Genomic DNA, 144,179 nt, shown 5'->3' with positions numbered 1-144,179 from the left:
CTAGTAACACAGCAAAGAAGCAAAGTAAGAAGAACACCAACACACAAAAATGTAATTCTCCATCTTTGGAGATGGCAGGTGTTGTCACCACTCACCATATGCTCAGAAGCACATGTTACCAAATCCTTCCAAGCTACACAGGAAGTGGATTGGACTGTGAAAGACCAACCCAAATTGTGTTTGCTTTTTGTCAAGTTTGTAGGGCAGTCCAATATCTCAGAGAGGAGGTCAGGTCTCCTGCTCCCATGGTGCATTCACTATAGCTGCCCAATCTCCCTGCTTTTTAAAGTTTGGTAGAAATATCTGTGGGCTATAGGTACATTCTTAAACTGCAAGCTCTTTTGCCTATTAGTGAATGGTTAAACAGTTAATGCAAGGGTATCTGAAACGGTGATTATGGGTGTCACCTGTGTCAGTGCTTCCTTGGAATTTTACTATATGGCCCTGCTTCAGGCTACTAAACTTTGCATCTCTTGGATAAACCTAGAATCAGAATCAGAAACTTTGGAGTGAATGAAACCTTAATTTTTTTCCACAGACATCTTTGTCTACAAAACCTTTTTAACAGTTACTACTGCGGGTCTGTCTTAATGCATTTAATAATGAGACTTATAGCTTTTGTTTTTCAAAAGTAAAGTTGCAATTCTGTACACACTAACCCGTGAGTAAATCCCAGTATCCTCAATGGGATTTACTTCTCATTAAACATGTACAGGATTGTGCTGTAAGCAATTAATTGCTGACTTCATATGCTCTTATGTTCATGGTAGGAACATGGACATGGTAGGATACATTGCCACCACACCAAAGAAGACTCGTGACACAGATATGGAATAATGTTATATTTATTTAAAATATAATAATTTATAAATAAAATTCTTCCAATCAAACTTAAACCTCCTTCGGGCAGGTGAGGATACCTATCTGTGAGGGTTTTTTTTATCCCTCCTGTTCCCTGGGCATGTAAGTCTCTAAAGACCAGGACTCCCTAGCAAAGTATACGGGTAAAATTATCCCACTTTGCCATTAGAGTCAATAACATGTTTACAACCTCCGCATCCCGGCCCCGCCATATAGGCGTTCACCCAGATGAGCAAGTTGGTCACACAAGGGCACCCCCAAGATCCCCACCAGCCACACTTGACTGGCAGTTCCCTAGTGAGTGCCCTTTAATACAATGCCTCAGTCACCTATTTTGTACCCCATTTTCCTCACCTGCCCAAATACCATGCCAGCCAAAGCAAAACACTCAGATCCTCCCCCAAATAGCCAATTGAATCAAATACCAACGGTATGGAGTAGGCAAAATGAAAGGGATTCTGAAATCAGGATCCCCCCCAAAAAATTCCTACTCAGCCCCAAATGGAGACTAGTGAAGCCCATACTGACCAGGGAGGGGGGGTAGATGTCGCAAGGCAAAACAGGTGCGATTCGAGGGGGGAGCTGGCTTATATGTCCCACTCCTCCTTTACCCAGATTGGCCCAAAGGCCCCCCCGTGATCAACTTTTCAAACCCTTCGAGAATGTTCACGAGTCTCAGGGGCGTCACTACCGGGGTGCGGAGGGTGCAGCCCGCACCCGGGTGTCACCATGCGGGGGGTGACACCCAGAGCCGCCCCGCCCTGCGCCGTTGCCCGGCAAGGCTGCTCCAACTCCTCCTCGGAGGCGGGTGGGCGGGCAAGACCGGGAGCAGCGTCGGCGGGACGAGGGAGGCGTGCCAGCGTTCCCAGGCCTTCTCCAGCTGGGTGCCCCTCCGGCACGTGCCCTCCCAGGGGCATGGACAGGGTGGTTGGCCTCAAGTGCGTGCACGCGCATGTGCATGCACACGCAAGCCCAGCCACCTCGTCCATGCCCCTGGGAGGGCATGCACTGGAGGTCCGCACCCCCCCGCACTCCCGCTAGTGACGCCGCTGATGAGTCTCCCTAAAAGGTGGGGTGGCGGCAAACACGCCCCCGCTTAGGCAGGAACGGTATTGTCCAAAAAGCTCATATTTCATCATGATACATAAAGTATTGCTGTACACTGACAGGTCCTTACAGAAGCAATAACTATATTCATATCATTCCTTTGCCTGAATTTTTTTTTAATGTTTTTAGAAATGGGGTTGCTAGTAAAATGTATTCATGATTTCATTTAATAATAACTTCCTATTTTTGGTCTACCAGATAACAAGTCAAGGTGATGTTTCCCTTTATTTCTAAAATAATGAAGCCTCTGAACATGGTGAGAGATCAGGGCCGGTTCTAAAGGGCGGCCAGGTGGGGCACTGGCCCAACAGCCCCTGGAGCTACATGGAGCCCTCCACTCTCCTTCCGTGGTCCGCGGAAGCATCTGCGGACCACCATTCCCCCGCTATCCCCCCACTTTACCTACCTTTCCGTTTTTGCGGGGCCAGATTTGCCATCAATCAAGATGGCGGCCAAGATTTCCTTAAGGGGCTGAAGCCTCTACCACCATCTTGGCTGATGGCACACATGCGTGCTATGCACGCACATTGCTGCCATCAACAAAGATGGCGGCAGAGGCTTCAGCTCCTTAGGGAAACCTCGGCCGCTATCTTGATTGATGGCAAACCTGTGCGCACCGCAAAAAACAATGGAAAGGTAGGTGAAGCGTGGGTATAGCGGGGGATGGTGGGCAGCGCAGAAGCTCCTGTCTTGCAGTCCGTGAATGCTTAAGTTCCACGGATCGCGGAGGGGAGCGGAGGGGCCCAGGGCAGGCTGGTACCCAAGGGCCCAAGCATGCCTGGGGCTGGCCCTGTGAAAGATACACAAAATAAAATATTTCAGGTTCATACACTTTTACATAACCATGTTGCCATTTTCAAAGCCCTGATATTTCATCTAACAGCTGGTATAGCACAGTGGGGAGGAGAGCCTGGCTGGGAGTCCAGAGTCTGTAAGTTGAAATCCCCACTCGTGTCTCCTGGGTGTAAAAGGCCAGCTAAAGATCACCCCCACAGTGAGTGACTCAAGGGTTATGTGCCCTGCCACCTGTGAAGCTGTGGGCAAGCTGCATAGTCCCAAGGAGCCCAGTTGCCCCCCAGCTGGCAATTGTGGACAAGGAAGGGGCTGGCTTGTGCAGCTGTGGCAAGCTGAGCAGGCCCTAGCCAACTGGGGAGGACTAGCCTCAGAGGGAGGCATTGGTAAACCCCCTCTGAATACTGCTTACCATGAAAACCCTATTCATAGGGTAGCCATAAGTTGGGATCGACTTGAAGGCAGTCCATTTATATTTCCTTTTTTAAATTTTGTACTGCTTAAGGTACATTTCCTCCAACTCAGACATAGATTCATACCTGAAAGTTATGTGGACATTTAGTAAGACTATGAATCAGTCAGCTGCATGGCAAAGAAAAAAAATACAGTAGGCCATCAAAAATTGGACACCTACAGGTATTTCTGTAGTCATAAATGAGAAGAATATTAACATTCCATGTAGCAAAAAGCTTTATAACTTACTGTCTCTAAAATAAACAAATGAAAGAAGGATTTCTGCATCAGTTCATTTTTAACAGTGTGTGTCTATGTGTATAAAATTTATTCCTCCTTTTTGTATTTCTGTCTTTTTGAAAAAAATCCTGTTGTAGCCTAATGAAGTTATGGGTACTAAGCCATTGAGCCCATAATTCTGAAACCACTTAACACCAGCACTGTCATCCAGTGAGCTGCAAGTAAGTATTGGGCTGCTTGCACAGAATGATACTAAAGAATGCTTTTCTCTTCTAGCACAGGAGAGAGAGGTGTTTGAAATATGAGAATGTGGCTAAGGCAGCATAAAAAATACCTACTGTCAATTGTTATGAATGTCCAAAGAAGTGCAGCCCTTGGACTTGGACATCTGGTCTCTGTGGTTTCCCATGCCTCTGTTGGCGTGGTTCAGATGTTACTCTAAACTAGGGATGGGGAACCTCAGTCCTGGGGTGTCTGAATGTGGCCCTTCAGGCCACATCCCTCACGGGTCCTGCATTGCACCCTCCTTGAGTGTTTTTGCCTGGCTGGAATGTATCCTTGAACTCTGACAATGCTTCTTCTTTCCTGGATGGAGGATAGAGAGGGATGTGCAAGTATGCATAGAAACAATCCTATACAAAGGTAAAATTGGTATTCATTAGGGTTGAAAGGTTCAGGGCCTGAGACTGCTCCTGTATAGGAGAAGGGAAAGTCAGCCAAGTGCAGGTGTTCTTGTAACACTGTAATGGGAAAAAACACAAGGTGGAATTCTCCCTTCCCCCTGCACAACTTTTAAAGATACAGAAGACCTCTTAGAGGCTGGGCCTGGCAACCGAGAAGTCTTCTGTGTCTTTAAAAGTTGTGCAGGGGGAAGAGAGAATTCCACCTTGTGGTTTTTCCCATTACAGTGTTACAAGAACACCTGCACTTGGCTGACTTTCTCTTCTCCTAAAGATACAGGAGCAGTCTCAGGCCCTGAACCTGGCAATGCTAATATTCATTGCTTCACCCGTTTTTGCTTCTGGCCCCACCAACTTCTGCCTGCAGAAGTCTGCCTAGAAAGGAACACAGTCCTTGAACTAAAAAGGGAACCCATCCCTGCTCTAAACCATAGTACAACCATGGTTTGTTGAATAAATCGGGATCAGGTACACAGGTGTTCCAACAAGCCACACTTTGTTTCACGTAATGTTGCAACAGCTGGTTGCAATACTGACACTTTCTGTAGTATCCAAAGACTGTCACCACTGCTCTTATCATTGGACAGATGCATAAACAAGGCGGAGTACACAAATGGTCTCTTCCTCAGACATCTTTGGCCAGTCTCAGCACACCCCTAAGTAAAAACACTGCACACTCAGCCATCCAGCACAGATCCAGAGAGCGCTACTACCACCACCATCTTGATGGTTTTAGCAGTCTAACCTTCCCACACAGTCTACTGGGGAAATTAGCTAATATTTTCCAATCCATTCACCCCACAAACCCAAATGCCTCTTTGCAAGTAACTGTCTCACACCTCCATGCAAAAGAATTCTCTCTCATAGCATTCCAGATTTTTCCGTTCTACCCTGCAACCATCATCCTCTCCCAGGTAGGGATGGAAGGATCTGTCATTTTCAGTTTTTCATTTTTCCAATTGTAGAGTCAGTTCTCCACATTTCTGCAGCAATTTGCAATTTTTTTAAAAAAGCCTCAGGAAAATTCTTCAGCATTTTAGTGTATATAGACACATTTTTGCATTCAGTTTTGACTAATGTACATACATTTGCAAGCATCTCCTAATATAATGCATTTTATGTTATTTTTACTACTGTATTCATTTTTATGTACAGTAAGTCCCGCTTCTCAGCACCCTGCTTTTTGGTGTTCCGCTAATATGGCACCAGCGGGGCGATCAGCTGGAGGGGGGGCTGGAGCTCCCTGCACTCCAGCTGATCATGCCGGAGGAGGGGAAGATCAGCTGTAGTGTGCTACAGCTGATCTTCTCCTCTTCTGGTGCGATCAGACTCCTGCTCGAGCTGATCGCGCCCAAGGAAGGGAAGATCTGATCTCCTCCTCCTCTGGTGCGATCAGCAGGTTAGGTTCCAGACCCCTGCACTACAGCTGATCCGCTTTTCAGCGATTTTCGCTTTCTGGCGGGGGTCTGGAACCTAACCTGCAGTATGAGTGGGGCCCTACTGTACACTTTCTCCTAACATATGCATTCTTGTAAACTTTCTTTGGTTGGAGAATTGCATCAGAAAATTTGATATGCATGAATTTCGAAGGATGGCTGTGTTTTGGTTCTCATGTTGTTTCAGAAAGCTCACGTTTCATAGATTCAGCTTTAATATTCCCCCCATCCCTACTCCAGCACACCTGAACAGAAATGAAGTTAGCATCCAACCTCCTGAGCACCAACTGCAGTCTCACATCCAATCCAGTAAGTTTGCCACTATCTCTTCTCTCCTCATTAGAACATTCTAAGGCTGCATTCAGCCAGCAGTTTATTCAGTTTTCTCGACGTTTCCTTACCTGATAATTTCTGCATTTTATTTGATCTTTCACACGATGTAAAAGCAACTTCTGGGAATCTAGTGGAATACAGTGGAAGTTTAGCATTCATTTCCATGTTAATTGCCTTCAGAAAAAAATCCATTTGCAACCCACATTAATTCAGAAAATTGTGGGAGTAAAGTGACGAAATTTGGGATGGTATACTGGCATACAGTTCTTTCCTGCCATACAGTTCTTTCCTGCCATTTTTATGGGGGAATCATGGAAGAACAGAAGTGTGCATGCGCAGAAAGAGTGGGGGGAGTAGTAACATGTCCAATTATGTTCATTGTTGTGTCACACCATGCCCACTGTTGTGAATGAAATTTAGCACGATGTGGCAGTGTGAAAGGTACTGCAGTGTGAAAGAAATGTTCAAAATTGGGACAGAAGCTCTGCCTTTATAATCAGTAAAACTAAAGCAAAAAAACCCATGTCTGAATGCAGCCTTAGGTAGCAGGTCCATAAGTTAGCTCCCCTTGTCATTGACAAGAATCACTCTCAGTCAAGTATGGGGCTAAATGAATGGCTAGTTCATTTCAATCTATTATTCTTGATCTTGACCCAGCCCACACCTTGTGGCCTACCAAGTTTTTTAAAATATTACTTACAGGGTTTGTTTGTGTTTTTTTTAAAAAAATTGAAACATACAATTTGCATTCCAAAACCTTTGATTCAGAATAAATGCAGTATTTATCTTCCCCAACTCATTTAACCCTTTCTCATAAAATGGCAACTCTATTCAAATGTTTTCCTACCCTCTCAGAGTCCCAAAACGGAAATGGACTGCCTTCAAGTCGATTCCTATTTATGGCCTATGAACAGGGTTTTTATGGTAAGCGGTATTCAGAGGTGGTTTACCATTGCCTTCCTCTGAGGCTGAGAGGCAATGAATGGCCCAAGGTCACCCAATGAGTTTCATGTCTATGTGGGGATTCGAACCCTGGTCTCCCAGGTCGTAGTCCAACACTCTAACCACTATGCCACACTGGCTCTCACCAAAATCACATAAGACACACTATCTTGTTCTGCTGGTGCTTGGGGTCCATAGGTGAAGTGGCATTTAGCCTCTTGCAGGGTGAGGCAAGGCTCTGCGTGGGCCCTACTAGCTGAGTTTAAGGAGATGTCTCAGAAATGAATCAGATTCCTTCTCATGCCAACATTAGGACCTTAGGCAGGATACTGCAGAGAAAGACACCAATTACTGGCCTGCTAGCCTCTATGAAGTAGACATCACTGTTATTCCAAAGCCATGCAAAGATGCCCAATACTTCACTCATAATTGGCCCATTTCACTCATGAACTTGGATGCTGAGATCTTGTCAGACACACTGGCACCTAGAGAGTCACCAAGCTGAACAAATCCCACCAGAGCTAAATAAACCTCTTGGTTTTGTTGTCTGCCTGGCTCAGAGAGCTGGTGTAGCATAACAGCTAACAGCCTGAGGGAAGACATAACACTGGCTGCATACACATCATACATTTAAAGCACATGGGTCCTGTGGAATTGTATACCCTTCACAGAGCTACAATTCCCAGTGCCCTTAACAAACTACAGTTCTCAGGATTCTTTGGGGGAAAGTGTAGTGTGTGTACATAGCCAGACCCTGCTTTGAGTTTTGCATCTGCCACACAGCTCACTAGTTAACCCTAGACAGGCCTCTCAGTTATGGTTACCATCATTTTGTCATTTCAAAAAGAGTACATTTGGCTTCGATAAGTGAAAAGTAAGAGTATGCTGTTGCACCATCTCAAAAAGAGTACATGTACTCTTAAAAGAGTACGGTTGGTAACCCTACGTCTCAGTCTTAGCCCTCAATCTGCAAAATGGGAATACTACACCTGATCAGGTCATCTGTATAAAGTACTTTTCAATGTGCTGTATAAATGCTAAATGGCTCTGCAAAAACTAGACAGTTGTCAAGCATTTGGGAGGCCATGACACATGGCCAGCATGGTCTGCATGTTTGGCATTCTGGTGCTTGCCTGAACTTGACCATAAGAGGAATTAAAAATAAATGTACGCATCCTATGAAAGGATGTGTTTAGGAGCCAAGGTGTAAGGTAGCTTGTTTATTTTTTATTCTTCCTACACTGATAGCATAACATTTGCCCCGCAGTCAGAGAGTGGAACAAGAGGGCATGCATTAATGGTGCCAGAGGAAAGCACTTTTGTGTGCAATCCTTCAGAGAAATTGTTCAAGAACACTTCATCCGTGGAACAGATTACCTCTAATTCTTCAAGGTTGGTGTCTGTATGGGTTATCTGCCAAGTAATTGTCAGTCACTTACGCTGAAAAGGACTGGGGTCATTTTAAAGATCAATAGAAAACACAAAATATTTTGTGTCATTTTCTGCATTTTGTATGACACTATTACAAAATTGCTACTTTGACAAAACACATTAGGAAAATGTACTATGCTGGCATTATAACCACTGAGGGAGCCTAGTGGAAAGTAAAATTATGTGACTAGCAGTAGATTATTTCTGTCAACTGGAAGAAGCAAAGTTGTATCCTTCTGCTCCTATAAAATAAGCCCAGACTTGCCCTCATTTTTTAAATATTTCAGGGTCCTTAAAATAAAACATTTCAATAGATGTCAGGAGCCCAAAATTGCTCACCATTGGAACTTCACGTTCTCCTCTTGACAGCAGATATTCTGCCCACCAAGCTATCTCCAAAACTCAGACCACCTTCATACTCTGGTGCCCAAGCTGTTGTTGACAGGGCTAAGTAAGAAGCCTTGAAGAGGATGACAGTGAAGTAAGAAGCCTTGAAGAGCTCTGAGTGACAGAACAAGGGCAGACATTTCCTCATGGCCCAGCGCTATGACTTGGCCCTTGGCTGTAGCTAGGTAGCTACCCAATGCATTAAAATGATGTGCAAATTGAATTAATCACATGCAATTAAGCTATGAAGGTGCATTTATTTATTTTGAAACATTTCTAGACCACTCTTGATCAGGATCCCCAGGCAGACTATAGAAAATAAAATATCAACATAAGACAACACAAACAAATAAGAGCTGATTAAAAAAACATAATGCAATGCACACTATATCATAAATGCACACTAAACCATAAATGTATGTAACTCATGTATGTTCTTTCTATGTCCTCTGTGTTCTTCATTCATAATGAAGGCTGTAATGAAGGCTGGAGGGCTATAATGCCTCCAATCAAAGTTCTATACCTTTTCTTTACAAACTGCCTTTACCTTTCCAAAACATTGCAATAAAGGATTGCAAATCTTGCTTGCAACGGCCCTTGTCCATCTATATGGCTGACAAGAGCAAGCACAAGATGCTCTGCAGCCCTTCACTCCTCCTTAGGGTATCCAAGACAGAAAGAGGGAACTGTCTTTTCCCAGGATGCTTCATAAGCTCCATGTTGTGGGCAATCCAATAAACACAGAGAAACAGAGACCCCAGGCCTTGTAAATCAACCAAATGCATTTGTATAGTAATGTGAAACATGAGCTATATATTTTGCATTACATATTTATTTATTATTAAAAATTTAGTTGCCTTTCTACACAAATATGTGCACTCAAAGCGACTTACAGTTAGTAACAATTAAAAGTAAAACTTATGTGCTCAAACATTCTTATCCCAGTGAGCAGCCTAGCTGCCGAATTCTGCATCAGCTGCAGTTTCCAAATTGTCTTCAAAGGCAGCCCCATGTATAACACATTGCAGTAACCTAACTTAGAGGTTACCAGAACATAGACAACAGAAGTCAGGCTATCCTTGTCTAGATAGGGCCGTAGCTGGGCCACCAGCTGGAGCTGATAGAAGGCACTCCTCTTCACTGAGGCCATTTGATCCTCAAGCAACAGTAGTGGATCCAGAAGTACTGCCAAGCTATGTATCTGCTCCTTCAGAGGGAGTGTAACCCCATCAAGAGCAGGGCACAACCCCTTCCTCTGGTCTAGGGAACCACCCACTAACAGTGCCTCAGTCTTATCTGGATTCAGCCTCAGTTTATTGGCTCTCATCCAGTCCATTATCAAGGCAAGATATCCGTCTAGCACATCTACCAGATGGAACATATAAAACCGATTCTGGCCCGCTTGCACTGGCTGCCTGTATGTTTCTGAGCTCAATTTAAGGTACTGGTTTTTTAACCTATAAAGCCTTACACAGCTTGGGACCAAAATGCCTGATGGAACGCCTCTCCTGACACGAACCCACCCGTTAGGGCCAGTTCTAAAGGGCAGCCAGGTTGTGCACTGGCCCGATGGCCCCTGGAGCTAAAGGGGGCCCCTCAGCTGCCCCTCCGCTCCCCTTCCATGATCTGCGGGGCCCCCACACCCCCACACACCCCCACACACCCCCACCTACCTTTCTGCTGTCTTTTACCATTGCCCTTAACGAAGATGGTGGCTGCGGTTTCCCTAAGGTACTAAAGCCCCTGCTGCCATCTTAGTTGATGGCAGAGATGCATGCGCATAGCACACACACGTGCCATCAACAAAGATGGCGGCAGAGGCATCATCCCGTTAGGGAAACAGCAGCCGCCATCTTCATTAAGGGCAATGGTAAAAGACAGCAGAAAGGTAGGTGGGGGCATGGGGGCGCGATGCGCGCACGCATGCACACACACACCAGGGGCCAGGGCAAGCTGATGCCCAAGGGTCCCGGCATTCCTGGAGCCGGCCCTGCCACCCGTACACTACGCTCAACATCCAAGGCCCTCCTCCGGGTGCCTACTCGGAGAGAAGCTGGGAGTCTGGCAACAAGGGAGAGGGCCTTCTCGGTGGTGGCCCCCAAATTATGGAATGACCTCCCTGATGAGGTGCACCTGGCGCCAACACTGTTATCTTTTTGGTGCCAGGTCAAGACTTTCCTCTTCTCCCAGGCATTTTAGCATGCAGGGCCGGCTCCAGGAATGCCGGGGCCTTTGGGCATCAGCACCCATGCACACACGCATGCGCCCCCATGCCCCCCCACCTACCTGTCTGCTGTCTTTTACCATTGCCCTTAACGAAGATGGCAGCCACGGTTTCCCTAAGGGGATGATGCCTCTGCCGCCATCATTGTTGATGGCACGCATGCGTGCTACGTGCGTGCATCTCTACCATCAACTAAGATGGCAGCAGGGGCTTCAGTAGCTTAGGGAAACCGCGGCAGCCATCTTCATTAAGGGCAATGGTAAAAGACAGCAGACAGGTAAGTGGGGGGCATGGGGGGCCTGCAGATCGCGGAAGGGGAATGGAGGGGTGGCTGAGGGGCCCCCTGTAGCTCCAGGGGCCATCGGGCCAGTGCCCCACCTGGCTGCCCTTTAGAACCGGCCCTGTTAGCATGTGTTTTTAAATTGCTTTTTAAAAATGTGTTTTTAAATTTGTATATTTGTTTTTAATGTTTTTAATTGTTGTAAACCGCCCAGAGAGCTTCAGCTATGGAGCGGTATACAAATGCAATAAATAAATAATACTACCACACTTGGAGAGATAGAGAGATAAAGAGATAAAGGAGAGATAGAGTTGTGTGTCATCAGCATGTTGCCAACAACTTACTCCAAATCTCCAGATGACCCCACTCAGCAGTTTCATGTAGATGTTAAATAGCATGGGAGATAAAATCGATCCCTGAGGAACCCCATGTTGGAGGCTCCATGGATCTGAACAATACCCCCCCAAGCATCACCAGCTGAAGCAACCATACAAGTAGGGCCAGAACCGCTGCAAAGTAGTACTATCCATCCCCAACTCTGACAGCCGCTCCAGGATAATACCATGGTTGATGGTATCAAAAGCCGCTGAGAGATCAAGGAGGATGAATAGGGACACAGTCCCCGTATCTCTCTCCCAACATAGGTCATCATACAGGGCAACCAAGGCAGTTTCTGTGCCAAAGCTAGATCTGAACCCCCATTGAAATGGATCTAGAAAATTGCTTTCATCCAAGAGACCCTGGATCTGGGCTCAGACCACATGCTCCAGAACCTTGCCCAACAAAGGAACATTAGCAACTGGCCGGTAATTAGTTAGATCTTTTGCATGCAGGGAGGATTTCTTAAGGAGTGGTCTTATCACCAGCTCTTTAAGGCAGGCGGAGACCACCCTCTCTCGCATGGAGGCATTAATCACCTCCCTAAGCTTGTGGTCTACTTTGTTAAAATCAATGACAGCAAACAGTAACATTGCTCGATACTTAAAAGACTCAGGGCAGAGGTCTACTGCTCATATATGCATAATATGTACATATGCTAATTTATATGTATAGATGCAGGTTTAGTTTGACTTTCTTTCAGAGAGGGGGGGAAATTGTGACTGTCAGGGATGACTTTGAACTATGGGGTGCCAATAGGATTTTCTGGGGCCAGTACACTGTATGTAGCTTGGGCTCTCTAATCCATCCACAATCTATTGACAAGATCTGGTGCTTAGCAAAACTTAAACAAGTGTCTCCCAGAAAATTAAGATAGTGAGTAGCCTGCCTAGTCACCGTGTAAGCAAAGTTTTAAAAAATATTTTTGGTTTTTAAAAAAGTAAAGGAGCAGGAGATCTGGAGCCTGCCACAAAATACTCAGGGCTCAGGGCTCTGACAATAAAGAACACTTGACCACTTCCACATTATACATTTAAAGCACTATGATAACACTTTAGTCGTCAGGGCTTACCCCAAAAATCCTGGGAACTGTAGTTTGTTAAAAATTCTGAGAGTTGGTAGGACACCTCTATTCCCTACACAGAGCTACAATTTTCAAAGTGGTTTAACAATCCATCTCTCTTCCCAGGGAACTGTGAAAATTGTAGCTCCAAGTGTAATGAGGAGGGGGTCTCCTAAAAGTTCTCACCACCCTTAACAAAACATAGTTCCCAGGATTCTTTAGGGAAAGCATGATTGCTTAAAGTGGTATAAAGCTGTCTTAAATGTATAGTGTGAATGCAGACACTTATCTCTGTACTCTAGTTATATATACCTATGCACGTAGGAGATCATGTACTGATAATTGTGGGCTCTCTGACCCATGGACACATATACTGATAAATGTGTTTGTCTTCAAAGTGCCACATAAAACTTTCTTGTTTTTGCTACAACACAGCTACTCTCTCCAGAACTGTTCTTATCCAAAGCTTTTCTAAGATTTGAGCTTACCTAAACCATATAATCCAAGAGAAGAGCACAGCATACAAGGCTGGATTTGTGTTCCACATCCTGGTTAGTCTTCTCCCTATTAAAAAGTAAGCCAGCAGACTAAATCAATGGAGAAATCACCCCAAGGCTAGAACACTAAGGGAAAGTCCTTGATTTCATTTGGAAAGAGACAAATATTCATAATGGTATGGCCTGAACACAGACATCCCAGCTGCATTAATCAACCCTTGGCAGCCTACCCCCTGAGAACTGCCATCTCGTGAGTGATTGCACTAACTGAAATTCATGGGGCTAGGCTGTAGATGGCAGAACAAAACTGGCCTATTATAATTCAGCATCCAAAATGGGTCAGGTTGCAGGGACTGTTAAAATGAAGAAAGACTTTAAAAATAATTGGAAATGAATAATAATTAAAGGCTTAGAACACAGTCATTACATGCAATCAAACTAAAGACATGGAATATAAGCACCTGTGCAGCAATGGTAAGAGGCATCAGCCAGTCTTGAAAAGGACATGGTTGATTCATAGGAGAAAACTCATTTTCTCTACCTTTATATTACTTGCTTATGTGAATGGTGTGCCTGACCAGGTGTAACATGATAAAAAGTGAGATGTAAATAGGAAAAAGAGTAGAAGGAGATTGAGGTATGCCTCTAAGAGCAGACAACCGACTAATCTGGTCCCTGGACACTTACCAATTTCTTTTTAAGAGGACATACAATTTTTGCAAAATCTTATTTGAAAATAACAGAAAAATATTCTAAATTGAAAGAACATGTGACATGTAAGAAGTAATTGTTTCAACTGATTTTAATTTTGCATTTTTATATTGTTGTGTATTCCGCCCTGGGACCTTAAGTTGAAGGGTAAGTAAGAAATCAAATCAAATTAAATCAAAAAATCAAAAATAAATAAATAAAATATGCATATATTTACACAATATTATAGCCAAGCAAATGTACTTTATAGCAGTGAAGTTCTTATCGCCAAATGACACCAATTTACTATTCAGTGCAACTACTTGTAAGGGGATCAGATTCACTTCCCTGATTCCTCTTTAGAGAACAGAGTGCCTCACTCTGCAAAAAAAGTTTGCCATGCCTGATAATAGAGAGTAGTACAGTGCTATCTTATTTCGCTTGCTTATATACCTGTGGAAGCTGAGAACAGAGTGAATATAAGGTATAGCCTCCAGTAGGAAGAGATTGTGACATCAGTAGCAAATGGACCATCGCATGTGACCTTACTGGGTCCACATGATAGAGTTCACCTTGACTCTGTGTTCAAGTTAGAGGTGTGTGCAAATGGTCTCTTGAAATTTTTTAGCCTATTTTTGGGCAGAGAAACTGGGGAAACCATGTCATCAAATTTCTCCAGGAGGAAACCTTCAGGAGGTTTCTTGATGGTGGAGCTCACAATTATCAGTGCCAGTAGCACAGTTTTTCCCCACAAGGGGGAAAATTTAAAATATATATATTTCTGCTGCTCCTGCAGGTGGCACCAGTACCAACTATGTTAGCAGCCTGGCCACCATTTTAACATCTTCATAATGCCCCAAACCTAGAGTTGTTCTGGGGTATTGGGTCAGGGGGTCGGGAGATGATTGCCATCGTGCAAACAATGGAAAATATTCTGCAAAGTGGCCTTCTTTTTCTACGGGATGAGGGGGAAAAAATCTCAGAAATATTCACAGAAAAATGCCTTCTAAGAAATTTTGGCCCAGCTCTAGTTTAAATCATGACTCACTCATGTAACTTACTGTGTTATTTTGAGAGCTATTCGTTTGGGGTCTGTGGTTTTAACCTGGTGTAACATTGAGTATTTCTATTTGATGTTGCTGTTCTACTGTTTTTACCTTTCTTTTAGTGTGTTAACTCTTTTTATTCTATTAATCTGTCTGAGAGCCTGTGTTGTTAAATTAACAGTTAACCGTTTGTTTTAATTATTTATTATTATTTCAGTGGGTCTGCTCTAAGAATGACTAATAATAATAATAATAATAAAATGTTATTTGTTAGTCGCCTATCTGGCCGAATTAACGGCTACTCTAGGCGATGTACATTTCCAATAAAATATAATATAAAACCAATAAAAACATACTCAACCATTAAAAACACCACTCTTTCAAGTGGTCAGCAACATAAAAAACCTAACCCTCCCCAGAAGTGTCATAGGCCTGTCTGAACATCCAGGTTTTTAAGGCTCGGCGAAAGCCTATCAAGGAGGGGCATGGCGGAGATCGAAAGAAAAGGAGTTCCAGAGGGTGGGAGCCACAATTGAAAATGCCCTCTCTCTGGTTCACACCAGCCTAGCTTTTTCAGCTGGGGGAATTGAGAGAAGGTCTTGTGTGGCTGATCTAGTTAGGCAGCCTAATTGGTGATGCTGGAGGTGCTCCTTAAGATAAACTGGGCCGAAACCGTATAGGGCTTTAAAGGTCAGTACCAGCGCCTTGAATTGGGCCCGGTAAACAACTGGTAACCAGTGTAGATCTAATAACACTGGTGTGATGTGATCACGGTGATGACAGTTCCCAATTAAACGAGCTGCCGCATTCTGTATCAGCTGTAATTTCCAGATCGTCTTCAAGGGCAGCCCCACGTAGAGCGCATTACAGTAGTCTAAGCGAGAGGAGACCAGGGCATGTACCACTCGTGGGAGCAGGTGGACAGGAAGGTAGGGCCGCAGCTTCCGTATCAGATGAAGTTGATACCAAGCTGCCTGGCTCACTGCCAAAACCTGCGCCTCCATGGACAGTTGGGAGTCGAGAATGACCCCGAGGCTGAAGACCTGGTCTTTCAGGGGTAATTTTACTCCATTAAGTACCAGGTCTATATCTCCCAACTTATTCTTATCTCCGACGAGCAATACCTCGGTCTTACCAGGGTTTAGTTTCAGCCTATTCCTTCCCATCCATTCTCTAACGGTGTCATGGCCCCGTCAGAGGACTCCTCCGATGAGGACAACTCGGGAGTAACAGCAGCAGACCCAGGAGCAGCAGACCCAGAAGGAGACACGGAGGAGATTCCTGAGAATCCAGCTCCTTCTTCCCCTCAGCTGCAGAGCACCCCAGATACAGCAGAGGCCCTGCAGCCAGACGCAGACAGTGAACAGGATACTCCCTCCTCACCTGCAGAACGTAGACAGCAGAAGGTCAGGCAGAAGAGAGGCAGGCCTGTCCCCTTAAGGCCAAAACGCTGAGGGCTCACACCTGCTGTCAAACCTGCTCCTTATAAGGCACACATTGGCCTCAGCTTGTTGCTAACTGCAACATCAGGCGTGGCTTGTGTATTCCTAGTTTCCCTGCAGCATCTCTTGGACTGATCCCTTGGCAATTGATCCCGGACCTCTACTGACCTCGCTTCTGGACTTCAGACTTGGAAAGTAAGCTTCAGACAGGCCTGGCCCTTATCAGGTTCCCTCCTCGTTTGCCTGGCAGATTTACAACCAGACTGCCGGCTAAGGACTTTCCTCCCCTGCTAACGACCCAGGCATTTCCAGCCCCCACCAGCACTGCTGTCACAGTGCAGAGCTGACAAACGGATTCCAGGCACTTGGACATGGTATCTACAGCCAACCTTGGTGAGGACTTAAATGAGAGATAGAGCTGAGTGTCATCCGCATATTGGTGACACTGCAGCGCAAATCTCCTGATGATGGCCCCCAGCAGTTTTACATAGATGTTGAATAGCATGGGGGAGAGGATAGAACCCTGTGGCACTCCACAATTGAGAGGCCAAGGGTCTGAGACCTCATCCCCCAAAGTCACCTGTTGGTGCCTGTCAGAAAGATAGGAACGAAGCCACCGTAAAACGGTGCCCCCTATTCCTAATCCTTCCAGGCGATCTGAAAGGATACTGTGGTCAACAGTATCGAAAGCCGCTGAGAGGTCCAGGAGGATGAGGAGGGTATGTTCTCCCCTATCCAACGCCCTCCTCATATCATCCACCAGGGCAACCAAGGCTGTTTCAGTTCCATGTCCAGTCCTGAAACCTGACTGGAATGGATCCAAATAATATGTTTCATCCAAGTGTGCCTGCAATTGTTTGGCCACCACTAAATGTCGATCCAACCCTATACCCCTCTTTTCTACATTTTTTTAAAAAAAACAGCATACAGCATTTAAAAATAAAATAATACTATGTCATAAAAACAATTTAACCAACAGTTTAAAAAAATCAACATCAGCAGACAAAAACAACTAAAATATTGGGATCAGCCATTAAAAACCTAGCCGGGCAAATTAAACATTTATCTGAATAATTAAAAAAGGTCTCAGCTAGGTGGTGGAAGGAAGACTTTGGGGGAAGCAAATGGACTTTTTGGGGTCCACAGTTTGGGTGCAGCTGCAGAGAAGTCTCTCTCAGGTATGCTGATAAATCTAGCCTCAACTATAGTTAGGAGTCAGTGAAGATCTCCCCTCAGTGTTCTGGGACTGTGCAGGGTGGTATGGGATGAGATGGTCCTTTAGGTGGCCTGGAGCTGAGCCATGTAGGTCTGTAAAGGTAATCACCAGGATATTGAATGGTGCTTGGAAAGGAAATGGCCACCAGTGCAGCTCTTGTAAGATAGTTGTGATATGCTCCCACACAGAGACAGTAACCAATTATAGCCTTGCTGCTACATGCTGGACTATGGAGAAATGCTAAATAAATGTTTGTTTATGTTAAAAGAAATGTTGTATGACCTCTGTGACTGCCACGATGCCTTGGTTTGGTAAATTGTTGCAAGTCTGCTTGACAGTGGTTGCTTGGTGACAGGTTCTGAGAGGAGAGAGACACGATTGCTTTGAGATTCTAGTAGATGGGGTCTGATCAGGTAAATTCTTTCTGATTGGCTGGAGTGTCCAGGCAGTAAGGAGTTAAATGTCAGTCAGGGGTAGCAGTTACAGAGCAGTTAGAGAGAACAGTTGGTGTTGGTGATAGCAAGGGTGGGGAGTTGCTTGTTGAGAATAGCTGAGGGAAGAACTGAGGCCTGTATATTATTACCCAGGGTGTCACTAACAGATCTGGTGAAGATCAAACGGGAGCTGGTGTCTGAGATAGTCTGAGAGGCTGCCCTGAAGAAAGGTCTTGCTAGAGGAAAGTGACACAAGTGGGGGTATAACACTGGCTAAACTGTCCCACAGCCAGGAGCACAACTGGAGGAGCTTTAGGGGCACAGAGGCAGACTGGCCCCAGTAGTTGGGTTATGGAAGTAATTGGCTGGGGTTGGGTGGAAGTAATTTCCTTAAGGAAATTGGCTTGAAGGGAGAGCCACTTAGAGGCTGGTATTAGCAACGGTGTGTCTGGAGTCTTTAGAACCTGTCAGCAAACACCTGTAAGGTTGCAAAATATGCAGAAGTATTCCCTCTTGTAAACAATATCCCTTTAATAAACTTACAAACATAGTTTAACATTTATACTGTCTCTCAGCGGTGGTGTTATCTCACACCTAAAAAACTTCCATACATGTTACTAAGAGGTTTTAAAGAGGTATTCTGTGGGAATTGGTGGTAGCAAAAGAGTTAAGGAAGCCAGTTTTACAAGAAGTGAGGCTGAGGAACCAGGGGAATCCCTGATTTGGGCCAATGGAAGTTTCCTGAGACTTTTCAAAAGTAACCCCATGAAGAATGCATTATAATAGTCTAATCTAGATGTGACTAAGACATGTGTCACTGTGCCACTCATTTTCTGGACAGAACTTATTATTGATATAAACAAATATAAAAAGGACATGCAACTATGGTTGCCAGGTTCATGGCCTGAGACTGATCTGTATCTTTAGGAGAAGAGAAAGTCAGCAACCAAGTTGGAGCAACCAAGAGGTCTTCTGTATCTTTAAAATTTGTGCAGGGGGAAGGGAGAATTCCACCTTGTGGTTTTTCCCATTTCAGAGTTGCAAGAACACCTGCACTTGGCTGACTTTCTCTTCTCCTAAAGATACAGGATCAGTCTCAGGCCATGGACCTGGCAACCCTACATGCAACAGAAATTTTGAAAGTGATTTTAAAGGAACACTACAGAAGAAAAAGAGGAAAATTCTTAACTAAACCCGGTAACTTAAATATTTTATTTAGAGGCATTGGAGTTGTAGTCTGGGAAAATATCCTGATGTCATATTTCCATGTTAGATTGAACAGAGATCTGACACATCAGCAAGGCTGAACTACTATCATTTTCATCTTATTTCTCTTTTATCTGCTGCAAAATCACCTATGAAGTTGAATCTATTCTGAAATGCTGCAGCAAGTATACGTGAAAGATTTGAAGGAGAAAAAAACTCACAATGATTAAAGGCCAGATCAAAGAAAGAGAATGAATTGTACATCCAAGATTAAAAGCTACAGTAGGTGTAAAGACCACAGTGCTTTTAGGCTACCAACGCAGAAGTTCAAAGTACAACTTGGTGTTGCTTAACAGCATTACAGGAAATTGTTGGGAAAGAGTTCTTACAACTCAAATAAAGAAAAAAACAGTCACTACTGAAAGTCTAGTTTTAGAATCTTGCTGTATCTAGTTACTAGTGCCACTACCATTTACCATGTCTTATTGCCAATAGTTTGCTAGGCACTGGACAGAAAATAAGTTGTTGCAAATATTCCAACTTCTAACCTAACTGGACCCAGAGACAATGGAGGATTCACTGCTAATATAATTCCCATTCAACCAAATTGTGCACAATTAAGCTTAATACACAGGGAATAGGCATCCCTTTGTCTGTTTCTGAGGGCCTCATCATTATGACATCTGACAGAGGGCAAATCCACATTACAGTGTTTGGGTACCCCAGTCCTAATGGCTCTAGCCATAAAACCATAAACTTCAAGCTTATCTCAAAGACATAAAATCTTGGAGTAACTATCATGAATTCTGAGCAATTAAATCACATTGAAAACAATGCAATAAGCTACCAATATCGTAAATTGTTAATGGGTTCCACTTAGGTGGATAATTGTTTTTATAAATACTTAAAACATTTCCAAACTGACAATTTCTTAGTATTTTCACATGCATACAAGATATCTCCCATGTCTTAAGAGATTTAATATATTATACTGTAGCTGAAATTTATTGTATTTCTTTCATGTATTCAGATATATTGTGGAATATACTATCTTGTTATATTTTAGTATAGTAATTTTTCTCTGGCAATTGTGATAAGCAGCAATAAAGCTAGAAATGTTTCATAAATTTGTACTCTTCAAAGGAAAATTTAGTATAAATATTCCTGCATTTAGCATTAAGGCAGTCTTCTCCTGGGAGAGGCTAACTATCCTTGCATACCTAGATAGTCTTGTAAGATCCAGGTAACTAAACAGGGTACCACAGCTCTGCATCAAACGGGTTGCATCAATGTGTTATATCTATGCTATATATCAGGACTTTAGATCTATTATGGTTTAAGATATGTAATGCCTTAACCCACCTTTTATTTGATTCTATGCTGATTAACTTTATTCTTTCTTTTAAGTAATGTTTGATTAAGTTCTATAAGTAAAGGAAATGTGTTAACTGATCTTACGTTTCTGAAGACTCATTCCCAAATCCTAAATTTTCTGTGTGCTAATACAGGGGAGGGGGTAGCTAGCTCTCTGCCCTTTATATAGCATCTATCTCAGGGAGATCTAAATGTTGCAGTTTAACTGTCAGGCTTACAGCCTGCTACATAGACAGCACACTTAGTAAGTTCAGACAGTAGAAATCTGTCACAAAGTAAGCACAAAAGGAGTATAGGGAGAGATCCCAGGCTGATGAATGAGCAATGGAAAGGGGTAAGGTAAAGAGTCCACTGTTAATAATAAATATGCAGATAAAATGTGTTTGGAAGGGTCTTTGCTGAAGAAGTGGTTTTTATATAGGGCTGCAATGAATATTCAGGGATGAACATTTTTGGTATGAAAAATATATCTCAAAAGACCACTAAGCGCTTGAATTTTTCACACCTGTTCACCCATGTTCCAGGGCCAATGCCAAAGGGTGGCCAGGTCGGGCCCTGGCTGAGTGACCCTGCAGCCCAGAACCCTCCTTAGGGTGTGAGGGTAGTGTGCCCCTTCCACAATCCTCAGCAGGGTCGACTCCCGCCCCTGCTGCAGTTCGCAGAGACAGAGCTCCCAGCCCTCACCCCTACAGACCATGCAGACCAGCAGCACCCGCCCGCTCCACCTACCTCTCCTCCCTTTTTGTGAATGCCCTGCGCACTGTGCACACAGCTGCCATCAACCAAAATGGCAGCAGAGGCTTCTCTAAGGGGCTAAGGCCCCTAGCACCATCTTGATTGATGACAGGCATGTGTGCACATGCAGCGTAGTGCATATACGTGCTATCAATAAAGTTGGCTAGGGGTATCAGCCCCTTAGAGAAGCCTCCACCACCATCTTGGTAGACTGCAGTGACCTGTGTGCCCAGCGTGCAGGGCATTCACAGAAAGACAGAAGAGTTAGGTGGAGCGGTCCCACGTGGTCTGTAGGGGGGGCCTGGGAGCAGTGGGCCTGGGTACCGACCCTGCATGTTCATTTCCACTTTGGGCAGCTGCTTAGACACTTTTGTTTTGTCTTCCATCTTTTCTTCTTCTCACAATGTAGTCTCAGACAATCAGGGATCACATTGTGAAAGTGATGGACAATTCCATATTGCCCGTCAGATTTTACATTATGACAATATTACATATGGCAAACATAGCCCATTCTGTGTGGGGATAGGGCTTATTTTACTCCATTGCCTTTATTCGACATGGGTAGTGTGAGGGAACACATGTCGAGTGGTGAGGAAGGGGAGTGTGCCTACAACTGTTGCATCATCCTAGGTAAGATGGGCAAAACTTCACAGCCCTATTGCTGCTCTCCGCAAACCATCACACATGGAGAGCACCTGGATGTCTGTATGGATGTCTGCCCAGGAACTACAGTTCACCATGGTAGCATCTATAATTCAAACAGCAGACTGATAAATGTGTGTGTGTTTGTGAATCAGTAGGTACTGCCTCCTTTCTGCCCCGCATACCCCATATTTTTGTTTTTTGTATATGTCTTATTTTTGCACATTTCCTGAATTCAGTCACTCATGTCATTTTGTCATTCAGCTTCATGAACTATACAAACAGGACATTGAGGAGATAGCATTCTTGTTGCTTTTCATTCCTTAAAAAAAATGGGGGGGGACTTCTGCAGGGACCACCCAGCTTAAACAGCCATGTTGTCTCCAAGGAGTGATGGAGCCCTCATTATAGAACTACAAGCTGCATCAGATGCTTTAAAACTATATGTCATAAATGAATGCTTCAGAACATTTACACAGTTGTATTCCACACAGCAATCGCATTTGAATTTAAAGCGTTATCTGGTAGGACTGGAGTTTTCCAGCAACTAAATACTGTAGTCAGAAACAGAAGCTACAATCTGAAAAGACCCAGTTGGCAAGAATAAGATCATTTGAACCCTTGGTGAGCAATTTACATAGTGTTTAATTGGTGGATCCATATTGGGAATCATCAAGAAAGAGAAACATCTGGCATAGGCTGCACATTCAAGGAATTTAATTGGGAAATTAAAGGGAAAATTAAGAGCACAAGATTTTGAATGCTTAGAAGATATCGCCCACATAATCTTACAAAAGAGATGACAGAGTGCACCATCAATCCATAGTATAACTAACAAAATTATGGCTAGCTTGAAGAACTCTAATCCATTCCTTTTATTACTTGCCCCATTAATTTTAATCCAGATACTCTCAGTGGAACTACCAAGCTCATCTTCCTGAATTTCTGTGCAGGGATATATATATTTAACATATAGTGCGACTCCACCTCCCTTTTTATTCCTTCTGTTCTTATTGAACAAGTTATATCCTTCAATTGCTGTATTCCAGTCATGGGAGTCATCCCACCAAGTTTCAGTTATACCTATCAAGTCATAATTGCCCTCCTGTATTAAGAGTGCAAGTTCGTCCTGCTTGTTTCCCATGCTCTGCGCATTAGTATACAGGCATCAAAGACCATGTGATTTATGGCTTGGCTTCCTTACTACATTTTCCTGGGGACTGTCACTGGTCCCTATTACAGCCGATCTCTCTGTTCCCATTACTGTGCACGAGCCTTCATCAGTCTTACCACCAAGTTTACATCTCCCTCCCCCTTAGGATTCAGTTTAAAGCCCTCTTTATGAACTTCTCCATGCTGTGGCCAAACACATTCTTCTCAGTCCTTGTGAGATGCAACCCATTACTTGCCAGCAATCCATCTTCCAGGAAGCATAGCCCATGGTCCCAGAATCCAAATGTCTCACGTCGGCACCACCTTCGTAGCCATTCATTCACACAGAGTATTTTTCCCTTTCTACTCTTCTAAATACTGGAAGGATGGATGAAAAAACTATCTGGGCCCCAAAGTCCTTGAGTTTCCTTCCCAGAGCTTCAAAGTCTGATGTGATTTCTCCATAGCTCTGTTTGGCAGTATCATTTGTTCCTACATGGATGAGGAGAAAAGGATACCTGTCGGTGGGCTTGATGAGTGATGGCAACCCTTCCGTCACATCTCTAATCCATCCTCCTGGTAGACAGCATACCTGGCAAGTCCACGGATCTTCTCTGCATACTTGGGTTTTGATCCCACGCAGTAAAGAGTCTCCCACTATTAGTACTCTTCTCTTCTTGTTGTGGGCCATGGTTTCATTGCCTCTGCTTGATTGAGCTTCAGCCTCTTGCTCGTTGTCGCACGGGGTCTCCTGTAATTCTTCCACCACAGGCTGTCCTCCAGTCTCATCCTCAAGTGGCTGAAAGCGGTTCCATAGCTCCACTGGTGAAGGGTGTCTTCTAGCTCTTCTGCTCCTAACTGTCACCCTTTCCCACGGAGTTTCCTCCACTTTGTTGTTCCTCTCCAAAGCGGTCTCCTCTTCTGCTACCACATGCTGTTGCTCTTCCACCTCCACTTCTCTTTGCTGCTGTTGTTCCAGCGTTCTGTCTAAGAACTCTTCATCTTCTCTTATAGTTCTCAGTGTGGCCACCCGCCATTCCAGGCTTCTCACTTTTTCTTCCAACAGTGCCATGAGCTTGCACTTGTTGCACATGTACGCCATGTTGTTCTCAGGCAAGAAAACAAACATGGCACAAACCACTGCAGTATCCTTCCCATTCATACTCTCTTCTATCTTTTGTTTCCTTCTAACTACTTGTTTTGGAGTGGCCTGTGCTTTGTCCTGTCCTACTACAGGGTAAACTTGAGAGTCCCACTGGTATATGGTGCGCTGTTGAATTAACTCTCAATTTTTAATAGTGTCTTTACAAAAAAACCCACCCTCTATCTCAGAGACAATGAACACATGAAATTTGTTGACACTCTGATGCAACGCTTCCCCTTTTCTCTCCACATGCCCAGTCATACAGCTGCATCAGAGTGCCGCCCTGGGCTCCTGCTGGGAGGAAGGACGGGATATAAATCAAATAATAAAATACACAAACTGGGTTTTAATTCATTTTCTAGCAGCCTCTTAACTTATGTTGTAGCCATAACACAAGGCATGGTGATGGTCTACAAGAATAACGAAGACAGTGGTCTACAATACAATGTATCACCAGACTAAGAGAAATATATTCACTTGGATGATTATGTGAAGAGCTGACAAAGCTTTTCTTTTGTCCCATGGTAAAATTGTAGTCACGAGTTAAATAAATCTATTGAAAAAATCCCATTTCCCTCCCTTTAAAAAAAAGGGGGGATTATAGGGTTCTGGCTTGTTTTGCTTTCCTCACCACATGTTTCCTTAACCATATGGTGAAAAGTACTTGCATGAAGTCACTGGAGATGCTCTGGAGTAGTGGACCATAAATGTAGTGTTAATGTCAAAGACTTTGCAGGCTATGGTTAAACCATTTTATAGCTGTTCCTTTAATTTCTTTGTTCATTACACCACCACTGTATAATTTACTGCTTGGCAAAAGGCTTTGGGCACACAGCCACAAATAATAAATGTGTAGCTTTACATAACTTCTTATAGAAAAAAACTTAGCTTTGTAAGTTTGGTAAAATGTTGACTCATTGCTCAGTGCAAACGTTTAATTTAAAATAACAGTCCCATTCAATTTCTTTTTCTCTTGCAATAGATAATGCTTGCCCTTTATTTCAAACACTTCCAAATCTTTTCTCCCTAGGCAACCTCCCCCCCCCCCCCCGATGCAATGCAATGCAATGCAATGTTAGTTCTGGCTAAATCCCACTCTCACCATTCTCAGTCCCATCCATAAACATACCTAAACCGCTTTGCCTAGCACAAATCTCACCCAAAAATCTCCTAGTATTTAAGGGCCCTTGAGATCATGGACCATAAATGAGTCTGTTTTATTGTTAAGCACAGTAGAGCACCACAACAGCTGTGCAGCAAAGTATAATATACAGGGCACCTGAGTATAATATACGCAGCCTTAGAGGATCCTTTGTGTCACTCAATAAGGATAACCAGATCTTTATGCAAGGCTCTCATTGATGATAATTCAGAAGTACTAGCTAATGCAAAATGCTGCAGCCCACCTTCTGATGCGGTGGGTCACTCACCAGACCACATTCCACCAGTGCTCCAATATTTGTGCTGACTCTGCATTACCTCCCAAGCTGAATTCAAGGTGTTGGTGACTATAAAGCAACATGGGCCCATTGTAGCTATGAGACAAAGTCCCCTTACTATGTTCCAGCACAATGCTGAAGCATACCACACCTGTGCACCAAATTATTTTCCTCTGAAAATTTGCCCAAGCCTGTTTGTCTCCTAGTAGTGGTGTAAGGTGGTGGTGGTGGTGGTTTTTAGTCCCATGTGGAGGACAAAATAGAATAATTAGTGCACTGTAACCTGCCCCAAGTCCTTGGGATAGGACAGGCTACAAGTCTAATAAATAAACAAAGACCAGACTCCATTAAAATTGTGCAGAGGAGAGAATTTGTCAGCTTCAACTTCGTTAGCACAGTGGTGTTGCTATGCTAATGAAAAAAGGCTGCTACTGTTGGCTGGAATTCTGTCTCCTACACAACTGTTAACAGTGAGTGCATTTTTTGCAGCTGGTTATCCATGTAAAAACACACCATTTTTCTTTGTTTGACACAAGGAACATAGCATGTTTCAATGGCACAAGATTCTGCTGGGATGTGCTTGCTCTGACCCCTACTTTCTGAGCCACTGCTTTCGTTGTCTGCAACTCAGCAGGCTGTAGCAGCACAGCACTCCTACAAAGGGGAATGTGCTGAAGAGGTGTAGTAATTTGATGCTGAAATTAACAGTAAGAGATGTTCTTAGTAGAGGAGTCTTTCCAACCCTGGCTTTTCCTCTGCTCCACCAACACCAAGAATAGAAATATGTGGCAATGGGGGTTAGGGGTGAGGCTGCAAATGTGGATGCAGGGTGAACATGCAACTTGCTGATGTCTGGATAAACTGTAGTATGAGTACAATATATCTGCTAATAAATCAAATGGGAGGTCATGTGAAAAAGAGGGGCGTAAGGGAAGGCAAAGGACACAGGTCCTTTGGATGCCAGGTCACGGAAAGTACTAGGGTGCATCTAGACAGTGGCTTTATATTGCAAAGAGATCATTAAAAAATGATTTTTTTCTGCCTCTCAGCCTCAGAGGAAGGCAATGGTAAACCCCCTCTGAATACTGCTTACCATGAAAACCCTATTCATAGGGTCGCCATAAGTCAGAATCGACTTGAAGGCAGTCCATTCCATTCCATGTGTATATTTGGCATGATAGCTTCCACACATTCCCTTTTGTTTTTTAGCCATGAATATTCATTGCTATCCTGCCGCTTGCCATTTACACTAGCTTAACAGTATGTGCCCAGATTGTGATTTTTTTTTGTCCCTCCCCTCAGTTACTTTTCCCCTGCCCTTGACTACCTTTCTTTGTTCTGGGCATGTACACAGGCATTTCTGTACCTGTGTGTGCACACCTTTAAAAAAAATACCAGGAAGTGTGCAAGAGCAAATGTTACCAGCCTTAGTTATATTTCACAATGGTGAACCTGTTTTGTTTTGGTGGAGGGGGATTGCAGGCAATAACCATTTCCATTTAATGATGATGTAATGTGGACACTGCACAAAACTTTTGTGCATGAGAAGTACCTAAATGATTAAGGTGGAAAAGCCCAATCCATGAGACATCCTACTTCAATCAATCAGTTTTACAACATAGTCCTAGTTATGTTTATTCAGAAAAAGTAAGTTCTACTAAATTTGATGAGATTCTGTACATATTTACCCAGATATGTCTCACGTAATAAAGTGTGCACAGGAAGTCATCCCCATTGTGACTTGCTGCCTAATAAGCTGTTTATTTGTATTTACAGCCTGTGTCAGATTACAGTATCTCTTGCTTGCCCATAAACTGTCGCAATCGCAGTGTTGGTGCAATAAGTAAATAAAATACATGCAAACATGCATACCTAGAAAGGTCCTTTATTAATAGTCCCTTGCGAGTGAAGGTCGAGTCTGTGATTTTGATAACCCGATCTCAAAATATTGAGCTAAATTCTATCGAGTTCGGGGGAGTGGAGGGGGGGAGGCAGTGTCGAGCAGCAATCTCATACTTATTTACTGAGGAATATGCGCTATTGACTGCTGACTACTTAGGACTGCCCGTGTGCATGAATGGACGCGGGGTTAATTAACCTGGGTGGGGGGGGATAGGGGGATGTCACCTTACACGTTTTGCGTAGCATCACGTAGGTTCGAGCAGGGGAAGCCAACAATGAAATATACACAAGCCACCCGTCATTTGTGAGTGTGCGTTTCCGGGGGGGTGTGTTCTGGCACTTCGCACTTTCAAGCGGCAACGTCTCCGAGCCCCAGCCACCGTATTTTCCAACGGTAAAAATCCACGTTCCTCTCCTTCCCTTCAAATGCCCCGCCCACTCCTCCTTCCAGTAACCACCTCCTCCCCTCTCTCCTCCCCTTCCACCACCTAGCCCCGCCTACTCTGTGATTGGTCCAACCCGCTCCTTCCCCTGAACCAGCGCCTCCCCCTTCTCCCCTCTAGTCTCTCCACACTACTGAGGCTGCCTCAGTTCCGCACTCCGTGGTTGAGTAAGCAGTTCTTCTTTGCTTGGGAGTGCCGGGTGCCGCCTCCTCCTCCGAGGGGAGGGAGAGAGCGAGAGCGAAGTGTCATCATTCCTATGAATTGGCTGGGCGGCTATAGCGATAACTGCAGCCCCAGTTCTTATTTCTCTCACCGAATACCTGACAGCAAGCAGCAGCTTCGTCCTCTTCAAATGGGTAGCGGTAGGAGCAGTAGTTTCAGCGGAGGGGGCAGAAGCTGACAGAGTCGGTGACCGTAACGTCCCTTCTCAGTCAACTGCCGCCGCCGCCGCCGCCGCCCTCAAGCGAGGAGAAAACTCGCACCGACGGAGAGCCCGGCTGGGGCAGGCAGAGGAGGAGGCAGAGACTCTCAGCCGAGAAAACTTCCCGTCGCTGAAGAGAACGAGAAAAGTTGCCGCCCCCGTTGACCGAGTAGGTCAGGAAGCGCGGGCTGCTCCCACTGCCGACCCGCTCTGGCTGTGTGGGCGGCTGTGGCTGCTGCTGCTGAGGAGCATTTCTGACGGCGGGCTGTTACCCCGGGGCCGTCGCCGGCCTGTAGGGGGCGCTGACCACCGGAGCGGTACGCCATGCCCGCTGTCAGCCTGTTGCCACTCTTCGGCAGCCCTGCTGGTCCGGGCGCTTTGGGCGGCCCTTTAGGCGGGGGGCCCTTGGGCGGCCCCGGAGGTAGGAAAGTCCCCGGCCCCAGCGGTGCATTCCGCCTTACGGAGAAGTTCGTGCTGCTGCTGGTGTTCAGCGCCTTTATCACGCTTTGCTTCGGAGCCATTTTCTTCCTACCGGACTCCCCCAAGCTCCTCAGCGGCGTCTTCTTTCACTCGAGCACTCTCCAGCAACCGCCGCCACCCCCGGCGCAGGGGGATCCGCGGCCGCCGCAGCCACCCGGAGCGGGGAGTAGCAGCACTTATGGGGCCGGGGGCGCTGCGGTTGTCGCCGCAGGGGAAGCCGCGGAGAACTTGGCCAAGATCCGCGAGGACCACGAGCGTGCTTTGCGGGAGGCTAAAGAAACCCTGCAGAAGCTGCCGGAGGAGATCCACAGGGACATTCATCAGGACAAGGCGAAGTTTCTACTCCAAGACAAGTTGGGCAGGAGAGAAGCGGGGGCTGTCGGGTTGCCTGACTTGCCGTTCCGTAAACGCATCGGAGCCACGGGAGCAGAACCGGCCGACCCCGTCATCCGGCAGAAAAGAGAGAAGATCAAAGAGGTGGGTGAATTCTCCGACTCCCCCCCCCGCCAACCATTGCTTCCCTTCCTAAGATCCTGCAGAGACACCTGGTTACTTTTGTGTCTCTACCTCTTTCCTGTATTCTGGTACTGTACTGTTGTAGCCATCTCCACGATCCTCCCTCCCATTCTTTTACGCAGTAATTCCGCTGTTGCAGTCCTCGTGCGCGGTTCTGTGTGAAGAGGAGGTCTGTTGACGTGAGCAGGAACTTCTAACGGGGGAGGTCAAAATAACTATTCAAAATGGTTTTAGCGCTTCTGTTGCCAAGCTTGGCAATAGAGCTGGCAATATGGGAAGTATTTAAAAGGGATAGGTCAGCTCGCCTGTCTCTGAGAACCTTCTCTAAGGCTCAAGTGTCCAGACAAGTTATTAATCTGCTCCTGCTTCAGAACTACAACTAAGGGAGGGAAGTTAAGCATAACTGTGACAGTAGTGTTCCACACTGTCAAAGCCAGGCAAGAAGAGGATGGGGAAATTGTCTTTTTCTCTTATATTGGCTTGAATTTTGTATCTGTCTCAAGATGTCCAGGGAGGGAGGGAGCCCCTGTATTTTGTGCCAAAATACATTTCTGCTCTGGTGCTAGAGATTTCCGTGCTCACAAGCAAAATCTAGCAGGCATACAGGACAACATAAGAAATACCGAAAAGGTATACAATTTTTTAAGCTAAATACATCTATATTATGTAAATTTCTAAACTAAATTTGTCTAACTTTTCAAGTTGGATCAGCAGGAATACTTAAAAATAGTTGCAGTCTTTTTTTTTATTCAGTAGCACAACTAACTGTCAAAATATTTTAATGGCTGATGGGCATCCTTAGCTGTCATTGCATTAGCGATTGCTTGGTTAAATGTGTCCTTTTGCAACTCTGTTTTCATCTGCTGATTTTGTAATGTTAGTTTTTCTCCTCATCTGCTTTGCCAGTATTATTGGAATTTTTCCATATGGACAATATTTTCCTACTGTTTGGGGAAGGTTGGTAGGAATTTTACTCATTACATAAGTGAGACCATATATTGGAGAAATGATGGTGGAATTATCTTGATACCAGTTCTTAAACATAACACTTTATGGATAATACGTTTCACTGTTCACTTGGGTCTTGTTAAACTTTTAAAACTTAATAACAGTTTAAAAGGAGCCCTAATACAACGCAACTTCTGTTTGTGGGGCACTTTTATCTTTTTACATGAAATGGATACAGAGATGTAACAATCCAACACATACAGCAGGGGCAAAATAGTGTTTAGTTTATGCACACTAATTCTGCATGGAACTGACTTGCAGGTAGGAATTTTTTAATGTGTGAAGAGGCCAACAATTGTTCAATGTGTGAAGTGGTCTTTCATGTTCTTGCTCAAACATTTAATTAGTTCATAAATAAGTTGTACTTAGCAGAACTTGGTAACTTACGCAGCCAATAAAGTGTGTTTGCACATGAGCTTTTAAACAGTGTTTTATTTCTGAAGAGGGTCTTTAATATTATTACTACTACTATTATTAGGTAGTATGGTAGAAGGCTTAGATGAACATCTAAGGTAGGGACACCTAGTGTCAAGAACTGATAGTGAGAAACTGGCTCTGAGTTTATATCTACAGAACTCTGTAATTTGGAAATCTTAAATGTATGTTGCTTTGGTCTCTGACTTATGGGATATGAGACTTTTGAATTTGAAAGTAATAAACAGCTCTGATGAAAATGTTCTGATGACTGTATTACAATAGTGATTGTCACAGACAGTCTGTAATAGTGTATATGCCCACTAAGATTTAAACGTTTTTTACAATATTGAATTACCTGCATTTCCCAGTCTCCATTTTAGGTTGCCCTTATTAGGTTGAATCACTCAGTAAATCGTCTTAATTAAATTTAAGATCAAAGCTGCTACAGTTATCAGTGACTATTTGGCTGATATGTCAGGCTTATAATTACAAGAGTCTGATTTCATGGGTCTGTGATTGTTACCTGTGCCGCATGTTTTTTTGTGATAAGGGCAAAGTGTTGTTCAACATCCCATGTCAAATGCTTGATGAAATAGACTTAACTTCCAAAGCTTTCGAAGTAGACTTAATATAAGAAGGGGATACTCAGTGATCCAGAGCATCGTATCTGTTGCATTTTCTTTAGTTTCTTTGTAAGGTTTTGGACACCTTTTAGACTAAATTTTATGAACAGATGACAGTTAAGCAAAACAAGTCAGCTCCATCTCAGGAATGTGTTAAGATAGTCTGCATCTTAAGAGGAGCTGTAATATTCTTCATCTATACTGTAATTATGAAACATCTTCACAGCCAACTGCTAGGATCATGTGTCCAATTAGATACTGTGCGGGCATGCGGTACTGTCATTGTTATGTTTGTAGTAAGTGAAAAACAGAGTGAGGAGAAAGGCAACAATGGCACGTAATTACATTGTTGACCATAGAGTGTAACTGAACCCTAAACCACATCTATCCAATTCAAGTGACAGTAGATTCTCCTGATGTATGATACCTGGGGAAAGCAGTTGATTTGCCTGCTTACCTTCTAAGCCAGTGGTTCTTAACCTTTTCCACTGCCAGCACCTTTTGGATTTCCAAAATATGCTCTCACACCCCCTGAAAAAATACTGCTTTTTTAAAAATCTTATTTTAATGTGTGTTTTAGCCTAACTTAGCTAAGATAAATGACAGTTTTCCAAAATCTTTGGTTGTATAGTTAATTTTCTGCTTCTATTTAAATGATTTTTTAAAATCTCTTGAACAACGCCTCGTACCCCTAGAAAAAGTGTCTTGCACCCCTAGGGGTGTGTGCACCCCAGATTAAGAACCACTGTTCTAAGCAGTTCAACTTAAACATTTTGTGGATCTTTTTGTGTAAGTCCCCACTCATGTTAAGTGAGGATTCCTAGTAAAAGGTAAAGCAAGGATTCTGTTACTTATGGGAAACACTGTGTGATATGCAGTAGGCTGTTGCCAGAGGATAACTTTTTTTATAGGCCATCCTAAGTCTGAAAGCAGGGGCTACATATGCAAAGAGATCATGATATGAATTCAGAAGGCCTCAAGATCAGTCTCTATCACACAGAGCTCAGTGGGACATTCCAGGTAATTTTTGTGTATCTACTTGGGTGTTGCCCTGTTAATTTAGTAAACTGTGCAATAAGCCCAGCTCTCTTTGTTAGAAGTTTAACATTAGATATTATCAACTGTTCATATTCATATGCATCACATTCCCTTCTCTAGAAACAGGAAACCCTGCCTTTGCATCCTGTATTACCCCTTCCTGCTAACATCATATTTGCAGAGACAGCCTTCATATCCAATTTTTTCTTTCGTTTTTAGAGCCTGGCTGTTAATATATTAAAACTTTTCTCACCTCTTTGTGTCCCTACAGTAAAGATTCATCTTTGAACAGGTAATCCTCCGTGTAATTGCATAGGTTTCTCAGATCTTCAGTTTTCTGCAGCAAAAACCTGATACAGTGTGACACTCGGTTAATATAGGTTGCTTTTGACATATCGTGCAATTCACCTTTCTTTTGAATATTTCAAACTAAGGATTCAGTGGTATGAAACTTATGTACATGATGCTGTATTTTATTTTAATTTATGTGCGCCGCCTAGAGTGGCTGTTCACTCGGCCAGATAGGCGGCATAAAAATAAAATTTTATTATTATTATTATAAACTTGTGCACATGAAACTTATATACATGTAGCTGCATTTGCTATCACTGCTATATGTTATCTTCTTTTTCCAAATACATGGTATAAGTACAGTACTTGAAAGTGTATTGACAGCTGTTAACCATGCTTATTTGGAAATCCTCACTGACTTCAGTGGGGCTTCCTAGTAAGTATGCACAGAATGTAGCCAAAGTGCAGTGTTGTAAAGCACACCTTTGAAAGGATAGATAAGTGTTGTTGGCAACAAAAACAAAACTTACTACAGAAATCTTATTTGGTCATCTATATGGCAAATGTGCTGCTATGGTAAATGTTGTTAGGCAGTCTTATTGAAGTTGGGTTACCCAAATGTGTATTATAAAGCATTACAATTTTGGCAACACAGAACTTTATTTTTTTTATATAAGCTGTTCATATCAAGTACTTGGATTTACAAATGGAAGTAAATTGTAGCGTATTCTTGAGGAAATAAAAAAATGGAATTGAACAAAAACACTGCTCTTAATTTTGTTATAAGAACTGATGTGATCAGAACGAAATGAATTCTATGTGGTTTGCGCATGTTTGCTATCATCACATGGTAAGAGAAATTAATTGGATTACAGTTTGGCTAGGCTGTTAAAACAACAATGGTTCATTATATATCATTAGGAATGCTTTCTAAACACTTCACATTGCTTTTAATCCGATTAGTATCTAGGAGTGTGACTAGTCGGGATAAATGTAGCAATATCAAACATTTAAAAACTTTTTTTTAGAGATCCAGGCTAAATCTTATGTCACTTAGGAGCAAGCCCTACTATTCTTGTTGGGATTTATTTCTGAGAATGTAAGTTTAGGATTGAGCTGTACTTCTTTTTGATTTTATCTCTTCTCATGATTTTGTGTCCCCCTCACTTCCAAACTAGAAATGGCCTACATGATCCGGAATTGCAATATAGTTTAGTTCAGAGACCTAGGGTTTTTAAAGAGTTGTATAAAGGTGCCTAAAATAATTTATTTTTTTACGACCACATCTTATGTGATCTAAGCCTGCTAGATTCAATATAGGACATGGCTCATCTGGCAGGCTTAGATCACATAATAAAAGAAAACTTTGTGTTAGATGCAATTTACAGTGGTTTAGTCTTTCACCAACTAAAATCCACATGCAGACATGTGCTTAGACTGTTTCCTGACACTGCTTTCTTAGCAGTACCTTAGATAACTGCTGAATAATTATTAAAATATAGCTTTACTAGTTCTGTTGTATAAAATGAAGGGTAGGATTGCTTATGTGGTTCTTGTTCTCCACCCATCTGTAGCTCTGAGAAATGCACTCTATATGTAGCCTTTCAAGTTTAAAAATAAGTTGCACTATGAACATCACTGTTAGTTTAACATTATAATTAATGCATTTATATTGGTAAAACATGTTTAATCTTTGAAACCTATCTAACTATTTACATTAAACCTCACACTGCTGAAGCAATGCTCACTAGTTTGCAAATCATGCTGAACTAAATAAAGTTGCGGTGAGTTCTGTAATTAATTAAAACTGAACAGAAATTTCCCAAGTCAAATACATGTTACAGCTATGGTAACAGAGCTTTACATCTTTAGTTTTTCATTTAAAAATAAACCTATGGTTGCTATGCCATAACAATATTTAGTTTTTAAAATGTGTTACTCACCTGTCTTAACAGCTTTACTGACCTCCATGACAGGTATCTGGAGCCTAGTTACTATCTTCTATAGCGTGTCTTTTGCTGTTTATGGGGAAACTACCCACCTGCCCTTTCTTGTAGTTGTGAGAGTGCAAAATCTGATGAGCCAAGGTGCTGGCAACTCAGTTTACTCATGTCTGCCTCCACAAAAATATTCTTCTCATACTGAAATTATCATGGAGTTACTGTTGATCTTTATGAAATTTCTAAATATAAACAAAACTTTCTGTGGCGAGGTTTGAAAAGAGAGTGCTGTGCATGAAGTATGTTATTTTTTTTTTGTCTTAAGGTAGAACCCCTCTGAGCATACAAGATTATATTGCACTCAGTCCAACTTTCTTTGATTAGATGTGTGTGTGTACTGCCTTCAAGTCGATTCTGACTTATGGCGACCCTATGAATAGGGTTTTCATGAGGCTGAGAGGCAGTGACTGGCCCAAGGTCACCCAGTGAGCTTCATGGCTATGTGGGGATTCTCCCAGGTCATAGTCCAACACCTTAACCACTACACCACACTGATTAGATAGGGTATATAGAATGCAAAATTCAGCGGAACAGCATAAATACATCACATTTTGATTGTTGAAACAGCACCACAGTTTTTACTAGAACACAGCTAAGTTATATCTGTACTGTTAGAGCATTAGTTGTACTCTTCTATTAACAGTACAAATGCAAGCTAAGAAGATACATAGTAACTACCACTTATAAAGAGGTGATGCAAATATAGTGTTGCAGTGATATGGAAAGTATTTACAATGTTCTATATATGTATGCGTATATTTTAAAAAATCCATCTCTAAAATAAGCAAACTAATGAAAAATTTGGTACCAAATCCAAATTGGGTGGAATTCTAGCACATCCCTAGCTGGTGCAATGGAAGTAGTTGTTCAGCAACACCTGAGAGCCAAAGGTTTCTCACACCTGTTTTATTTAACCACCCAGAGAGCTTCAGCTATGGGGCGGTATACAAATGTAATAAATAATAATAAGAAAAAGAAGAATTTAAAAACCAGGCAATTGAAGTTGGCTGATAAAACTGACAGTTCTTTCATCTCCCATTTCCTATGACGTGTGAAAGGGACTAATAAGTCGAATAAATAATAAAATGCACTAAATGTACATGGACATACCTTCATGCCGTAAGTGCAGCATGTATAAATGTGGAATCTCCTAGCTTACTGTTCTCCATAGTGGGAAAGGGGAAAGGCAAGAGCATGTGTGCTGAAGGGCTGCTCCTACTCTTGTTCCAATTCTAGGGGTGAAATGTCATCAGAACAGGTTCTTGTGCATAGGGTCTGTGTGTTTAACTAGGCAGTCTTCTCATATCTGTGTTCAATAGCCCAGGAGCTATGCCAGAAATGAGCAGATAATATATAGAAGCTTGCAATTTCATTTGATGGAAATATTTGCAGTTGTTAAAGGAAGAGGTAAAAACTATTCAGATGGACAGCTAAAGAAGGGTCTTTAAGTTAGTTCTGTAAGCTGTTTATCTCTGGTCACATCCACACTGTACATTTAAAGTACACAATGTCGCCCAAAGAATACTGGGAACTGTGGATTAAGGGTGCTGAGAACTATAGTTCTGCGACAATTCCCAGGATTCTTTTGGGAAATTCATGAATATAAATATGGTATAAATGTGCTTTAAATGTATGGTGTGGATGTGACTTCTGTATTATGAACAGATGCTCTTCCTGTTTCATTGCAATAGCTTTCAAAGCTTGGACTATGTGGAGGACAGTATTAGAAACTGGTTGATGGTTCTAGGTGCTTTACCTAATTATGCATATATAAGTACATCCATTTCAGGGGCTATAACTACAGTACTTTCTTTAAGTTAATTTTCAATTATTTTTTTAACGTCTGCCTCTATTCATCTCTACACATGTAGTATTTATTTTTTAATATGTCGATAACACAAATAGTCCACTTTTTCTGCAGACTTTGTTGTTGTTATGTGCCTTCAAGTCAATTATGACTTACGGCGACCCTATGAATCAGCGACCTCCAATAGCATCTGTCGTGAGCCACCCTGTTCAGATCTTTTAAGTTCAGGTCGGTAGCTTCCTTTATGGAATCAATCCATCTTTTGTTTAGTCTTCCTCTTTTTCTACTCCCTTCTGGTTTCCCCATCATTATTGTATTTTCTAGTGAATCATGTCTTCTCATTATGTGTCCAAAGTATGATAACCTCAGTTTCATCATTTTAGCTTCTAGTGATGGTTTATTTATTTATTATTTAATTTATATCCCGCCCTTCCTCCCAGCAGGATAGTTCTGGTTTAATATGTTTTAACACCCAATTATTTGTCTCTTTCACAGTCCATGGTATGTGCAAAGCTCTCCTCCAACACCACATTTCAAATGAGTTGATTTTTCTCTTATCTGCTTTTTTCACTGTCCTTACTGTCATGCCAGTTTGATCCCCTTAATTATTTTCCTGGGTCCCTGGTCATAGATAGTTAAATCTTTTGATATTTTTCCATCCCGGTGACCCGGTGATTTTTACAGCCCAGCTGTATCAGCTTACAGCAAATTGGCACCTCTTTATCAGCAAGAGGGGCCTGGTTCCGTCAAGGCCGTAAAAACTCCTACGGCTTGTTATGGGAAACCAGGAGGGACGGGGCCTGGTACTGTGGGAACATCGTTTCATCATTCCTGTGATGGAACTGCTAATTAGTTGATTGTCTCCAGCTGAGGCAGGGATTTTCTCTATAAGAGAAGGCCTCAGTCTCTGGGCTGTGTTCCACTTGTGGGCACCACCTTGCTTATGGTGATGCTCTGCGGTGGCTCCATTATACTTCCTGACTGGCCGTCCCTGAGGGGAAGGACGCTAACTACTGAGAAAGAGCTGAGGCTTTGTAAGTACAACTGAGGCAGTTAGTTTTATTATTTTCATTTTGTGCCAAGAACCTTTATATCCTGTTTGTTATATACCTTGCCCCTTTTGGGTGTTGGTTTTAGGATTTGATTTGCTGCTCCAAACTATTTGTATGTACCTTTTTATCTTTTGTACCCTTTATCCCTTTTCTTATTTTCTTTCTTTTAATAAACTTTACTTATTTTAAAGCAACGTGTGTTTATTCCAGAGAAGGGGTTCAGTTACTAAGTTCAGTCCTGGCTGCTTGACCAAACTACCGTGTACTAGAGGAACGTTTTCACTTAAGACCTCTGAAGGGGCCAGGAGGGTATCAAGCCTCTGGTCCTGAGAGGTTTAGGTGTTCAGTGGGCTCTGGGGGTCCCTTCACCCCAGAGTAGTTAACCAATAGAAGGGTGGTGGCAGTACTACCGTGCAGGGTTGGTGTAAGCCTACACAGCCCTAGCAGACCAGGTTTGCTAGGATCAATTGCCCAAGGCAGGGGATTGATTCCTGGGACAGTAAAAGTAGGAGGAGTGGAACTCCCTGCTTTCACTACACTTACCAGTCCTAGACTTCTTCTGATTTCTTGACTATTGTCTCCATTTTGGTTAATGACTGTGCCAAGATATTGATAATCCTTGACAAGTTTAATGTCCTCACTGTCAACTTTAAAGTGACATAAATCTTCTGTTGTCATTACTTTAGTGTTCTTGACGTTCAGCTGTAGTCCTGCTTTTGTGCTTTCCTCTTTAACTTTCATCAGCATTGGTTTTAAATCATTACTGGTTTTTGCTAGCAGTATGGTATCATCTGCATATCTTAAATTGATATTTCTCCCTCCAATTTTCACACCTCTTGGTCCAATCCCGCTTCCGTATGATATGTTCTGCATGTAGATTAGACAAGTAAGGTGATAAAATACACCCCTGTTTCACACCCTTTCCAATTGAAAACCAATCAGTTTCTCCATATTCTGTCCTTACAGTAGCCTCTTGTCCAGAGTATAGGCTGCAAATCAGGACAATCAGATGCTGTGGCACCCCCATTTCTTTTAAAGCATTCCATAGCTTTTCATTATCTACACAGTCAAAGACTTTGCTGTAATCAATAAAGCACAGGGTGATTTCCTGAAATTCCTTGGTCCGTTCCATTATCCAGGATTATCCATTATCCAGCATTATCTTAGGCTAGAGCCTAAGGCTCTATTTAATATCATAATTAGGGCTAATCAGAAACACCCCTGCTCCTGACTTCTTTCTTGTTTACCTGCTGTGAAATGAGGCCCCTGTCATCCCCCCTGGCAGTTTTCAGGGAGCTGGAACAAGAGCAAAACTGTTTTCCTGTATGCAAAAATGTTTTACTGTGTGATGTGGATCTGCCAGCTATGTATATATGCACATACTCACACATAGGCCTCCCTCCACTTCAGAGGTGAGTGCCATTACAAATGTGATTGGTAGCTGCTTTTGCTGCTGTGGCACCATTTTAATAGGTCTTCCTCAGTGCAATGAAGGCAATGGCTTGTCAAAGCCTAGCCATACCCTATGTGATAACATCACTGAGGGTAAATGAAGCTGGTCCAGAGGTAAACACAATGTTTTCCGTTCTTGGTTCTTTGGAGTAGGGAAGAGAAGACATTATCAAATAGTGCCATAATATCAGCCTACCTTGGCTGCAAAAGTGTTGCAAAAGGCAGGAATTTACTATTGTATCTTTAGGAAGATTTTTTTTTGGAGGAGGTAATGTTCCCCTTTCATGGAAAAAAAGTTTGCTTTCAAATAGTGCAGCTCTAATTATAATCCAGACAGTGTTTGAAATTTTCTTTTTCTTTTTTCTTTTGAATTTTGTACTTATGTCTATAGCACCAAGAACCTAGAAATGAGATTCCAGTTTTACAGCCACGAGAGTTCCTCTGACAGAGCTCCAGTGGTCAGAGTGGTTTAACAGTCAGCCCCTCTTCTAGGGATTGTATCTCTGTGAGGAGAATAGGCAGTCTCTTAGCAACTCTCAGCACCCTTCACAAACTGCACTTCTCAGGATTCTTTGGGGTAGGCCATGACTGTCTAAAGTGAAATAAAGGTCTGGTGTGGATATGGCTAGTGACAGCTTTGGTTTAAATTTGGGTGGAGACATGTGCCTGAAATATAACCCTGAAATATAATATTGTTCACAGTGTTTTCCTTTTGGAAAGGAAAGGGGTTTTCCCTCTGCCCAGTGCCTGCCCACCCACCCACCAAACCTCCTTCCCTCCCCTTTCCTCCCTTCCCCACCTTTTCTCCCCTTCTCTTCCCCTTCCCCCCTCCTTCAGGTCAGTTTCACCTATCCTAAGCATGATTGTACAGGAGTAAATCCCACTGAACTCAAAAAGCATGCAAATGATCAAGCTTGCCCTCCCCTCCTCCTCCCTCTTGTCCCTTCCCTCTTCCCCCTTCCTCCTTCTCTCTCCTCTTCCTCCCCCTTCTCCTCTTCCCCCGTGGTCAGTTTCACCTATCCTAGGCATGATTGCATGGGAGTAAATCCCACTGAACTCAATAAGCATGCAAATGATCAGACCTGCCTTTCCCCTCCTTCCCCTCTCCTCTTTCTTCCTCCTCCCTTCTTCTTTCCCTCCCCTTTTGATTCTTCCTTCTCCCCTGCCCACTCCAGGCCTCCCTCGCCATGGTCAGTTTTACATATCTTAAGCATGACTGCATGGGAATAAATCCCACTGAACTCAATAAACATGCAAATGATCAAACCTCCTGCCCCTCCCCATCCCCTGTGGTCCGTTTCACCTATCCTAAGCATGATTGCAGGGGAGTAAATCCCACTGAACTCAATAAGCATGCAAATAATCAATCAATTCTCAGCAAATTTGCACAGGATCCCATTTCTTACCGCCTGTATTAAAAAGCAGAGAAATTCACTAATAGGCAAAAAACCTTGTGTTTTAAGAACGTACCTATAGCCAACAAATATTTCTATCAAACTTTTAAAAGGAGGGAAATTGGGCAGCTATAGTGAATGCACCAGGGGAGCAGGACACCTGAACTCCTCTCTGAGTTATTGTACTGCCCTACAAATCTGTCAAAATGCAAACGCAATTTGGGTTGGTCTTTCACAGTCCAACACACTTCCTGTGTAGCTTGGAAGAATTTCGTACCATGTGCCTCTGAGCATAGCTGCCCAATTTTCCTGCTTTTAAAGTTTGATAGAAATATCTGTTGGCTATAGGTACGTTCTTAAACCCCAAAGGTTTTTGCCTTTTAGTAAATATGTATCTGATTCCTTGTTCCTTGCTATAAATGCATTTGCATGCTTGTGTCTTCATGTAATCGTTGTTTCATTACAAAAATGGAAAGACTAAATGTATTTTCTAAAGCTTGAGTATATTATATGAAGCACATTTTAATTGTAATAGAAGCCAATTAATTCATCCTTAATGCACAATATTTTTTATGTTGGATTGGTTCAGATGTAATGCCCAAGGAGCCTTAGACTCTTGCAGTCAATCCCACCCCCTTTGCATGCTGAGTTTGGCTTCCTTTGCTAAATTGAGGCAAAATATAATTTGCCATTTCACTTGAACCATCAACCAGTAGCTTCCATTTGCCCTGCACAGTTTGATCCTCATTTCTAATACTGTTTTGCGGAACAAATTGAGACCTTGTTTGCCTCGAACTAGGAAAAAGAGGGAATTGTGATATGTGAGAAAATGGCATGCAAGAGTTTGAGACACCTTGAAGACTTGTTCCAGCTCCAAACAAGCCCACTGTGATGTGATTTGCATATCATGTTTTAAATATACCTTTTTTTAATAACCCATGGCTTAACATTACAACTGAAACCAGCATGGTGCTTTAACTATGGTTTTCATGTGAAAATAAAGCATGGCTTGGTTTACTGACCTTAACTTTGACTTAGTGTTATGTGTGAATGCAGGGACCTCCCTCACTTTGGATTAAGTGTTGTTGTTTTGTTGCCCTGCTGAAATTGCCCACTAAACAGTAGATGATAGGCAGGCAAGAGTAGCTAGAAAACAAACCTCTCAGCGCTCAGCTTCTCTTGCTGGTGCTTTTCCCAATGCTGGCATCTCTGCTAACACTGCAGCATACCCTCTTGACAAAAGCATACTTTCTTCACTGTTTATATTTGATGCAACATCTGCTGTTGATAGGGTTTTATTCAGGTTGCATCTGTCATGTGATTTTCAAGTAGAAGTTACTGCAGAAAGACATTTTGAGTCTACTTATATTTGTGCTGTTAGTGTAGGGCAGCCTTTCCCAACCAGTGTGCCTCCAGATGTTGTTGGACCACAACTCCCATCTTTCCTGACCATTGGCAATGCTGGCTGAGGCTGGTGGGAGTTGTGGTCCAACAACATCTGGAGGCACACTGGTTGGGGAAGGCTGGTGTAGGGGTTCACACCACTGAAGTTGCGCAACTGAAAACGGTTGGGATTTTACCAGACTTGCATAGCTGGAAAAGGGTTGTATTAACACAGAGAAATAGCAGCTTTAAGGGTTATGTGTATGGGTTGTGAAGTAAAGGTATAAAAGGGGTTGGGGCAGTGAAGTGCTGTTTTGAAACAAATACATTTCCTCTAAGTAGGTAGAGTTCAGAACAACAACTTTACTATACGTAGTGAGGTACAGAACTAAAACACAGAAACAGAAAATCAGGTGTTCAGTAAGGGCTGGTTCAAAATGAGGTTCTGTTCCTTACAGTCATTGTAACTAACTGATGTAACTACTTGAGTGTAATTAGTAAAAGCAGTCTTTAACCATCAGCTCTTTAATGGCAGAGGGGCAGCTTCAACCTATGTGATGCTTACTAAATTTGAAGCATAAATTCCCAATAAGAACCAATTGTCAGTTGGGAATAAAAACATAAAAAGCATGGTTGCAGAGTGGAGGAGTGGAAGAAGGGTGTTAAATTGCAAGTTACAAAGGAGTATGGGTATCTGTTTCTTGGGGGAGCAGAAGAGGAAAGCAGCTGTTCAACAATAATTGCCAAAGATCACAAAGAAGCATTCCATGTTCTCATTCTTGCAGCTGACCAGTGGAAAGGGAAAGGTGACAAGGTGAGATAATGCCAGCACTTGGGCACTGTAAAGGCTTAAGGGATGTCAGGCAGCAAGACAACTGAGGTCAGGAAGGAGGTGGTATGGAAGGAGGACAGAGTATGATGAAACAAGCTAGTTACTTTGATCACTTAAGCAATAAACCATTGTTTTAATTCAGCAATTCCCAATGTGGATGGTAGCGCCCCCCCGGGGGGCGTTACAGCCTTTCAGGGGGGAGTTGGCATGATTACAAACTTTAGGGGGGCGTTTGGGTTCATTAAGGGGCGTTGACATTTGGCGGTCTGATGCGACAGTTAAAGCATTTAAGTTTAACTTTATTTAATACACATCATTCATTTTTAAACTGTTTTGTCCCCAGTTAGAATGTGTTTAATAGTCTCAATTCATGGAAATAACACTATAAATAGTGTGTGCTCTTTAGTAAAGAAATTCTGAATAGTGTCTAGTGTCATATCAAGGAATGGGGATATTAGCCATGCCCTAGCACTAGGTAATGTTCTGATGCTGTCTTGAGGGATGTTGGAACCAATCATGAGAGAGTGTTTGATAAGCTGGGTGTATTGGTGGAGGGCGCCTTCTTCCAACGGATGAGTGCCGTGTGCAAACGGGTGACGCAGACAGTCAGTTATTTGCTGGTTTTCTTCTGGAATGGGACACACTCACTACCCGTTGTTTCTGTGATGTTTAAATGAACTTGTTTAATGAAACAATGCCGATAAACTGAATGAGTTTGTTGTTAAGTAACACCGTGTATTCTATTGGTTCATACTGTGTGGACTTAATTAGTTTTTGCTTATGTTTTTAGGATTTGTGAAATAAGAAACACCTCCTATATCTGCTTTGTTTCTTGCATGTATTTTATGGATTTATATACTCCAGATATTGTGAAGTTAGCCAAAACTCATCAGGCTCAAGGATCACACTAGTATTTTATAATAAATCTCATTTTATTTACTTTTCTATAACTATGTATGTATATTAATAAATCGTACTAAGAATTCAATGTGTAATCTAAGTGCAATAAAAAGGCATGATAAAAACGATCAGTAATAATAATTGAAAATACCTTTTATGCATAGGAAGCATTGGCATACTTAATCTGAGGGGGGTGTTGGGCACAAAAAGATTTTGCAAAGGGGCGTTGGGTCGAAAAAGGTTGGGTAACGCTGTTTTAAATAAACTATGGTTTAAGAATGGCTTAATGTGATCAGTATAGTGTAGTGATTAAGGTATCAGACTGCGACCTGGGAGACCAGGGTTCAAATCCCCACACAGCCATGAAGATCACTGGGTGACCTTGGGCCAGTCACTGCCTCTCAGCCTCAGAGGAAGGCAGTGGTAAACCCCCTCTGAATACCGCTTACTATGAAAACCCTATTCATAGGGTCGCCATAAGTCGGGATCTACTTGAAGGCAGTACATCGTCATCATCATAACTGATCAGGCATACATGCCCAAGATGAAGCTAGGAATAATGGCGAACTAGTTCTTGACCAGCTTGGACCAAATCATAGACCAGCCCTTCTTGTTTTTGAAGTCTTATTGGGTGAGCTACAGTGGCTAGCAGGTGGTCACCGTAACTTTGTAGTTTAGTTACTGACACAAGTCATTGGAATGAGAACCAAATTAACATGACCCCTATTAGCTGCTTTGGAATAGGTGGCAAAATGGCTTGTTCTTGTTGTTGCTGTTGAAATGGAATTTATGATGTGAAAGGCAGTTTTAGTGGGGAAATTGGAGGACTTTCTTAGGGAAAGGCGGCTTCAGTGGGGGGAAAAGAAAAGCACAGTAAATGTTGTTCACGTAACTATAAATGCAATGAAGAGGAAATAAGCCGCCTGTTATGTGGCTTTCATCAGTACAGTTATGCAAGGGTGGTTGTATTGGCACTTATGTTGAAAATGAATATGTGGGCTTAAATCAAAGTACTCTGGCTCAGTTGGCTTGTGTGTGACAATTGTAATCTGAGAGAGTATGAGAGAGAGAGAGAGAGTGTGAATGAATTAATGAATTACCATGATACTTGACCATCTGCATATGTGAAAGCTGGTCTCATTCTGTTTCCTATTTAACAGGTATGAACTTGGTGCTTGGCTGTGAAGCTGGTACTCTAATTTGTTATTGTAGTTGTTGTTGTTGTTGTTGTTAAGTGCCTTCAAGTCAACTACAACTTAGACCCTATGAATCGGCGACCTCCAACACTCTAATACTCTAGTATTACTCTAATAGGGGCCAAGAATTCTGTTAACATAGGGATGCTTACCCTATATGTGGTCCAGGTCCAGTTTTGGTATGTGGTTCAAGGGATTATGATGGAAGTTTGGGCATTTACAAATTAGAATGTGACTTGTAGATAAGCAGCTGTTTAGTAAAACATTTCAGGTGTTTTACTTGCCTATGGTCTGACTTGGTATAAGGCAGGTTCCTGTGATCCTGTGTGGGGGGGTGCTTGTTTATTTGTTGGTAGGTGGGTGGGACCTGGCATGAGGATGTGATGGCTGAACCAGATAAGAGATCATTTGCTCTTGTAATCTGCATCTTCATTTGGTCAAATACAAATAAAATTAAAAAATATATAATAGCAGCAGAACAAGCAGTAATGAAAAATTAACTTTTTGCCAGATATCTGTTGGTTAAAATAGTTCAGGAAGATCTCTACCCAAATGAAAAACTGTAGCTACTTTTGGAGAGTAACAAAGAAAGAAAAGCAGTGGCTACCAATTGAATGAACAAACAGTTTTCCTTCCTGCATTATCAGATTGCAAGGGCAGATGTGTCAGAAGCATATGTCAGTGTTCCATTGTTTTTATAAGATGGCAGTCATAGTGGTGAAGTTAGCCATTCCAGGAAGCATACACAATGAAAACTATCAAACGGCAGAAAAAAAGTGGGAAATCTGTTTTAAAAGTGTGCCCTGCTGCATTTCAATGTATGTGTGTTTGCATCACAGTCCACTTTTCAGAGGCAATACAATACCTACTCCCTATCCAGAAAAAACCACCTGAGCGGAAAGGCAGCACAATCTTGAGGGGGAAAGCTTTGTGTGTGTGCGCATTATTCTGAACCTTTGGTCTAAGTGCCACAGTTCACATCAGTTCTGCAAAGGAAAGATTGTTTTCTTTAGAATTGATATTGGTTTATTTGTGAGTTGTCTCTAAGGAAAACTGTTCCAAACTTGAGGAAGTATATTTAAATGGGAGCTCTTTAGTGATCTCTTAGTGGCAGCAGTGGCAAAGAAACAGAGAAACATATTGCATTGTGGGGGGAGCGAGGGCTGTGAAATATAAACAAGTCTCCACAACTTGCTAGTGTGTATGAAATTACTATCCACTTTAAATCCTAGCTCCATGTGCCTCAGCGCTGGGTGTCATTGGGCGACAATTTGGCAGCCCTGGAAGCAACGGGTGAGCTCTTCCTCCCCTACCATGCTAAACTTTCCCAGTATGGTCCAGGATCTCGTGTGGTCTCGTGTGAACTCACTCTGGAGGTTGTGGGACTCCCTAGGCCTTAAAGGCCGCAGCCCAGCCAAAGTCAGGGCCATTTTGCCTGCAACTGCCATGCAATGGGTATATTCTGCCCTCACTGCTTTGGCTTTCGTTCATTTCAAGTTGTTTCAGTCCACTAGCTTGTAACCAAACTGCAATCTCTGCCAGACATATGATTTACCTTGCATAACCTTGCAAACTCATGTTGTGGATGAATAAAATATCTAAATATTTCTGTAGTATCTTAGCTTCAGAAGCCTGTCTTCTTACAAGGAAATTTTTAATTGGATTAATCATCTTTTAGATAAACGTCTTAATGAGAATTAATGGGTTTGCATTACAAACTCCTAATTAACAGAGAATGGAATTGAATAAAAGCAGGCTCCTACTGTAACTAAAACACCATAACAGCAACTTAATGTTAATAATGCTTTATGTTAAAATATTATGTCTACAATACAATATGGATTTAATTAAGCATTGAGTTCAACATATTGGTTCTCAGGGTATCGTATATTTTCTGCTAGTATTTACTGCACTGCTTTCTTTCTAAATCAACATTATAATCCTTTCATTTCCCACCAGATGATGAAACATGCTTGGGATAATTATAAACATTACGCATGGGGATTAAATGAACTGAAACCCATATCGAAACAAGGACACTCAAGTAATTTATTTGGTAAGTAATATGTGCTTTTGTATTTAATGACATCATCTGATTTACTGCTCAGAAGTTAGAGATTACATTAGAAGCATGTGTGCTCTTAGCACATATCACAGCAGCTGGTTATCTTTAAATGGTTGATTATTGAAAATAACCAAAGGAATATTGTTTTATCACAGTTGGTCCCCCGCTTACAGGTAAGATAATATCTGCAGCACCAGTGGTATATGACCACTTTTATCTACCAGCATGATTTCATAGAACCCTTGAATGGTTTTATTATCATAAATTATTATGTTTTGAGCATGGAACTGTCAAACAGATGAAGTTGTTAAACTAATGTCGGCATGCTAACTACATAAGGGTGAAGAGAGTCCTGGCTGCCCACTAGCTTTGACAAGTTCTTTCTTGTTACATTATCAGCTTTGAAAGTATGCCGTATTTTTCAGTGGATGATAGTGTCCAGTAGGAACTTCTTGATTATTTGGGTGAGCTTTGTTTCATGGTAGAACTGTTCTAGAACTTCCGAAACAAGTAGCCTACTTATCTCATTGATTTTTTTCTCCTTTAGTCTCTTGTATTTTACAGTTTGGAGAATGGAATCCTAGCTTTTGTTTCACTTGAACTTCAGCTAGCGAAATCTCTGAAGTCATAAAAGTCTTTTGTATTGCCCATGCATGACAATCTCTATTTCATGTTTGGAATCTTCTTTTTAGCCACTCAATAGTGAAGTAAAAGACCCAAAAGTGCAGTAGGGGTTTAGAGAGTCAAGCTAGCAGTAGCGATGGGTGAGAAATTCAATTCAGTTTGCATATAAAGCCAAATTTATCAAAACCATATTTTCTGAAACAACATGAGAGCCAAAATACAACCATCCTTCAAAATTCGCACATCCAAATTTTGTGATGCAGTTCTCCAACTAAGCAATGTTCTCAAAAATGCCTATATTAGGGGAAAGTGTACATAAAAATGAATATATTAGTGAAAATAATATACAAAAATGCACTATATTAGGAGACGTTGCTTGCAAAAATGTGTACATTAGTCAGTGCATGCAAAAATGTGTGTGTTAGGAGACATTCTCACTAAAATATTGGAGAACTTTCATGAGGATTTTTTTTAAAAAATCACAAATTGCTGCAGAAATGTGGAGAACTGAATTTAAGACTGGAAAACTGAAATAATAATAAAAGTTTTAACTTTATATCCCGCCCTTCCTCTCAGTAGGAGCCCAGGGTGGCAAACAAAAACACTAAAAACACTATAAAACATCATAAAAATAGACATAAAATATATTAAAACACATATTGACAAGATTCAAATTCCCACTCAGACAGGATGTTTACTGGGTGACATTGTACCATCTCAGCCTAGCCAATCTTGAAAGGTCGTGGGAATAAAATGGAGGGGGGACGCTACCTTGTGTTCCTTGGAAGAAAGGCAAGATATAAATGTAGTAAGTTGTAGCTGCCATTAAAAACAGTAGCCCTGTATCTCCTCTCCTATAATATTGAGGGAAACTGTACATGCGATAGCCATGCTGTAAATTTTGCTGTTCATGTTCCAGTTCACTCGTTGTCAACAGGGAATATCTGTTCATCTCACTCCACTGTGAAGTGATACTTGAGAAAAGAAAACATGGGGCGGTGTGTTTATTTTTTCAATTTATATTCTGCCCTTCTACCTAGTAGGAGCCCAGGTTGGCAAAAAAAAACACATTAAAAACAGTCTAAAACTTCTTAAAAACAAGCTTTAAAATATATTAAGACAAAACATCTTAAAAAAAACTTTTTAAACAAGCTTTAAAAACATCTTAAAGCAATTTCAACACAGATGCAGCCTGGGATAAGGTCTCTACTTAAAAGGCTTGTTGAAAGAGGAAGGTCTTCAGTAGGTGCCAAAAAGATAACAGAGATGGCACTTGTCTAATATTTAAGGGGAGGGAATTCCACAGGGTAGGTGCCATTACACTAAAGGTCTGTTTCCTATGTTGTGTAGAACTGACCTGATAAGATGGTATCTGCAGGAGGCCCTCACCTGCAGAGCATAGTGATCGACTGGGTATATAAAGGGTAAGATGATCTTTCAGGTATCCTGGTCTCAAGCTCTATAGGGCTTTGTACACCAAAACCAGAACCTTCGACTTGGTCCGATAGCTAATGGGCAGCCAGTGCAATTCATTCAGCAGCTGGGTGACATGTTGGCAATACCCTGCCCCAGTGAGCAGTCTCACTGCCGCATTTTGCACCAGCTGCAGCTTCCTGACCAACCTCAGGCCCCACATAGAGCTCATTACAGTAATCCAGCCTGGAGGTTACCAGTACATGGACAACAGTGATCAGATTTTATCCCCATCCAGAAACGGCCTCAGCTGGTAAAAGGCACTCAACCATGGAGGTCACCTGGGCCTCTAGCAACAAAGATGGATCCAGGAGCACTCCAGACACCCCCAGACTATGAACCTGCTCTTTCAGAAGGAGTACGACCCCATCCAAAGCAGGCAACTGACCAATTATCCAAGAGTGGCCGTTAATTCGGCCAGATAGGCGACTCATAAATAAAATTTTATTATTATTATTTATTATTATAAACTTGGGAACTACCAACCCACAGCACCTCTGTCTTGCTAGGATTCAGACTCAGTTTATTGGCCTTCATCCAGCCTACCACTGAGTCCAGGCACCAGTCCTGATCTCTCCCGATTCAGATGTTACAGAGAAATAGATCTGGGTATCATCAGTGTACTGCTGACATCTCACCCCAAATCCCCTGATGACTGCACCAAAGGTCTTCATATAGATGTTAAATAGCATTGGGGACAAGATGGTACCCTGTGGCATACCACAGCACAATTGCCAGGGGGCCGAAAGACAATCGCCCATTGCTGTTCTCTGAAAATGACCCTGTAAAAGAGTGTCTCCAATGCCCATCTCGCCAAGTCTGTTCTTAGTGGCAATTTGATGGCTTTGTTGGGATGCAGTGAAAAGTGTATGGGAACCTTGTTCTTACCTGAAGATGCTTGCCCCTAATCTTTAACTATGCCTGTTGTCTGGATCTATTGGAGACTGTCCTTCATTACTATCTTTGCAGTACTCTAATGGGACATGAATTCTACTGTGCGTTACTCTGGAAAAAATCTAGATGAAAGGCTTCTTACAAAGAAAGGATCACTATGACTTAGTGATGATAGTGTATGTGTACATCATAGGCAAAAATATGAAAAACTGAATCTTTCCCAAGCCATAGTACTTGGAACAAATATCGTCTGACACTCTAAACAATTTTCTTCTACCAAAAGACCATTAACTTTATATCCTCACTCTAGGATTGTTATATACATGGGATAAAATCTTGGTGATCGGCTCTTTTTATTAGCATTTTGGGATTGCTGCTGCTTTCACAACTGTGGTCTGAATTATCAAGATTGGAAAGGAAATTTCAGCTTTTCTCTCTGTGTGTATTGACCTTGGCATATGTTAATAATTCACTTTTGGCAACATAAATTGCAAAGTAAACAAATGTCAAGGAAAGGTGTAATAGCACAGGGACAGCAGGTGTAACATCACATTTTTGCTGACTCAAAGGTTTAGGCTGGTGTCATTGTACCATAGTACTCATAATAGCTGTGTCATCTGTAGGGCAGGGGTTCCCAAACTGTGGTGGTCCGTGAGCTTCATTCATGTGGTCCATGGCATGTCCGAATTAAATATATTGATTTTAATTGTTTTTGTATTGCTTCTTTTATATTGGTTTTTTTACAACATAAGAAGTAAAAAAAGCAATACAAATACAATAAAAATCATACAGTATCTAACACAGCAAGTTGCAATTGCTGCAGCAGGCAGAAAAACCATTAAGTGGTCTGTTTTCAAGTGGTCCATGAGAAAGAAAGTTTGGGATATGGTAGGTATCGTAGATAGGATATGGTAGCAGATGTGTGTTTCACCATCAGTACCGGATGTCAAGAATAGCTAACTTTGGCCAAGCTGAAGTGAGGCAACCAGAGAGAATTCTGGGAGCCTGTGGCTTCCTTAAGATTCCCTACTGGGGAAGATCTGAAGCTCAGTGTCAGACAGGCAATTTACAACCTTGCAAGAAAATGCAACTGATTCTTAGGTGTTGCCCCTTATCAGCCTTCTGGGATTAAAAGTCAGGAAGAGGGGATGTAGTAGATCGGAACACCTGGATGTTGCTGTCTAGCTCTCTCAATCTTCAAAGACTTCAAAGGAAGGAATCCCCAGCAGGGGTGGGATATGGCCCCCTACTTGTTGAGGAAAAGAAACCCATAAATATGAAGTAGGTTCTTTCAAAACAAAGTTCCCTCTTGTTCCATCTATCTCGACTCGCTGACCTGTAACAGGGACAGCCGTTTGGGAACCCGGCTGCTCCACAAAGGAATAGAGTTACTTGGATGTAAGTATAGGATCTTAGTTAGGATAAGTCTTTCTTTTGTTTCGTGTCTGTATTGAACATCTCTCCTTTTGTTATGCCAATGACCGTGTGTAGCCCGCCTGAGGGTGATTAGCTTTAAGGAATCAAACTACTATTTCTCCTTTTGTATATACCAATGTATCTACTCTTAAATAAACAAACTTTGTATAAAAGGTGTGTATTGGCTTGGAACTAAGGATTCTAAATCTAGTGCTGGAAGGCTGAACGCTACGGATTGATTAGTGAGGGTAAATCCCTCTAAAATCACATAGTTCTCTGAGGTCCCTTCACTCAGGGGGAGAATTTAGAAAGAAGGGTGGTGGCAGTGAATACCAGGGATAATTACTTCTGTGGAAAGGGAGAAGTGTGCCTAAGAAGTGGGAACCCAGTGGGGTGGGGTGGGGACTGTTCTCAGAAGCAAAGAACCCCCTTGGAGTACTGAGGGTAAGGAACCCCAGGGGGATGGATCTTTGACACTGGAAGCATCTGTTTAAACCCAGGATCCAATAATATGTGACAACTATCCGCTGTTTGTGGGAAGGTGTTTAAGAGTATAGTGATGACTCAAATAAAGGTGCTGTTGGATGAAACTGATTATCTTGACTGTTACTAGTCTGGGTTCTGACCTGGCTTTGGGGCTGAATTGTCATTGGTCGTCCTGATATGACCATAATCAAGAGTGGGACAGGGGAGTGCAACCCTGTTACTTGTGCTTGATCTCTTAGCAGTTTTTGATAACATCAGCCTTGGTATCCTTCTGGATCTGCTCTGTGGATTGGGAATTTGAGACATTGATCTTCAGTGGTTCTGCTGCCTGCAGGTCTCAGCCCAGAATAGCATAGAAAACTGCCTTATACCGAGTCAGACCATTGGTCCATCTAACTTAGCATTGTCTACACTGACTAGCAGTGGCTGTCTAGGGTTTCAGACAGGGGATGTATGCAGCCATACCTGGAGAAGCTAGGGATTGAACCTGGTATCTTCTGCATGCAAATCAGATGCTGTACCACTAACCTATGGTCCTTTCCTTTATGCTGTGGATAAGTGCCACAGGGCACTTTTTTGTCCCCAGTGCTGTTTATCATCTATACCAGTGGTTCATGAGTACAGGACTCCCTCTGTAACCTCAAGACTTCTTGTAACCCCCATAACATCTATATAAAGCCACTGGGGGCTATCATCAGGAGTTTTGGGCTGCAGTGTCACCAATATGCGGATGACACACAGCTCTATCTCTCATTTAAATCATTACCAAGGTTGGCTGTAGAAACCCTGACCAAGTGCCTGGAGTTGGTGAGTGGCTGGATGGGAAGGAATAAGCTGAAATTGAACCCTGACAAAACCGAGGTACTGCTTGTGGGAGACAAGGGAGGGTTAGGGGATTTGGACCTGATGCTCAATTGGGGTACAACTGCCCCAAAAGACCAGGTCCACAGCCTGGGGGTCATTCTTGACTCCCAACTGTCCATGGAAGCTCAGGTTTCGGCTGTGAGCCGGGCAGCACTGTATCAACTCCATCTGATACGGAGGCTGCGCCCCTACCTTCCCAATCATCTGCTCCCATCGGTGGTACATGCCCTGGTCTCCTCTTGCCTAGACTACTGTAATGCGCTCTACGTGGGGCTACCCATGAAAACAGTCCGGAAGCTGCAACTGGTACAGAACGTGGCGGCGCACCTGATCAAAGGCAGCTGCCGGTGAGATCACATAACTCCAGTGCTAAAAGAGTTGCACTGGGTACCAGTTGCTTACCGGGCCCAATTCAAGGTGTTGGTTTTGACCTTTAAATCCCTATACGGTTTCGGCCCAGTCTGTCTGAAGGAGCGACTCCAGCATCATCAGCCATGCCATCCAACAAGATCAGCCTCAAAAGACCTTCCTATCAGTCAAAACAGCCAGACTGATGAGGACTAGAGAGAGGGCTTTTTCAACTGTGGCCCCCACCCTGTGGAACTCCCTCCCAAATGATCTCCGCCATGCCCCCTCCTTAATGAGTTTCTGCTGGGCCACGAAGACCTGGCTCTTTAGGCAGGCTTTTGGGGTGGGCTAGATTTTATTATTCCTGTTTCCAGATTTTTAATGCCTATTGTATTTGTACGTTTATTCTGTACGTCGCCCAGAGTGGCTGGATAGCCAGCCAGATGGGCGACTTAAGAAATTCAATCAATCAATCAATCAATCAATCAATCAATCAATCATACTCATCCTGCTGCTGCTACTCTGGCCACCACCATGATTTCCATGCAGGCAGAAAAACAGGCAGAAGAGAGAAAGAAATTCACCTGGCAGGAAATCAAAGCCCATTAAATAAATAAAATAAATTTCAACACACAGTTCACACAATCCTAAGGCAAAATTAAAATAGTGTACCAGGGGTGGGAGCAGGCGAGTGCAAGTGGGCAGAGAGAAGAAAAAGAGAGACAGAAGTAATGTGAAGGGAGGAGGCAGGGTTAGAGGGAGGAAAGGTATGTCAAGTTGTGGGTGGGGGAGATGTTTGGTGGGTCAAGAGAAAGCAGCAAGTAAGAGGTAGCAACAGCTGGAAGTGTGAAGAGGAGCAACCACATGGGAGGGCAGGCACTCGGGATGTGAGGGGGAGGGAGGGTTGGAGTCAAGTGAGCTTGGGTGTCCATTCTGGGTACTTCCTTTCTTAGAGTGATCTGTGGTGCCAGTGAGATCTCAAAACAAATGCACATGGTCCCACTCCTCTTCTTTCCCTCACTCCCCCCTCCTGTCCCCTTACACCAAAGGGAGGGTGTCCTGTGGGAGGCAGAAGAGGAAAGTTGATGTTGAACTTGAGGGTGGATTCCTCCTCCTCTTTCTGAGGCACAAGGGTGAAGAGTGACCTTCCCTTCTTCTTTTCTCTCCCCCCCCCATCACCACCACCTTCCCCTTAGCCTGGTAACGGCCTGTGTGGGACTACAGGAAAATGCATGGGGAGGGGAGAGTATGCTGCTGCAGGAGTCTAGTGGGTTGTGGGAAGGGATTGTGAGGAGGCTAGAGGATCCCTCTCCCCTACACACACACACACACACACACACACACACCACCCACTCAGTAGATGCTGAAACCATGTCTGCTCTCCTACTAATTGCTGCTGCCACCACAGGTCCAGGCAGCGTGCGCCCTTCTCCATAAGGGGTTAAGGAGCTGGGAGAGCAGGAAGATCCGTCAGTCTCCTTGCGGGTGGGTGGAGGAGCAAGGAGCCAAGAATCAAAGTCACTCGCACTTGTTCAGTTCGTTTCAGCCGTCCTGAGCACTTTTTTTAAAAAAATTAATAATTCCTCTCTTGACTCTTTGTGTGCCCCCCAAGATGACTTCCTGGCCCCTCTGGGGGTCATGGACTGATCTATATGACCCCTTTCAGAGTGGTCATTAGGAGACTTGGACTACAATGTCTTCAGTAAGCTCATGACAATCCTATTTCTCTGTAAGATCTCAATTGGGAGTCAGCGTGCAAGTCCTGAGCTGATGCAGTGGTCAGCTAGATGAGGGCCAGTAAATGCAAGCCTGAACCCTAGCAAGATGGAGGAAGTGTGGATGGGTGGGCTCCTGGATCTAGGGAATTCTCCTTTTACATGTTCTGGACAGGGTCATTTTCCTGAAGGAGCAGGTTTGTAGTCTATGGGTACATATTTATTCATCTTTGTTGCTAGGGGTCCAACTGGCTTTGGTGGCTAGGAGTACCTTCTACCAGGTTCAGCTGGTATGCCAGCTATGGCCATTCCTGGATAGGGATAATGTAGTCACAGTGGTCCACTGGTAACCTAGAGACTGGATATTATATGCAAAATATGGGGATAGGGAGATCCCCATCTGAGAAAATGATGTATTAAATTGTGAGAAATGACTGCTTTGTGTAAAATTACTTTGTATTTGGGTTCAACAAAGAAAAAAAGAAAGTGAACAGATTTGAACAGGAGTGGATACGGTTTATAGAACTATAGAATAACAAGCTGGTGGGAATCGCTTACAATCCTTCCTTGATTTTATGAGGCGATGTGATTATTATATACTTTTTTACTTCTTATGTCTGTCAATCTTGTAACCTTAATTTTGTAATATTATCATAAGTGGTATGTTTATTATAATTCTTAGTTTATTATTAAGGATATTGATGATGTATAAGTTGATTTCAAATAGTTTACACCAGAAAAAAAAAGTGGATTACTGCAATAACTGTGGGATTGCACAGGATTGATCAGGAGGGAATGATGGCGTCCGGGTAAGACCTAAGTATCTGGTTGCTCGTTATTTTTATCTGCTATGCTATTCTATTCTATTTTATCTCATTTAAAAAAGAAGGAAAAAGTTTTAAGAAGAGCTTTTAATTGGGAAGCAATTATTTGTTCGCTTTCCTCAAAGAAACGAGTCCTCTAATAGGAAAAGGCTGATAGGAGTTTTTAAGAGATATAATAACGGCCATTTTCACTGCTGCAAATGCTTAACAAAAACTAAAACTAAAACATCAAGAGATCATGGTATTAACAAGGAGCCAAAGGAAAACACTGGGGGTTTCTCCACACCCTTGGCCTTCGATGAAAAAACAGAAGAAAAAGAAAACAAAAGCTAAAAACTTACCTCAAGGCAATCTCCCTGCAGCTCGCAGACACTCAGATTTCCACTGCTCAGACTTAAAGGGACAAACTCATATTACTCAATTTTATGCTTCACCTAGCAATAAAAACTTGTCGAAGATAATCCCTGATAAGACCCATATTATCTATGACTGGTCAACTAAATACATTCCAACTATTGAATCCAACGTATTTTCCTTGGACACAGCACCTAATCTGGCAGAGGAATTAGCAGCAGCGAATCTGTTTGATAAAGAGTGTCTATTCCATCAAGATTTGACTCGGGCTTTATCCAGCAAAAACACATCTGCAGATATAATTAACCCCTCTGCCGAACATGGGCTAGGCCAATCACCGAACATCGAACCTTTTATATCCACATCTAACGTTAACCTCCCTCCAAGACCTCTAAAAAAATCTTACAATCAACAGGAAAGTGGCAAAGATAAAGATAAAGGGAACTTGATCTTAGAACTGCAGCCTGAACATACAAGTATGACAAAAGTGTCTCCTAAGCAACTAGAGACGATCAGACGGCATGGTCAAGGGGGACCACCAGTCCGAAACTGATCATATATGTCCCAAGGTTACCACAGACACTGTCACAGACCGGAAACAAGAAGAAATTGGGCCAACTATTACTGGGTGGCTCCTAATGCTGGCTCTTGATATAGACTCTATGAAATCCTCATTAACAGAAACCAACAGTATTCTCACATCGATTCTGAATCTATTGGACAACAAGGTTTATAAGGATCAAGCTGTACCACTCATCCAACACTCTTCCCCTGATTCTCCATCACGACATCCAAATGTAACTATAAAGACAAGTAACACTATCTCGACCAATCATTCCACGAAAAATCAAAAGTTTATAAGAAGAAAAGCGGTTCATAAAAAACCGCTACTTAAAAAATCTAGCAACATTAAAAATTATGAACATAAACAAAGAAAAATGAACTTTGGGAAATTATTCAAACTGTTAGATCAAAACGCTATTTCCAGCAACCATTTGGATCTACCAAAAAAGACAGGCCCACTCCCCCAAAAAGTAGAAGAAAATCAATCTCTGGGTGTTAAGTCATCTAAAAGAAATCCTGAGATCTCAGAATCGTTGACGAAGCTGACAAACCCCCAGGACGAAGAGCAATCACTGAGTATGGACTTCTTCAACATATCCCTGACTTTGCAGAATGTCACTCAAGCAGATGCCGATAATTGCCAAGATCCCTGGTCTGAAATCCTGCTGAAACAGCCCATACAGATACCTTCTAATAAAAGTAACTGGTCTATTGTTTTGGAGCCGTTACATCTAGTATTCATAAATTTTCCAAAACTGGTGGGCTTCTTAAGCCAACACGATCGTATTCTTCATTTTTGTAATCTTATAAAACCAATGATAGTGTTGTCCTTAACTGATGTGCAGCAGGTACAATATTTGTACTTTAATGGTTATAATGCTCGTGCCATAGTTAAATTCTCTGCTCAATCTATTGTTCAAAAAATACTAATGTTTAGATCTTTTTTTTCCAATCTAAATATTAATATAACCAGATATTTTGTTAATAAAGCTCTACCTATACCACTAGATGCGAAGCTTTCCAATTTTGGAAAGCTGAAACAATCACAGAATGATTCGCTGTCAATTAGCCAACCATTAATAGATCTCAAATTAGAACCGCTGGAACAAATGCAAACCTTTGATTGTCTTGCCTCGATACAGGTTAATAACAACATTTTTAATTCTGAAGAACTAATGTTAATAAATACCTTTGGCACATTATCTGAAATAGCTCGAAATGAAATACTGAAAAGACTGGACTGCTTAAAAACGCATCTTGACAAAATTAGAGAATCAAAATCAAGTCTGAAACGACCCCAAGGAGTAAAACATATGTCAATTTTAGTACCATTGACTAAGATACTCCAACCTATTGAACCAACGGTTAAGACACTTAAATCCACTGAATCCAATGAAATATGTAGCTTGCAAGGAACCCACAATGACCTAAACAGAGAAAAAGGAGCTCTGGGTACTAATAGTCAGTTGAGAGTTGAGATTAATATGGCGAACACTTTCTCCTCTCTTATTGAAGAAAAAACCCAATGGGAAATTTCCCCTCGTTATAAACTTGCCAAACAGGCAAAAATAGATTCTCCAGGGAGGTGGGAAAGAATGCGTGCACTGGAAGTGATGGAATTAGGGTCTCCGTCTAGCATCCCAGAGCCTAGGGAAATTGAAACACAGCATGCTAATCAAAGAAAAACTGCCCAAATCATACATTCGGTTAAAAACAAAAATAACTCTATGCACCAAAATCGAATCTTACCAACTTCTAATGGATGTATAGTTAACACACACCCATTTGAAGAGATTTCTGTCGAATGACGGATATCTTTGTTATCATGGAATATCAATGGATGGGCTAATAAATGTGAGGATCCAGATTTCTTGACTTTCATAAATGAATTTAAAATTATTTGTCTACAGGAAACATGGATCACCTCATTAAATAATTTGAATTTTACTGATTATCATGTTTTTTTAAGCCCAGCAATTAAAACTTTGGGAAGAGGTCGCCCTAAAGGGGAACTCATAACCATGATCTCAAAAGAATGCTTGCTAGAGGTTGATTCTTTACCATCTGCACACCCCCACTCATTCCTGGTACTTAGAATAAGAGGCATAGGAGAGAAGACTTTAATATGCATAAACACTTACATCCCCCCGCTTAGAAAACCAGATGCGGACACTTTTAAAATATGGGACATGCTGGATGAGATGCTTAGGCAATATGAAAATCATTATCCAAATGATAGATTGATAATATGCGGAGATTTTAATGCCAGAATTGGAAACTCCTGGCAACAGAATATTGACTCCACTAACTGGGACCCTTCTCATCAATATGAGTATGAGAATCGAAACTCAAAAGATAAAAAGACAAACAATCAGGGACTCTTACTGCTTGATCTTGTGTCATCATATGCACTGGAAATTATAAACTGCTCTGCAATTGATCTCTCCGCTGGATCGTTTAGTTACTGGTCCCCCCTTGGGGCAAGTGTAATTGATTACATAATTGCATCCCAATCACTGTTAATGGACATTACTAATTTTAAAGTACTTTATAGACCTGAGAGTGACCATTTTCCTCTACAATTAAAATTGTTGTATCCAGTCCCCACTGTATGCTCAACTTTTGAACAGGTGAACTCTAGTCCCTTAAAAAGAGTCCGATGGTCCGAAAAAAAGAGGGAACAGCTAGCTAACTCTCTGTGGAGCCCCGCCCTGGGATCCATTCGTCAGGGAATATTAGAAAATGTTCTAGATCCGATATTGGCTTTTCAAAACATAGTTTTATCACTCAAACCAATGCTGACACAGAAGGCTGTGACAACAAACAGATTTCAAACTGCTTTTTTATGGTTTGATTCAGAATGTAGAGTAGCGAAAAAAAACCTCAGAGCCCAACTTCGCCTAATATTTAAACAGAATTCTGACAGAACCCATACTCTTTTATTCAGATCAATGAAGATTGCATATAAAAATCTGTTGAGTCAAAAGAAAATGGATTTTGCAGCCTCCTGTTGGCTGAAATTGGCTAATGTGATCTCCTTAAACCAAGATCGTCTATTTTGGGACATAGTTAAACAAGGGATGGGCTCGTCAAAGCAAAAAAAAGTATTTCAAATTCCAAATTCGACCTGGTATACTCATTTTCATAGTTTATATTCCTCTTTATCATTCTCTCAAACTAACATCCTGGAACTAGATATTGGAAATCTCCACCAGTGGCCCCCAGTCTCTGTTGATGAGATCACATTATTAATTCAATCGTTGAAATTTGGGAAATCTCCGGGGGAAGATTTCTTACCCCCTGAAATCTTTAAACACTTCTCCGACTGGTGGGCCCCTTTATTGGCACGTTTATTCACCAAAATCAATAATACCGGTGTCATTCCAGATGGATGGAGATCCAGTATCATCGTTCCAATATATTAAAAAAATGATCCCTTTGACCCGACCAACTATCGTCCCATTAGTTTAATAGATGTGACAGCTAAGCTATATAGCAAATTTCTCTTCCAGAAGTTAGAACATTGGGCAGATGTAAATCAGCTTATATCCCCTGAACAAATTGGCTTTAAAAAAGGTTCCTCTGCGACATATCATTGCCTTACTTTATATTTCTTGGCAAAAATGAATATAATGGGTCCTGTAAGACATCTTTATGCGGCCTTTGTTGATCTGGCCGCAGCATTCGATTCAGTGGACAGAAATATTCTATGGTCCAAGTTATACAACATGGGAATTGATCGACGGCTATTACTTCTCATAAGGGCTCTATACACTGATACCAAGGCGCAGGTTAGGGTAAACATTCAGGGAAATATGACTCCCTCGATACAAATAGAGAGAGGAGTCAAGCAGGGCTGTCTACTAGCTCCCCTTCTATTTAACCTGTTTGTAAATAAAATAATCCTAGATCTCTCAGACAAGCAATACTTTCCCCCTTCTATCGGACTAAGGAAGGTATCAGCATTATTTTATGCTGACGATATGGTCTTACTTTCCTTAGCCCCTATTGGCCTAAGAAAGATGTTGAAAAGACTATACGTACTCTGCAAAACAGACAGGCTGAATATAAACTATGAGAAAACAAAAATCATGACCTTTGGTAAAAGACCAGCGAACCATCAATGGTCATTGGAAAATCATAAACTAGAACAATGCCGAACATTCAAATATTTGGGTGTGACCTTTTCAGATACCCTTTCTTGGAAATCTCATATCCATTTAATAAAACAATTAGCAACAAAAAATGTTGGGGCAATCCTAAAATTTTATCGATCCGTAGGGGGCAATTTGATCATGCCAGCCCTAAAGATATTCGAGGCCAAAGTAATTTCGCATGTAATATACGGTGCACCGGTCTGGGGTTGGGAAGCTGCAACAATTCTAACCCTAGAGACTATTCAGACAGATTTTCTAAGGAGCCTACTTTTCCTGCCACCTGGAACGTCTGCAGCTATGCTCCGGGCGGAGACTGGTATCCCTCCAATTAGCGCCCATATACATTTAGCTCTTTTAAGATTTGTGAGAACTTTTACCTCTATGCAAGGCAAAGATCTATTAAAATGTTGTATCTGTCACCCTTTTTCACACAAAATTTGGGGTTGTAAAATAGAAGAACTGCTGCACAGATATCATTTAACTACTCATCAATTTTATACTATAGATACAAACAAGAGGCTTCGTGAGGTGATTTTTAATCATTCTAAATACTTAGATAGACTTACCCTACTCAACTCCCGTGTAGCTCCATGGTATTGGAGATTCAAAACTGATTCTATCTGTTCCCAATATCTTTTACAGCCACTTCGCATTAACCTAAGACACGCATTTACTGCAATTCGTTTTTTTACACTTCCAAATGCTGGCAGATTGGGCAGAATAACAAATATCCCCAAGAACCTGAGAAAATGTGCTTGTGATAATAATGAGGAGGAGGACCTCTTGCACATTTTGCTCTACTGCCCAATATATCAAGACCTCAGGCTTCACCTCCTGCAGGAATGGTTGGTTGCAGATAGGTTGATTACGGATGACGAAAAAGTAGTTTTTTTAATGTCAGATCAAAACCTTCAAGTAACGCGTAAGGTAGCTCTATTTGCTCTAACAGCCCAGAAACTGAGAGCCAAATTTATTACAGAACTATCTTCCAAATAATAAACTAAGGCTAATTATAAATAAAGATAACAAAGGACTACTTGAGAACATGGTTTTTTTAATCTATTGATTGTTCTTGTTTGTGAATAATTTTAAAATTATTTTTTATCCCAACTTTCCTTTTTCTTCTTTCTACATTTATATTTGTATATTTAATGTATTGAATCTGTATATTTGTGTATATCTGCGCTGGCCTATGGCCTTGCAATAAAGTATTTGAGTGAGAAAAAAAAATAGTGGATTACTGCAATAACTGTGGGATTGCCTTTGAGGTTGGTTTAGAAGCTGCAGTTAGTGCAAAATGTTGCCGCAAGGTTGCTGTCTGGAGCCAACCATCATCAACATATTACACCTTTGTTGAAAGAGTTGCACTGCCTGCATCCCATCCCTAATGTGTATATATATATTTCAGTGTTGGGGTCCAACCCAGCATACTACAAATCATTGTTGGATTCATTCTTGGTCACAGAGAGTCTATCCATCTATATGTAACTTTTAGGTTTTGCTGAATATATAAAGCTAATGGTAGAGACCCCCTTTCTCTTGCAGAAATGTCACAGGGAGATTTAACTGACTGCCCGTAGATCTCTTCCGACTTCAGCAAAACAGCTTCGAGTGCAATCCACTTCCCTTGTGCTAACAAAGGATTTGGGATTTGCTTGCCAGGGCAGGGGAAAAACAAATGACCTGACACTTGCTTTCCTTCTGCCTGCCATAATTCTTTGGTGACCGGCTTGATTTGGGGCACTAGGTTGGCTGAGTTTGCCTGTTACCCACAAAAAGGGTTGTGGAGAAAATCAGAACTGGAGGCAGTAGGGAGAAGACAAGGCAATGAAGAAGGTAAAGAAATGTGCTCAGTAGAACCAGACTCGCATAGTGATCCATAGACATTTAGTTGTGCCTCTGAGGAAGCCAGTCATGTTTCCTCTTAGCCCAATTCCTGCTCCTAATTGTTTGGGCGTAGTTGCGGGCTGAACCTATAACAGTGATGTTGGTTTTTTTAGAAAATGTACCGCTGTCTAAATTGATGGAGTTCTGATTGGACATGTTTGTTTTGCTTGCTTTTGAAGTTGTGTTTACTAAATGTCATGTTAACTTAACCTGCTGTATAAATATCTGAATTTTCCCCCAATAGTCAAAAGTAGTTGAAAAATTATTCGATTGGGAAGGGAAATCAATACTTGGTGTACTATTCAAACACAAAACTTTACTTGGGAATTATGTATCTTGAAATGCTTTGTGAATATTTTACAACTTGAAAACTTAATGTGAGGGAATTGTATGCTATTATTTAGATTATAACAATCCTCTGTTCTTTTACTCAGAAGTCCAATGGGGCTCAATTGGGCTCAGGATTGCAGCCTAAGGGAAAAAATGAGGGTACTGAAAACTGATAAACTAATTTTAGCATGCCTGAATTGTATGCATAAATATGTGCTTCCTAGAGATGGTCTCCCAAGGAAAGGGTGATATTACCAATGAATTTTATGTAACAGTGCATTTTTTAAATACAGAAATTTGTCCATGGAAAAAATTAGTGTTGGAAAGTCTTCCCAACATCATTGTTCTGTGCAATCCACTCAGCTCACCCTTCACTACATATGGTACAAAACCACTGGACTGCTGAAGATGCCTGCTGGGTATTTGGGGAGCAGGTGCTTCTTTTCTTACCAGAAGCGGTGGAACAGGAAAGAGGGACTTGGCAGGAAAGGGTGAGCGGAGGAATATGGGATGAGTGGGAAATGGAGAATAGAAAGAAGTGTGCTGAGGCAGTGAGCAGAAGGCAGGAGACAGGTTGGCAGTGTTGAGTTTGGAGGAGGTATTGAGAGTTGGACCACAACTGCCATATTTCCTGACCATTGGCAATGCTGGCTGAGGCTGATGGGAGTTGTGGTCCAACAACATCTTTTCATCTTTGAGGTGCAAGCTGCAGGCCATTGAATGCACCTACCACTTAGTATTTTCTTGCAAGACCATGACATTAAATGCATTTACTCTGACAGCCCTACAATTTGTTACTAGTCTCTTGCAAATATCAAGTCAGTTAGGCCAGCATCCTTGTGGGAAATGTTCACCTACTGTTCACTCCCACTGGCTTCTACCTGCTTGCTGTACTCCTGTCAGTCTCCATTATATTGTGCAGTACAGTCCTGTGTATTGCCCTCGTTGTGGTGGTGTCCCTTCTGTCTCTCATTTCAGCCAGAACCCTTTTGTGTGTGGTTTACATGCAGCCAAGCAAGTACAAGTTCGTGTCTTCCAAAATGCATGTCTTCCAAAATCGTGTCTTCCAAAATGCATGGAAGTCTTTATTTTATTTATTTATTAAATTTGTTTGTCACTTTTCTTCACAAAGGTAAATTGAAAGCAACTTACAATCCATAAAAAAATTCAAAACCAGTATGAAAACTAAAAATAAAAAGTTGAAACACATAAATATAACAGTGGTGGAACAACCCATCCCCTACAAAAGGCTACAACCTCAACAAGAGCCCTCCAAAATTAGGAACCAAACGCCTAGGAGAAAAGAAGTGTTTTTACTTGGCACCTAAGAGTAGATAATGATAGCACCAGGCATGCCTTCCTGGGGAGAGCATTTCATAAGTAGGGGGCCACCACTGAAAAGGCCTGCTCTTGTGTTGCCATCCTCTGCACTTCCCTCAGATGCATCGTCTGGGTTGGTTCATATGGGGAGAGGCCATCTGTGACTGGCCAATAATTATTTAGATTTTCTGGATCCAGGGACGGTTTCTTAAGGAGTGTTCTTATCATTGCCTCTTTTAGACAGACGGGAACCACCCCCTCTGTCAAGGATGTATTAATTACTTCCCTGGCTGAGCCAGACATCTCTCTCTTGCTAGTTTTTAACAGCCATGAAGGGCTGGGGTCAAGAACACACGTGGTTACCCGAACCAAGCCAAGAACCTTATCCACATCCTCAAGCCCTACCAACTGAAACTCATGCAACACGATGGGACTAGACCAGTGGTTCTTAAACTGAAGTGCACGCACCCCTGTGGATGTGATACACTTTTTCTAGAGGTGCGAGGCCCAACCAAAGATTTTTGAAAACTATCATTTATCTTAGCTAAGTTAAAATAATAATTTAAAATAATAATTTAAAATAATTTAAAATAATAATAAAATAATAATAAACACATTAAAATAATAATAAAAAATGAACTGTATTTTTTCAGGGGATGTGAGAGCATTTTCTGGAAATCCAAGAGGTGCTGGCAGTGGAAAACATTAAGAACCACTGTACTAGACAGTGCTCTAGACACCTCTTGAGATTCATACAGGCATTTGTAGTGGCAGCAGCCATACAGGGCCAGATATGAGGAAGGATATACTTATTTTAAAGTGCTCAGACTCATGGATTTTATATGGCATGACATACTTAAGGCTGTGATCTGAGGCTCTTCAGCAGAAGCTAAATATCACTACTGTGCCCTGCTTTTAGGAACTTTTTTTTTTAAAAAAGCTATATCAATAGGTGAATTGTCCTGCTGTAGACATAAACTGAAGCTTGTATTTATAGCTTGTGCTGAATCAATATGATAAAACTATCTTAAATTCAATAACACTTCCTTCTGACAGCTTAACTAGTTCCAAGATTTATTGGTAAATCAAATAACTTTCTCCTATTTGTGCTATGTTCATTTTAAATTGGATTACCCTATTTTGTCCTCTAAACAATGCTATGTCAAGTAGCATATTTGTTTTAGAGGATTTTTCTGAGTTACACAGAAGAATATGGTATTAGATGGTTAAAGTACAGGAAATAGGTTATACTGGCCTTCACAATACAACTAGCTTACAAATTGTTAAAATTCCGTGAATGATTCCACTAGACAATGCATTTCCCCAGTAAATATCCAGTGTTAGTTCCCACTCCTTGACTGCAACTGCAAGGCATTTTATCTAGCATAGAAAAACGAATCGCAGCTTTGTTTGATTTGGGATTACACTAGTTTACACTTGGAAAGAACATACAAGTCATTCCAGTGCATGTTTACTTGGAAGTAAGTCATTTGGGAATTACCCCCATGTAGATGTACATAGATTATTGTACCCTCAAATAGTATAAGAGAATACAACTTCATTTTCTCATAATGTATTTATTTCTGTTGGAAGTGGGGCAAGAGCAACTCCTGTTTTGTTCTTTTGTCTGTGTTCCAGAAGGGAGATAGAGTTAGGGTCCTCCTTGTTTACCTTTACCTGTGATGCTCTGACTGACTTCCTTCCAGCTACTAGAATGTTGCATCTTTAGCAAAGCTTACCTGCCCCTCCTCCTTCTGCCCTTTCCACTCTTTTCTTCTCTGACTGTCCAGGAGAGAGGAGACACCCTTTGTCTCTGCTCTCTCCAAGCCATGAAGCTAACCCCTACACCTGGGCATTACACCTCCAACTTAGCTAGTTAGTTAGAACTAGGTTTGCCTTTCTATCTACAATGAATTTCTATAAATAAAGTAGCTTTTCTTATTTTACCAAGTCTCAGTGATGCTGATGCAAGGTAAAAGCCTGCTTTCTTAGGTAAACACGCACACACACTGGGACACTTGCATTTCAACATCCGCTGTTACTCTCTGCTGCTGTTGTGCTGCTTTAAAGCAAATTTAGTAGCACAAACACACAGCAACAATTTCAAACACTTGTATCCTGCTTTTTTCAAAAAGCAACTCAAAGTAGATAACAATAAGAGTTTTCAGGGTTATCAAACTGGAGCAGGTGTTGCCAACCTTTTTGAGCCTGTGAGTGCATTTGCACTTCAGAGAAACTATTGTGGGCACAGCTGGTTGAACAGAAACAGCATTTACATTGATATGTATTGCCAGGCCAGGCGTGACTGGGCCCTTGGGCACCTGCCTGCCCTGGGCCTGCAGTACCGTAGCCCAGCACCCCCCATACAGGGGGTGTGGGGCTAATAGGCCCGCCCATGCACCCCACCCACCTCTCATGTTGCATGAAGTGCATGTGTGCATGGCACACATGCCTACCATCAACCAAGATGGCGGTAGGGGCTTTAGCCACTTAGGGACGCTCCTGCCACCATCTTGGGTGATGGAGGATTGTGTGCACGGCATTCAAACTGATGGGAGAGGTGGGTGGGGCCTGCAGGCAGACTTATCAAAGCCCACACTGTATTGCAGGGGTGCCTGGGAGCTCACTCTCCTCAATCTGCAGCAAGGTCAGATTGCAGGACTCGACACTGCTGTGGATCACAGAATAGGAGTGCCAACCTCTCACCCTAAGGAGGAGCTGTTCAGGGGTCCCTCTGGGCCGCAGGGGCCCTTGGCCAGGGCACAACCTAGCAGCCCTCTGGCACTGGAGCAGTATAACACGTCAAGATACTTTTATAATTTAAAAATTGCCAACTGGGGACCGATCTGAAGATCTTCCCCAAAGGTTTGCTCACATTTTCTTTAGTTATGTGGTTGCACTATTAGCAAAATATTTAAAACTTTTTTTGTAAAATATTCAGTGTTGTGCATGGCTGTAACAGTTCAGTATTTAATTATTAACAAGCACATTGTTGTAAGAAAGAATTGTGTTATTGAGGGGTCACTTAGAGAAGAAATAGCAAGAATGGGGATGAATGATGTGGTTCAGAATAGAAATGCTGCAGTTAAAATAAAAAACCTTCTTCACACACAACCTTCTCATCAAGTGAGATGCAATATCATTATATACAAAATAAGAACATCTTGCAGTTAGGATCCTGGAGAATAATAGAACTGAGAGACAAAATCTGAAAGAGATGGCTTGAGGAATGCAGAATGTGAACAAATAAAGCACACTTGTGTGGTGTTTGTGTGTATGAGATAGCCAAGGGATGTAGTTTAGGCACCACAGGAGTAAAAGAAGCAAACAGAATATAAAAGGATCCCAAATAGTTTTCTTAATGCAGAGATTATACCTTTTATTCAGGAAATTCTGTTTTAATCAGAAACTATCCACAAAATGAAGCATTTTCTTACCTATAGACTGATATTGCAGACTTGACAGGAAAATTAGTTTCACAAATAAGCATTTTCTCATCTGTAGACTGATACAGCAGGCTTGACAAGAAATTTATTTTCATAAATGCAGACAACTAGAGCATGGCACAAAAATGTGCATCAGATTTTCAGTGCTGCCCAATAAGACACTAAGGCTGCAATTCAGTACATGTCTACTCAGAAGTAAGCTCCATTGGGTTCAATGGGACTTATTCCCAGGTAAGTGCATCTTGGATTGCAGCCTTAAGTAAACAAAATAATCCAGTTGGTATAAGAAATTTGAATTTTCCTTCATAATTCCTGTAACTCAGTTGTAGTTAGCATTCTAGACCGAGAAACATGAAAGTTGCCACAGTTTTTGCCTGCTTAATAAAGATTTCTGGATAGCGCAACAAGGAAGTTTATCAGTAATTATATTGCTGGCCTTTTCAGGTAATATTCAAGGAGCAACCATTGTCGATGCCTTGGATACACTGTATATCATGGAAATGAAAGATGAATTCAAAGAAGCCAAAGAATGGGTAGAGAAAAATCTAGATTTCAATGTGGTGAGTATTGGTCTTTTCTCCTGTTTGCATGCATAGCAACAACTATGGCTCGAGGAATGTTTGGGGATCTTGATTTCTGAGCAGTCGCCACAAGAGAAGAATAGGCCCAGGCAAGATTAATTCTAAGCAAGTTACAGATTTTTCCCCTTCCAGACCTTTTCATGTGAGATAGAGCATTAAACATCAAATACGTAGCTAATTAACACAATTGAAATGGGGCTTCTGCTGTGTCATTTTGCTTTACTACCTATTTAAAATTCCGAATCCCTTAATCGGGATTAGAACAAATATAGGTGATTAGAGGAGGTGTATAGTTTGAGCAGTTCTTAATCCATATATATTTGCCAGTTGAACTGTGTTCTTACTGAGAAAACATCTATTGTGTAGACAATTATTTTAAAAGGTCTTCAAAATTACCTCTGTCCCAAGAGGTGCAGATCAGCAATGTTGCATTTTTTTTTCATTGGGCTGTCTATTAGGTCTGATTGTAAAGCTAGAATGTGAACAATATTTTATTAGCCCAAGGCAGCAACCAATGAACAGTCTCCTATTCTTAACGTTTTAAAGGAAGCGGTATCATCTCAGTCTTTCTCAGCACATAGCAATTAAAATTTTAGGAAATCCCTTTCTGACATAGAATTACAACCAGCACCAACTTTCCATTTATCTGTTTCCTGTGTAATGTCTTGGAGAGAGAAATCTTTCTGCCATGAAATTGTTTGCCATGTCACTGTGGAATTAGTATTTATAACGACCTGAATGTTTTCCAGAAGTCTTTATGTATTTAAATCTAGTTTTTGCTGCTTATTCTGACGATGTTACCCAAGGAATATCTAAGTAATTATATGTATAGTTGTAATCCTTCTAGATAAATCGGAGTAATTTCATCTAGAATTCAATTCAATTAATTCACAATAGGTGGCTTGCCTGTGTAATAAGAACATAAGAACATAAGAAGAGCCTGCTGGATCAGGCCAGTGGCCCATCTAGTCCAGCATCCTGTTCTCACAGTGGCCAACCAGGTGCCTGGGGGAAGCCTGCAAGCAGGACCCGAGTGCAAGAACACTCTCCCCTCCTGAGGCTTCCAGCAACTGGTTTTCAGAAGCATGCTGCCTCTGACTAGGGTGGCAAGAGCACAGCCATCACAGCTAGTAGCCATTGATAGCCCTGTCCTCCATGAATTTGTCTAATCTACTTTTAAAGCCGTCCAAGCTGGTGGCCATTACTGCATCTTGTGGGAGCAAATTCCATAGTTTAACTATGCGCTGAGTAAAGAAGTACTTCCTTTTGTCTGTCCTGAATCTTCCAACATTCAGCTTCTTTGAATGTCCACGAGTTCTAGTATTATGAGAGAGAGAGAAGAACTTTTCTCTATCCACTTTCTCAATGCCATGCATAATTTTATACACTTCTATCATGTCTCCTCTGACCCGCCTTTTCTCTAAACTAAAAAGCCCCAAATGCTGCAACCTTTCCTTGTAAGGGAGTCGCTCCATCCCCTTGACCATTCTGGTTGCCCTCCTCTGAACCTTTTCCAACTCTATAATATCCTTTTTGAGATGAGGCGACCAGAACTGTACACAGTATTCCAAATGCGGCCGCACCATAGATTTATACAACGGCATTATGATATCGGCTGTTTTATTTTCAATACCTTTCCTAATTATCGCTAGCATGGAATTTGCCTTTTTCACAGCTGCCGCACACTGGGTCGACATTTTCATTGTGCTGTCCACTACAACCCCGAGGTCTCTCTCCTGGTCGGTCACCGCCAGTTCAGACCCCATGAGCGTATATGTGAAATTCAGATTTTTTGCTCCAATATGCATAATTTTACACTTGTTTATATTGAATTGCATTTGCCATTTTTCCGCCCATTCACTCAGTTTGGAGAGGTCTTTTTGGAGCTCTTCGCAATCCCTTTTTGTTTTAACAACCCTGAACAATTTAGTGTCGTCAGCAAACTTGGCCACTTCACTGCTCACTCCTAATTCTAGGTCATTAATGAACAAGTTGAAAAGTACAGGTCCCAATACCGATCCTTCAGGGACTCCACTTTCTACAGCCCTCCATTGGGAGAACTGTCCGTTTATTCCTACTCTCTGCTTTCTGCTTCTTAACCAATTCCTTATCCACAAGAGGACCTCTCCTCTTATTCCATGACTGCTAAGCTTCCTCAGAAGCCTTTGGTGAGGTACCTTGTCAAACGCTTTTTGAAAGTCTAAGTACACTATGTCCACTGGATCACCTCTATCTATATGCTTGTTGACACTCTCAAAGAATTCTAATAGGTTACTGAGACAGGACTTTTCCTTGCAGAAGCCATGCTGGCTCTGCTTCAGCAAGGCTTGTTCTTCTATGTGCTTAGTTAATCTAGCTTTAATAATACTTTCTACCAGTTTTCCAGGGACAGAAGTTAAGCTAACTGGCCTGTAATTTCCGGGATCCCCTCTGGATCCCTTTTTGAAGATTGGCGTTACATTTGCCACTTTCCAGTCCTCAGGCACAAAGGAGGACCCAAGGGACAAGTTACATATTTTAGTTAGCAGATCAGCAATTTCACCTTTGAGTTCTTTGAGAACTCTCGGGTGGATGCCATCCGGGCCCGGTGATTTGTCAGTTTTTATATTGTCCATTAAGCTTAGAACTTCCTCTCTCGTTACCACTATTTGTCTCAGTTCCTCAGAATCCCTTCCTGCAAATGTTAGTTCAGGTTCAGGGATCTGCCCTATATCTTCCACTGTGAAGACAGATGCAAAGAATTCATTTAGCTTCTCTGCAATCTCCTTATCGTTCTTTAGTACACCTTTGACTCCCTTATCATCCAAGGGTCCAATTGTCTCCCTAGATGGTCTCCTGCTTTGAATGTATTTATAGAATTTTTTGTTGTTGGTTTTTATGTTCTTAGCAATGTGCTCCTCAAATTATTTTTTAGCATCCCTTATTGTCTTCTTGCATTTCTTTTGCCAGAGTTTGTGTTCTTTTTTATTTTCTTCATTCGGACAAGACTTCCATTTTCTGAAGGAAGACTTTTTGCCTCTAAGAGCTTCCTTGACTTTGCTCGTTAACCATGCTGGCATCTTCTTGGCCCTGGCGGTACCTTTTCTGATCTGCGGTATGCACTCCAGTTGAGCTTCTAATATAGTGTTTTTAAACAACTTCCAAGCATTTTTGAGTGATGTGACCCTCTGGACTTTGTTTTTCAGCTTTCTTTTTACCAATCCCCTCATTTTTGTGAAGTTTCCTCTTTTGAAGTCAAATGTGACCGTGTTGGGTTTTCTTGGCAATTGGCCAGTTACATGTATGTTTAATTTAATAGCACTGTGGTCACTGCTCCCAATCGGTTCAACAACACTTACATCTCGCACCAGGTCCCGGTCCCCACTGAGGATTAAGTCCAGGGTTGCCGTCCCTCTGGTCGGTTCCATGACCAACTGGTCTAGGGAATAGTCATTTAGAATATCTAGAAACTTTGCTTCTTTGTCATGACTGGAACACATATGCGGCCAGTCTATGTCCGGGTAGTTGAAGTCACCCATTACTACCACATTTCCTAGTTTGGATGCTTCCTCAATTTCATATCTCATCTCAAGGTCTCCCTGAGCATTTTGATCAGGGGGACGATAGATCGTTCCCAGTATTAAGTCCCTCCTGGGGCATGGTATCACCACCCACAACGATTCTGTGGAGGAGTCTGCCTCTTTTGGGGTTTCGAGCTTGCTGGATTCAATGCCTTCTTTCACGTATAGAGCGACTCCGCCACCAATACGTCCTTCCCTGTCCTTCTGATATAGTTTATATCCAGGGATAACCGTATCCCACTGGTTTCCTCCATTCCACCAGGTCTCCGTTATGCTCACTATATCAATGCTCTCCTCTAAGACCAAGCACTCCAGTTCTCCTATCTTGGTCCGCAGGCTCCTAGCATTAGCGTACAGGCACTTGTAAGCAGTGTCTCTCTTCAAGTGTCTTTGGCACTTGTGGTTAGGCCTGTGGCAATTTTGCTCTTCTGAATTTATATCCTGTGCCCCTGCTCTCACAATGCCTACTTCTAGGCCTACCCCTTTTAAAATTTCATCATTTCTTTGGTTTTTATCCCAGGGGGGAGGTTTATTCCGAACCGGACCTTTCTCAGCTCCTGTCGGGTTTCCCCCCTCAGTCAGTTTAAAAGCTGCTCTGCCACCTTTGTAATTTTAAGTGCCAGCAGTCTGGTTCCATTCTGGTTGAAGTGGAGCCCGTCCCTTTTGTACAGGCCCGGCTTGTCCCAAAATGTTCCCCAGTGCCTAACAAATCCAAACCCTTCCACCCGACACCATCGTCTCATCCACGCATTGAGACTGCGAAGCTGGTCCTGTCTGGCTGGTCCTGCATGTGGAACCGGTAGCATTTCAGAGAAAGCCACCTTGGAGGTCCTGGCTTTCAGCATCCTACCTAGCAACCTAAATTTTGCTTCCAGGACCTCACGGCTGCATTTCCCCATGTCGTTGGTGCCAACGTGCACCACGACCACTGACTCCTTCCCAGCACTGTCTACCAAACTATCTAAATGACGGGCGATATCCGCAACCTTCGCACCAGGCAGGCAAAACACCTTGCGGTCTACACGCCCATCACACACCCCACTGTCTATGTTCCTAATGATCGAATCACCCACTACAAGGATCCCTCCACCCCCTGGAGATATATCCTCGGCACGAGAGGATAGCTGCTCATCCCCCAAGGAATGGGTCCCTTCTAAGGGATCGTTTCCCTCTTCCTCAGCTGGATGCTCTCCTTCCCCGAGACCATTGTTGTCCATGATAGCAGGAGAGCTATCATCGTTGGAGTGGGACACAGCTATAACGTCCCTGAAGGCCTCCTCCACACACCTCTCTGCCTCTCTCAGCTTTTCCAGGTCCACCACCTTGGCCTCAAGGAAATGAAGTCGTTCCCGGAGAGCCAGGAGCTCATTGCACCGAGAGCACACCCACAACTTCTGTCCAACAGGCAGATAGTCGTACATGCTGCAGGCGGTGCAAAACACTGGAAAGCCCCCACACCCCTGCTGGCTTCTTACCTGCATAGTTTTGTTTAAGGTTTATTACGTCAATGGGTTGGAGACTGCGGTTTAGTTGAGGTCAGGGAACAGACGGGCAGAGTGGGGGGCCCTGGCCTCCTTGCCCTGCTGCCGAACTCGCTCTGCTGCTTAACTCGCCTTGACGCTTCGTCAGCTGGGGCTCCCTCTAGCTCGTGGAGCAGGCTAGAATAAACAAGCAGTAACTAGACAATAAACAGGAATTAGAGAGAAGCTAAATGGAACAAAGGAATAAAAAGGGTGCCCCAGTGATCTGTATTTGAGACTAGTTGCATTTAATGAGCAAAGTGAAGATAGGGGTGGTTGGTGAGATAGCAAAACTTGCAGAAAATAGTATTCAGGATAGAGAAATTCCAAGCAGATGGTAAAAAGCTCCAAAAGCAATACCATGAAAGATGCAATTTAGCATAAGCACAAAATGATGCAGATTGGGACATACAATTCTAACTTTATATATATATATACACTTCTTAAAGAGGAGACTGCTGATATCCTTGTCAATCCAAATCCCACACCTGGAAGGTTTTACGTGCCGCCTAAAATCCACAAAGCCAACAATCCTGGTTGCCCAGTTGTCTCAGGTAACAACACAGCTACTGAAATGTACTCTGTACATTGACTTAAATTTACAAAACATGGTGAAAAACCTCCCATCATATATCAGACACCAAGGGCTTCTTGCTTAAAATTGAGTCTTTAAACAAGCAGTATCAGTTCCACAATACTATACTAGCTACTTTAAATGTCACATCTCTTTACACCAATATACCACATAATGATGGAATTCAGGCTTTAAATGAGTTCCTTAACACCAGGAATATGAACAATCCTCCAACAGAGGTTCTCACAACTTTAGCTACACTAGTCCTGACTTGCAACAACTTTACATTCAATGGAGAACACTACTTGCAACTACAAGGCACAGCTATGGGGACTCGCATGGCTCCATCATATGCAAATCTCTTCATGTAATAATAATAATAATAAAATTTTATTTGTTAGTCGCCTATCTGTCCGAATTAACGGACACTCTAGGCGACTTACAGCAGCAACAAAATACAATACACAATACAATAAAATACAACCACATTCATCAATTAAAGCTAACATCAAAAACATCAGTTAATACATTACAAACTAATCTAGCTCGAAGTTCCTGTAGGCCTGCCTGAATAGCCAGGTCTTTAAAGCTCGGCAAAAACTCATCAGGGAGGAGGCATGTCGAAGATCGTAGGGGAGAGAATTCCAGAGGGTGGGAGCCACTACCGAGAACACCCTCTCTCTGGTCCACACCAGCCGAGCTGTTTTGGCCGGTGGGACCGAGAGGAGATCCTGCGTGGCTGATCTTGTGAGGCGGCTTAATTGGTGATACTAGAGGCGGTCCTTTATATAAACCGGGCCGAAACCGTATAGGGTTTTAAAGGGCAATACCAACACCTTGAATTGGGCCCGGTAAACCACTGGTAACCAGTGAAGATCTATCAACACCGGGGTGATATGTTCCCGGTGACGGCTATCCGTAATCAAGCGTGCCGCCGCATTCTGCACCAGCTGGAGTTTCTGGACCGTCTTCAAGGGTAACCCCACGTAGAGCGCATTACAATAGTCTAAGCGAGAGGAGACCAGGGCATGTATCACTCGTGGGAGTAGCTGTACAGGAAGGTAGGGTCGCAGCCTCTGTATCAGATGTAATTGATACCAAGCTGCCCGGCTCACTGCCGAAACTTGAGCTTCCATGGACAGCTGGGAGTCAAGAATGACCCCGAGGCTGCGGACCTGATCCTTCAGGGGTAATCTCACCCCGTTAAACACCAAGTCGATGTCTCCCAACCTTCTCTTATCACCCACGAGTAACACCTCGGTCTTATCGGGATTTAGCTTCAGCCTGTTCTCGCCCATCCATCCACTAACGGACTCCAGGCACTTGGACATGGTCTCCACAGCCAACTCTGGTGAGGACTTAAATGAGAGATAGAGCTGAGTATCATCCGCATATTGGATGGGTAAACTGGAACAGGAGATCCTCGAAAAGGCCATCAACAAACCACTTATGTGGTGGCGATACATTGATGACATCTTTATGGTCTCGACAAATGGTAAAGAGAGTTTAGAAAAATTTAAAAATTACATCAACTCCATCCATCTATTAAGTTTACATTTAATGGTACAAATGACAATCCGCACATCCCTTTTCTTGATGTCCTTCTCACCATTGAAAACAACAAAATAGCCACTGATCTCTACAGCAAACCCATTGATGCCCACACCTATTTAAACTGGAAATCCTGCCATTCTAAGCATATAAAGAAAAACATTGTGTATAGCTTAGCTCTGAGAATCAAACTTATTTACAACACTGAAGATAAATACCAGAGAAGGATCAGTGAACTTAAAGAACACCTTCTCCTGAGAGAATATCCTCCACATATTATCAATTGCAACATCCACCGAGCCTTATTCTGTCCAGAGAAGACCTCCTCCATCTTACTGAGGTGTCAAAGAGCAGAGAGCAACAGATTCTATTTGTGGTAGATTTCCATCCAGCATCTCCTATCACCAAGCAATCAGGGAGAGCTACCCATTGCTGGCAAACTCTGAACATCTTGCTAGAGCCATCAGCAGGTCTCCTGTTGTAGCATTTCCCCAGCATCCTGATTTGCGCAGACTGTTAGTGAGAGCTGTGCTTAAGCCACCTATCACCAATCCAGGGTCTCATCCTTGTCACTCCAAACGCTGTATCACCTGTGTGTACCTCAGGGAGGCAGCCACTTTTACAAGCACTAGGACAGGCAGGACATATTACATCAAACAAAACATCACCTGCAGGTCCTGCAAAAGACCAGGATGTCATATCCAATACGTAGGAAAAACCACAACTGACCTGAGCGCATGCTTCAGAAACCACAATTCGGCAATCTGAACAAAAAAAGTGGAGCAACCAGTTGCAAAACATTTCAACATGGAGGGTCATAGCATGTTGGACTTTTCTATAACAGCTATAGAGATGCCAACAGATCCAGCAGCAAAGCTCTATAACTGTCACCTTGGTGACAGCATTTGTATGTTAGCAGCTGATGAAGGCAGAAGCCGAAATGTTTTGGTATTACAATAAAAACCTCTGTTTTGTTAATCACAATTATATGCATATATTTTTAGGTGATTAATGGAATCCTTATAGGGAACCAGAGCATGCTTGGGTGAAGTTCTCTTTGTTGCTTTCAAAACTGTGTACACACATACATGTGTGTACACACATACATGTACACACAGAGAGAGAGAGAGAGAGAGAGAACACATACACTCTCAGGGCTCATACACTCTCTCTCAGGGCTCTGCCCCTGCTCACTTTGCTCGCCAACCCTACCTACCATTGCCAAAGACCTCCTCCCCCCATGGGTTGATGAAGCTCTCCCCCTTTCCCCCTCATAGTCACCCCACAGGCACTCACCACAACCCCGCTTCCACCATTTACCTTGCTGCTGCTGCTCATTCTCCCCACCACCCCTCCTGCCGTCCTTCTCCCTGCCACTACTGCCAATTACATTGTCATCTCTTTTTTGTAAGATGTTTTGCCACTGCACGGCACATCACATTGCATGATATCATAATGGTGTAACATCTTACAAAAATGTAGTATAGAGAGATATAGTGTTAGCTTACTCCAAGAAAAAAACTCAAGAGTAAGCCATTAAAAAGACAAATGGATAGAGCAATCCAATGAGGATGGGAGCAGGAGAATGTGTAATGATAAAACCACCAAAATCTGAACCCTGCCATTATTGCACTAGTCAGAGCAGAATGTGAAGGGACTGGCTGTAGAGTAAAGAAGTATACCAGTTCCAAGGTTGGCATTTTCTCTCTATCTGAGGAGCATGGGGTAAAGGAAACAGAAGGACTTGGAGTCTAGCAGATCCAAATATTTCCTCAAACTCTTCCTGACATGCCCTTGGAATGTCTCCTTTTCACTCTTTCTGGCAGAGCATTGCTGGCAGAGGAGCAGTGGTGGTAGCGCATTGCGTGGTGGCTGTAGGGGGCTTCCAGTGGGCCTTTCTCTCTGCCCACAGTGAGGAATATCTGTGAAATCCTTTGGTCTCTGAGATGCACTCCCAGATTCCATGACATTGTACCCTTAGCGTTGTAAATCAGGGATGGCCAGAATGTAAGTCTGGAGGTATTGGGTGATCTCTGGGTGATGTGTAATAGATCCACAAGGGTTTCTGACTCCAAGTTGGTTAATAAAAACAAACATGCCTCCCCCTTGCCCCCCAGAAAAGCTGCTAAAACAAAGTTTGGTGGAAACCAGGAGCTCAGTTCTGGATCTGAAAACATAATTATTAGGCTAAGTGTCTGCCCAAGTGTTCTCTGTGCCTGCACATTAAGTGTGTCTACTCCCCTCAATCACTATTTTACTCCAGGCTCCTGTGGGTGCATCTCAGGGTTCTATTAAAACACAACATAGATCCCACAAGTCTTAAGTCTGCCTATCCCTGTTGTTAATTTAAGAAGGGGACTGAAAATAAAGAACAAGAGTGACAATGCTATGTTATAGTTCTGTCGCTCAGTGCAGCTCTTCTTGGCCTGTTTTTAAAAAAACAAAAGCACAGGATGATTGAGCCTGAAGTACACATAAGGACAAGTAAAATGATTTATTGCCAGCAAACAGATAAAGGGGGATGGGGGATACCTCATATTCACTCTTATTATGTAGCTAAACAATTATACCATTTGGGTTCATTTCTGAGAGAATATGAAGGGAACCGCTGACTATCAATGAAAAATAAAACTATCAGAGGCTATACCACAAGTTCTTTATTTTATACACAGTAAAACAACCAAAATAAGATCCAAGTACCGGAAAATCGCTCCACATCAATGTTCTACTGATGCTGGCCTCGCAGGATTATATCACTTTCCTCATTATCCTCCCCTTTGGTTCCTTTTTTCATCCACATTTTTTTAATCAATATAGAACATTTCTGTGTCAAGCTTGGAAGTCCAAAGGCCTGTACAGGTTCAGAGATTTTTATAAAGACAATAGAATGCTATCTGAAGATGAAATACATGTATTTTTGAATGAGGTTCCTCTGGGTTGGTTTCAGTAGCGACATCTAAATGCATTTTTGACGAGGAAAGAAATAAACAGGCAACAAAAAGCTAACAGTCTATGATTCTTAGTGATTTTTGTAACATCTGGCTCCGCAGATCAAATTTCTAACATATACATACATGGCTCTGCTAGATAAAGATGTGGGTAACCTCTCTGGTCTTGAAAAACAATGGGAGGATGGTTTTGGCTTCAGAATAAAAGAACAAGGCTGAGTAAGATTATGGAACAGGCTAGCTTTGGATGCTCCTACAACCCAAGTCAAACAACAAATACTCAAACTGGTATACCACCTCAGCCCTATTATCCAAAATAACAACTTCAGCATCTCCAGAGGGTGCCAAATGTGGTGGTCATTTCTAAGGGCGACAGATTTTTGGGCAATAGTTTTTAATCAAATCAAGATGATTGTCAAATCGCCCTTGGATATGACCCCCCCAATTGGCTTTACTTAACCTGGTTGACAGCAATAACACAGATTTAAAGTGCAAAGATATCATTAGGCATTTATTGACAGCAGTCCGGCTGACTTTGGCCAGGTTTTGGAGAGATCTTACTGGAGCAACAGCTGATTACTAGCAAACAAAAATCTGGCAACTGGTTGTGGTAGAAAAAGTTACTTACAAACTAAAGGTATCAAGAGGTCAAGCAAAAAATGATTATTTTATAGGCGAGTGGTATGATTGTATCTGTTCTGTTAATAATGAAACTAATATGGCTCCCCCAGCACAGCATGTACAGATATAGAATGCCTGACAATGTACTCCAGTAAACACTGAGCTAATCCCTAAAGATTTTATTTATTATTTATTTATTTGTTCAATTTATATTCCACCTTTCCTCCCAGAAGGAACCCAGGGTGGCAAACAAAAACACTAAAAGCACTTTAAAACATCTTAAGAACATAAGACTTTAAAACATATTCAAGCATCTTTAAAAACATGTTAAAAAGCAATTCCAGCAGAGACACAGACTGGGATAAGGTCTCTACTTAAAAGCCTTGTTGAAAGAGGAAGATGAGACATTGTGTTTTAGGATACATAAAATGGTTTTGCTCATTATATTTTACTCAAATGGTGGAAACACAAGAAAGCCCAGCTCCCCAGTGTTAAGTCCTCCTGCTGCCCTTTACCAAAAAAGACACAGGAGACAGAGTAGAGTTTTCTGCTGTCAGCTTTTCTTCACTGAATATTCCAGAACAAGAAGAAAGAATAGGAAGAAGAAACACCCGCAGGGGGCATGCCTGAATATGTTTTCCAGGCAAACCTAAATAATCACTGGCAGAACAATAGATTAAAGACATAAACAATCATAGTCATAATAACACTGACCCAATACACTACACTCTTCCCTGCTGGATATAAACCCATATTATCTGTACAAATGTAGGTGCTATGGTGGTTTTCTTATTCGAGTGGGATAGCACCTGTCATCACAGGCAGAAACACTTGATGTGTCTGGTGGTACTGGTGACTGTGGAGCAACCACTGGCGGAATGTCTTCTTCGAGGGCAGATGTTGATGCTGGTGACTCAGAAATTGCAGTTAGAACTCCAGTCATGTCTGGTCCTACCTCTTTGTTCTGTATGCCTGATTTCCTCAACTGGTCAATGTGTTGTCTCCAAATGTTGTTGGGAGCAATCTCTACAGTATAAGGAAGTAGTCCAGTCCTTTCTTTCATTCTCCCAGATACCCACTTCTGTTCTCCTCTATAGTCCCTAGCTAGAACAGGTTGTCCTATTGAGAAGAGTTGTGCTTCTTCATGAGAAGATTGCTCAACTTGTTTCAGTTGTTTGTCCTGAACACTTCTTCTCAAATTAGGCTTGAGAAGATCCAACCTTGAACACAAAGTATGACCCAAGAACAACTGCAGGCTCTTGGTTTATTGTTGCATGTACAGTGTTGTGGTACAGAAATAGAAAATTTGCAAGCTTTTGGTTCAGCATGATGTTTTCCCCCAACATTGCTTGCAAAGCATTTTTTAACCTTTGAACAAACCTTTCAGCCAATCTGTTTGTAGGTGGATGATATGGTGCTGATATTATGTGTCTAATTCCATTCTTTTTCAGGAATGCCTGAAACTGTTCAGCTACAAACTGCAGTCCATTGTCACTCACCAGCTGTTCAGGAACACCTGTTCTTGCAAAGAGGTCTTGCAATACCTCTATGGTATGCATGGCTGTTGTTGAAGTCATTATAAACACTTCTGGCCACTTGGAACATGCATCCACCACAACTAAAAAGATTGTGCCCAGAAATGGTCCTGCAAAAGTATATGTGAATTCTCTGCCAAAACAAGGCAGGCCATTCCCATGGGTGAAGTGGGGCTGTTTTGTGACATCTTTTGAACATCCAAAACAACCCAACAATTCATTGCAAGCTGTTTGATTTGTTTGCCTATTCTTGGCAACCAAACAACTACGGGTAATGCCTTTACTCCTCCTATATGTCCAACATGTAGCTCCTCCAACACTCAAGTTCTTAGCTTGGATGGAATGATGACCCTTAGTCCCCATAGAATACAACCACTGTCAAGTGTAAGTTCCTCACGGCAGTGATAGAACTCCATGAACCGAGATTTCTGCTGCTCATTCCAGCCATTTTGGGTTGCTGTGTAGACTTGTGACAGTGTAGGGGCTCTCCTAGTTTCTCTTTGTATCATCTCTGCTGTGATGGAATGACTCTCAATCTCCATGAGAGAAAACATGTCAAAAGAATCTACCTGATGTGTATTCCTCAGATTTTTCATCCTCTAGAAGTAAACGAGATAATCCATCTGCATTTGAATGAGGGACAGGGTTGCAACCTGTTCTGGATGGGGTTGCACTCCCCTTGAAGGAGCAGGTTCACAGTTTGGGAGTCCTCCTGGATCCTGCCCTGAAGCTTGAATATCAGGTGGCTGCGGTAGCCAGGAGTGCTTTCGGCCAACTCAAACTGGTCTACCAGCTGCATCCGTTCCTGGAGGCAGTTGACTTGGCCACAGTGACACATGCATTGGTGACATCGAGACTTGATTACTGTAACGCATTCTGTGGGGCTGCCTTTGAAAACAGTTCGGAAATTGCAGTTGGTTCAAAATGCAGCAGCCAGAATGTTAACTGGAGTACGGCGCAGGGAGCATATTACTCCTGTGCTTTATCGACTCCACTGGCTCCCAATTTGTTTCCAGGCCCAATTCAAAGTGCTGGTTCTGACCTTTAAAGCCCTAAACGGCCTTGGATCAATGTACCTGAGGGACCGCTTATGCCCATATGTACCTGCCCGGGATTTAAGATCATCTGCCTCTGGTCTGCTCTGCATGCCTGGAGTGAAAGATGTTAGATTGACAGGCACGCGGGAGAGAGCTTTTTCAGCTGTGGCCCCCAAGCTTGGAATACTCTACCCCAAGAAGTTCGCTCTGCTCCCTCCCTGTTGGTTTTCCGGAGACTTCTGAAAACGATCTTGTTCCGGAGAGCCTTTGGGAGGGATTGACGGTAGAGCCTGACACTGATTTTATGCCTTCTGCATTAAATTTTACCTTTGTAGTCCCTTGTGTGTGTGTGTGTGTGTTGTATTTTATGTATTTTAATTGTATTTTAAATTTATTTTAATGTTTGTGTGACTTTACTGTTTACACTTTTATTATGTACAGGTTTGATTTTATTTTTGTAAGCCGCCCTGAGTAGAAGGGTGGGATAGAAATATTTTAAATAAATAATGGGAATTATCTTTTCTCCAGTATGTTTGCAACTATAGTTCTGAAGCCTTTAGTTTAGCATGTCTGAAATGCTGCTCAAATTGATGCTGTGATATAACTGATATAGCCAAACCAGTGTCCAGTTGCATTGATATTGTTTTGCCATTCACTTCTGGTGTAAGCCATATTGCTTATCTTATTCCACCCTTTATTTTATAATTTCCAGGCTAGCTAGCCCTGTTTCATCTCCTTTATCAGGTTTTTCCTCTGCAGCATGCAATTCTGCACCTTTTTTAAAGTGGTGGCTCAATCGATTATCTTTCTCTGTCATTAGCAAAAGGTTGCCTTTTACCTGAGACAGACTCTCTGAATGTCTCATTTTATTGCATTTTCTGCATATTTCACTTCTAATTCTGCATTGAGCTGGTGTGTGTGAACCCTTGCCACAGTGATAGCACAGTTCATTTGAACCTGCTGTCCTCTGTTTACATGTTATTGCAAGCTTGTTCACATTTGCTTTCACTCCTGACTGCAACTCTATTGCATCTTTGGCAGCAGTTTCCATAGATGTAGCAATTTCAATTGCTCTCTTAAATATTAAATCTGCGTGTGTTAAGAGTCTTTTCTGAATGCTTTTTTTCAGAATTCCACACCAGCGGGTCTCTCAATGCATCATTTAGCCCCTCACCAAATTGGCAATACTCAGATAATCTTTTAAGTTCAGCTACATATGTTGCAGTGGACTCTCCCTCTTTCTGGTTTCGTTAATGGAATCTGAAATGCTCTGCAGTCAGTAATGGTTTTGGTGCCAAATGCTCCTGCATTATTTTTCACTAATTCTGCAAAGCTGAATAATGAAGGTTTTTTGGAGCAGTGAAACTTCTCAGTAAACTGTATGCTTTGCTTCCCATAACACTCAGTAAAGCTAGCACTTTTTTCCCAGCAGCAATCTCATTTGCTTCAAAATATAGTTCAGTCCTTTCTGTGTGTAGTGTACAATCATCTGTTGCACAGTCCAAGATATCCATCTTTCCAATACTGCTAGCCATCCTGTTGTGCCCTTGTTGTTCTTTTCTTTACTCACTGTGACCAAGTCTCTTTCTTTCTCTCTCTGTCTCTCTCTCTCCCCTCAAAGATGAAGTTGGGCCTAGAACTTTAATGTTTTTATCCTCGTCGCCACCGTTAAGTCCTCCTGCTGCCCTTTACCCAAAAAGACACAGAGTAGAGTTTTCTGCTGTCAGCTTTTCTTTTCTGAATATCCCAGAACAAGAATTAAAAACAGGAAGAAGAAACACCCTCAGGGGGCATGCCTGAATGTGTTTTCCAGACAGCCCTAAATAATCACAGGCAGAACAACAGATTAAAGACATACTCAAACCATCACAGTCATAATAACACTGACCCAATATGCTACATCCATCATATAATAGATTGTTTACTGCAGTTGAGTTATTACCTCCACTACTTACCTAAATACTTATCTGAAAGGCTTCCTTTGCGTGGTTCTGTTGGTTTTTAATTTGTTAATATATGAAGGGAAATGAGAGGGACTTTGGATTCTGAAGTTTGAATATAGAATGTGATCTTAATTGAATCCTTACCTGCATGTGACATATTTTGTAGGAATATGTTTTGTAGGAATATTTGTTCGATGTTCCCTTGGAATCATTGTATATTCTCTTTCTGGAAAGCAAAAAAAAGCTAATTAAAAATAAGTTTCAAAAATGATTTATTCCCCAGGTGGACTACAAATATCTTGTCTAGCCTACCTTTGATAAAAGAAAGATGTATTGGCTGTGTTAGCTTAATGGACAAATTTTGTGTTTATTCTACATGTAGTGGATCCGTTTCAATCCGGTTTTAGGCCCGGTTTTGGCACTGAAACAGCTTTGGTCGCCCTGTATGATGACCTTTGTCGGGAGAGGGACAGGGGGAGTGTGACTCGGTTGATTCTCCTTGATCTCTCAGCGGCGTTTGATACCATCGACCATGGTATCCTTCTGGGGAGACTCGCGGAGTTGAGAGTTGGGGGCACTGCTTGGCAGTGGTTCCACTCCTACTTTGCGGATCATCGCCAGAAGGTAGTGCTTGGGGAACATTACTCGACACCCTGGACTCTCCATTGTGGAGTCCCTCAGGGGTCGGTTTTGTCCCCCATGCTTTTTAACATCTACATGAAGCCTCTGGGTGCGGTCATCAGGAGCTTTGGAGTGCACTGTCATCAGTATGCTGATGACACGCAACTCTTATTTCTCCTTTTCATCCTCTTCAGGTGAATCTGTTGATGTGCTGAACCGTTGCCTGACCGCGATAATGGACTGGATGAGAGCTAATAAACTGAGACTTAATCCAGACAAGACTGAGACACTGTTGGTGAACGCCTTCCCTGCTCAGATGGTGGATGTACATCCTGTTCTGGATGGGGTCACACTCCCCCTGAAAGAACAGGTTCGTAGTTTGGGGGTTCTTTTTGACCCTTCCTTGTCTCTTGAGGCCCAAGTGGCCTCAGTGGCACGGAATGCGTTTTACCATCTTCGTTTGGTAGCCCAACTACGCCCCTATCTGGACGGCGACAACCTCGCCTCAGTTGCCCATGCTCTGGTAACTTCAAGATTGGATTACTGTAATGCACTCTACATTGGGCTGCCCTTGAAGACAGTTCGGAAGCTTCAGTTAGTGCAGAATGCGGCAGCCAGATTATTGACGCGGACCAGTCGGTCTTCGCATATAACTCCTGTTCTGGCTCGCCTGCACTGGCTACCTATTTGCTTCCGGGCGAGATTCAAGGTGCTGGTTATGACCTATAAAGCCTTACGTGGCGTGGGACCGCAATACCTGGTGGAACGCCTCTCCTGCTATGAACCTACCCACTCACTTCGTTCGCAATCTAAGGCCCTCCTCTGGGTGCCAACTTACTGTGAAGCCCGGAGTGTGGTTACTAGATCTAGGGCCTTTTCGGTGGTGGCCTCCGAGTTGTGGAACAGCCTCCCCAAAGAGGTACGCCTGGCGCCTACCTATTATCTTTCCGGCGCCAGGTAAAGACCTTTTTATGCTCCCAGGCATTTTAATCATTTTAAACATTTTAATCATTTTAATCTATTTGTCTGATTAACTTCTGTAACATTGATTTTTTATTTTATATTTGTCTAATTGTATTGTGTTTGTTTATATATGTTTTGTGATGTTATCGTTACGATGTATGTATTTTATCTTATGCTGTTCACCGCCCTGAGAGCTATTTGCTAAGGGCGGTATATAAATGTAACTAATAAATAAATAAAAATAAATATGTAATATCAACAGGAAACAATTTAAAATCACATAGTATATTTTTGCAACTTTGTGACTGTTTACTTTCTCCGAAGCTCACTTTGTATTTTCCAAGGTATTAAAATAACTAGATTCTGATTCTGTGATTCTTTCCCTTAGATTTGCTGAGGAGACACAGGGAGGGCTAATGTGTGCACACCCTGCTTCTAAACTTCCCAAAGCATCAAGTTGGCTGCTGTTGGAAACAGAATGCTGGTCTAGATAGTTTGATCCAGTCCAGCAAAATTCTTTATTTAATTTGAATGAGGGAAAAGAGTATCCTCAGCTACTCATTCCAGTACACTTCAGATGTTATCTTTTAGAGAAGGCTTTTTTTCTACAATCACTTATGCTAAGATAGAAATCTCTTAACTCCAACTTGAGGTTTTTATTTCACACAATCAGAATTTAATCTAAACTGAAACCAATAGTGGATAACAGCACTTTGGGTAATAGCAGACTCTTTCGTGCCTGATATAAGATAAATTCAAGAAGAGTTGTTGCATCTTAAGCAAACAAACTGTTCTCACTTCAATTTATTGAAATTTGTGTGGCCACCTGATGCAAACTTGAAAAACCCAGGGAATATGCTGACAAATAGCATGTAAGGTAGGTATGGGGAACCTCTGGCCCTCCAGATATTGCTGAACTACAACTCCCATGGTCCCTAGCCATTGGCCATGCTTGGTGGCGCTGATGGGAGCTGTAGTTCAGCAACATCTGGAGGGCCAAAGGTTCCCCACACCTGGTCTAAAATAAAGTCTTTGTAAACCTCTTAAAGGATTTATTTAGGATTAAGCAGTATATAGGTTCTGTTAAATAAACATATAATGCACAATCAGGATTGAGGTCGGGATGCAGAGAAAAAAATCATTTTCATACAGAGATGTACTGAAGTAATTGCCATGGGAAAACATTGTATACAGTCCATTACTAGTGCCCAGCACTACACACAGGTGACTGGATATGGGCAGACACAATGCTGATTGGTGAGCAGATACAAAGAGAAGTAGCAATCAATGCTGGCTTGGCTGGAGATGAATAGTTTTAAGCAGCTTTAAAAAGAGACTTACTCTGCAGTTTTACCAGTCACTGGCCAGGTATATCTTCTTCCCCTCCTCTCTGCATCCTCCCCTACAAAAAGAAAGACATATTGGAAGGGGTTCTTCATGTTCCACTGCCATTTCTGATTCAAGATCTGCCGCTCCTCCCAACTCTCATCCAAATACAGGCATACCCCACTTAACGTTGCCTCGCTATAACGTACATGCTCCATTTGTCCCCATACCCCGCTTAATGTTCGCGCGCTTCGCAATAACGTATACTTTATTGGCATGACGCCACTGCCATCTAGTGGTGATTGCGTGCACTACAAGTGAAGACAATTGTTTCACTTAACGTTTATTTTCGCTTTAAATATACTCTCCAGTCCCATTGCAAACCTTAAAGCGGTGTATGCCTGTACTCTCATGATCTTTCTCTTTCCTGACCTTTATGCTATATTTAATATAGAAATACAAACTTGACCATGACAAAGTTTGTTCTTCATGCAACAATTTGTGATAAAATCCATCATTCCTGTGTTACTTTTTTAGCTTTCATCTTCATATAGCATAGTATATTGATTTACAGCTACATTAATCAAATATTTCATTCACTAATAGGCAAAAAACCTTGGGGTTTTAGAACATACCTATAGCCCACAGATATTTCTATCAAACTTTAAAAAGCAGGGAAATTGGGCAACTATTGTGAATGTTCCAGGGGACAAGATCAGCACAGCACATGTCTTCTTTCTGTTATTTGGGCTGATTGCAGGTGTTGCCACCACTCACCATATGCTCAGAGGCACATGTTACCAAATTCTTCCAAGCTACACAGGAAGTGGATTGGACTGTGAAAAACCAACCCAAATTGTGTTTGCTTTTGACACATTTGTAGGGCAGTCTAATATCTCAGAGTCAGGTCTCCTGCTCCCCTGGTGCATTCACTATAGCTGCCCAATTTCCCTGCTTTTAAAAGTTTGATAGAAGTATCTGTGGGCTACAGGTACATTCTTAAACTGCAAGGTTTTTTGCCTATTAGTGAATTTCCCTGCTTTTTAATCCAGGAGCTAAGAAATGGGATCCTGTGCAAGCTTGCTGAGAATGGATTAATCATTTGCATGCTTATTGTGTTCAGTGGGATTTACTCCCCTGCAATCATGCTTGGGATAGGTGAAACTGACCACAGGGGATGGAGAGGGGAGGAAAGGCAAAGGGGAGGAGGGGGAGAGGAGCAGGCAGGAGGGGGAGAGGAGCAGGCAGGAGGGGGAGGGGAGCAGGCAGGAGGGGGAGGGGAGGAGAAGGACAGGTTTGATCATTTGCATGTTTATTGAGTTCAGTGGGATTTACTCGGATGCAGTCATACTTAGGATAGGTAAAACTGACCTGGGGGAGGGAGGGAGAGCTGGAATGGGCAGGGGAGGAGGAAGAGGGGGAAGGGGAAGGAGGGGAAAGGCAGGTCTGATCATTTGCATGCTTATTGAGTTTAATGGGATTTACTCCTATGCCGTCATGGTTAGGATGGGCAAAACTGACCATGGGGTGGAGGAGGGTGAGGGGAAGGACAATGAGGGGGGAGGGGGAGGGGGGAGGATCAGGTTGGAGGTGGAGGGGCAAATGAAGGCAGAGGGGGCAAGTTTGATCATATGCATGCTTATTGAGTTCAGTAGTATTTACTCACGTGCAATTATGCTTAGTATAGCTAAAACTGACGATGGGCAGGAGGACAGGGAGGGGAGGAGGTGGGAGGAGATTGGGTGGGTGTGCACGGGGCAGAGGCAAAGCCCCTTTCCTTTCCTTTCCAAAAGGAAAACATTGTGAACAGTATCATTCTTTTTCAGGGTTTCACTTTATTTCACTTTAGGCAGTCATGGCTTCTGCCCAAGAATCCTGGCCATGACTGTCTCAAGTGAAATCAAAGTCTGGTGTGGCCCCCTGATTAGGCAAGCCCAGCAGCTGTGAGTCTGGCTTTTAGAACACTGACAGTTGGTTCTTACTGAGCATGTCCGACATTATCATTGAGTTCAATGCTAAATTTCTTAAATTAATTAAAAATTAGCCAGGCATTTTTTTTTAACTTTTAAACTGCAGAAGATGAAGGTCAGAGTATGGGGCAAGGTCAGTAATAGGATTACAGGTACTCTGTGGGCATGGCTGATTGTTAATGAATTTCAAGAGATTATGAGCACTCTGGCAGAAAAAAGTCCAAAAGGGGTCGTTCCCCCCCCCCTCTCTTTTCAGGCTTTGCTCTCAATTCTCTCTGTTTTGTGTATCGCGATGAAAATTTAGATGATCGTTAAGCAAGCGTTTCTGAGTTCAGGACTATAAGTTTTGTAAGGTTTTGTTTTCAAATGAGCTTATGGGAAGCATCAGAAAGTGAAGGGGGGATATTTTCAATTTAACATTGTGGAATGTGAAAAATCCATGCTGACTATAGTATACAGCCACTCTCATGGCTGTATTATTTCTTACATTGTGCAGATCATGTAACTTGCAGTTTTCTCAAACTTATCAGAGGGAAAAGATAATATTTTCATTGTCTTGATGACTTGAAAACGGCGCAAAAGAGCAAAAAATGCCTTTAAAATTGAAAATGAAAGCCGCTGCATCAGCGGAACGCCTTAAAGCGGAACGCCGTAAAGCGGGGCCCTAGACTTCTCATCTCCCCACCACCACCTCTTTCTGGTACAGTCTGACTACCTGGAAGTGAAGTAACGCTTCTTCAGCTGCTCTTCAAATCTCTCATCCATATGCTTTCCCAGGACGATGCTAGCTTGCCATAATGAGCTTAAGGATAACAATCCTGTTAAAGATAGAGCTTTCAAATCTACATTGAATACAATCTCTTGCTTCATTTGTTCCATGTGTCTCAGTGGATTGTGTAGCATACTCTATAAAAGCTATGATTTGTACAGTTGCTGGCTTCAACAAATCTATTTGGGACTGAAATTTAAAATGATAGAATCCTTAGATGGATTGATAGTGAGTAATTTAATGTATGATAAAGGAAAGTGTAACTTTTTACAATATCTTTTCCAGTTATCCTCTCCACATTTAAAATAAAATTTATCCATTGAAGGAATTAATATTCTATCTAATAAAGACAGCTTTAGCTATTTGCAGAGTTTTTGCCTTGGTACCAACAGTTTGGCTGCAACCAGTCACTAAGGACCAAACTGCATGTTAAGCACACTTAAAAAAAAAGAAAGATATGCTTAATGTTGTTGGTTCTTTTGCTTTCTAAATGAAAAGCATCCTCACCACGTACTAATCAGAAATGTAGGATACAGTAGGGCCCCGCTTTACGGCGTCCCGCTTTAAGGCATTCCGCTGATGCAGCGGCTTTCATTTTCAATTTTAAAGGTATTTTTTGCTCTTTTGCGATGTTTTGCGCCATTTTTGCGTGACGCGGCCCATTATAGTGAATGGGGTTCCGCTTTATGGCGATTTCCGCTTTACGGCGGGGGTCCGGAACGGAACCTGCCATATAAGCGGGGGGGGCCTGTACAGCTGACAGTTCCCCATCATAAAGTTCCCTCTGTAGCTGCTGTTGCCTCTGAATATGTTGTTTACAGCAAATGGGAGGTGGAGGGCAGGTGAGAAGCCAGTGGAGAGTCCTAATCAAAATCAGGAACATGTTCTAAAATGTGGGCCATGTATTTTAAAAGTGTGTAAATAATGTAACAAATTATATATACAGCATTAAATGCTATCAAATCATGTTATCAAGTTGCAATTTAGAGAAATAGGCATGATGAATCCAATGGAGGTCTGTCTTCTCTGGGAAGTCATAACAACACCTTGTTATTGTCTGTTTGAATCATATTTGCTGTAAATCCCCCAGAGAGCTTCAGCTGTGGGACGGTATAAAAATGTAATAAATAAATAAATAAATATCTCTGTTTACATAGGGTTGTGTTTAGGTTCTCCTCAGAGCAGACCCATTGAAATTAATCAACCCAAGCCATGCCCATTAACCTCAGTGGGTCTACTCTGAGGAGGACTAGTATTGAAGAATACCTGTAGTTTTTTGCTAATAATCCTACTATCATTTTTTAAAAAAAAACAAAAAACATATTGCTGTAGACATATTAAGGCTGCGAGGTTCAAATGATTTGAATGGTAGGTTAATCTCTCCCTTAGGAGAGAGATTCCCTTCATTGTGGATCCCAGAGATAACTTTTCTTAAGAGTTTATTATATATTTATTTTTGATTGGTGAAAAGTGAGACCAATTTTAGCTGTATTTAATTAATTTTTCTGCCTTTGTGAAGCTTTGTTATAATTCTGCTTCTTAATATAAACTTTCTCATACTGCATTTTGAAACCTGAAGCTGATGTAGACACTGAGTGCAAAATGAACAAGAATATCTTGGATAATGTATTCTCCTAGAGGCAAAGAGGTCACAGTGACTTCATTGTCTAATTTGTAAAATTCATTACACATAGTGAAACATAGACCTGGTTCATGTAGATTGGTTACAGCTCATGATTAGCAAGGAGAGAGCTTAGCCATGAGCCTGGGTTGGAACAGCATGGTAAGGCAAACTTTGGTTTAGCTGAGTACAGTGCAGGAGTAGGAAGGAATGGGAGGATCAAAGCAACTGGGAGCTTCACTCTGGGAGCCGGTACATTATTGCAGTTGCAATAAACAATAGTTTGGCTTTCCGTGTCATGTGAACCAGGCCGTAGAGGAAGTTGGATACTACTGCAGACATTGTATTTCCCTTTCATGGTGAAAATTCAGTTGCACTTTAAAATGTATTATATTTGTATTTCTAGAATGCAGAAGTCTCTGTTTTTGAAGTGAATATTCGTTTTGTTGGTGGGTTGCTGTCAGCATACTACCTTACTGGAGAAGAGGTAAGATTATTTCTGGTCTTAAATAGTATCTTTAAAACTGTGCTACTAAGTTATAGGTTAACCCCAAAGTTCTGCTAAGGGAACTGAAAATTAGCCAAGACCATGCCAGTGACAGACTAATTGGACACTCTCACCATTAACAGGTGCACATTTTTCTGAAAAGATGGGCTGTAATTCTGCATCTAGGGAAAGAGAAAAACAGGTGTTCATGATCCATTTATAGTTTTCTCTCATTGTGGCATCTACTTGCAACGGCTAAAACAAAAATCTGATATCCATCACTTAAGAAGACAGCATAGTGGTATTCAACTAAAACTTTGCACTAGCACAATGACATTTCCATCCCTTCTCCTCCCTGCATCATCTCCAGATCTGCTGTGGAGGGTTGAGAAAACCCCTAGAACAAATTTGGGCACATGGGGAAAAAAGGGAGGGAGATTGTTCTATTGCAAAAGGAGAAATTCTTTTACTAGTGGAACAATTTGGTTAATGCTACATTGAATGTAACTCATAGTCCTATGAATAAACTCCTAGTGTTGGGTTCAGCACTCAAAGGGCAGCATAGCCACTGAGTTCATGAGTCTAAAATGAGTAACTATCCTCCTGCTTCAACACTCAGAATAAATAATGTTAAATAATGTTATTTGCAAATATATTTTTTTTTAAAAAACCAGAACAAGCCTGTAAAATAGCCTTCCCAGCTAGAATCCTTCTCAATGATATGCTGTGATTTTATTTTGTTTGTAACCTTGTGGGTAGGGATGGGACTTGCTATCTGATTCCGATCTGTTTTTCAGTTTGTCAAATGGGCTGCCAGTTCCTGTTCACCATACATTGTGTTCCACTAGTTATCGCAATTCCAGGTTCTCCCTTTTTTGTTATTTTTTCCAAATAATTATGTAATTTTCTCTGTTATTCCTTATGCTGCTGTATATTTATATAATGTATACTGCAGCAGCAGATTACAAAAATTATTACGTAATTCTTGCTGCGGATTTTAAAAAAAATACGGTGCTGCTAACAGCCTCAAACGCACGCAAAGACTGGGAGCCTGTTTGACAATGAGACGAACTTGTGGATTATCCCAGAATTCTATACCAAATCTGATATTGCTAATATTCTACACCATCCCTACTGGTGGGTGCATTGAGACATGATTTGGCCTCTGAAGTGAAAATGTTCTGAAATTGTCTCAAACCATCTCTGTGTTGTAAATGCACTGGATTAAGGATTCTTGCGTACTCCTCTAGTCTGTGTAGCTATGGACAACTTATACAGTAATACCTCACATTAACATACTCAATGGGACCAGAGCAAGTACGTAACCCGAAAATGTCCTTAAAGTGAAGCACTACCTTTTAAAACTTTTTTTACCTCTCCTTCATGCGGAGCCTCAAAGCCCTGCGCTAAAGCCTCTGCTGCTGCGCTGCCACGCCTCTCAGCTGATCACGATCACGCCTCCCAGCTGATTTATACAGCCACGAGAGTGGATGTATACTATAGCCAGCATGGATTTTTTACATTCCTCAATGTTAAATTGAAAATACCCCCATGCCATTCTGATGCTTATCTGAATTTTACGATTTAATTCGCCAACCAAGCATTGTTTACACATTGCATATATTAGGGGGAAATGTGCATAAAATAAATATATTGGTGAAAATAACATACAAAAATACATTACATTAGGATAAATTGCTTACAAAAAGTGTACACTAGTAAAAACTGTAACCCAAATGTATTTTTGAGGAGAGATTCACACTAAAATGCTAAAGAATTTTCATGAAGATTTTTTACAAAAATATTCACAAATTGTTGCAGAAAAGTGGAGAACTGAATCTGATATTTAAAAAATGAGAAACTGAGAGAACCGAAATTGACAGATCATTCCATCCGTAGTCCATGGCAGTACAAATGCTATGATATAACTTCTAAAATATAGCTGCTCGTTTAATATCTCCATTACTTCCAAGACTTGTCTGCTATGTGGATCTGCAAATTTGTGCTCCCAAACTTTGAAGGTGCTATATATTTATAAAAAAAGGAAGGTGCTCCAAAATTAGTTGGATACTTGTGAATTATGTATTTTATGAAAGTTGGCATAACCTTTCTTAAATTGCTCCAGACCGCTCATTGTAGGCAATTTTAATTTAAAGCAAGATAGATGGGCCTTCCTAACTACCCAAGTACTCTGAACTCAGATCAATGAAACAGTATTTTAAAATAAGAATGTCTGACTGCATTCCTGCATACGTGTTATTGAGCATCTCCTTTAAAAAAAGGTTTTGCTTCCATAAAAATAAAAAACAATGTGATAGCTTGGAGGTGAAAATTGATCAGTATTTACAATGGTAGCATATTTTCAGTTTGGTCAATTAATATCCAACTGGCTTAATTTTACAGATGTAGCAGCTTAAGTTTTATCATCTGTTTAGCTTGTGCCACTGATTAGAATTGTTAAATGACAGTTGTAGCTTCATTTCCAATATGAGTAATTGCACTTAGTTTGTTACAGCAATGAGAATTTTGTCATTGTGAAGGAAATGTGCTGTTATATAAAAATATAAAACTTGTATGTAGGTTTATTTTGGTTTTATAGGGTTAACTCAAACCTGACCTATCCAGGGATCAAACTGAAAGATGGTAGATCCATTAAGGAAGGCACAGATTTTACATAGGCAGTAACTGCTGTTAGGATTAAACCCCTCTAACTTTCTTGAGTTTTGTTGATTTAGGAGGTAAGGGCATCACATAGCCCCAGGCTATGTTGAGCCAGGGACTTGCTCTGGCAGTTGAGATCAAGGAGTGATCTCAGACAGAGGGACGCATGCCATGCAGAAGGGCATCAAGAGTGCCATACTAACAATGTAAGAAGATCTCCAAGTCTGTCATAAATTGTTAGGGACTGTATAGCTGGAGGAAAAACATGATTGCATTTAAACCTGTTTATTTTGCTCCGTTTGAGGGGTTTGCTTTCTATGTTTGTAACCTTTTTTATGTTTACACCTTTTCCCCCCCCTAAGAACAACCTTTTTATCCTTTTAGTTAAACTTTGGTCTTGTTTCATAAAACCTTTGTTGTCTCTGTTAATATATCACCCCACATTAAAATGCCATGTTCTGCTCTACCTTGTGCTGGTCTCTAGGAAATGCAAGGGAATTTTTGGCTGGAAGGTAGCTGGGAAGAATAAATTCTTTCACCTGGTGGCAGTAAGAGTCTAATGAAAAAGGTGGGAAATCAGAAGGGGACACCCTGCTTTGGCTGGATTGCCCTTCCCATTAGGGTCCAGAGTGCAAGGCGCAACTGAGGTGCCATGACAGTCACCTCAGACTTATTTGTAGAGAATAACCTCAAGTCCTAGTAGATCATGTTTATCTAGCGGACAAACAATGAAGTACTTCAAACAGAACACAAAGTTAGGTGGGAGAAGTCCTATTCAGGAGTTCTCCCGAAAATTTGTTGAGGGAGGAGCACATCCACTTGACTGAATGTGCTTAGAATCATTCCTATAATGAGAGCTAGAATTCTCCCTCAGACCTTCCCACTCTGTGTGCTGGTGCACCATTCTGGTAAGCAACACCTACAGTGTCATGGCAGCTGTGTGCCAACTTCTCGTTTCCATAGAAGAAACCTATGCATAATTTCAAGAAGGCAAAGGTTATTTTAACATATTTTATGTTAGATTCATGGAGACAAGAGCCTACGATTTAGAAATTAGTAGCAAGGAACTGAGCGAATGAAGAGATTGGAAAATGGAATGCATAGCTTGGTGGTTGCCAGTCTTTGGACCAGGGAGCACATTTTGAGAGAGGGTGACAGTCACAAAATGGCTTCCATGGTATGTAGCATACCTGCCATGAGGGGGCATGACATGACACAAAATTAAAGATACAGTCATTGCTGCTACTCCCCACCCCACCTCTGGAAAACCTCATGTTCGCCATGGAAAATCAGCTATATCCCACTGTCCCTGATTGTGGAAATTCAGCTGGTAATGGCACAAAAAACTGTCTTCCCCAGTAATAATCTTAAAGCAAAGCTTAGGTCCCCATCCTGTACCCACTTGCCTTGGAGTAAGTCCTGTTAAATTCAAAAGAGATTTACTTCTGAGTAGACATGTATACCATAATATAATATAATATACCACAACTCCCATCAGCCTCAGCAAGCATTGCCAATGGTCAGGAAAGATGGGAATTATGGTCCAACAACATCTGGAGGCACACTGGTTGAGAAAGGCTGCTGTAGTAGGTTAGACTGGGATCAGGAACTCCCCAGGAGTTATTTTCTGTAAATACTACTACACAGTAAGTGCAGGTGGATGTTAAAGAATCCCCTCCCCAAATAGCAAATGCTAAATGTGAAAACGTTGCAAGAAACTCAGGCATATACCCTGCTGTGGAGCTGATGTCCAGACACTCATTAAGAATTCACTGTATAGTTAACTTACATCGTGTATGTGCCGTCTTCAGAAGCAAGTCTCTGTGTTAAGGGTGCTCATTCCCAGGTAAATGGATTTGGCATAGCAGCCTAGGCTTTAGTTTAGGATTAGCACTGAGAAAATAGTGTTCATGTGCCTTTAACTGCACTATCTCCACTATCAGGATCAACAGGACATAGCTGACTTCCCATGGTATGGGGGGGGGCAGAGAGAGAAAAGCAGCAACAACTGCACACACTCTCACTTTGTGTTTAAACCATGTCCCACAGCCCAGCCATTTTGTGACTGGCACCCTTGGCATTCTCTCAAAATTCAAAATGTGCCTCCTGGTACAAAAAGGTTGATGACCACTGGTTTGGAGGATTGCTAATGTCACTTCTGAACTAAGATGCTTTCATAGCTCCTGATGAATTAGTTTGAATTGTTTCTTGTGTTGTCCGACTCTTGATCATTTTTAATTTTACAGATATTTCGAAAGAAAGCAGTGGAACTAGGAGAGAAGTTGCTTCCAGCCTTTAACACTCCCACAGGAATTCCTTGGGCATTGTTAAATATCAAAAGGTAAAAAAACCAAACTTGGGAATTGCAAAAAAAATAGGTTCTGTTTATCCTTTATTTAGTCAGAGGACAATTTCCTATATTGTCTTATCAGCTGTCTTCTTCACTTGTCTGAATAGATAGCATGAGACAGCACATTCTCTGTCTCTCTTCCTTGTATATTTTTTACAGACATTCCTCCAATTGGAACAACTTTTTTGCTTTCAGTAGGATGAAAGTTCAGTCATTTCAAAGTCTGTGCTAAATATCTGCAAGGAGATAGCAAAACCAGCCAAGTCACAGTATTCTAGGTTGAATGTTAATATTCCTGAATTTCACAAGTGTAGAATGAGTATTATGTGGCACCTGTAACAGTGCCATCAAAATGGTCAAGTGGGCATATATGGGGTAAAGCCATCCTGCAAATAAACTGGTCGCAAGCTGATAAGGGCCTTGTATGCTAATAATAACACCTTGAACCTGGTCTGATAACAAATTGGCAGCCAGTTCAGATATCTAAGCAGAGATGTTATATACTGACAGGTTCTCACTCCTGTCAGCAACTGCGCTGCAATATTCTACACTAACTGCAGTTTCCAGATCAAGCAGAAGAGAAGCCCTACATAGAGTGCATTGCAGTAATCCAGTCTTGAAGTCACAAATGCCTGAACTGCCGTGTTCAAGGTCCCCTGGTCCAGGAATGATCATAGCTGTCATATTGCCACAGCTGATAAAAGGTGCTTCTGGCCATTGAGGCTACTTGGGGCTCCAGTGACAAAGCTGGATCCGGAAGCACTCCCCAGACTCCATACCTGTAACTCCATCCAGGGCAGGCAGTTGTCCAATTTCTTAGACACAGGACCCACTCACCCAAAGTGCCTTCATCTTGCCAGGATTCAGTCTCAGCTTATTTTCTCTCATCCATCTTACCACTGCCTCCAGACATCAGCCTAGGGCCCACACAGCATCTCCTAATTCAGATGTTATGGAGAAATAGAGCTGAGTGTCATCAACGTACTGATGGTGCCTTGCCTTAAAACTCCTAATGACTTCTCCCAGCAGCTTCATATAGATACTAAATAGTGTTGGGGATAAAATAGTGCCCTGCAGCACCCCATAGCATAACTACCAGGGGCAGCACTCTTCCAGTGCTACTCTCTGGATTGGTCCCATAGGTAGGACTGGAACAACTGTAATACAGTGCCCCCAATTCCCATTGCACAGTCCAGTCCAGGAGGATAACATGGTCAATGATATTGAAAGCTGCAGAGAGATCAAGAAGCATTAGCAAGGTTGCACTCCCCCTATCCCACTCTCTGTAAAGGTCATTAATCAGGGCAACCACGGCTCACTACTGTGGCCAAGCCTGAACCCAGATTGGAATAGATCTAAATAAACTCTGTCTTCCAAGAATGTTTGCAGCTATCACACCACAACTCTCTCCAACACCTTCCCCCAGGAGGGGGTATTTGTGACTAGTCAGTAGATGGATTATCTAGATCCATTTCAATCTGGGTTTGGGACTGAGTCAACCTTGGTCACCCTGATAGATGACCTTTATTAGAAGAGACACAAAGGGAATATGACCCTACTTCTCTTACCTGATCTCTTGGCAACTTTTGATACCATTGACTTTGGTAACTGGCTAAACTGGTTCTGTGGGATGGGTATCAGGAGCACTGGGGTACAGTGGTTGTGTTCCTGCTTGCAGGATCATATTCAGAGGATAGCATTGGGAGACTACTCCTTGGACCCACAGCAGTTGTTATAGGGTCCCATAGGGTCTTCTTTGGTCAGTGCTATTCAACATCTATATGAAGCCATTGGGAAGCAATCTTTAGGAGTTTGGGGTCAAAGTGTCATCTGTATGCTGATGACACCCAGCTGTATTTTTCCATTGCATCTGAGTCAGGAGAGGCCATGATAGGCCTGGATCAGTGCCTGCATGCAGTGGTGGACTGGATAAGAGACAATAAGCCAAGTCTGAACTCTGGGAAGACAGAGGCTTTGTGGATGAGTGGTTCTGATATCCCAGAGATAGGCCAGTTGCCTGCCCTGGTTAGGGTTACACTTCCTCCAAAGTATCAGGTAGGTAGTTTGGGAGTACACCTTGAACCATCATTGTCACTTGAAGCACAGGTGACCTCTGTGGTTAGGAGCACCTATTATCAGTTTTGGCTGATACATCAGCTACAGCCATTTCCACATGACCACTGTAATTCATATGCTGGTAACCTTAAGACTGGATTACGGCAATGCGCTCTGTGTGGGTCTGCCCTTGGCTCTAGTCCAGAAGTTACAGCTAGTGCATAATGCTGCAGATAGACTGGGGGAGGGAACAGGCTACTGCCAACACATGACACCAGTATGAAAAGACCTGCACTGGCTTCCCATCTGTTACTGGGCCAGGTTCAAGGTTCTTGTACTATATAAGCAAAGCCCTGAATAGCTTAGGCCCAGGATAATTCACACCTTACCCCATATGTCCATATTGATCACTGAGCCCATGTTTGGGTGGACTGTTAGTGATCCCCTCTGGACCAGAAGCATGGCAACATGAAGTCATACTTTCAGTGTTGTGGGCCCAACTCTGTGGAATTCCTTCTGAGTAAAAGTGAGACATGCACAATCCTTGCTGAGTTTCAGACACCTGATTAAAGCCATTTTATTTCAAGATGCCTTTGCACCATGAACACTTCAGGGTTTTTTTAATTTGATGTTTGCTGTTTAAATTTCTGAGATTTAAAACTTTTTACAATTCAGTGTGTGTTAAACTTTGTACATTGTATGTTTTTATAGTTGTAAGCCACTTTGAGACCTATATGGTGAAAACAGGATATAATTTTTTAAAAATAAAATAAATAAATAGTCCATGCTAAGGGATCCAGGGCCTTTTTCTATGCAGCAGGGACCACCACCTCTTTCAATAAAGTGTTAACCATCCTCTTGTCCCAACTAGTCAATCCCCCTCTGCTAAATAAGCCAACAGCACACATGGTTGAATCTATAGGTGCCAGCACCTTGCCCACATCACCTGACTGCATAAGCTGAAATAGATCCCACACGACATCACCAGCTCTAGCGTTGGGTACTTCATCTAGAACTGCAGCAACTGCAGAGTCAAAGTCACTCCGAAGTCAAGCACCTTTATCCTCAACTGTGTAGCCATTTGGTCACAGCGTGTCCATGAATGTTCCAGAGGTCCCTCCCCATAGTGGAGTCAGTAACCACCGGCTGTCCGAAATAACTCCACCAGCCAGCTAGTGGAGGGTGCAATGCAATCCACAAAATGAGCCTTCTTCACAGCCATAATTGCCATATGATAGGCATGATTTTGAGCACTTACCAGTGTTCAGTCAGCTTTCGAGTGAAACTTGCTCCACTTGCATTCTAGTCTTCATCCAGATTGCTTCATAGTCCAAAACTCCCCAGATTACGAAGGAACCACTGGAGTTCCACAACACCAGAGAGGATGCTCAGGAACAATTGTGTCAGTCGCCCATTTCATCCCGCCATTCCATAGAGAGACCAGGGCTTTAACAGGATAATCAGTTTTCTCCACAGGAAAATTCCCCAGAGCGCTCAGGACATCAGTCTCTAATGGCGGGCCATCTGAGCAGGCCGTACAGGGGGGAGTTGCCACTACCTATCCAAACTTCATCAGAGAATGGTCCAAACATGGCAAGGGAGTGCATTGCACCCCCCTACCTTTGATCCATCCCTCATGTCACTTAGAGTGAAGACTACAACGAGAGTGTGCCCTGCCCAATATGTTGGACCAATGACCATTTGAGACAGCCACATGGTTGTTGTGGAGTGGCTCAAGCCAGCCCAGTGACAGCCCCTGCATGGATATTGAAGTCATCCAGAAATAACATCCTGGGACCCTCCAACACCATGCTAGAGACCATTTCTGTTCTTTCTAATGTTAAAGGAACTTTAGTGAATAAGAAAAATATAAATATCCTTTTCTACCAGATGGTCATGAATGCTGAGAATGTAGAAAGCAAATTGTGTGACAGAACACATTGGATGGTGTAATGTTACATTATTATATGGTTGTAACCTGTCCTGGGACCTTGTGGTTAAAGGGTGGGTAAGAAGTCTCTTAAATAAACCATCACCTAGCCAGATATCTGTTAGAGTAAATTAAGATACTTGTATCTCAGGAACTTGTATAATGAAATAGTCATAGTCTTCTGCAGAACTGAGATAACATATTTTAACGAATTAAACAAATACCACAAGATTAATCTAATGAAGAGCATTGTATGTAATGGCAGAATGAGTTGTCAGTTATAAATCAGTGTCATAGCTGTAAAGTTTTGTTTCTGAAGGTCCACTATGTACAGTTTTCTTGCAGCGCCCAATAAATTTTCTTTAATGCAGATGTCAATCAAAAACCTTCAAGGGTATACATCATTAGGTTCATAAAAATGTCATATTGGATCCAGCAGTTATGCAACCAACTGTTACAAACAGGTTGTCAGTAACTAGACATATATTTCACTATTCTGCTATACAGTGTTCCTGCAAAATGGTGAATATTGTGGCAGGTGGTATTAGGGTGCGTGGAGGATTTGTTTCATAAATAGAAATTGCACAAAGATCTGAAAATTACACAGTATTAGCCCTCTAGGTTGGACCATACAAAGGAAATATATCAGTTCAAAATGATAATGCTGCATTCCTTATCAAAAGCCCTAGAGATGCATCTTTATTCAACTTGACCAGGTATATTTCTAAATCTTGTTTGTAGTCAACTGAGTCTCAACATATAGACCACATTAGAGCAGATCGTGAGGCATAAAAATCTTACTATTTCTTTCACCTTTCCTGGATTATGCTATTCTTTCTTTGCCTATGCGTTTGTCACAAGTATCTAGTCTTCCTTGGCTGTTGAGATAATTGAATAAGAAGACTGGTACACAAACTCAGGGCAATATGCTGTTTCAAGTCTGAACACTAGATTGACCCCTTACACCTGTTTTAAGGAGTGAGAGGATAGTGTGTTAACAACCCTTCTTTCATCTGAAGTGAGAGCTCTCAAAACAAGACAATATGGTTATTCACATGCACTGACAATCATCACAGCTATGGTCAATGAGTTTTCTTTTAATTTAGTTTACTTCTTCTTGGCTTTGGAGTATGTTATATAGTTAGTTAGTTAGTTATATCCCGCCCTTCTTCCCAGTAGGAGCCCAGGGCAATATGGTGGTTCTGGTATTGGATCTCCCTATGAGACAAGTTGCTACTATAAGGAATTTTGATCTAAAGGATTTCACTTTCAGATAGTCTAATTTAGATAGTCTAATTTATTATCATTGCATGGATGATAGCACAGTAGACATGTTCATGGCTCTCTGATTTAGCGTTCTGCTTGCTTTTTCTTTAGAGACCTGATTTAAGGCTGGCTCTCACTGGTGCATATTATCTTAAAGTGTCCTTGTATTTTATTTCCTCCTTCTGTGAGTGAAACTGGGAGAAGTGATTAATTAAAGCCTTAGAGCATAAAGCAGTGGGAAACATGTATTGTTTACTTTTATTCATCAGTGCTACATAAGTGTCTTCTGAAAGGTAGTAAAATGTATGAATGAGATTTACAGAAGTTGGCATATACTACCTACAGAGGAACCAAGCTTATAAACTCATTGCCTGAAAAAGTGCATATGCACATAAAATGCATTAGGACCTGGATTTTTCAATAATGAAATTGCTTTTCTGTGCCTGCTTCTTGAATGCTTGTTATCACTTGAAATGGAATGGCCATTGTGCTAATTTTGGAAAACGCTGAATAATTATATTTAAAAGCAGCATTTTATTTGTCTGACATTGTGCATGTTTAGTGCTTCTTCATAACAGCACCAACCTTTACTTGGGAAGGGCTAGTATCTTTAAGTATTCCTTTTTGTGCTAATGTGTATAAAAGACTTTAACAGTAAATATATTAGGCATCTCTCAACTTGCAGTAGTAGCAAAGCAGTTCAGATAGGCTGAATGTTCTAATATTGAAACAGAACTTAATAACCTGTCTTTGTCTTGACTTTAGTCTATATCACAAATATAATTTATCACAAATATGTTACAAATATAATTTAAGTGAACAGCACTCCTTTGATGTTCAGGTTCACAGAAAAATTTCTTAATGCAACTCCTCTGAGAGTTTTGAACTAGGCGTATTAAGCAAATATCACTCCGAGCACTAACAAGAAATAAAAGCAAACACTATGTGGATATTGAAGATATACCAATGTGATCAAATAAGAGGGGGCCTAGTAGGTCTCACTTCTGTTGCATGATGACAAGTATTGAAGGCTTTTATTTTTCTTGTGAAGCTGTTACACAGTGCATGATGTTGGAATTGTTTTATTTCTCAATCTCATATCACCTTTTTTCTTTTAGTGGCATTGGTCGCAACTGGCCCTGGGCTTCAGGAGGAAGCAGTATTTTGGCAGAATTTGGAACTCTGCATTTGGAGTTTATACATCTGAGTCACTTGTCTGGAAATCCAGTGTTTGCTGAAAAGGTCAATTGTTAAAAGTGTTTTTGCTGTATCACACTTTTGGAAGTGAAACAATTGTTTGTCAAGTGTCTGGAATATCTCCATTTTTGTTAAGTTCATTTGATCCTCTGAACTTCTTTTCAGAGTACAAAAGACTTGCATTGTAGCACTCTTGTCAATTGTTTGATGAATGTAGCATGATAGAGGTGTACCCTTGAAAGAGCTTTCTGTTAAATATCTTAGACTGACCTTGTACTGCAAGCAAAGGGGAGAGAGCATATGTGGATTTTGTCTACATCAGTTTTTGTGTGTGTGTGTGTGTCCAACATAAATCATACTGTGCTTGCCTGTTATAGCAAGAAACAAAAGACAAAATTGCTGGAATCAAATATGTCTTAGGGGTTTTTTTTTGCTGTATCATTGGAACCTCTCCCTTGCCTTTTAGTGCTTGCCTGTTATGGAACAATAATTTGTTCTAGTTGCTGAGCCAAAGAAAATATTTTTTAGCTATCTTGGGTGGAGATCTAAAAACATAATTGTCACCAATACGTTCTGTATACAAACGTAGGCTGCACTTTGAACAATATGAAGCCATTAACCATAATTAAGCAAATTAGCCTGTACATACAGCCCAAGCACTTCTGCTTCTCTGCTCCCTAAGTAGTCCAGGAAAACAAACTGCAGAGTGGCTGGTTTACATTATGTACGAACTAGCACACATTGTTTGCTTCTGTCATCAAACAAAGCTCAATTTGCATCCAAGAATAAACCTTGGCTTCAGATCACATTGTTTGGAAAGAGAACGCTGGTTGGGATGCAGTGCTAAGCCATGTACTCTGTGGTTTGTTTCCCTGCTCAACTCAAAGAGCAGTGAAGCAGCATTGCTCAGGAAGCAGTTCATAAACAGGTTGTTTTGTTTTTAATGCGGTTAATAGCTATACATTGTGTTCAAATGCAGCCCTTTGTTCTTGAACATCAGATCCCACAAACATATACTGAGGATTAACAGAACACGGTTACTTCTCAATATATGTCTAACACTAATCTCATTCTTACTTTTGCAGCCATGGTAAACAAATTTCCTTTAATGTGTGAGAGAGAGAGAGAGAGAGAGAGAGAAGCTATTAATTAGCTTCTCAAATTAGGTCTTGACAATGTCAGTCCCAGTGTAGACTCTGTGTATAAGTGAGATGGAAGGAGGTTGCAAACCAGTATAAAATGGTGGCTTGGATCCTAATCAGTCCTGTTCAAATGGAAGGGTTCCCTCAGTTTATGGAGAAAACTGGGATCCAGCAAAGGCTGTTGCTGGAGTACAGAGGGAAAGCAGCATTTTTTGTCGATTTCTCTTTTGCTAGCTCTCATGCTGCCCCAGAGGATCCCTCAATTCTCTGGAGCAAATTTTTAAGGGGCTACAGAGAGAAGGGATGATTGGCAAAAATAAGAGTGTTGCAAAAGTGGAATTCTGCAATCCAGTACATGTCTACTCAGAAGTAAGCTCCATTGGGTTCAATGGGACTTACTTCCAGGTAAGTGTGTATTGGATTGCAGTCTTAGTTAGGATCTAAGCACTTGCTTCCCTTAAATTTGAATAGTGTTACCTTTTTCTTTTATTATTTGGCAAAGAATAAATCCTTGATAGTGCATACATTTAAAAGAAACAAAGTGATTTATTTATTTTGCCATAGGTTATGAACATTCGAAAAGTTTTAAATCGGTTGGATAAACCAGAAGGTCTTTATCCTAATTATCTGAATCCTAGTAGTGGCCAGTGGGGTCAACGTAAGTACATCTGTTTCATGGGGGGCATGTATTCATTTCAATTATCCTTTTGCTGAAAGAAAAAATTGTTATTTAACTACAAGTCACTTCAGCTATATTATCAATGTGGCCAAAATGTAATCACAGCAACCTAGAGAGCATTGGACTGAAACAATAGCCACAGTGGGGCAAAATATCTTCTGTTACTGTTAGACTAGCGGTACTGTATTTCTGAAGGTCACTACTAGTTTATTGCTATTGTTCCTGTACATTTATTTAGCCTTTGTTACTTTAGTATTAAATTGAAAGTGATTTGATGCGTCATGGGTCAATTAGATCTGTCTGTAGCAATAATGGATATAATAGCAGGACTTATTATTGATGAGACTGTGCTTGTGCTATTTAGTCTGCAAATGTCAAGAGTTTCTGAAGTAATTCATTTAGGAAACCGTAAAGGTCATTTAAATGCTGCTATTCAGAGATCAACCTTCCATCACAGAGAGTGCACTCATTCTTTCAAGAAAGGCTTCTTTCCTCTTTGTATTATGAACACTCACATAATTAATGAGGTATTTCTTTTCCTTTACAAAAGTGTTCTGTTTTGTTAGTTCTTCTTAATCCTATCTTGCCATCACAGAATGTTTGTTTGGAAACAGACAGCAAAGGTAGCATTTGAGAAAACTAAATACCAGGTCACAGGCTGGTGGTTAAAGAAGCACACTGTAATGGTGAAGCCTTTAATAAGAAAAAAAGTAGATTCCTTACATGTGTGGTTTTCAGTCTTAAAGAGAAAACAATCATGTCTGTCCTTATAATTTTTGAAGGTATAATTTTAAAAGTGGCAAGGGAGCCCCTTGAAGTTAAATAGACTTATTTTCAAGAGATTTAGTATAGATCTTCAGTGCGTAAGGGAAGCACCACCAGATGAGCTGTAATCCCCAGGTTTCCAGGTTTCATTTAAAAAGAAAGTCTGTGGCCCATAAAACCTAATATGAGGCACTTTGTGCAGGCAGTATTCTGCTCATTAGTTTTGTGAGAAACTAACCTTTTCCTTGCTTTCACTGTTTTCAGCCAGTAAATGAAGTCATAGCAATGACTGACATTTAGGAAAGCAAATCTAGCCAATTAGCCTAGAGTGTCACACCCACTGTCTAGAATAGGTGTTCCTTAACTGTGGTCCATGAGCTTCATTCAGGTGGTCTATGGCATGTTGGTGGATTTGTGGTTGAATATAGGAAATTGCACATCCATTGTATATTGAATGTTTATATTGATTTTTAATTATATCATTATTGCCTTTATTTCTTTTATTGTATTACAATTTGAATTCTATAGAATTACAATTGCTACAACAGGCAAAAAAAAATCATTAAGTAGTCCACCAGGACCCTTGGCAATTTTCAAGTGGTCCCAGGATGGGGGGGAAGTTTAGGAACTACCTATCTAGAAGACCTTCTTGGTTCATTTTAAGGCTTTCAGCTTGGTCTTCCCTATTGGAGAAATGATTGCCCCATACAAAACAATTCAAATATCCAGCCTTGTAAATGTAATGCTAAAGTCAGGATCATTCAGACCATGATATTCCCGATCTCTATGTATGGATGTAAAAGTTGGACAGTGGAAAAAGCGGATAAGAGAACAATCAACTCATTTGAAATATGGTGTTGGAGGAGAGCTTTGCAGATACCATGGACTTCGAAAAAGACAAATAATTGGGTGTTAGAACGAATTAAACCAGAACTGTCAGTAGAAGCTAAAATGATGAAACTCAGGTTATCATACTTTGGACACATAATGAGAAGACCTGATTCATTAGAAAAGACAATAATGCTGGGAAAAACAGAAGGGAGTAGAAAAAGAAGGCCAAACAAGAGATGGATTGATTCCATAAAGGAAGCCACAGACCTGCACTTACAAGATCTGAACAAGGTGGTTTACAGTAGATGCTATTGGAGGTCGCTGATTCATAGGGTCGCCATAAGTCAAAATTGACTTGAAGGCACATAACAAAAAAAAGTCATTCCATCAGCACAGGGATTTACACTGGCAGAATGAAACTTCTCCTTCTCTCTCCTACGCACCCCTTAAATCTGTTCTGCTTAGTTCAAATCCCTGAGAGTAGCAGATTTGGGGAGGTTGTGGAGGAAGCAGAGGGGGGGGAGTATAAATCCATGAGTTAATGGAACAAGGATTATAATATTACTGTAACACAGCCTTTCCCAACCTTTGGGCCCCCAGATGTTGTTGGACTACAACTCCCATCAGCCCCAATCAGCATGGCCAATGGTCAGGTATTATGGGAACTGTAGTCCATCAACGTGTGGGAACGCAAAGGTTGGAAAAGGCTGCAACTGGACAGCATATCTATCCAAAAACAAAAGGTAGCAGTGGAGATAAGTGTTTATAATCTTTCATACACAGATCTTGTTTGATCCCAAAAAATGTGGGGGGTTTTCTGAGTTCATAAACATCTAAAAATTACCAGTGCGAACAAAGTCCATCATTATACCTTTATTGCAGGAGATGACTGTAGATGAGAGAAGGTACATCTGCCTTGCAAACTAGTCCAGTATGTTCATACCTATTTTGCAGGGGAGGGGGAAGAACTAGAGTAGTGTATAACAATCCTGAAGTGTAGTCCAGTGTTATTCTGGTGTGTGGAGGGTTTGGGGGGAAGGGCGGAAGGGAATTGGGGCATTATGAAGTTTATTGCAGCAGCAGTGCAGTTAAGGGCCGGAGAGAGTGAAAGGAATCGGGAAGAATTAAGAATTTCTAGTGTTTGTGGAAAGACATCATTTGGATGCCAAGTCTACCTGTAGATGGACAGCAAGCCTACCCGTTGAGAACGGCAGAGAGGTAGACATGAAATGCAAGTTTCTCAATCACTAAATCTACCTGAAATTGTAGACCTATGTTGATGTTAGTTTTTGTTGGTTTGTTTCTTTGGAATATTCTCTCCCCCGCCCCCCACAGACACCCATGTTCAGCCTTATAAAATTTTGTCATACCCAGTATGGAATGTGCATGGTTACTGAATCAATCACTGTTAACAGCTAATAATGATTTGTTTGCATTTTTTGTTTGCATTATGGCTGTAGAGTATCAGATCTTCAGCTTGGCCTGGCACAGCCAATACTGTGTATCGACTTCTAATAAATGTAGGATTTGATCAAAAGACTTAGGCTGCAATCCATTACACACTTACCTTGGAGTAAGTCCCATCGAACCCAATGTAGCTTACTTCTGAGTGGACATGTATTGAAGTGCAGCCTTAGTCAATGAGTCATTTCCCCCTTTTTAACCTAAGGAGAATTTAAACCAGGTGATTTAAAATCAAGGCTAAAGAGTTACTGGTTCACTTTTTTGAATTCATGTGATTGTATACGTTGCATTTGAGCCATGTGTTTGTTCCACCTATAGAACAGAAACAGTAGAATGTGTTCATCAAGTCAGGAGGGCCCAGTGTTGAGTGTTTTGTTGTTTACTTTATTGTACGGTAGAATTCATCCAATTGGCCCATATACATGAAGTTCTTTCATGCCTACACAGCACTATACTTTAAAGTAATACAATACAGTGGGTTTGGATTTCTAAAGAATCATCTTATTATACAAAAATGTGCTTTTATCATACAAAAGTTTTTTGTGTGAAGCACGTTTATGCTGAATGATGACTAACAGCCTGATCCTTTGCATGTCTACTTGGAAGTAAGTCTCCCTGTGGTCAATAGACCTTACACCTAGGTAAGGGTGCATAGGGTGGTAGCTTAAAACTAATTTCTAGAGTTTCAGGCTTTTGCAGTTCATCTGAAGGTGGAATTATTTTTGAGTGCTTTTCTGCTTATGTTTTTTCAGATCATGTGTCCATTGGAGGGCTTGGAGACAGCTTTTATGAATATTTGCTTAAGGCATGGCTAATGTCAGATAAGACGGATGAAGAAGGCATGCAAATGTATTATGATGCTGTTCAGGTAAACGGGATATATTAATCTATTTAAGAACAGTTTAATAGGTCATGGGGGAAGGGGGCTGTTCACACAAAACAGCTGTGGATCCAATTCTGCTTTGAACCGTTATATTGACACCTTTTTTCAATAGCTTTTATGTTAAAAACATTATTCTTCAGAATGCTACTAGTAACCTTGTAGGATTGTTTCCCCCCATGGCTACAGAGAACAGCAATGACTAAATACTGAAAATCTATATTTTTGAATGAAGCCCTCATTGGCCTTTGTGACTAAGATGTATTTTTATGGCTATTCAAAGGAGATGGGGCATTGGGGTTAAGCAAAAAGAGCAGGTGTGTAATATTTTGCAATACTGTACCAAATGTAGCTCTTTCTGTCAAGTAAAAGGAAGGTTAATGAGTTGGGCTGCAGTCTTTTAAAGAGGTTTAATCAGATAAGCCAAGTAAGACCATGTACCAAAGGGGCCACTGCATATGCAGAATACTGGTAACCCACTGTGTGTACAGAAATCTGCCCTTGCATGACAGCTACATATTCTTCATGAAATACTGCTACAGCCTTTTGGGTGTAGCTTGTGGAGAGAGGAACTGCTGCCAGGAAACTGAGAAGCCCCTGAATTTGTTCACATTTGCACATGAGTTCTTCAAGAATTCTTGGGTAGATAACATCTGGACTGGATGAGTTGTTTGTTTTTAACTTGTCAGCAAGGCCTAGAATTTAATTTCTTGTCACTATTTGTCTCAGTTCTTCACATTCCCTTCCTGAAAAGGTCACTTCATGCACAGCTGTTTGCCCTACATCTTCTGCAGAGAAGACACACAAAATATCCATTCAGCTTCTTTGCAGTCTCCTTTTCCTCTTTCAACACCCTTGCTGCTTATGGTCCAGCCAGCTGCCTAGCTGGATTCCTGTTTCTGGTGTATTTAAAGAATGTGTTATTGTTGGTCTTAATGTTTTTAGCAATCTGCTCATTCTTTTTTGCAACCCTTATTGTCCACTTGCATTTTTTGTATACATTTGTGTTTCTTTTTGTTCTAATTTGGGTAACACTTCCAGTTCCTGAAGGAAGCCTTCCTGTCTCAAAGAGCTTTCTTGATTCTCCTTGTTACCATGTTGACATCCTCTTAGACATGATGGTTCCTTTTCTGATCCAACATATACATTCCAGCTGAGTTTCTATTGTGATTTTTAATTCTGTGCACATCCCCTGAAAAGACTTCCTGGAGTTTTTTGACCCTTTTGACTTTCCCTTTCAATTTAGCAGTTCCATCATGTTGGAGGAGATAACTCTTTTGAAGTAGATTGTAATAGGTTATAGACACCACTTAGGAATACATTTGGGGTTGTCTTCTGGCCCACAGGGTTGTAGTACACAGCAGGGCTGTGGAGTCAGTATGTCAAACTTTCGACTCCGACTCCTCTATTTTTCTACTGTCCGACTCCTTAATAAATGGCAAATGTATATTAATTTTTCTGCTCTCTGACTCCTTCATAAATGGCAAATGTATATTAATGTATTAATATTAAAAAATTAATATTAATATTAATATTAAAATATTAATTTTATTTTGATGTTGGAATCAGTACATTTCTTCTAACTCCGACTCCACCCAAAATTGCTTCCAACTCCACCCAAAATTGCTTCCGACACTCCGACTCCGACTCCACAGCCCTGGTACACAGTCATATAGAATATCTAGAAATTTTCCTTCTTTGTTGTGATCAGAACACACATTTACCTAGGCTAGGTGGGAGTAATTGAAGTTGCCTATGACTACAGAACATCCTCATTTTGGATACCTCCCTGATTTCATTTTCCATCTCAAGATCACTCTAAGCCTTTTGGCTGGGGGGCACAATAATATGTTCCAGGAGTAAATTACTTTTGAGACATGGTACTGCTACCCACAGTGATTCTGTAGAAGTTTACCCCCTTTCAAGATTTCTAGTTCTAGGTTTTTTTTAACATATAGAGCGACACTACTCTGTATGTCATTCCTATATAATGTGTAGCCAGTTATAACACTAACCTGCTAATTCTCTCCATTTCACCAGGTTTCCATCAATCCCACTATATGTATGTTCTTCTTTTAAAAACCAAACACTTCAGCTCCCTCTCCTGGCTCAGAGACTTGCATATAAACACCTGCACATACTGTCTCTCTCCAAATGTCTCTGGCATGTGCATTTTCTTCTGTGGCCCTTTGGCCTCTTTCACTGGCTGTCATGTCTAGTAGTATAGTGGCAAATTCAGAAGTGCAGCGTCCCTTCATAACAGTCACAAATGCCCCCTTTTAAGATTATACAACCTTCTAAGATTATTCTATAATCTGGCAGGGTTGAATACTGCTTTCTGCTTCTCTTTCACTGTCAGCATTTGGCTGTCTTTTCTCACTGCCAGAGATATTGCTTGAATTACTGAATTCAGCATCTACAGGTTTATCTCCTGCTGCTACCAAACTGCTTGATGATATAGATGGGGTAGTATCATCAGGATTCACTGTCTCTTCCTCTGTAATTACAGAATTTTCACTCTCCAAAACTTGGCTTTTTGAAGTAGGAACTAATAGGAACTCCTTTCACTCTGATTGGCTCAAGTCAGCAGGAAACTACAGGGAAGCAAGTTAGAAGTGGCTAACACACTCCCCTTTCATGCTGATTTGCTCATAGGATGCTGGAGACATAGGGACCCTGGTGGGACCTGGCTCCCCAAAAAAGTAAGGGGTCTAAGTCCCCCTGAGACCCTGAATGACTACACCCCTGGTCATTTCCCACTACATAATCATTGTCTAGTTTTGCTCTGTCATGACCAGAAGCATTTTCACATTCATCCCCTTGGGATAATTCAACCCAAGCAGGATATTCCCCTCCTTCTGCTGGCTTTTGCACACAGGTCTATTTAAAAGTGTCTCTGCAATCTTTTTTACTAAGCACCAGAAGTCTGGTTCTATTTCATTGCAAATGGTCCTGTCACCTTGGTACATGCCCAGCTTGTTTCAAAGCTATCCCCTGTACCTAACAACACAAACCCCTCTTCCATCACCACCACCTCTTCTCCCTGGAAGACCCCACAGCTGGTCTTGCATGTGAAATAGGTAGCATTTAAGAAAAGCTACCTTGGAGGTACTAGATTTCAACTTCCTTTCTAAACTTTGCTTCCAGGACCACACAATTACATTTCCCTACATCATTGATGCCAACGTGCACCACAACTGCTTATTCCACTCCTATGCTGTCTACCAGCTGATCTACATAAAGTTTGACATCCACTGTCCCTGCATTAGTCAGGCAAGTTACCAGTGGAATACATACCTAGCCATCTCTGTTTCTAAAAAGCAAATTGCCCGTTACCAGGAGCCTTCCCGCTCCCATTGTGGAGACTTATCTTAAGCACAATAAATTATCAATTTGTCCCCCAAGGAATAATTTAATCTAATAGATTATTTACCTCTCACTTGAAGTAACATTCTCCTTCCCTGAGACCTTCATTCTCCATGACAGCAGAGGTGCTATCATCCTGGGAGTGAGGTGCTACTATCATGTGCCTGATACGAAGTTTCATCCACAGACTACCCTGGCATTCTCTGCTTCTTCAGGTCAACTACGTTGGCCTTAAGGGAGCAAACCTGTTCAAGGACAACCAGTAGCTCTTTGCACTGAGCATGAAATCGCATCTGTCCAGCAGGCAAATAGTTGTACATCTGACACTGTGCAAAAGCCCTCACACCCTTACTGCTTTCTACCTTCATAACACCTTTTTGTTAGGCTTGTCTATTTGAAAATCTGGGATTTTTAAGATGGGGGGGTTGACAGTCATAGTCACAAAGGTAATTTTTTGTAATTCTGACTTGCTTCCCCCAACTTCTTCTGCTTCCATTGGCATATACATGTAATAGCTAATTAAACGATTGTGCTTTTTGGTTTTCTCATCTGCATCCCCAGGATTTTTGTTAGGTCCTGGATGTTTAGATGCTCCAGCTCAGGGCTACAGTTTTGTGGATACTGTAGTTCAGGTTTCTATGTGAGAAATATTTTGGATTGATCTATAGTTGCATCTGCATTTTAGCATTGGTTATATTGCATAACCTATAGAAAACATCAACACACACAAACAGTTCAGTTGATGTTGAAACAGAAGCATCTAGATATGTATTTTTCCTATATGTATTTATTTATTGCAAACTAATACACAATTATTTTTGAACGTTTCTAGTCCATGGAAACCCATCTGATCAGGAAATCTAGCACTGGTTTGATGTACATTGCTGAGTGGAAGGGTGGCCTGCTTGAACACAAAATGGGCCATCTCACTTGTTTTGCTGGAGGGATGTTTGTTCTGGGAGCAGATGGAGCACCTGCTGATAAAACTGGACGCCACATAGAACTTGGAGCTGAAATTGCCCGCACATGCCATGAGTCTTACGATCGTACTAGTAAGCATTGTAAACTTTGTGACTTTTTCTGCATTGAATTCATGTTGCTTGTAATTCCTATCTTCATATGTCTTGGATAGGAAGTGTTATTTCCCGTGAAATTAAGTCCTAGAGTTAGCATGCTTGTGAACAGAGGTAGAACTGCTTTTGGCAACCGTCTCCTGAATTTGGAGTAGTTAGACAACTACACTGGAGCTATGATTAGTAGAGATGCTGTAAGACAGTACCTATAATTAATTTTGTTGTAAACTAAAAAGTTTTACCATATATTCCGGCGTATAAGACGACTGGGCGTATAAGACGACCCCCTACTTTTCCAGTTAAAATATAGAGTTTTATTTATTTATTTATTTATTTATTATTTCAATTTATATACCGCCCTTAGCAAAATAGCTCTCAGGGCGGTGAACAAACAAGATAAAAGTTTGGGATATACTCGCCGTATAAGACTACCCCTGCTTATGACATGCAGGTACTTAGCAGGAAAACTGTCACTTATAAACTTATAAATATTAATATTTGGATTGTCCAGTTGTTTTGTTTTTGTGCCTAGGAATTACCACCAAAAACTGGGGAAAGATGTAAGAAATCTTTTTTTTAAAAGCAACATTAACTGCCTAGACTCTAGTTTCCAACACTATGGAGTATTTATTGATTGATTAAGAGAATTTATATCCTGCCCTTTTGCTGTTAAAAACAGAGCTAAGCACAGCTTACAAATATAGTAAAAACAATAAAAATACACAATCAGAGAAAAACAAGCCAAAATGTTAGGAAAAGGAGTCTTTCACACCACATGCTCAGTTCTAAATACTGTTGCAGCAAGTTTTACAAGTTCCTCCAGTATTCCACTGGTGCAGGCACTCAGACATTCAAAGTACTGTATGTTTCTTAGGTTTTATAAAAGCAGAGCTTTGCTTAACTCAAAATTTCTTCTCCCTTTGATAACCACATCTACACAGGTTCCACCTCCATACTCAAAATGAAACTGAGCCTGGAAGTGTACAACAACCCCACACATACCTTGCTAATTCGATTATCAATGCCAGGATGTCTGTCTTATCGACTACTCTGCTGCTCCCACACACACACACACACACACCGGGCATCATGAAAGACCCAGTCCTGGGCTCAGAAAGAAAATAAATATCTGGTCCTCTTCAAAGTATTGATAAGCCTCTTGTTTTAATTGAAATAATAATTATAAATTCTTGTTCTTATCACTAATGGGAGTTAATTATCTTGCATATGCTGCTGTTGCTTCTATGGCTGTAACGGAGTGAGGTTAAAGATAAGTGAAATGCAAATAGGAAAAAAAAATACAGAAGGCAGTAACACTTTCCTAAATGTAATACCATACCAACCACAACAAGATTCCTATAAGGCAAAAAACTAAGCATCTCACAACCAGTCAGGATTCCTAACCAAAAACCAAAAATATGATAAATGAAGAAATATTTATCTAAGCATAACTATCAAATATATTTATTATTTACACAAACTGTAAAGATATTTATAGTGCAATCCTAAATTTATTTATTCAGAAGCAAGTCCCAGCGTATTCAATGGGGCTTACTCAAACAGGGACAGAACTGCAACCTCAAGTGATAAGCAACTTCATTCACACAACCCAAAATTCCGAATCATGCCACTTTACACTGTTTTGCAACTGTTTATACTTGTTTTTATGGTTATTGGATTTTAAATGGCTTTATTTCTTGTTGTGAGCTGCCTTGGTTTCCAACCCTACCTCACAGGGGTGTTGGAAAGACTCCATACACACACGCACACACTGCAGATGTATAAATACATACAGCCCATATAATAGTTTATTGTCATACCAATTGGTCATTGCAGAAAAATCAGTATTAGTTTTTTAAAAATCAGTATTAGTTTCCTACAGAATAAAAACTGCAATACCTAAGTAAGCCCTGCCTACTTGCTTTAAAATAGGACTGGGGGGGGGCAGAAAGAGAACACAAACACAATTCTTTTTTACATTCACTCCAAAGTCCCATTGATTTTCAGCACATTCATAATCATGTCTACTCAAAAGTAATTCCTACTGAATTCAATAGGATTTACTCTGGACATATGGGATTAGCACTGTTTTTACCCCCAAAAGCAACTATTGGGAAGGTTTTCAAAACACTGCCCAGGATCTGACTCCTACACACAACAGGGGGGAAAACTGAAATGTATATACCTACCCAATTTATGAGATTTTCAGATAAACAGGAGGGGAAACCACCATTTTCTGGCCTCGCAATGAAGTTTTGCAGACACTGCCACCAAACAAACACTTCACTGATTGGCTGAAATCCTGAATGGGCGGGGTTAAAGCTACGAAGTGCTATACAGTAGTTTAAAAAAAGATTTAGCGGGGGGTGCCTGACGTTTTTATATATATCTCGAGAACCGCACCACCTAGAAACTTAATTTTTTTTTAAATGAAAGCTGAGAATCCAGGCCACCTAACGGGCTAGCCGGGCGCCGGGTGGCATGCTTAGAATCTGGGTAAAACCCGGCTATCCGGGCAATATGGCAACCCTAATAAGACGACACCCGGTGTATAAGACGACCCCCGACTTTGGAGAAGATTTTCCAGGGTTAAAAAGTCGTCTTATACGTCGGAATATACGGTACTTTTTTTACACTGATAGCAAGGTTTATAGTGGGTCCATCAGCTATTCAGTGCCTTTACCAGTTTGACAGGTATATGAAAAATTAGGAGTTCCATAAGTGCAAGAATTTCTGCTTGCCTGATGGAATTATCTCCCCTGTCCTCCCCCACTTGCTGTTCTGAGGGTTCTTCTGACCCTCTGAAGCAGATTTGAGGAGGGTGTTTGGGGCACACAGGGAAAGGGGGAGAAGTCCCATTGCGCTGGTGGGAACCCTTGTGGTGGATTCCGGTAGCACAAGTTAGTTGAATACGGCCCTAGAATAGCCTTCCCAACCTGGTGCCTTTCAGATGTTGTTGGACTCCAGTTCCCCATCAGCCCCAGCCAGCATGGTCAGTGGTATAGGGTGGTGGAATTTGTAGTCCAAAACAGCTGGAGGGCATCAGGTTGGGGAAGGCTGAGCTAGAAGGTAGTCCCACTCAGTTTCCTGGAAACTTCAAAATTTTAACACACATTCACCATGTAACCTTTTCCTTCTATTAAAATAAGTTCAATAGATATTGTACAGTCTTCCAATATCCGTGTACACTTAATGAAAAGGGTTTTTTTTTTTAAAGCTAACAACACGCAACATGTTCTTCAGCAGGTTGTTCCTATGTCTGCATTTAACTGCTTTTACTAATTACTACTATGTGGATTTGAGAGGAATTTTAATAGTTGCTTCAGGTTCCAGAGAAACCTATACAGCGGGAAAAAGACACTTTTTTTATAATCTGTAGTTATATACAAGCTTCCATGTTACACAAAACTGTCCAGTAAAGGGGAAATGTAGTTGGCTTTTGTAGAAACTCTAACTACAAAGTATGAGCACTGCATGCTAGAACTTAAATATAAATTGCTTAATACTTGAAACAAGCACAGATCAATATTTTATTGAGTATATACCGCCATTTATATACTGCAATATCAGGGCGGTGTACAGCAAGCAATAAAATGTATAAACAGCATTAAAAACAGTACAAAACCATCATTAAAATGACTAGCCAGTTAGAAAAGCGTCAAACAGCTGCATAGGCCTGTTGGCATAAAAAAAACTCGTCAGGAGACACCAGAAAGTCAAAAACACGGATGCCTGCCAGATCTCTGCTGGAAGAGTGTTCCACAGCCTAGGACCAACGACAATAAATGTCCGACTTCTAATTGAGGCCAGTTGGGCCTCTGTAACACAGGCTAAACTGTAAACAGCACTGGACACTCTTTTGACCAATTGGCCAACAAAATTTTAAGATTTTAATTTCCAGGCAAAAGCATCGTCAAAAGCGTGTTTCATTTTCCGATGAGCCATGGAGTGAGAAAAAGTAATCACGCTAGGAGAATACTTGGATAGTTCAGTCATAATGTCTATTCAGAGTTCAATGTTAGGTTTGAGCCAACTCTCAGCCTGCAAATATTGTTTCCTATCATTTTTAAGAAGATTCATTTTTCTGGTTTTGTTTTATCATACTGCAACTGAGACATTTAAGTATACCGCATAATTAGTTAGGTAGTTCCTTTTTATTCTGCATTATTCCTTTTTTAGGGATAGGGATGTCAATAAGTGTCGAAGGGTAGATGTGTGTTTATGTTTTATTGGGATACTTTCAACATATCAATGCCCTCTGCACTGACATTTCATGCATCAATAGCACATGCATTGAATATTGGAGTTCAGAAATGGCAAAAATGTTTATTTAGCTTATATGAATAGTTTACATAAATTAAAATATCTCTTCTGCATGCTGAAGAGTTGAAAGCCCTTCATGCCAGTGCTGATTCTGTTGGATATTGCATATTTGTGTAGGCATGAAGCTGGGACCAGAAGCCTTCAGGTTTGATGGTGGAGTTGAGGCAATTGCTACCAGACAGAATGAAAAATACTACATCTTGCGGCCTGAAGTTATTGAAACTTACATGTATATGTGGAGATTCACTCATGATCCAAAGTACCAGCAGTGGGGCTGGGAAGCTGTAGAGGTAATGTATATATGTTATTTCTTTAAAGGTTTAATTTTGAACAAGGTATTTTATTTTCCCTCTCAAAATAAGCTGCCTAGAAAAGATTAATGCTTTTTCAGCTTTGTAAGTATTCTGCAGAATTTTTTTTATGATTACCCGATTCTTCAAATAAGTGTCCTCATACATAGCTTCTACCTCTTTGCTTTTACTTCTTTAGCCCCACTCTTCCGTATTACTGTAGCTAGAAATATTGATAAATATTCACCTTGTTGGTCGTAAATATCCCAGACAATTCTCCACAAATTTCCTATCTATTTTGATTGAAAAGTAACTCTAATTCTCTTTTAATGTGTCATTACCTCACTCTACGTTAACATGGATGTACTTGGTCTTCAATTCTTCTGTCTAAAGTTAGATTCTTGTCTTCCCCAGCTTAATTTTGAGTGTGCTCTGATATATTTTATTTATTGGCTACTCTTCACAACAGAAGTAATCCCAAATACACAATAGTTACATAACAAATATAATAGCCAAATATAATGTACAATCCAACTATAATAATAAATATCAAAACATTAAAACAAAAGTATGAAATTAGGAAAACCATAATCAAACCAGCAGCGATCATAGTACCTCTGGACCTGACAAATTCAATTCCCCGATGCTTGCAGAAAGAGAAGTCTTGAGACTACAGAGGAAGCTAGGCAATGAAGAGGCAAACTGAATCTCTTGAGAGACAGCGTTTGCATAGCCTGGGTGCCACCAGTGAGAAGGCCCTGCCCCAAGTCATTGCTCCATGAGCTTCACTCACTGGTGCAGCTTTCAGTAGAGCCTCATCAGCAGATACCAAAATGTGCTCCTTCAAGTATTTGGGTCCTAAGTCACACTCTTGCCAATATCTTTCAGTATCTTTGACTTCCATCAGAAATGTTGGTGAGCTGAAAAACATGTCCGTACAATAGTAGCTTTGTCTAGGTATGAAATAAAGTCATTTCTCTTCTCTGCATGTCCTTCAAGTGCAATAAACATATCCCTTTGAAAAAAACTACAAGATGGGGAATTTGATGATTCTTTATTAAGATGCCTGTCTATTGAACGATTAACTACTCCACTGAGATCACCTTCCGCACCCCCATTATTATTTCTCCTCCTAAAATATTTTATCAATAAACAAAACTTGCCAGAAATTTCCCTATTTCTGACTAGGAGCATAAACATTTATCAAGGTAATAACTGTATCTGCCAACTTCCTCTTTAGCATATCAAATCTAAGTGTTTCTTCTGTTCATGTAAATTGCCTAATATTTTTACTTATTCATGTTACTTTTGTGTATCACATCTGGTCTGGGTTAAATGAAATTGTGGTTAATTATTTTATTTCTGTGCTAAAATTTTAGCCAGTATTATATAATCCTTGGAGAGGTAAAGGTTGAAAGATAGATTTACATTGAACAATAGGATATGTTATTTCTAATCAAACTCCCCCCCCCTTTTTTTTTAAATTTCAGGCATTGGAAAAATACTGCAGAGTCGATGGAGGTTATTCTGGCATTAGAGATGTTTACAGCAACCATCAAACCCATGATGATGTGCAACAGAGTTTCTTCCTTTCAGAAACACTCAAGTAAGCAATTTGAAACTCTTCAGTAATGTTTGTCTGGGTTGGGGTAGTGGACAACAAAAAAAGGGCACCAGAAACAAAGAAAAGGGTAGGGGAACTTGAGTAGGGGTGATGGGGAGTTGGGAGTAGCAGACTGTTGAATCATTGCATCAGGAGAAGCAAGCAGGTTATCCCTAGTTGTCTTTCAACGACAAGCAGGTCTGTTCACTGGCCTCCAATAGGTTTTTATTGCAGAATTTTGGTGTGTGGTAGAGAAAATGAGTTCTGCTTTTGATGGACTAAGAATGGCAGACAATTGTGTGGAAATGTCGTTTGGAGCCAGAATAGAAGCAGGGAGCATCTGGAGGGTAATAGTGAGGTTTTATGCAAGCATGTCAGTTCAGACAAGGACAGAAAGAAACACAACTGTGACCAGGAACTGTGGTCAGGTAGATTGGTACCAAGCCAGGGTAAGACTGCAATTTTGTGGTTCTGGGCCTCTGAAAACTGATGTGTGGCTAGTGTTGTTGGACTAGGGTTGAGGAGGCCCAGGTTCAAATCATCACTCAACCTTAAGCAAAATTGGCTGAGTGGGTGCACTATAGGGTCCCATGATTCAAACCCATCTTGGTTATGAACTTGCTTAGTTACCTTGAATTCTCCCTTTTCTCTGCCCTATGTAACATGGGAATAATATGAGAATATTACTGAAAATATAAAATATTTTGAAAACTTGAAATATGCTATGTTAGGTTTACTGTTTGTGGAGCTTGGCAGAGAGCAGGTGACTGGACAGATGGAGGGGACAGGTGGAAAAAGAATGGTGGAAAGCCTAAGTTACAAGCAATTGTTTCAGCTGCCTTTCTCCTAAAGTCTTTTCAAGTAAATGCTTATAGTTAAGATGCTTCCAAATGAGGTAGGTCAGCGTGAGACTTTCAAAGGTTTTTTGAAGCAAACATGAACAACTCAGTATTTATTCTTAAATGCTTTCTGAAATACAGTTCTGTGTAACAAAGTAATCAAATTTCATAGTTGAGCGTGGTTTGATTTATGAGGGAATCATTCCTTTCTGTGTCACAGAGCAAAGTGAGCAGTGGATTTGGTGAGCTACCCACCAAAGGTAATAGTTAGCTCAGCCTCGGCAAATCATTTGTTACAAAATCTGTGTTCCAAAAACATAAATGTTCTTTTTTTCAAGTCAGAGTACCATAGGGGTATTTGAGATAGGTTTAATAAATTAAATGAGTAATGTTGAACTTCATGTGTGTCCCTTTAAGTACTCCAAGCCCAGATTCTCTGGGCTTTCTGCTATAGAAGGTAGACCATAGAAGTTCAACGGTGTGAGGGGGGACAGAAGAATGCTGTATTCTGTTGAAGGGGAGGAGCTGGAACAATTGAATATCATTTGACATCAGGTTGGAAACTATGAAAATTAGATGGGCCTTTGGTCTGATCCAGCAATTATGTTCCTATGTATATCATCCCTTCCAGAGTACAACAGCAGGAACAAGAGTTTTCTTAGCACCCCTTAAGCTTCAGAAGCATTCACCATCTTTATTACTTGGTGTCCAAAGTCTCATGGCCACATTCCCATGTTCAACTCTCCCCAATAGATGAAATCTCTTCTTCATTCTCCATTTGTCACTTTGACCAGAGTTTTGTGAACTTAGTTTGAAGATGCAAAGAAATGGAACTAACAGAGCAATCCAAACTATAGAAAGCCAATATAATTTATGCTGGGGTAAACTGTGCCAGTGTAATTTACCCCTATTCCACACTCCATTCAGGAGCAGGTTTTCCTTCCTGTCAGAAAGAAAATAAGCCTTAAAACTGAATTTGACTTGCACCACCCTTTTTGTCAGTGTAATGTCCACTGGGTTGCTGGATTAAGTGACAGAGCTGAATGGATTTAGGAATGGGAGTTGAGATTCCCCCTGCTTTGTCCCACCCCACTGCACCCCGGAACACCCCTTTTTCAGGACTTACCTCTGCTAAGCCGGGATGAAGGACTTATACTGATAGAGCCAGGATAAGGGACTTCAGTAGGCTCAGCTGAAGATCCAGCTATTTCATACTCTGCTCATCCTGGTGGATCTTGGGTTTTGATTGCCCCCTTAAATGTAGATGCAGCCAGGAAAATGCCCAGCTATTTCATTATAATCTGTTTTTGAAAATTTATTGTACCATTATTGATGGAGCTGTTTTGATAGATACAAATAATTCCATTACTATTACTGTGTAAACATTCCAATTTTGTTATTTGTTAAATATCCTTTCCTTCTTGCCAGGTACCTATATTTATTATTCTCTGAAGACGATCTTCTTCCATTTGAACACTGGGTCTTTAACACTGAGGCACACCCTCTACCTGTTCTGACAAGAGAAGAAAGGGGGGAAAGCAAAAACAAATAAAATAGTGCTGAGTTTTGTTTGGGGCACATGATGTCTTACTAAAATTCCAGAGTCATCATTTTTTAGTTTTGAACCAATTTTTGCAGTCCCGTGTCTCCCGTACCATATTTATCAAGGGACCTAAAGTAAATAATTATAATTAATCTAATTTATATTTTGACAGGAATTGTAACTTGTCATCTCTATATTGTGTTAGGCTACAGTGTGTATCTGGCCAAACAGAATACCGAGGTCAGCATGTTAGTTGTTTTCTCTTTTGTTTTTGACTGCAAAATTATTTCCTCCTCTGTGAGGAGATGTCTGCTTTAAGCTGTAATACTTTGCTGTGTTGCAAAAAGCCATAAAGAATTAAGTATGAAGAGCTTTTTTAAATCTGTGTTAACATGGTTTGTCTGATCACTAGAGACAAATCTAACTGTGACAGCCTCTTCTTATGCGGGTCTATCTTTAATTGGTAATTTGAATACTTCAGAAGGTGTTCTGTTCATAAGAATGTTTTCATCTCATCTGTGTGCACTATTATGTTGAACTGTAGCTGGTCTTGAAAGGCAAAGCTTAGATGTTGAAACCCTGTTCTAATATAATTTTAGAACATAACTGCAAATCAGCCTAACCACAAGAAAATTTAATACCCACTTTTTTCTGTTCCTGTATTTAGTTTCACAAGCAGTCGCCAAATCAAGAGCATAGAAGCTGCCATGTGAACTTACCCTTACCTAAAACAATTTGAGACTGCAGTTCTCATAACCTTCTGCTAGTGCAAATGGAGTTTCAGCATGATTTGCATCTGAAGGCACAATCTGGTTTCTTGTGAAACTTGTAATATGTTATGAGATATGGTTTGATCTGAGAAATCCTTTGTGTTAAGCCATATTCTGTTTAGAGATTGGGACAGGCTAGTGTTGCAAAGCTATCAATGGCTACTAGCCATGATTTCCGAATACCAGTTGCTGGAAACTACAGAGGGGAGTTGCACTCTGATCTTGCTGGTAGGGTTCCCATAGGCATCTAGTTGGCCACTGTGGAAACAGGATGCTGGACTAGATGGACCACTGGCCTGATCCCACAGGCTCTTCTTATATTCTTGAGTCTGTTTATTGCCATTTCAAACATTCCATTTAGCACTGTGTGACACTTGGTGGATACCAGGAACAATACTGTGGAAATAGGATGAAAAGTCACCATGTTTTAGAAATTTATATTTCAACTTTCATTTACTTTTGAGAGATGGAAACAAACCACTATTGCTTTAAATGGTTCACTTTTAAAAAGAAAAGATACCACCTCTCTGCCACATTAATCAAAGTGATATAAATTGCAAGTTGGTTGATTTGATATAGCCCAGTTTTGTCAGTAACTGTGTTTAATAGACTAATCAAAGGACAAAACAGCACAGCTTTTTCCTGTTTACCAATTGGGGTGCCTCTCTGAGCGGAATGGTTTTTAATGAGTGATTAATATCCTACATTAACAGTTACTTTGGAATGATTTAACAGCTGTGTACTAAGCAAAATGGAAACTGCAACAGGTCAACACTATTCTGCTTATCCATCACAAACCTATTTATGCTTTAAACTGTGAAAACCATAGGTTTGAGCAAACATAGATGACTTAATGGTAGCTGAAAGACGTTTTGGAATGGTGCATAAAATGAGTGATCCCCACACAGACAAAACCTGGTCATAGTAATCTGCATCAGTTTCTGTGCTGAGGAACAGCTGTGTACAATGTTACATCTCATTACAGTATGTTTTCCTAGGGCTCTTTCATGTTGCAGCATTGCCACAGCATCAGGAATCCACTTGTGAAGACCATGGGACATGACATTGTTCTGTTGCTCAAGAGTAGGCCATAGGAATGAAATATCTTATATTTTGAGCTAGAAGTCAGTATAGTGAGAGCACACAAGCAATAACACCCCCCAAGTTTGTTTGCTTCTTTTTTCTGTGCCTCTCTATGCCACATTCATTTTGTACCTAACCCACCCATCCCAAATTTTAAAAAGCTAATCTGAGGGATCAGGCATGGCAGAATCATTTGAGGAGCTGGCATGCATGCATCTTTGGATCATAGCCATAATGAATTATTTGGCTAGCAAATTAATGCTACTTGTACTAAAAGAGTAACTTGATTATTGTTCAGATTGTTGTTCAAATAACGGTATGGTGTTGGCGTGTAGCTCATTTTAACCATCACAAAAACCAGTATAATATAATCATGCAAATACAGGCATTTTTTTCTTATTTAACTAGAATTGGTGTCAGTTTCTGGTTCAGGACTTCTAACATCCTTATAATCCAGAAAATCAGTTAGTCAAATTAAAAGAAGCCTTTATATGTTGGGCTCTTGTGCTGTGTCCATGCGTGCTTAATTCTTTACACATCTATGTACCTTCATGTTATAAATTTTTATTTGAAAGCCTGATGTACAGAAAATCAATATATTGATAAATCTAAAAAAACTTTCACTATCTCTTTCTGTGATGAGAATTTCTTCATATTTTATCCAAATCTATTTTCCATTTGAGGGCATTAGGGAAAAAACAGTGTCAGATTTATGTCTAGCTCATCACATCTATAGGTGTGGCTGACAGTCAAACTATAATTCAATTTAATCTCTTTTTCATAAGTAACCCTTAACTAGCTTAGTTACTTGCACTTGGGCAATATCATTTTAACTGCTTGCAGGCTACAATGTGTTTTTCAAACTACAAAACATCTGTTGTACCACAAGAAGCACTACTGTGTGTATATTCAGAGTCTAATCACAGAATGAAATTAAATGCCCTAAACAATTGAGCAAATAAAGGTGACTTCTGCAATACACAAATGAGGACAAGGTCAAAATAATACACCGCTGTATCAGTTTTCTTTTCTGGTAACTCAATGATGTAAACATGTTTGTACTGATTAGCAGACCTCACTCTTCAAAACTTAAAATAGGAAACACAAATATAAGACAGCAATTAAATGTAGGGCAGCAAATATGTAATGCTAATGTAAAACACATTTTAGAATATTGGTTTACTAAACTTAAGTTACAGCTTCAATTTGAAGAACCACTCTTACTTTCTTTGGAATCTACTGCTTAGTAGGAATCCATCATGTCATCAGCTTTCCACCACAGATGCATAGCAAGATGGCATGAAATACCTGTTTGTGATACTATATGAGGAATAAACCTGGGAATCAAAAGGGCAGGAATTTTCCCAAGACTGAGCCAATAGAAATGGCAATGATCTTTGATTACTTAGGAGGTTGTCAGTTCTCTAATATGTCTTTTGACAAGTCCTCCCAGTGTAGATTTTAGAGGCTGTCTTGTAGTATCACCAAGCCCTTTTTGTACCTGTTTTTGTCATTTGTTGCTTCTCTTCTTCATGCATAAACCTGCAACATTTTGTTTTAAAAAATAGTGTGTGTGTGTGTGTGTGTGTGTGAGAGAGAGAGAGAGAGAGATGATCCACTTTGTTTAGCAAAGAAAACAATTGTCCTGATTTTTAAAGTTCACAATCCACAGAATTATTTTCCATTCATTTAATAGGCTTCCAGATATTCCAAGAAACTGTATCACTGGAGTTAAGTAGTCTTCATAGAATTTCTGTTTAGCGACTCAGCTATTGAAAATTGTCATGCATAAAAGCGTCTACTGTCTAGTTAAGCAAACCTCAGTAAATCCTGTAGGCCCCCCCCATATACTATTCAGTTCAACCCCATATCCTAGGGCATGATACTTCACACGGCAAGTATCCTGTTCCTCAAAAATGTGTTGACAAGCCTTTAAAAGATAATTGTTTACCCCACACTCTTTAATGGTAGTGCTGGATTTCTGGTTCAGGTACAGTTAACAGCTTTTATTGCCTAATGTGCAAATTTCTCCACTCTTTGTTGCCAATCTTTGTTACCAATCTTCCAGTGTGTGTCCCATCAAGCCCAACTGTTGCCATTTGGGGGAACCTGGCCCAACTTGTGAAATAGTTGCTATGCTTCTGTGACACTTTTTTTCCTCTCAGTAACTATAAATGGAATTGAAATACAAGCTTATAAATGCAACCCAAATTGTTCTGGGTAGCTATCTTTTCCTCTTGGAGGCAATTTAGTAATTATTAAACCAGGTATATTTTCCTTAAAGTAATTGACACAAGTGTCTAGATCAGTTTCATATTTCTTTTTATTTGACGTTATGACTATGGTCATTTTTTCATGAGTCTTATTATTTGAAAGAGCACAACGTTTCTATGGTTCTATAACATACAGTAATCAGGTTGTATGTACAAGCTGCACTATAATGTACCTTTTTGTAAAGTGATGTAAGTAGACAAGAAGATTGTATACCCTGTAGAACTGCAAAGTGTAAGAGAAACATGTTTTTATATCTTCAAAAGCAGTAATTTATGTAACACAAAAACACCAAAGTATAAAACTTCAGAGGGATCACCATTTAAAAAGTTGTACCTACAGTCCTGAAATTATTTACAGTGGTGTAAATAGCTTCAGAATTAAGTTTTAGTATTTACTAGAAATGGTCACACAAGCAAGCTTGAAATAACACTGTTTACGTTCAATAGGAGTAACTATGGGTGACTGAGCAAATGTTGACCACTGTATATGTAATTTTAAGGCAAATTTTAGGGGTTTTTTTTAAGTGTCTCTTCCTGTTTCAACAGTGTCTGAAATTTCCATTGCTCTTTAGCATATCGCAGTGCAGTTTAAATATATATTAAATCCTGGAAATTGCTAAGTTAAATGCCTTGTGTATTTATATGATAGCTCTATGATCCTCAATGACATCTTGTTGATTTAGTAAACTTATGTGGTCATTTTGTGTATTAAAATGTTTTTTTTATTTCTGCATACCTCACTTAGTTTTTTCCACCTTTATATAAATCTCTGAAGTTATAATACAGGAAAATGCTTACTTTTTAAGAACTATATTTGTAAAAGAAAATATTGTGAATAAAGTCTTTTAATACATCCTCTCATTTTGGTTGGTTTTCTCCCCACATCTTTAAGCTCATTTAAAGGACTACAAATGTTAAGTCTCTTGTAAGAAGAAAAGGTTATGCTGGCCCAGCTCCATGTGAGATAATGAACCAAAACTGGGTCTGCAGATTTACAGCATTTATTAACTAAACCACAGGTTGCTAACCAAGCAGGCTATATCCAGCTCCCCAAGTGATGTCAGGTGGCCCATAACACACACCCCAATAATTTGGCTGTATTTTAATAAAAAGCATTAAAATGCAGCTAAATTTAAATTTTAAAAAATTGGGCCGGCAGTTGGTGATAAGTCCCCAGTGTCAAGAAATCTCTGCCAATCTGATAAGTACATAGTGGGGCAATGTCACCTTTTTTTTTAACCTTTACAAAAAGGGCCCTTCTCTGTCTGAAGGTTGGTGCAATGTGATTAGAAGGTCTTAAGCTTAAACAGGAAGAAGCGTTCTAACAATGGTGCCACTTCAGAGGGGGAAGGAGTACTTTTTCAAATACAAGAAGAGGCTTTGTTTCTCTTCCACAGGGCAACACTGGAGTGCTAGGAAACTCTCCCACACCAGCACTGCTATGGAGAATAAAAACAATGTGTGTTTGTCACCCCAAGAAAACACGGGGGAAGAGAGCCTTCTACATCAGCATTGCCCTTGAGAGCAAAGAAATGTGTGTGCAGGCTCTTGTCCAGCCCCCTCTGCTGAGTGTGTGTATATTTAAATGTCTGCCCCTCATCTCTTCTGAGGATCTGTACATGTGCAAATATACATGTGTGTGCAAACGTGAAATGGGCTTGGGTTGGCATGTGACCCTCAGAGGACTGGCAAGCCCTCATGGCCCTCAAAACAAAAAGCCACCCCCAAACATACCAAAATGAACCTGTCTTCATAGATAGTCAGACCATGAGTCAATTTAACTCAGTATTACCTACTTCCAATTAGCAACAGCTCTCCAGAATCCCAGAAGACTTTTTTCCCCCTCCTACCTGTGATATCTGGAAATGCCAGGGCATGAACCTTTCATACCCATAGCACATATATTCTACTACTGAGCTATGGCTGCTTCCTGCTTCATCAATATGCTAGAAAGTGAAGGAGCGATACATACCGGTGCCATACAATGGGTCCATTTGGGCAGCTCAGCGTAGGACCGCAATCATTACCCCGTTGCTCCAATTTTACAGTATGGAATGTTTTCCAGTGACTTGCCTGGAGCGTCTTAGAGGCTCTACACAGGAAAGTATTTCAAACGTTTTGTCTTCCACATGGTAATATTTAAAATGGCCACCCCTGCGTAGGAGCAGTTTACAGGAATGTGGAGGTGCAAGTAAGGATAAGAAAAATAAAGCCTCCAGTTAAAACATAAGGAATAGTGTGAGATTATTTGAATGGGAGGAAAACACATATAATGATCAGCCTTCATAAGAACATAGCTACCTTGTGATATCAGTTGAAGATTCAACTAATCCAGCATTCTGTTTCCAGCAGCCATATGCCAATACCATTTTGCAGTTTCCTTGAGTGTTATATGCTGCTACACGGGATAGTTGATGAGATAGAGTGAGTCTTGCAATGCGGGGAGGAATTTCTGAGATGAGGAAAGAACCTAAGTGGCATATTAAGGCAGATTTATGAAGCATTTCCAGGCCCAAAAATATAATTCAGTGTTGAACTAATGGGTAAAGGCAACACCTATTCCTGGGTCAAATTTTCATTTTATTTCTTCCTGGATTTCATTATTTTTAGACTGTGCCATCTTACCTTTTGTTTTTACTGCTTAGAAAGGTACATACAATCACATACGGGAGGGCACCTGCAGGTGATACCAACCCTCTTAAAAGTTACGATGGGTCATGCACTAGTCCTCTGAATGTACAGATGTTCAGATTGCAGAGTTTCTAATGACCTAGCTTTACCATTTAATATTTCCAGCCTATCCCTGCTGTCTTGATACTCAACATAGCACAGCCATCTCCAGCTGGTACCTTGTAGATGTTTTGAACTACCGCTCCCATCGTCTCTGATCGTTGGTCATGCTAGTTGGGACTGGAAAGAGTTGGAGTCCAAAACATCTTCAGGATACCAGGTTGGGAAAGATTGAGATAGTGCCTTAAGGTATTACATGCTGGAATCAGTTTTGTGGGGAGTTCCCCCAGCCTATTGCACAAGTACTATGATAATATTTAGAAATTACAACATTGTGTTCTGATTCATAAGGCAAGAAGTAACATGTTGCATCAACCTAAGCAGGGTAAGGTAATGTGGTACAATGGTCAATGACATCCCATTCCTCTTGGCAGAAGTGATCTGTTAACCCATTAAGTGAGAACAGATTCTATACCTGTCATATCTGGTGGAACTAAAAAGATCTGAAGATGAATTGAGAAACAATGTCCATTACAGAAATTAGTAATTGTGTTAAACCCTGCCAGTTTGAAGAATGCATGCCGGCCCAGCAGGGCCAGTGCAGTTTATTATTCTCTGACATCATTGAGATGGCCACATTAAAAGAGCTGGACTACAAATAGGAATAAAGTCAGTCTTCATTCTTTTCTTCATAAGAACATTAAAAATATGAAAATGAAATGAAGCCAAGTGGTTAAATCAGCTTGCATTGTTAAAAGAATTACTTACAAAACTTAGAGAACTACAAGATCTGAGAATTTCAAATAGGGGGCCATCCATGTGCGGAAACGTCTGCATGCACAGCACAAGTGGCTCGTATCAGCATCACAGTGCTTGTCCAGGCACCGCTGGATGCACCTTTTTATGTAGCACGAATGCATTTCTTTGGTGGGTAACCATATTAAGTCTTCAAAATCCAAGTGCAAAATGTCCACTTCTCAGTTTCCCCAGTAAAGGGTTTGGTTGTTTCAGTACTAGCTTTTGTAGCAATTACATCATAAGATCCTCTTTCACCTCATGAATTTATGTGTTCTGACAGAACCCATAACAGTGTTCATCACCCACTTGCAACTTCCTTTAGATGGCTTGCATTCTGTCTCATCACTGCTACCCTTTGCAGAACTGTTTGAGGGTGGTATATGTATATCTGGAATAGCCAATGTGGTGCCCTCCAGATGTTTCAGAATATAACTCCCATCAGCTTCAGCTAGCATGGCCAACGGTCAGAGATTTTGCGGCCTATTGCCGAAATAAAACACAAACACCATTCATTGGGTTAAATCATGGGCCACTTTATTAAACGAAATCAATTATAATAATGAACCTGCAGAGGGGAAATCAAGTGCGGGAGCATTCTGATGATCCAGGCAAAGCCTGCTTGCAGCCATAGGGCAACCAAACCCTTGCCTGAGCCCGGGGCTGCCCTGTGCCAGACCCCAGCTCAGGCCACACCCTGAAGATGTGTAGGGGGTCCAACCCACATCACCGCCCCCCAGAGCCCTGAAACTCCAAGCGGATGAGGCACGTTGGCCCCAAAGGGAGCCCGTATTCTGCCCCTGGGCCATATAGCCCTGAGCTGCAGGCCCCCGGACCGCCAATCACCCCCAAAGGTGCCTAAAGGTGTCACCTAGCTGCCCTTTCCCTTTTAACCTTTCACCCGCACTTCCTTGCCACAAAAGGGGGACAAGCCTCTGCTTAGTCTCCCTTTACCCCACACCCGATAAGAATCTTGTGCAGACCCCTCTGCAGGTCCGTCAAGAAGATGCCATCATTGCCTCACAAACTGCATGTCCTCACGTGCCTGCCACTGAGGGCCTTGCCCTCCAGCAGATGACCAGAGGCTCGTAGCCTCAACTGCATGTCCTCACATGCCTGCCACTGAGGGCCTTGCCCTCCATGTCTGACCATGGCAGACAACCAGAGGCTATCATGGCCTCAACCACATGTCCTCACATGCCTGCCACTGAGGGCCTTGCCCTTGAGTAACCAAGGTCATTCCCACCCAGGGAAATGACCACCACCTGCAGGACCTTCCGCACTCAACCCTTCTGGAACAACATGGGTAGGAGACCATCCCAGTGCATACTCTGTTGACCCAGCCACCAATCCGTGGCCCACCATCAGAGGCCCAGCCGTGAACCAATGTGCATTTGTGGCCCCAAAGACAGCCTATAAGATCATGCCATGGCCGCAGAGTAGGCTGCGCATCTGCTCCATCCCTATCCAGCAACCTGCCAAAACCAGAAACAATCGTGAACAGTTGGGTCCTGGACCTTCAGACTCGGCCCAGGGGTGAATGCACTCCAGGTGCCCCATAATTCCACCTTCCGATGGCCTACACCTGCATATACCAAACCAATTGCCCAGGTAGGCAATTCCCCTCCCGGGTATGCAGCCCCAATTCCATAGCAGCATGTCCCCCAAAACCCCATGTGTCTGCTCCCAGGCTCTGCGACACTAGGCCGAAACTTTATGAGGGAAGATCCCTCCCCCTGAGTATCAGGCAACAGGGCCTGTAGCTACAGGCCAAAAAACACTGTGACGCCCTCACGGGACAAGTGTCCAGTCCCGGGGCAGGATAAAATAATGGTGTGCCTCTTGTGCCCCTGGTCTGCCTGGAAACAAACTTCGGACAGCAGGATGGCTCGTAGGGAAGTCTGACCTGGACCCAAACACTCCCGCCCTCCAACCAGAAGGCTCCAAAATTAAGTGTGAGGGCCGCTGCCCGCAACTGCTGGTCACAGGGCACCTCCCTGAACAACAATCCCTGGCGGGTCAGGTGAACACGGAGGATGAGGATAAGGGGTACGGTGGTGTGCATGGGCCAGCCGGCCAGCACATAACATATCCCAAGCCATCTGAATGGTCCCAAAGGCCCCCTGCCAGCCTACCTTGCAACACTCTGACGGACTGGCTTTACTCCTACCATCCATGATGAATTCCTGCGCGTGATTCATAGGAATAGGCCACACTTTGCATAGCCCCTGCCGGCCCCTAACTCCCAGAAATCCCCTCCTGCCCTCTGATAGCTGGTGAGCATGCTGGGGCAACAGATAGGCATATGGCCATATCTGACTCCCCTCCCCCATCTCCCAGTGTGTGGTATGGGACTAGCAGTTCTCGTCCCCAGAGTCGTTCCCTCCTCTAACTAAAAACACCATTGACACACTGTCGGAAAGGGGGGGGGCACGCCTCAGGTTGGCGCATAAGGCAGCCAAAAAACAAAAACAAAACAAACCCTGAAGCTGTGGTAAGGCTGTGACATCCCTGTTATGGCACCATAAACCCCACCGTCGAAGGTCCCCAACACCTGAAGGACAGAAAGCAAACACTTTCCCAGCCCCTGAAAACTCCAGGATCTTGATCTGCAACGGTTCAAGCCCTTTTCTCGGGCAGCCTGCAGCCCTGGGTCCAAGAGACAATCTTAATACCCTGGAAGGTGAACCCTAGGGCAGGATCCTCCATTTTCCCAGCTGCCAAAGGAACCCCCCAGTTCATAGCCACGCCATAAACGGTGCCATCAGGTGCTAACATGCACCCAAAGTCTGCCCTACCCGTGAACCGTAAATCATGAACATAGTGCCCCACTGCTTCTGACCCCTCTCCTGACTGTCCCTTCCAAGAAGGAGCTGAAGTGCTCCATACAAGAATGCAGCAGCCCATAGGTAATGCTCTGCTGCATAGTCGACCTAAAAGGCAAAACTCAACATCCGGCAATGCAGGCAGATTAGCTGCCACCCTTGCCCATAAGGCACCTCTGCCACAGGCGCACACCATATTGAATGCAGTGTAGTGCACTGTGCATAGTCTATCTGGTATGAAGCCATTACTGACTGACCCCACTTGTATGACGGATGATGAATCAGGTAGACTCCGCCCACTGCCACATTGGGCACTATGGGGGGGCATTGTGAGAGCAGACGTAGGGGATGATGGGAAGGGGCCAATAACCCTGCCCAACTGTATGTCTTTATCAATCATCCCCTGGACCAGTGCGTCTGTACCTAAGACTGATTTAAGATTGCCGGCCATAAGGGCAAGCTGGGGGCCACTGTATAGGATCCAGAAAAAAATGCCTAATAAAGAAAACCGCATCATAAATGAGTTTCCCCATAAACTGGGCTGTCTGCCAGCAAGGTCCGTAGCACCTCGAGCTTAGCTGGAAAGGGACACTTTCCTTGAGCAGCCTCTGCTATCCTTCTGGCTTGTTTAATTGCGGGTTCATATTCAGCGGTTATTAGATGGCATGGAGTTGAGCAATGTCATCGTCTAATGTCTGCAGATCAAATGACTCTCAAAAGCACAGGACTAGTGGCCTGTAAAAAGGTGGCCACCTTATCTACAGCCAGTTTGCAAACTAGCTAAAGGGAAGATGCAAGCATATGTGCAGCCTGTACATGATCACTGAAAAGAATTCCATTATGTTTAAATAATTTACTCAGAGAAAAAGACTTGGACCAATTCTATGCATACTTACTTATGAGAAAATCCCACCAAGTGTATTGTTACTTCTTCCCCACGGGGTGCACATGATTGCATCCATACAGCAGAATCCTAAGTATGTTTACTCAGAATATCACAGGTTAAATGGGTCTCTGGACTGAGGTTTATAGGACTTAACTAATGGAAAGGTTTGTGTATTTTTCCCCTGGGTTTTGAAGAAAGTATTTGGGGAGGGGAAGCTTGACAGTGAAAAGAGGGGATGAGCTCCCTTTGCATTTGCGGAGTTGAGGTAGTTTTGGAGGTGAGGTTGCAGCACTAACTGGGATCCCTACTGGCCCCTGCAGCCTCCTTTCTGTCTCCAGCTGCCACCTGCCCTCCCCAAAAAGCCTCTGCTCTTCGTAATCACATTGCATTGTTCCAATCCAAATGGCCTCCAACTGATGGCCACTATATGTCTCTCCCCAAATGCTCTGGGACGAAACAACACCCCCATTAGCTTTAGAATATATCTGAGAATATTGCCACGTTGTAACAGAGCATCTTTCTAAGGTACAGGCAAATTTTGCCCCTCTCATCCTAAGTTCTCCCTAATTGACTAACCCCCTCTCCAAACTTTCCTGGTTTGCAAAGACAGTGTGGAAGTGGAATGGCCTTTTCAGTACATCCCTTAATAAAAGCATCCCCACACATGGCTGTCCAGCTGCCTCTCTAGGTAACTGGTAAATGAAAAGGAACATTCGGTTTAAACTAAAAATACACTTCAGTATGAAGAAAAGGAGTCTATTCCTTTTTCACTTTCTGTAGTGGGCGAGGGGGCCCCCATAGAAGTATCTCCTGGTCCTAACTGGAGGTGCTGATGGCTGAACCTGAGGACCCTCTGCATGCAAAGCAAGTGTTCTGTTACTGAGCTACAATCCTTCATCTCCAGGGTTCGAGATCCCTGTAAATGGTAGAATAATCCTAGCAATAAAACACATGAAGTGCATTGGCTATGTTCCACTCCTCCACAGCTGGGGGTGGGCGTCTACCCTCTGCCCTGAGGGCCCTGCCCTTCCCTTTCGGCCCACTTCGCCCTTTTTGGGTGGCATCCTGAGATTGAGCGTGTAGCTGGGTCTATTCCCTTCTGCTAATCCCCCCCCCAGCCTATGCCCCATTGCAGAAGCAAGGGGCGTGCATCCTTCAGAAAAGAAAGGTGGTAAGTGTGAGGAAGCACTAAAGGGGAGCCCAGCACTTTCACAGCCCGGTCAGACTGTGCCCTCTTGTCATCCTGCACACCCCAGTCACTGACTCACTGGCTCCCTTGTCCAGCCCCAGACAATCCAGGCCTCCTGGGCCACCAAGTGACCAAATAGGGGGTGTGATGGAGCTGGTGCCCTGCACCCAATTCCCCTACTATGTGGTGAGGTGAGGGGCTGATGATCTTTCCCACCCACCCCCACAGGGATCCCCTTGAGGAACCCTCGAGGAAAGAACACAGCCAAAGGCCGCCTCGCCTGTGCTCTTGAGCCGCCCGTGATGCCTTGGATCTGCCACCGCGAGCCTTGATACCTCCAGAAGGCCTCCCCGGCCAGCAGCCCTGCTGCCGATGCTGCTCCCACTGCTCACCGCCTCAACACCGCCCAAGACAAAGCAAGCGAAGCCACACGCGCCGGAGAGCTCCACGTGCGCTGAATGCGCCACACACGCCCTTAGAAGGCCTCGCTGCCGCCACCGCCATTAGGCCTCCTGTGGCCAGAAGCCCCACCGCCGTTGTAAGGCCTCTCTTGGCCGAAGCCTCGCCGTTGCAAGGCTGCCGAGCTGGAAGCGTCGCCGCTGTTGCCGACGCTGCAAGGCCTCACCGCGCCGCAGGCCTTGCTGCGCCAAAAGCCTCACCGCCAAAATTCAAAGGAGGGCGGGAGGCTGGCGGAGCGGCCTTAAATGGCCTTCAGCAGCCCCGTCTCCTATTGCGTGTCACACAGGTGCGCCAGCACGCTGCGTGCACACACACATCCCCCACGATGGCGGCCTGGGCTTCGGCTGCGGCCGTAAACTCACCCCTTTGCCCGGCATGTACCGGGCGCGGAACGGGAAAGGAGTTGATCCACAGTATCTGGAAGGTGCCATATTGGCTGGCTCTAGTGTATATCCTTGGAGTAAGTCTAGGATCCCCACTCTTAGTCCTGGATCTCGTTCAAAGTATATCCCTTCATCTTAAGGGCAATAACCTTTCGGACTATTTGGGTACATAGGGGAGTTTGAGCTTACAGTATTAAATTAGTCTAGCACTTTAATATGGACGGTATTTTTTTAAATTGATAATGCAGAGATGAAAAAACAAAACAACAAGTCTTGTATGAAAAAATATTTTTACCACCACATTGATTATATTACTGCTTAAGGCTAGTAAGCTAAGGTAAGTACATATCTTCCAATGATAGGTAGCCAGCAGTAGGACAGGACTTTTTATTACTACTATTATTTTATTTTCACATGTCACCGTAAAAGGAAAGAAAAAGAAGAGAAAAATTATTATTATTATTATTATTATTATTATTATTATTTCTACCCCGCCTTTTGGCCAAAAGGCCCTCTAGGCAGCTTACAAAAAACACAAATATAAGAATACATCAATAAAAACAACACAATTTACAATAAGCAATACATAAATAAATAAATGTGGATGAGAAGGATGAGCACAAGAGAAGTCCAAAGGAATGGATCTTGAGGGGAAAGACCTGGAGGAGAGATCCTTTCTCCATGATGACTGAGATGATGAATTAGCGACGCCATGCTACTCAGTGGATTTTAGTCCAGCCACCACCAACTGCCCCAACCCAGATCATCAAATGGCAGCAGTCTCTTTGCCCCGGGCTCGCTCCTCAGTGGCGGCAGTGGCGGCGGCTTCCCCTCCAGCTCCTGCACCTCCTCTTGTCCTGCCAGCAGTGGCTGTGGCTTGGGCGGGCCCGGCGTGGGCCTCGCAGAACTGCTCGAGGCCAACAGCATGCTCCCCGCGGCTCAGGCGGGCCTCCAGCCAGCGCACCAGGGCGGCATGCTGCCAGGAGAGAAGCGGCTCGGCCAGGGGAGCCTCACGCAGGCGGGCTGCCACCTGCTCCCTCAGCAAGCAGTGGTGGCGGTGGCGGTGATGTCGGCGAGGAAAGCACCACAGGGCCGGAGGGGAAATTAATGAAATAAATTCAATACAAATGTTAAAGATTACAAGAAAAAAGAAAAGAGAGAAAAATCTATATGAAAACTAATAATAGCAGTAACCCACCACAAGTTTACATAATGAATACAATAACCATCAGTACATCCATCGTAAGAAACATGTAAGTTAATATAAGCCCTTCAGATGTTCACAGATGTATCCATGCAAAATTGGTACCTATATGAAATACATTCAAATATAACCAGGGCAGTGAGGTTCTCAGTCCACTGCTTGATAGATGGTACTCAAAGTATAAGTCTCTTAGTGACTACAAGGGCTCACAAAATCCATTTTTGGTGTCCTGCCATTAACCCCTATACTACAGGAATATCATTTAAAACTACAATGACATCTGCAGATATCAAGGATTTAATGTGAATAATGCAAGCAGTAAAAAAAGAAATCCAATTGCTTTCCACAATTAGTTCCAATTGCTTAGTTAGTCCTTTATATAACCAGTTAAAAAGTTTTCTCTTGATTGTCTGAAGGCCAGGAACAAGACTAGAAGGAGAGACTCTCGAGGAGTTAACAAACACACACTCTCTGCCCTTCCCAAAACTTGTAGTATGGACAAGTTTGTCTTTCAGGTGGAATCTAAAACTGAGATACCTAATGTATCATTGAAGCCCAGGAGCTCACAGTCATTACTAGTTAATAAAGAATCTGAACCCAGGGACAGACCACAGGTGAAAGAGGACTGTAGTTATAGACAAAGTCAAGCTTTTGAATCTGGAATTCCTGGGATCTTTTTTTAAAAAGGGGTGACAATTCAACAGATTAAACTTCATATAAGTTAAAACACTCTCTTCCCCTGGCCTACCCCTCACATCCTTTTCACCAGTGAGCAGGGGATGCCCCACCTAACAAGGAAGGCTGGCTCTGACTACAGGGCTGTACCATGTGCAAGCCTATTAATGTTGGACAAGACATTATGAGATGTCATATGAGATTCTAGGGATGGGATTCACCCTCTACCACCACCACCAATCCACTCTGCCCCACTCACCTCCGGCACCATAGAGAAAGGGGAGACAGGAGAGAAGGGGCCCTCCTCGGGTGGAAGGACAGAGCAGGTGCCGCGGGAAAAGCCTCCTGGAGCAGGAGCAGACCACAGAGAAGGAAGAGGAGGTGCCACACCAAGAGGCAAGCTGCAGGCCAGGGCGAGTGAAAAATCTGCTTAATTTCAATTGCAGTAAATTGGAATTAAGCGGATATTAACCCATTGCAGCCTGTTGTCCCACTCAGTGAGGCCTCCTTCTCCATGATGCTGGGAGTGAGCAGGGTGAAACGGATCGGGAATCCCATATCTATCTATCTATCTATCTATCTATCTATCTATCTATCTATCTATCTATCTATCTATCTATCTATCTATCTATCTATCTATCTATCTATCTATCTATCTATCTATCAAATGTATATCCCACCCTTCCTCCCAGAAGGAGCCCAGGGCAGCAAACAGAAACACTAAAAAGTCTAAAACATATTTGAAAAAGACTTTTATTGTTATATGTCTTCAAGTCAATTACGACTTATGGCGATCCTATGAATCAGTGACCTCCAATAGCATCTATTATAAACCACCCTGTTCAGATCTTGTAAGTTCAGATCTGTGGCTTCCTTTATGGAATCGATCCATCTCTTGTTTGGTCTTCCTCTTTTTCTACTCCCTGGGAGACTAGGGTTCAAATCCCCACATAGCCATGAAGCTCACTGGGTGACCTTGGGCCAGTCACTGCCTCTCAGCCTCATGAAAACCCTATTCATAGGGTCGCCATAAGTCGGAATCGATTTGAAGGCAGCACATTTACATTTTTTAAAGTCTAAAACAGACTTTAAAATATGTTAAAACATCTCCTGCCTCCCTCTTCTCCATGATGCTGGAGATGATCTCTAAATTATATTCTAGTCAATGTAGATCTTATATTTGCATTAGAGATCAATTTAAGTCACAGCCAATTTAAGTCCTATGTGAAAAAACCCTGTGGCTAAAGTCCTACACAAACACACTAGAAATAAGCTGAATACAGCGACAATGACCTCTGAACACACATGTGTAGGTCTGAGCTGTTAGACTGGTAACATTTCTTATCTTTAGTCAGCATATGAATCCTTCTGTTTTCTTCATCTCAGATTCCAAAATTGCAAAATCTCTGACTCATGGTGAGTAAAGGACTCTTCTTAAGAGTCTGACTTATTTATTTATAAAAGTATTTATATATCATCCTGTCACAAAACATCAGGACAATGTACAGCAACATAAAAACATTCAAAAGCAATACAAACCCATATTTAAAAACAACTGGCTATTCAAGAGCCATTTTAAACAGCTATAGAGGCCTGTCAGCAAAAAAAGTGCTGCAAGAGAAGCCTGAAAGTCAAAAGCCAAACTAATCTATATCCATATATTAGTTTTACTCTCAGAGCTGAAAACACCTGCTCAAGATATTGAGGCAAAAGTCAGAAGTGCTACTTTCACAAGAGCATGTGGTGGTGGTGGTGGTTTATCATCATTATCATCTGCAGAATGTTGTCCCAGGAGGTTGTTCCAAGTGGTCCGAAGCCTGGTCGGTCCAGTTGTGCAGGAACCCTTGGAGCACTCTAAAGCCTCCTGTGACTCATTTGCAAAACATTTTGCTGATAAAATCGATCGTCTGAAGAGTTCGTTTCCGTACACCGTGGACACAGGAAGCGGGCCAGAGGCGGCCAGTTGCGATCCGGTCCGGTGGGATCGGTTTCAGCCTCTTCCCTCTGAGGAAGTGGACAAGGTGCTCTCTACTGTGAGACCGACCACCTGTTTGTTTGATCCTTGCCCCACATGGCTCATCATGAGCTGTAAAGAGAGACTGAGCGAAGGGATCAAGGCGGTAGTAAATGCCTCCTTGGAAGAGGGGGCACTGCCATCTGCCCTCAAGGAGGCGGTAATAAAACCCATCTTAAAGAAGCCCTCCTTGGATCCCCAAGATTTGAATAACTTCCGCCCAGTCTCCAATTTACAATTTCTGGGCAAGGTGATCGAACGCGTGGTGGCCAAACAGTTACAGACACACTTGGAGGAAGCGGATTATTTAGATCCATTCCAATCGGGCTTCAGGACTGGACATGGAACTGAAACAGCCTTGGTCGCCCTGGTGGATGATTTGAGGAGGGCGTTGGATAGGGGTGAATACTCATTCCTCGTCCTCCTGGATCTCTCTGCGGCTTTTGATACCGTCGACCACAGTATCCTTTTGGATCGCCTGGAGAGATTGGGAATCGGGGACACTGTGCTACAGTGGTTCCGATCCTATCTCTCTGACAGGCACCAACGGGTGGCAGTGGGGGAGGAGGTTTCAGACCCTTGGCCTCTCAATTGTGGTGTGCCACAGGGCTCTATCCTCTCTCCCATGCTATTTAATATCTATGTAAAGCCGCTGGGGGCCAGCATCAGGAGATTTGGGTTGCAGTGCCACCAATATGCGGATGACATTCAGCTCTATCTCTCATTTAAGTCCTCACCAGAGTTGGCTGTGGAGACCATTTCCAAGTGCCTGAAGTCCGTAAGTGAATGGATGGGAGGCAACAGGCTGAAACTGAACCCCAACAAGACCGAGGTACTGCTTGTGGGAGACAAGAGAAGATTAGGAGATATTGACCTGGTGCTGAATGGGGTTAGTTTGCCCCTGAAGGACCAGGTTCGCAGCCTCGGGGTCATTCTTGACTCCCAGCTGTCCATGGAGGCTCAGGTATCAGCAGTAAGCTGGGCAGCTTGGTATCAATTGCATCTGATACAGAGGTTGCGACCCTATCTTCCGGCTCATCTGCTCCCGCGGGTAGTGCATGCACTGGTCTCCTCTCGCTTAGACTACTGCAATGCGCTCTACGTGGGGCTACCCTTGAAGACGGTCCGGAAATTACAGCTAGTACAGAACGCGGCGGCACGGTTGATTACAAATAGCCGCAGGCGGGATCACATCACCCCGGTACTTGAAGATCTACACTGGTTACCAGTTGTTTACCGAACCCAATTCAAGGTGTTGGTACTAACCTTTAAAGCCCTACACGGTTTCGGTCCAGTGTATCTAAAGGAGCGCCTCCAGCATCACCAAGTATGCCACCTGACGAGATCAGCCTCCCAAGACCTTCTCTCGGTCCCACCAGTTAAAACAGCTAGACTGGTGCGGACCAGAGAGAGGGCATTCTCGGTTGTGGCCCCCACCCTCTGGAACTCTCTGCCATACGATCTACGCCATGTCCCTTCCTTGGTAGGTTTCCGTAAAGGACTAAAAACATGGCTATTTCAGCGGGCATATAGAACCCCTAGTTAATTTTAGTTTTATAGTGTACAGATAGGGGTAAACTGAATATGTTATAATTGTATTTATATGTGTATTTTATAACTGTATTTTAAAATTAATTATGTACGCCGCCTAGAGTGGCTGTTCACTCAGCCAGATAGGCGGCCTAAAAATAAAATTGTATTATTATTATTATTATTATTATTATTATTATTATTATTATTATTATTATTATTATTATTATTATTATTATCTTGTTAGTTGCTTGTTACACAAATAAGTCTCCAAGCTACTGCAGCATATTTAAAAGCATAAGCATTAGTAAAAACAAATCTGCACAACAATGCACATACAATTCATGAACAAAGAAAAAAAGACAAAGCAAGCCCAACAACAGCAATAGAGCACTTCAGCAGCACAGCTAACATCACTACAGTCATTTAAAAGCTTGGGGGCAAAGGTAAGTGTTTCCCTGGAACCAAAAAGTTGTCAATGGATGCACCAGGTGGGGAGCTCTCTAGAGACAGTATTTCACAAATGGACTCCTGATCATGTGGAACAGTCTACGTGAGTACAGCCAGATCCCTCTTCAGACCCGAATGGTACCAGGTGGAGCCCCTAGTATCACCTTCATTCCCCTTAATTACAAGTTAGACCTTCACCTGGCTTGCACGTGAACAGGGTGATATATTCTATCCTCCGTAGCAGTCTTGATGCCCCATCCACATCTACTGTAGTCCCCAATGAGGTGCCCAGTGCAACATCTGCTGCAACTTCATGGGAATGGTTTCAGTTGATGCTGCCTGATGATGTGGACAAGGTGCTTGCGATAATGTGGCCAGCAACATGTCATCTTGAGCCTTGTCCTTCTTGGCTTATTAAAGCTTGTCAAAGGGATTTGGCTGAGTGGATCCAGGGTGTAGTCAATGCATCATTGCAGGAGGGAGTGGTTCCAGCTGCCTTGAAAGAGGCGGTGATTCGACCACTCCTGAAAAATTCCACCCTGAAACCATTGGTTTGTGACAACTACCGACTGGTTGCAAATACCCCCTTTTCAGGGAAGGTGATTGAGAGGGTTGTGGCGCAGCAGTTGCAAGTACTCTTGGGTGAAAAAGATTATCTTGACAAATCCCAGTCTGGGTTCAGGCCTCGTTATGGGACTGAATCAGCCTTGGCCGCCCTGATGGATGACCTTTTTTGGGAGAAGGATAAGGGGAGTGTGACCCTGTTATTCTTACTTGACTTTTGATATCATTGACCATGGTATCCTTCTGGGCCGACTTGGTGAGATGGGTATTGGAGGAACTGTTTTACAGTGGTTCCGATCCTATCTCCAAGGTCGCTCTCAGAGAATAGCATTGGGTGACTGTCTTTCGGCCCCCTGGCAGATGTGCTGTGGGGTGCCACAGGGTTCCATCTTGTCCCCCATGCTGTTTAACATCTATATGAAGCCCTTTGGAGCAGTCTTCAGGAGCTTTGGGGCGAGGTGTCAGCAGTATGCAGATGATACCCAGCTTTCTCTGTAACATCTGAATCAGGAGAGGCCGTACAAGCCCTGGACCGCTGCCTGGACTCAGTGGTGGCCTGGATGAAGGCCAATAAGCTGAGTCTGAATCCTAGCAAGACAGAGGCACTGTGGGTTGGTGGTTCCCAAGTTTGGATAATTGGTTAGTTGCCTGCTTTAGATGGGGTCGTACTCCCTCTGAATGAACAGGTCCATAGTCTGGGGGTGCTTCTGGATCCATCTTTGTCGCTAGAGGCCCAGGTGATCTCCATGGCTAGGAGTGCCTTTTATCAGTTTTGGCTGGTAAGACACCTGTGGCCGTTTCTGGACCATGATAGCCTGACCACTGTTATCCATGCACTGGTAACCTCCAGGCTGGATTACCCTAATGTGCTTTATGTGAGGCTGCCCTTGAGAGTGGAAGCTGCAGCTGGTGCAAAATGTGATGGCAAGACTGCTCACTGGGGCAGGGTATCGCCAACATGTCACCCCGCTGCTGAAGGAATTGCACTGGCTGCCCATTTGCTACCAAGCCAAATTCGGTTCTAGTTTTGGTGTTCAAAGCCCTATACAGCTTGGGACCAGGATACCTGAAAGACCGTCTTATCCCTTATATACCCAGTCGATCACTGTGCTCTGCAGGTGAGGGCCTCCTGCAGATACCATCTTATCAGGAGGTCCTTTCTGCACAACAAAGGAAGTGGACCTCTGGTGTTGTGGCACCTACCCTTTGGAATTCCCTCCCCTTAAACATTAGACAGGCGCCATTTCTGTTATCTTTTTGGCACCTTTTGAAGACTTTCCTCTTTCAACAAGCCTTTTAAGTTGAGACCTATCCCAGTCTGCGTCTGTGTTGGAATTGCTTTTAATATGTTTTTAAAGTTTTTTTTTTTTTTAAATATGTTTGTTTTAATATGTTTTAAAGTCTATTTTTACAATGTTTTACAGTGGTTTAGTGGGGTTTTTTGCTGCCCTGGTCTCCTTCTGGGAGGAAAGATGGGATATAAATTTAATAAATAACATAACATAAATAAATATGACCCCAAGGTCTCATTCTTGGCCAGTCACCATCAGTTCAGGTCCATGAGCAGATATGTGAAATTAGGGGGGGAAATGGCATAAAATGTGACTTGGTGCTGCCTTGGTAGGGTTGGAGGAATCTGTCAGTTTTGTTTTTAACCCTTTTAAAAGATGTTTTAAAAGCTTTTTAAAAAAATGTTTTTAAAGTTGTTTTGTTTTAATGTGTTTTAAGGTCTGGTTTTGTAATGTTTTGATGTGTTTTTAGCGTGCTTTTTTGCAGCCCTGGGCTTCTGCTGGGAGGAAGGGTGGTATATAAATCAAATAATAAATTAACTAACTAAATAAATAAATATCATTGAACATTCCATTTGCAGTTCTTTCAAAAGATGAAATCACATGACAGAACATATTGGAAACATTGGCTCAGGGCAGACACAGTGGGACCCCTTGCAAATCAGGGCTCATGTATCCTTCCCATGATTCTTTTGCATGCTAATACCCGTATCTCTGCCATGATTTGCTTTAGCCATGATTTCAGTTATGTGACATCAGTTCAAATGTGGTTAAAGCTGGCAAGGATCCCTTTGTAACCATTGTTTGGAAAGTCCACTCCAAACCCTGGTTATGAGGGAAACCTTGATTAGCTTTTAAGTGTATTTGTCCAGTGCTGATTTAAAAAAAGGCAGGTGTCTGCCTTATCAACCATAGATTGCATGTTGCCCTGTTACAATTTCTAGGAAGAAGACATATATAGCATGCACAGGGGGGCCCAGTTGGAAGCAGCCTCTTCACTTTCAGGTGAAATACTGTATATCTATTCATTTCCAGGATCAAGTTCTGGGGAGGGGAGGAGGGAATCTGCCAGCTGTATATAGCACCCACCTCAGCCACAGCTGTACTTGCTCACAGAGAGAAGTTCTTTGCATCTCTCCTCAGAAAGGATAGGAGCGTAGGTGTATGTTAATCCGGTCCCTACTAGGCCTTCCCATGACAGTTATGGTAAGAGAATGCAAAGAATAGAGTAGCCATGATCAAACAAGATGGACGACACTTTTGCCCTGTCTGTGTCATTTTTTAGTACAATCTGCCTGGATTTCTGAAAGCATTGTCATTGCTGCCAATGAGAACAATGTGAAACCTTAGCAACTTAATAAGGAGTTGTAGTCCACAACTATGTGAAGACATAAAAAACGTGAAAGCATAACATATTTTTGCCGGCCAGGGCAATGTTGAACTGGGTCAAAACTGCCTGCACGGAAAATCACTGATGTAATTTGCTCATATTGTTCCTCTCGCAGACAGATTATGATAATTCATAGTCTACATATGATTACACATTATGGAGGTCCACCCATACTCACTGAAATTCATGTAGAATTTACTGGCTAATTCACTAATAGGCAAAAAACCTTGTGGTTTAAGA

General features: G+C 42.0%; 1 protein-coding gene across 2 annotated transcripts; it reads left to right on the top strand.

Moving 5' to 3' along the window:
• The first annotated feature begins 28,072 nt into the window (after nucleotides 1–28,072).
• Nucleotides 28,073–126,356, top strand: MAN1A1 (mannosidase alpha class 1A member 1). Of its 2 annotated transcripts, none has more exons than XM_061623717.1 (12): nucleotides 28,073–29,347; nucleotides 46,739–46,835; nucleotides 67,991–68,106; nucleotides 91,093–91,173; nucleotides 96,081–96,175; nucleotides 102,554–102,677; nucleotides 104,339–104,432; nucleotides 108,266–108,381; nucleotides 112,592–112,811; nucleotides 117,273–117,445; nucleotides 118,936–119,051; nucleotides 121,316–126,356. In XM_061623717.1, exons 1-12 carry the CDS (start codon nucleotides 28,715–28,717, stop codon nucleotides 121,437–121,439), a joined length of 1,989 nt encoding a protein of 662 aa, XP_061479701.1. In that variant the 5' UTR covers nucleotides 28,073–28,714; the 3' UTR covers nucleotides 121,440–126,356. The 2 variants fall into 2 exon arrangements, with proteins under 2 accessions (XP_061479701.1, XP_061479703.1); XM_061623719.1 differs by lacking the exon at nucleotides 28,073–29,347 and adding an exon at nucleotides 37,486–37,604.
• The last annotated feature ends 17,823 nt before the right edge of the window (nucleotides 126,357–144,179 follow it).

The sequence above is a fragment of the Rhineura floridana genome, chromosome 4 (assembly GCF_030035675.1).
Source record: "Rhineura floridana isolate rRhiFlo1 chromosome 4, rRhiFlo1.hap2, whole genome shotgun sequence".
NCBI classification, from domain to species: Eukaryota; Metazoa; Chordata; class Lepidosauria; order Squamata; family Rhineuridae; genus Rhineura; species Rhineura floridana.
This window is presented reverse-complemented; position numbering and strand designations above follow the sequence as displayed.

Bases quoted from the DNA above. Each gene is read 5' to 3' on its own strand.
- MAN1A1 (XM_061623717.1), top strand. From the start codon at position 28,715: ATGCCCGCTGTCAGCCTGTTGCCACTCTTCGGCAGCCCTGCTGGTCCG. The intron at 68,107-91,092 runs GTGAGTATTGGT...TTGTATTTCTAG, and splicing joins AAAATCTAGATTTCAATGTG to AATGCAGAAGTCTCTGTTTT. The intron at 104,433-108,265 runs GTAAGTACATCT...ATGTTTTTTCAG, and splicing joins TAGTGGCCAGTGGGGTCAAC to ATCATGTGTCCATTGGAGGG.